Here is a 144,179-nt window from a genome sequence, read left to right on the forward strand (position 1 = left end):
ATAGCAGAGGTTTCTGATGCAAAGTCATAAAGACCTTTCTAGCCTGAGAATTCTAGGATGCTTTCTTTACCATTGGAAGAGACAGAACACTTGAATCTGGCAGTTGTGACTGCATTGTTCTCAAGTCTGTCATCTGATCACTGACTTGTCCCAGATTTCATACAGAAATACAGTTCCTACCTGCTTCTCTACCCACCCACCCCCAAAAAAATCCCACTGGAATTTTTCCTGGGATTGCAACAGTTCTCTTGTTTAATTCCTGGAAAATGGATACCTCTACAGCATCAGGCCTCTAAGCCATGACTATGGTATACCTTTCTGTTTTTTAGGGTTTTAATGTTTTTCAGCAGAATATTACAGTTTTCACTATAGAGATCTTACACATCTTTCTCTAGATTTATCCCTAGGTATTTGATGTTGTTTGATGCTGTTGTAAATGGCATCATCATCTGAGCCCCTTGAATACACACCCAGGAACATCTGTCCACATTCTTGGGCATGAGAAGTGATGTAATCAGTTTCTTCTTCCCAGGGCATCAGTGGGCCTTGTCAGAACCTATCAAGGAAAACATGTTTAACAGCTTCATTGCTGGAAACCCACTTTAGGAGCCAAACAGTGCAGCCCTGAAAGTGTTCTTTTGATCCAACCTAAATTCCTCCAGTTGGCATTCTTGCATATTTCCTTTTGTGTTTCCTTCACAGTTTGCCTTCCCCCAAGATTTCATATCTAGCAGTCTGCTGTTTGAATCATCATGCAGATATTTCCACCCTGAGTGGTAAAATATGTATAACTTTCATCAGGAGGGAAATTGTTCATGACACAGTATTAAGTTATAAATACATATAATGAAAATCAAAATTTATTTTTAAAATATGTGCGCTTTGATAAAAAAAAAAGATCAAAAGAATACACAGAAGTGGTTATCTCTGGGGGACTTATTTATAGACTATTTCTATACAGGTCTCCATTTTCAAAATTTTTATGACAAGCATGCATCATCTTTGAACTAAGCCAAAAATAAGCATTCTTAAATGGAAAAAAAAAGAGAGAATTAAAACTATGTATTAAAATTACTGGCCTGAATTTTAACTTTCCCCTTCACTGCATACATCTTATTAAGATATGCTAGTGAAAAGCAAACAGGTATGCCATGTATCTTCAGATTATCAAGAAAGAGAAACTTCTTTTCCAGGCATGTCAGTTTTCCTGCCATTTATAGTGAGCTATAAATTCCACTAAGTGCCAAGAATTTGCTCCTTGGCCCTGGGACTCCGCAGCACCCGCTTTGTGCCCCCCTCCCCTGACTTCTGGGTAGGTCCCACCTCCACGGCATGGGCTCCAGTGACGTGCTCCACAGTCCAGATATGGGTCCCCTGTCCGCTGTTCTAGTAACCCCACTGTTTATTGACAGGTTCTCAGGAATCCGATAGCTCTCAGTCGGCCAAGAAGGACATGCTGGCCGCCTTGAAATCCAGGCAGGAAGCGCTGGAGGAAACACTCCGCCAGCGGCTAGAGGAACTGAAGAAACTCTGTCTTCGAGAAGCTGTAAGCAGTTCACATTCTGTGTGTGTGTGTGTGTTCTTCTGTCTTCACGTTTTTATGAAAAGCAAAGGTGGGGATTGCACAGTGAGCATCAGCGGAGGGCAGGACCACTTCTGAAGCACAAATGTGGGAATCCCAACCCCTACAACATGCCCTGTTATGAACAGGAAGAGTGGACCTTAGTGAAATGCGACCATCGCGGGTAGAGTTGCTCTGCTCGAACCCTCATTGGGACCCCACTGGAGACCAAATGACAAGTAATCATGGAGGTCCCTCCTGTATGCAACATAGTTTATAAAACGTCACTTCCTGTGGTGTTACCTCCTTGGACATACTGGCTTGCCACCAGCTTCCTAAAATTTGTGCCCGAGTTTATTGTCATGGTGCTTTTGTTTCTCTTGAGGATAATTCACACTGATCTTGGGGAATCCTATGGAAAAGCCTCAGTGGGGATGAACAAGGGAACGAAGATTTCGCTTGGTATACAATCCCCTTTCAAACTCATGATCTGGTGCTTCCCTTTTTTAAAATGAGGTCTCAGCCTAGGGATGTTTTTAATTTTATGCAAAGCAAGCCTTCCTCAAGCCCGTGTACACACTGGTCTTGTGTCACCAGGGGGTTTAGATGCTGTGGCCCGCCACTTTTGTTTGCTGGAATATCTGCTTCCACCTTCTCCTGTTCATTCCATGACTGTTAGCATGTTTGAAAAGTTGATTTGGTCATGCAACACACATGCGGGGGGGGGGTATGCACACACGCATGAGCACGGGTTCGCACACAGACGCTATCGGGTGGGAGCCCTCGGGAGAGCGGCTGTGCTCTGCGTGATGTCACACAGAGCTCTGGTGGTCAGCAGCTCGGAATAGGAAGCAAAACAGGTTCCTGAGCTCAGTTGAAGAGAGTAATTTCCTCTGCCCCCAAATCCCAGTGCCTTGCCCCAGGAAGCATGAAACAAGGGGCTATAGAATGGGATCGTATTACATTTCAACTTGACTTAATTAGGCTCTGGGCTGATTTCAGCAGCCCCGCACCAGCACAAATCCCCCACAGAGCTCCAAAAAGCAGCCGGCCTGGCCAGGATATGTGCTGAGACTCTCTCAATATTAGTAACCTTTTCATAATCTCCTGAAAGCAGTGAATAAAGGAGAGCTTGGGTGTCTGCATTTAATAATTTGCATAAGACTAGTTTTGTTTTTAATAAAGGAAACATCCCTAAACCCAGCAGGGAATCCGCATCAGAAAGCTGGAGAAACATGTCAAGGCAGGGTTAGCCTGTGTTACAAAGGCCTCCCTGTCTCTCTCGAAATAAAAGCAAAATAAGGAAAACAAAGCTCCCACTTCTTAGAGCGTTGACACCAGAAAACAGAACTTGAGTGGAAGGAGTCGCCTCTCTGGGGGCAGGGGCCCTGGGGGCTGATTGCTTGGTGTCACTCAGCCAGTCTGCAGACTCCCCCAGAGGGAAGTGGTGGGGGCGGGAGACCCTTCTTAGTAAGGGTCTCGCTCTTTCTCTGGGTCAGTATGGAGAAGTGCTGTTTGTCTGCTGGGGAATGGGGTGCCCAGATGCAAGAGAGTGAGCTGAGCCTGTGGCTTGGGTGTAAGCTATGCCAGAACAGAAGGGAGCAGGCCGACCCCCTCTGCAAGCGCCAAAGCGAGCTCCTCCTCCTCTGTGGCTCTGGTTATCTGTGAAGGCAGATTAAATATGGAGAACCCAGTACCTTCTAGGGGGTGCTGGAAAATCAGTAGCCTTGCATTCTTAAAGTAGTCTGTTTCAAAACTGCAGACACGTTAGTTATTAAGTCAATGGTCTGTTCATATTCCCCTCCTTTTTGTAAGTTTCAAAGTAGAAAGGAAAAGCTCTAACCATATAAAATCCACAGTGTGTTATGTTATTTATAGACCAGCTTCTAGGGGAGTAGATAAAAATGTTGCAGAATAAACACATAACTACTCTGGAGACATTTGAACCACATTTTTTTTTTTTACAAAAACAGGGAAGAAAATTGCAGAGCATTTCATACTCAACAGTTGGCCATTATGTTCAGAAACACTTACACTGGGGAGTAAAAAGCCCAAGAGTTCATTTCCTGGTGGCCTAACCCAGGCGAGAGGCCCAGGAGAGTGAGCGATGGCTGTGTTTGTGCATGCCAGTTGCTCGCTGTCTCTCTCTCTCTCTCACAAATACACACACACACTGCGCACATATACACATACAGCCCAGTGTATATACACACAAACATATGTATGTGCACACTCCCTATTACACACAACTCAGTGCACACACACACTTTACTGATACATCCCAGAGCACACATATACAACCTAGTCTCACTCCCAGCGCACACATGCACACACACACATGCATACACACACACAGCCTAGTGCACACACACACAGTGCATGCGCCCATCCCAGTGTGCACACAAGCACTCTATGTGCACACGCAGTGGTGGGGAAAGGCGAGATCCCTCCTTCTATCAGAAGGCGGGTAAACACGTCGAATCCTGTGTTTGGGGCTTGCTCACACACTCATACTGGGCTGCCTGGCACAAAGGCTCTCTGTGCAGATGGACTGGGAGCTCCTCTGTGTCTGAGCAGCCCCGTAGGCATCGTCGGGGGACTGGAAACCCGGGGCTGGGCCTTGCCAGTGGAGGTGCACGGTGGCTCTCCCACAGGCCTCTGGCCCCTGGAGGTGACCCCGTGCACTGGAGGCCTCACCTCAACCACGTGGGTTACAAACTGATCTTTATTCCCAGACGTGACCTCTAATATGAAGCCTCGTTCTAATCCGGAATCGCTGCACAGACCTCGGCGTCTGCCAGGGTCACAGTCACTGTGGTGGTCCATCAGCGAAGTTCACGGTCATTATAGTCACACAGATTTCTAAGAGCTGGAAATGCACAATAGGTCTTTTTAAATTACTTGGTCACTGAAATGGAGTCTATTTTCAGTTTCTAGTGAAACTCTTATTTGTATACATGTAATGTTTTCTAAGCTCAGCCTGCGCCTTGAGCACCTAACCTGAGTTGAGAAATTACTATGTTCAGTTTCTAGTTTATGTAATACGCACCTTTCTTGGCTTTGCCATTTAGATACTGCTCCTCCTAAGAGCACTCATTTCAAGGACATTCTGAACTTAGATATTTGTGAGGGACTATTTGATGCAGCAGAAAGACGCAGAAACTGGACAGACCAGAGCTGTCCTATGGGCTCTGGCCCCTCCTGGCTGTGTGGTCCCACCTGGCACATAGCAGGCACGGGGGACACTTGGTAAATTAACAAATGGGTGAGATTCGGGTTTTATGATGAACGTCAATGGCGCTTTTATTTACCCAAAAGACATTTACTTTGGGGAAAACTTTTTGAAGCACATCTGTTTTACAAAGAAAGGGCTGCTCTCATAATTTTTTAGAGAAAAGAGGGGCGCCTGGGTGGCTCAGTCAGGTAAACATCTGCCTTCGGCTTGGGTCCTGATCTCAGGGTCCTGGGATAGGGCCCCGCATCAGACTCCCTGCTCAGCAAAGAGTCTGCTTCTCCCTCTCCTTCTGCCCCTCCCTCTACTCAGGCATGCGTGCATGTACTCTCTCTCCCTCTCTCTCACATAAATAAATAAAACCTTAAGAGAGAGAAATGAAATTGCATTTCAGGAGCCCTTAGATGTATTGCTAAAGGTGACAATTTCAAGCCTACGCACTGAATCTAGGCTTTGAAGCCAGTGCGTGTGCATGCATGAGTCCTAGGAACCGAGCCCGTGCTGTCTTCTGATTTCTGTTCTCGTGGTGTTGCTCGTATTCAGGAGCTGACAGGCAAGCTGCCCGTTGAATATCCCCTGGACCCAGGGGAGGAACCACCCATCGTTCGAAGAAGAATTGGGACAGCCTTCAAGCTGGATGAACAGAAAATCCTGCCCAAAGGAGAGGTGTGTTTTTCTTGATCTTGCTGGATTCTCTCACTTTAGCCATATTTCCCCCAAATATTGAGGCATCCATGTTTTCTGTAACAGGGTCTTCCTTCTACCCAATACCAAAGGCCATTTCCCCTTCCTCCCCAGAATCTTCCATTCTCCCTTTTAGGTTAGCTGCTCAGTCAGCGTGGAGCTCCCCTTGGTCCGATTTGTTCGCTCGCATGAGTAGGCATTTCACTTTCTGGGGAAGTTGTTTGTCCAACATGATAGGCCTGTCGGAAGCAGCAAAGTGAAGCTTGGGAGAACATCCCAGACACTCAGGGGTACCTGTCTTTTTAATGGCCTTCCGGCTCTTTGTTACTCAGAGCCCAGCCTCCTGTGGGAGGAAACAACCAAAGGAGAAAGAAAGGTCTTGCCTATAGGCACAGGGCTGCTGTTGACTGGGGAAGGACCGTAGGGCTTTGCTGCTAACACTGCTGCCAGCAGATGAGCTAGATGCTGGGCTGTCCTGATGTCATTCGTCTGCATTTGGAGGAGCCACTGAAGCATTGCTCATTTATCACCTCCGACACTAAAAGTTGCTGGGGGCTAGGGCTGGAGAGTCCAGATTCCAGGAGGTATGGGGACTTGGGTCTCCCTCTGGTTAACAAGCTCTCCAGCCTCAGACCGAGAGAGTCGAGGCCACGTAACCCTGTAGGCCTCAAGGTCACCTCTTCGTGGATTTATTGAGTGAAGCTACAAATTAAATGCTACAAATTAAAATGCTATTGAACAGAGGACTTACAAGAATACGAATCAAAGCCAAAGGGGAAGGGAAGGGAGTACCGTGGCCACGTTGAAACAGATATTCTTAGAAAAGGGACTGAGAGAAGCTGGCGTTCTTGAGTCACAGCCACAGCGGGTGAGTGTGAGGGCAGATTCAGGGGGGACGCAGGTGCCCTGCAGCCACCAGCAGGGAACCAGTCTGAGATCCCATCACAGGGCCTCAGGGCACAGGTGGATTCACCAGAGGCTTCGGGCACATCTGACGCTCAGCAGTTTTCCTCTTCTGGAAGAGGAGCTTTATAATCCTTATGTTTTGGAGTGGTCGCTAGGATTATAGGCGCTGGTGTGTGGGAAACACTTAGCTTGCTACTTGATACCTGCTCTATGCTCCGTAACTGTGAGCTGCTGCGGGTGGGGAGGAGACAGCCGAAGCAGGGGCTGCGGGTGGGCAGAGCAGGGGGGAGCGTGAGTGGGATTTAGAAGACCATCAGGTCAAGTACTTCTCAAATCCTCTGTCACCGGGATTGCCAGGGCAACTTCCACTCTTATGCTGGACAGACAGCTGGACTAAACTTTGAAGAGCAGACCCCACCTTAGCAAGAACCCACAGCCCTGAGTGCCTTCCCACCAGCAGCTCCTTCCCACACGCCAGTAAGCGAGGCCTTTCCTTCCCTAAGAGGTCCTTGTGCACCTGTCATCCTTACCTGTCCCTGCGTGTATTGGTCCGGAGTTAGTGACAGGAAGTACCCCCGAGCCGGCAGGAGCCCATGCAGGAAGAGCCCTCTAGGAAGGAAGGGCTCCCCACCCTCAGCTCTGTTGCTGCCTCTGTTTCTCCTGGGAACACACTTGACTTCCCCGTCCACACCGCAGGCAGCCATCTGGACACCCGGGGCCGGTGGCCGTGTGCCTGTCCGCTCCGGGAATGCGAACGCATCCTGGGCTCCCACGCCGGGTTGGGCCCCAGAGCCAGAGCTCTCCTCACCGCCCGGGGACAGCTGCTTCTAGCAGTGAAGCCTCACAGACCAGCCTTTGTCCTTGGTGACTTGTTTGTTTCAAGACTCCGGGCAGGCATCCATCCCCACGTTCCTCTCTCTCCAGAGAGCCAGTGCAGCCAGCACTGGAAGGACCTGGAAGGAGCTGATCGTCTCCGAAGCAGTTCTGTGTCCTCCCTGTGCTTCCCCTCCCTCCGAGTCCCCGCTCCCTCAGGCTCAAGGTGCTCAAACAGAAGGGAATCCCACTAAGTGTGTTGTGCTCCCTGCCAGCTCCGGGGCTGGCATGGGCTGCTGGGAGGCAAGCTTTGTTATGCGGCGTTAACCAAGAAGGTCTGTCCATCCCCATAAACACGGGGATGGGTCCCTCGCAGTGGGTTGGTGGGTTGGTCCCTTCCTGTCAGATGTTTGCAGAGAGGCGGGCCACCTGCAGGCCATCCCCGTCCATCTGCCCAGTCCTGGCAGCCGCAGCCTCATTTCTCCTGGGGCCGAAACTGTTTGAGGATATATTCACTCATTTGCTTCTTCTGGCCAAAGTCAGGGGTGGCAGCCGCAGGGAGATGACGGAGGGGAGATCAGAGAATGCCCTGGGGCGTTCAGTCCCAGGAGTGGGACCCCAGCTCCTCTGCTCTCCTGTCGCGCCTCACAGCCCAGCACTGCTGCCACCGGGCAGGTGTGAGGACCGCTGGACGTTGGAGAACGGGCTTCCAAAAGAGATCTGCGGAGTGGGGTACATCCCACCATGAGGGGCTCAAAATATGAGAGACAGAGGGCCCATGTGAGCCCCCTGCTGGCAAACCCATGGAAGCCTGCTCTGGAAGCAGTGGTGCCTCCCCGTCCAAGGTGGCAGGGAGACGCCACCCAGACAGGCTCTGATTTCCCCGAGGGTCTGGTCTTCGTGACCCTTGCTGTGGAGACCAGAGAGATGAAGCCGAGTGAGCCCATGCCTCCGCCTGCTGCGGGAAAGCTCTGCTTCTCGCCGGTGCTGCCCATGTAGTGACCAGCACTCGTCTCCTGAATGTAACAGGGGCCAAGGGTCCCGAAAGTGGGACTGCCGGAGATTTTAGGGAAGGGCCACTGCGGGGTCAGGAAGGTTGGGGCTGGGACCTGGGAGTGCTGGTTTCCTGGTAGGAGAGTCTCCCTAAGAGTAGGGCGCGCTGGCCTTGGGGCAGGGCCCAGGAGGACAGTGCCTCCCTCAGCTGCTCCCTGAGTCGTGTCCCTCAAAGTGTCAGCAGCCTCCTCTCCCTCCCACAGGAAGCCGAGCTGGAACGCCTGGAACGAGAGTTTGCCATTCAGTCCCAGATTACGGAGGCTGCCCGCCGCCTCGCCAGTGACCCCAATGTCAGCAAAAAACTGAAGAAACAAAGGAAAACCTCTTACCTGAATGCACTGAAGAAGCTGCAGGAGATTGAAAATGCCATCAACGAGAACCGCATCAAGTCCGGGAAGAAGCCCACGCAGAGAGCTTCTCTAATCATCGCAGGTCCGTGCTAAGCCCGCTCCCCACTGGGGCATCGGGACCCAGCCCCGGGAGCGGGGCCAGAGCTGGCTGCCTGTGGGATCTGAGCGAGCCATTGAACCACCCTGGGCCTTAGCTTTTTTTTTTTTTTAAATCCGTAAAGCGAAGCTAGCCAAGGCCCGATACCAAATGAGAGCAACAAAGGGAGGTCGGGTCCACAGAGGAGGGGGAGTGCACGGTCAGAGTGTCCTGATCACTCCTTAGTGCCCCGTGGAAGAGCCCGCAGCCCTGGGCCGCACACTCTCCCCCGCCCTCACCAGGAGCCGGGCTGAGCTCACCCAGCTGGTTCAGCCTCGCTGGAGTTGCCCAGGCTCTGACCTCCTCAGGGACCCGAACGCCTTACCCACATCTGGATGGCTGGGGCACGCGGCAAGCCGGCACCCCCACTGAGCCTCTGTCCTCAGAGCCACTCCAAGGGCCCCTGACCTGGAGCCAAAGCCGGGGAGGCTGCAGCTGCTCCTCTCTGACTCTCTAGCCCCCCAAGCTCAGGTCAGCAGGGGTTAGGAATCTGGGTGATTCTATGTGGTAAACACTAGCAAGAAATAGCCCTGAATCCACCAACACCACCAAGTCCCCCAGCGGTTACAGACCTCTTTTTCCGTGTTTAGCGGACTCCGTACATGTCAAGTGTCCTTTCATAGTTGACACGTTGAAAACACTTTGGCTCTAGGAAGACCAAAAGTAGAACAGAGGTTCGAGGGGCTGGGGGAGGAGGAGCGGGGAGTCAGAATTTGATGGGTATGAGTTTTGTTTGGAAAAATGAAGAAGTTCAGGAGACGATGGCGGTGCTGGTTTCACAAGAATGCAGATATGCTTAATGCCCCTGAACTGTGCGGCTCACGGCGGTCAAAATGGTAAATTTTATGTTATGTATGTTTTACCACAATTATATATATTACATATATATGTAATAATAATATCTAATTCATGAAATATAATTGGGCAACCTTAAAATGTGGGCTTACTCGGGAAGCCACGCTGTACTGCAAACTCCCAAGGCACCAAAGTCAAGGTTCTCTGTCCCCTAGTTGCTCACAGTCCACCAAGTAACACCAATAAAGTGACTTCCTAGTTGAGGAAAACCAGAGAGAGGCCATAAAAAAATCCTTTCCCTCTAGGAAATTTGGAGTAACTGTCTTTCCCCATCCTGCCCCGTTGTCCCTGGCCAAGACTTTGTCCGTTCGTCACCCACTTCTGAACACAGCAGCAGCCAGCCCTGGTCTGTGTGATGCCTCTTTGGGGACTCATTGTGGCCCTCAAAGGCCCTCGGGGAGTCGCAGCTCTGTGGGAGCACCCAGCATGGTCACCTGAGCTGAGTTTGGGGTCGGGGGTCCTGTCCCTGGCCGGCCACGGAAGAACCAACTTCCCCAGCCCGCCCGGCGAAGTCTGTTCTGTGAGCCCTGCCACCAGAGTCTGTGTTCAGATCTGTGCCTGTCCCCCCTGGCGCAGGGTCCCACCCAGGTTTGCAGCCTTTTTTTTTTTTTCCTTAACTGTTCAAGAATATATCTTCTTTATTTTGCTGCATCCTTTAAATACGGTTTCTGCTGCACTCGAATTAGAGGAATAATTGTAGTGCTCTGTAGTTCCTTAGCCTGGTGTTTTATTTCAAGAGCTAAAACCCTAAACTTGGAACTTTCAGACCTGAGACTTCTGGCTCCTTTTTCCAAGAGAGCAGAGCTACTGCAGACAAACCACTCCTCCCTAGGTGGCCCTCAGTTTCCCCAGGTGTTAGAGAGGAAGGATTATTTGGCTCCCTCTTGGGCGCGTCTTCATGGTTAACTAGTATCCATAAAAATAAGCCTTGGAGAGAGAGAAGCTGTATTTAGCAGCTTGTTTTCACTACTAATGACTTAAGAGGTTTATGGAGAAGACATTTATGGCCATAAGAGCAAAGCCAAGTTCCTCACCCTAGTTTGGCGTGTGTAGAATAAAGAGCAGTTTTCTTTCTTTGGTCCAGTTGGAACACGCCCTGAGATTGGGCCGGGACAGTGACGCAGCTTAACCAGGCCCAGGCGGCCTTTATCTTGGTTATTAAGCTACTCAGCACTGCCAGTCCCAGGGAAGCAAGAGCGCAGACAGACAGACAGAGACACTGGGGCACAGTGTAGCGTCAGGAGTAGGGAATGACCCACCCCAGGGACTGTCCAAAGAAATGCCAGCCAGCACTTTTATTGTGTTTCAGGCGATCCTTCTGATCAGAAAGAGGACATGATGGTTCTAAACTCACGATTTTTACAGAGAGGGCTCTGTCTGGGGGAATGTGTGAAACTCATAGACTTTTGCCTTTTATCTTCTCAGATGGAAATATTGCCAGTGAAGACAGTTCCCTCTCAGACGCCCTTGTGCTAGAGGACGGTAGGTTGTCCGTTTCCTGCTTCAGAACTCGGGCCCAGAGTAAACAGGCATTGGGCTGCGTGTCTCCGGGCACAGCTGGGTGGAAAGGCAAGAGCCAGGCCCGGGTGGCAGCCGGGTGCTCCGTGAGTCCCTCATCCCCGGCGCTCACGTGTGCGGTTGGGAGCAGGTGGGCGCAACGTCCACTCATGTCTGTTGGAATTGGAGTATCTTCGGTGGCCCTGAGGTAGTGGATAAGGTGACAGACCATGAACGGTGTTCTGGGTTGTGGTTGCCAACACCACATTTGTAACTAAACACCGCGTGCAGCCGCCTTTTGATTTTTCATCATTTCTGGAGGAACGACATGGACTTTGGCTGGATCACAAGTCAAAGATGGAAACCTACTAGAAAAGCCCGGGGTTGGCAGGAAGCAAAGCAGCCCTCCACATCGTCCTGAGAAATAGTGAAGTTGGAAGAGATGATGTCCCTTTAGATTGCTAGTCAGGCCTTGAAACTATCTTGCTCTTTTCCATTGACCTCTGAAAGCCCAGCGGTTATCAGGATATTTTCTTGGGAAATTCTTAGAAAAACAGAACTGATCCCCCGTACCCCAGCCCGCGAGCTCACCTCCACCACATGTGGGGGAAGAAAGAATTCCAGGCACGGGACCATCTTTGAGAATGTTCCTGTGGGTTTAAACCAACCCTTGGCCAGGACTTAAATGATATGGAAATAGATTAAGTGGCACTTAATTTGTTTTGCCCTTGAGGGAAACCACCTGTGGGCAGTGCTAAGAAGCTGTTCACACAGAAAATATAAAACGATCTGCCCAGTGCAGAGTCGTGGTGATCACTGCGAGGCTGGTAATAGTGCCACTGATGGGGGGAGAGGCTGGCAGGTTATTTTCCCGGTGATCTTGGCCTTGCTGTTAGTGATCAGGTCATAGTATTTTTATTGTCAGCATCGTTACACGGGCGGGGATGAGGCCAGGTTGCAGGGGAGCAGGGAGAAGCGTTTTGCATGTGGGAGATCCAGCCCTGGTTCTGGCCTCTGGGCTGCAGTCTCTCCAGAGGAGGGAGCACGGACCATTTAGTGAGATTCCACGGTAAGAGAAGAGTTGGGGGACCTGCCTGTTGTGAGCTAATGTGGATGCCCCATGGGCGATTAGTCTCCAGACCCCCAGGCCCCCTGAGGGCATTACTGCCTCACCTGGACCCCCACTCCCACTGCAGGCTTGCCCCTTCTAGGGGCTCTTGCCTTTACTGATTTGAGGAGAGGGTACGTAATAGAGTCCCAGATCGGGGATGGAGAATTAAGCTATGATTAAGAACACTGGTGGGTGGTGGATGGAGCCAAGTGGAAGGTGGTTGGAGTTCCTGAGGTTTGCTTCTGTGGATTTTTTTCCCTTCACACTCCCCCCTCTGCCATCACAGTGAACCCTGAATTCTTCCTCCCTCCCTCTGCTCACCGCTGCTCCCTCACACCCCCACCATTCTCCACGCTGGATATCTCCCTCTCCCTCACCCCTGCCTCATTGCCTCATCCCTCTCCCTGCCTTGCCTGCTCTGAACCCTGCTAGCTGACCGGCTCTCAAACATGATTTTCATTCTGACACATTCATGCTTGCAAAGTTGCAAATTCCCATTCCTTAGTCAGAACCAAGGTCCCCTGTCCGCTGGGGCACCCGGGTCATCTCGGGGGGCACAGCAGGTCAGCTGCCCTGGCCCCTGACAGGAGCTCCCCACTGTCTCCCTCCTCCTCACCAGCCACCGTCCCAGCTGGATGTGGCCCTGGGCTCTTCCCTTCCTCCTCTCTGCCCGTCCACTGCTGACTTCCCCTCAGCACATCGGGTGCAAAGGATCGTGACTCCCCTGAGGGCAGGGAATAGTCTTCCATTTGGTTAGTATCTGTAGCCCGTCTCCTTCCAGAAGAACCTAAGGCAGGTCTGAGAGGGAAATCTCCAGGCACACATTAAAGGACCATAGCGATCTGAGGAAAGCAGAGAGGGGGAACCCCAGAGCCACCAAAAGATCATGACCCTCGACATACATACCTGTCATTTCTTCTAACAAGTATTTACTGAGCCGTCAGAATACACATAATACACATCAAGTATTTATTGCTGGGTGCCATCACTCTAGGCACTGAGGTTGTAGACGTGAACAAAAGAGAACCCTCACAGAGCTAAAATTTCTCCAGAGCAAAATAGACACCTAGGGTCTGCCGAGAAACAACTTGACGATATAATCAGGACGCCATCATTCGCGGTGGGTCTTTATGGAATTCGGGCTTCACTCGGTCTGTAGCTAACATGAAGTCAAACTCCTCTCCCTGCCCAGTGCTGCTTGAAATGTCAGTGTGGTTTGTTCTGTTTGGACTGGTCTTGGCAAGTGGGGAAGCCTGGGGTGCTCTCACCCAGCGCACCCCGTCTGCGGGGCAGGGGAGGACGTGGGCGGGGGTGGCGGGTCTGTCTGGGTCGGCGGGAGGGACCCTTGCTCAGTTCGTCTCTCTCCATCTCTGCGCAGAAGACTCTCAGGTCACCAGCACACTGTCCCCCTTACAGTCTCCTCACAAGGGACTCCCTCCTCGGCCACCGTCACACAACAGGCCCCCCCCCTCCCCAGTCCCTGGAGGGACTCCGGCAGATGCACTATCACCGCAACGACTATGACAAGTCCCCCATAAAACCCAAAATGTGGAGCGAGTCCTCTTTGGATGAGCCTTACGAGAAGGTCAAGAAGCGCTCCTCCCACGGCCATTCCAGGTAAGCCGGGTCTGGGAGGCCACAGGGGTAAAAAAAAGCAAAGGCTGTCCTAAACCGCATCCACCAGTCAGTCATCCCTCCGGAGATGACCTCCCTCCCAGACGGCGGGTCCGCAGTGCTGTGCTCACAGCGCCCTCTGCTGCTGACCCTGTCAAGGTGCAGCTCCGTCCCCATAAGGACGTTCTCACAGGGCTGAAAGGTGGTGCCGTGACACGGGAGGTAACAAGGAAGTCTGGGGCGGTACTACTCTGCATGGCAAGTGAGATGCCACTCGTAGGAATCCCAAAAGTGGCTCAGAATCCAGCACCATCGTCCAACAGGATTCTGGAACTGGACAGCTGTGGTCTTAGCTGTATGTTATCAGCTTACTCAGCTGAGATTGCAGAGAGGGGTTATTGGAAGGCATTTTTGGTCCGTTTCTCTGTTTTTCTCATTTCCTTTAATTACGCCCTTTAAAGCTCCCAGTGGCTGTTCAGACAGGTAAATATTTGTCGGCTGGAAAACAGAAACTTGGTTGAGGGCAGGGACGACACAGAACAAGGCTGATGAGGGTGTTTGTCTCATACCACCATGGGGATCAGGGATGGGGACCCCCACCCACTTCTGGGGTGATGGCTGAGTACCACAATCGGAATCCGAGCGAGAGGTGGGGTGGTCCTGGGCCAGCTTTCCCGACACCAGAGCTGATGTCCGCAGCTAGGTGGCCCCCGGGAAGAGGACCAGTTGTGTCTTGGCAGTGACCAGCCTGGTGTCCTCTGGTTTGCAGCAGCCACAAGCGCTTTCCCAGCACGGGGAGCTGTGCCGAAGCCGGCGGGGGCAGCAGCTCCCTGCAGAACAGCCCCATCCGCAGTCTCCCCCACTGGAACTCGCAGTCCAGCATGCCGTCCACGCCGGACCTCCGGGTCCGGAGTCCCCACTATGTTCATTCCACGAGGTGAGTGTACCAGGCCTCGGGGCCACTTTCCTCCCTAGAGCAGATCTCCCTGGCCCCAAACTGGCCCAAAGAATGGTAAACTAGGGGCAGGCTCAAACCAGTGAGGGAGGTTCCTGTTAAAGCGAGGCAGGATGAAGAGCCGAGCAGGTGGCGGCCAGCCCATGTTAGCTACAGGACCTGTTCTTATCCCAGTTATGTTCAGTGGGCACCAGGAGTCGCCTGGAGAACCCCAAGCTTCTAGAGCCAGTGGGCATGGAGCTTCCCTTTTTTTCTTTCTTTTTTTTAAGATTTGTTTAAAATTTATTTGTTTAAGCAATATCTACCCCAACTGTGGGGCTTGAACTCAGAACCCTGAAAGGAAGAGCTGGCTGCGCTACAGAGTCGCCAGGCCCCCATGGAGGGACATTTGCTGGTCAATGTGGAGGCAGGCCAGGCTGGCCAGCTTAGAGGGAAGCATGTTGGACCCACACCAACCTCGCACTGACGCGGGCAATCTTTATTCTGTAGTCTCCACGTAGCTTCCCGCTGATGTCTCTGTTTCTCCTGGACTTCTCAGTGCTGCAAGGTGTAAGTTCATTGTAGAGCAAAAAGGACAGGCAGAAGTGAAAACGTGAATCACACTTTCTTTTTCTGAAAAGAGGCAGAACCAAAGCCACCATTCCATTTTATCAAAGCCTGATTGCCCAGGACTGTGACACGAAGGATGGATTTATACAGGATAAGATTGAGCTGTCCGGGCAAGATTATCTCCTTCATCCTTTCATGCAACAAGTATTTATCAGGTGCCTTTATGTAGCAGGTACCCCTATAGGGGTTAGAGCACTGACAAAACAGACCACACTCCAGCCCTCACTGGAGTGACATTTTAGCACCGGGGAGTCACAAGAAAGAAAAATATATGTCAAGTGGTGATAAGCACAAGGAAGAAAAGGGAACAGGGCAGGAGTCTGCGCAATGGAAAGAGAGTCTCTGTTAAGTGAAAGCATCAGAGGCAGGCAAGTTCTCTTTAATAAGATGACATTTGAGCAGAGACCTGAATGGATGGGGTAGCAAGTTCTGAGGCCATCTCGGGGAATGGCAAGGCCAAAGCCCCAGAGGCAGGCCTGCACTTGGCACATTCCCAGGAGGCCAGTTTGCCCAGAGCAGGTGATAGAGAGGGTGGGACCAGAGAGGAAACTGAGGACCGAGTCCCGGAGGGCCCCTTGCCGGGGACTTCAGGTTCTACCCTGAGTGACAGAACAGGAACTCACCTCTCCCTGGCCAGTGGGGCCACCCTGAGTCTCACACGTGTCCTAGCATTGGCCACCCCTGCAACAGAGGTGGGTGCTTGGAGTGTGGGCCCAAAAGAAGAGCGGGCACTGTAGACAAGGTAGTGGCAGGGTAAATGTTGGCACCAGGCATTCCGAAGTGCTCATGTGCCCACAGGCTTCCGTCGTAGTTTCAGGGGAACGGAAATCCATTTCTGTTGGTTTCATACTAGTATTTGGTTGAAGCCTGTGAAGAGCCTGCTGTGGGACTCTTGTTTGATCTACAAAAAGTGGGTGTTTCAGATGATTGAACATAATACTAGAAATAGGGATTCTCTTGGTTCTCTTTGTATCTATGGAAGCCCTTTCCACGATTAAAAAAAAAAAAGAGAGAGAGAGAAAAGAAAACAAACAGGCCAGGCTAGTGGCGTATTTTTTCAGAGGACACCCTTCCGTGGGTGCTGGCTCCTGTCTCAGGCCCCCCGGGGACTCAGGCATCACACGCGAGGCCGGGCTGGCTTCCAGGGATCTGCTGTCTCCTCTGGCCCCTGCGTTCACCTGTCGATGACAGGGAGAGCCCTGACTCCCAGGGCGGCCCTGCTTCTCCTCTGTCTGCTAGATGGCAGCTCCGGGCTGGGCGTTCTGCCCTTTCCCAGGTCCGAGGATGGCAGAGCCCGCTCTCCGCTCTCCGTCCCCCTCCCTCGGGCCCCACCCACCCACCCAGGCACCGTCTCCTCGCAGGTCGGTGGACCTCAGCCCCACGCGGCTGCACAGCCTCGCCCTGCACTTTAGGCACCGGAGCTCCAGCTTGGAGTCCCAGGGCAAGCTCCTGGGCTCGGAGAACGACACGGGGAGCCCCGACTTCTACACCCCACGGACTCGTAGCAGCAACGGCTCCGACCCCATGGACGACTGCTCCTCCTGCACCAGCCACTCGAGCTCGGAGCACTACTACCCGGCGCAGATGAACGCCAACTACTCCACGCTGGCCGAGGACTCGCCGTCCAAGGCGCGCGCGCGGCAGCGGCAGCGACAGCGGGCGGCGGGCGCGCTGGGCGCGGCGAACTCGGGCAGCATGCCCAACCTGGCGGCGCGCGGCGGTGGCGCGCACGGCGTCTACCTGCACAGCCAGAGCCAGCCGAGCTCGCAGTACCGCATCAAGGAGTACCCGCTGTACATCGAGGGCAGTGCCACGCCCGTGGTGGTGCGCAGCCTGGAGAGCGACCAGGAGGGCCACTACAGCGTCAAGGCGCAGTTCAAGACCTCCAACTCGTACACGGCGGGCGGCCTCTTCAGGGAGAGCTGGCGGGGCGGTGACGAGGGCGATGCGGGCCGCCTGACGCCGTCGCGCTCGCAGATCCTGCGGACTCCGTCGCTGGGCCGAGAGGGCGCCCACGACAAGGGCGCGGGTCGCGCTGCCGTGTCGGACGAGCTGCGCCAGTGGTACCAGCGCTCCACTGCCTCGCACAAGGAGCACAGCCGCCTGTCGCACACCAGCTCCACGTCCTCGGACAGCGGCTCCCAGTACAGCACCTCCTCCCAGAGCACCTTCGTGGCGCACAGCAGGGTCACCAGGATGCCCCAGATGTGCAAGGCCACGTCAGGTGAGGTGGGGGGGGGGGGGGCGCCCCCTGGCACATTCGTCCTCGTGCGGGGGGGGGGTGGGTGGAGCCAGCGGCTTGTTTGCAGGGCTTCTGGTTTGCTCAGAGTATCCTGAGTTCTAGAAACCTTGGCGTCAGACCCATGAGACTGGAGGCCTTCCAGGGGAGCCTCCCTCCTTCACGCCTGCGATGCCAGTCCGGGTTTTGCAGGAGCCATAGATCTCGGGGAACATGGGGGCAGTGCTGGGCTAACTGGCCCCCACTTCGGCTTCGGAGGTGGGAGTGCAAACCATCCCTCCAGCCACTTCCTGTAGGGACATCCAGAGAAGCTCTGTGCAGAAGGGGCTCGGGTTTTATCCAGTGCAAGGTGCACCTTCACCCTGGTTGAAGAGACACTAGTTGGAGACCCGAGGGGCCCCTTCCAGACGGCTCCTGGTGCTGGGCTTCGGCGCCAGGGCCCTGGGATTCGGGGGTGTCCCCTGGGTGGGGCTGAGGACAGCTGTGGGCTCCAGTGCCAGAGCTCAGCCCCAGCTGCTCTGGAGATCCCCTCTCCGTGATGTTAGGAATGTGACCGGAGGAATTTTTGTAGTATCAAGATGATACTACATCTTGAAAACTTTCCTAACCTGATTAAGAGTTACTTTCTATTCTTGTACTAAGTACTGGGCAGGGCCAGAGTGAACACCATCACTGCTGGCTTCAGAGGCTACTTTCTCTTCCCAGCTCCTGCCTGGGAAACAACAGTGTGACAGTGGCCATCAGTGCTCAGCAGTGAGGGGCAGGGCTCTCAGCACACACACAGGGCAGGGAGGTGGGGGCATGGCCAGGAGGCTCTGCTCAGACTGACCATAGGGAAAGAAAAGGGAGGAGGTTGAGACATAGTAAAATGATTTTAAAAAATGGAAGAATAAAATGAGAGTGAGTAGTCAACAGAAGGAACTCCAAGTCAGGATCTGGCTTGTGACGGGCGTTAGATGAGGGTAATCGGGGGAAAGACAGAAAAGGGGGTTCACCTTTGGGGAACAGGAAGGGATTCTTGGGACCTGGAATGAGTGGGACAAAGAGGAGGGACGGGCCACCAGCCTGGGTGCACCAGGGCTCACAGCTCCTGCCTTCTGTCCCCGTTGACTCATTCATTATGGCCCATCGACCAAATGACAAGTTCCCGAGATGAGAATAGAGTGATTCAGGCAGCCATGAGAGAACCATGGTCCTCGCCCCTCTCCACGTTCCTCCTTCATCTGTTACGGAAGCCCGGCGAAATGTGCCTTGGACTCTCCAGGTGGATTTTGGGAAGGAACAAATGAATACATTACATCTTACCATTTAAAGAGCTCGAGCCTCTGGAATGGCCTTAGCAGCTGCCAGCTGATGGGAACAGTGGTTTCTGTTCTGTCAAAACGGTAGCGCTTGCCTGGTAGATTGGCTTCCTGGACAGAGATTCGGTAGCTCTCCAGGAGCGTATGGTAGGTGACAATTCAAAGCAGCGTCTCTGAGGGTTACTGATGAGAAAGATTCCGTTCCCAGGAAGGCAGAGGATGCGTTCCAGGAGGATTTACTTTACATGAATTTTTCTAGCTAGAAAAATGCCACCCGTATCCATACACTAGTAGTCAAATTTGGATGAGCTTTCCTATAGAGGCCCTGCACCCTTGGACGTGTCCTCAAGTGGTCAGTTATAGGCCTGAAACAAGGAGCAAGTGCTGGCCATCTTTCTGGAAGTTCTCTGTTCATAGCACTGTTTTAACAATGGGGCCACATCTGAGGATGCCCAGAGGCCTCTCTCCCTGGTGTCCAGAGAGACGGGCTCTTCCTGGGGCTTCAGATTCCCTGCCACAGTGGGGGCTGTCGCCATTCCTGTGGCCACTTCCCAGTGCGGAGCTGGAGCCTAGGAGCCCCAGGTCAGCTGGACCTGGAATGGAGCCGCATGGTTTGAGGATGAAAATGGAACTGGTCAAACGTGGGGGGAGGGTCGGCATCTCCCCACTGTGACCCTTCTACGGGGTCATATCTGGGTTTTCTGGAAGGAAGTTCACCTGAGTTGTGTGTGAGCCCTGTCTCTTCTGGGTCCCCTCTCTGCAGCTGCCTTACCTCAAAGCCAGAGAAGCTCAACACCGTCGAGTGAAATTGGAGCGACGCCCCCAAGCAGTCCCCACCACATCCTGACCTGGCAGACTGGGTGAGTCCCCCTTTCAGACTTTCCAGACTCCTCTTCCAGGCTCTAGAATGATCCTCAGCTTGTTAGTGAGGAAGGATGTAGTAACAAGTACAAGATCCTAGTGACCGAAGGGTTTGTCAGCAAACACATGGTGAGGGTGTGTTCCTGGGAAACCTCTTCCTTCCCGAAGAAGCTGCGAGAATGCTGTTCCCTCTGACCTGGCTCCTTTCCATGGCTGTTCCTTTAGACAGGCTAGGGGTCTCAGCTCCCTCTCGACACTGGTCCCAGGAACATGGGGAAGGTCGGTGCCCGAAGGTAGACTGCGCTTCTTGGTCACAGCCTTTGTATTTGTGTTCAGATGGTCTCAGGTGGACTTGCAGGGCCTGGCAAGAGGCAGAGGATCTGAGCATCAGGCACTGGGCCCTGTGCAGGCTTCACTCGCTCCCCAGGGTGTTCCGTCCAGGAACCAGGATGCTTCTGAGGGAAAGGGGCAGGAGGCTCAGAGCCCGTCTCCATCCTGGCCGGCTGCTTGTTTGTAACAAACACCGGGCACTGGGGACAGGCACCCTGAGAACCGTAAGACAAGGTCCACCCAGATGAAGCAGCATTCCGTTCCTTCTCGGGCTCCAGCGTGGGCAGAGCGCCTCTGACCTCGCAGACAGTTAGAGCTCGTGACTCCCGAAGCTCCGAGGACCGACGGAAGCTGCTGTCCTCGAGGTCCCTGCCACCTCTGTTGTTCCTCAGATGTCGCCTCGACCTGGCTGTCACGTCCTGTCGGTGACCGTGGGGTGAAGAAGCGAGGGATCCCTTGTCTGGCTTTAGTCAGGCCCCCGTTTGCTGGAGCGTCCGGGGGAAGGGTTGGCAGCTGTGCGGGAGCAGGATCGGGCGACCGTGACCGGCTCCACTGCCGGCATTTCTGGCTCCTGTGCTTGGCAGATGTTGTTTCCTTTCCTGTTCACTTATCTGTGGTGGTTTTAAGGCCTGGCTCTCTGGGGCCTTAGTGTTTGACGGAAGGGAAGGTGAGCTAATGCTTATTGAGTGCTTGCTGCGTACTCAAAGGCCAGGAGCTTTTTCTAAGGTGGAAGCGTTTGTATGTCCCTAACTGCGGCCTCGAGGGGGCAACACGCAGATCTCTGGGTTTGACAGAGGAGGGTCAGAGAAAAGCCGTGCCCTGCCCGGAGTCACACAGCCGAATGATGCTGTGTGTGTTCCCTGACCTCCGGGGTCTTGTCTTTTTCTGCCAGGCCGGTGGTTCTTGCAGTGTTGTCCCCAGACCAGTAGCCTGAGCATCTGTGGCCTGGGATCTTGTGAGAAAGGCAGATTCTGGGGCCCACCCATGACTACGAAATTAGAAACTCAGGCGTGGGACCGGGCAGTTGTGTTTGAACAAGGTTCTGAGGCTTGCTTGAGATTGCCCAGCCCTGAGCTCTGCCCCCTGCCGCCTCCTGCTCCGTCTGCCGTGGGAGAACCCGCAGTCCCAACTGCAGGGAACTTGCAACCGCTCCCATGTCTCGGTGTACCTTTGGGGCCACAGCTCTGTCCTTGTCCCAGATCATCATGACCCTCCCTTGCATCCCAGCCGCACGCCAGCTCCGTCTTGTGGGGTCAGGCAGCTGCTGCAAGGCCTCGGGCCCCAGAGTTGCACCCAGAGAAACTCCAAGAATGTTAGGTCTGCTCTCAGGATGGCACCTCCCGGGGCCAAACCCTTCCACCCAAGTAAGAACTTCAGGTTTTAGCCTGTTTGGCTCCTCCATGTTTTCTGGATCATGCCCGGTCTGCCCTGATCTGAATGTGACTGACTGACAGCCGGCCGGAAGTGGGTGAACACAACCCCAAAGGCCTACGTGGCTTGTGCTGGTCTTGCTACCTGGGTGTCACCGCAGAGCTGGTTGAGGCCTCAGGACCAAGCAGAAATCCACTGGAAACAATCTGGGTCCTTGAAGTGAACCCTTATCATGTGGAGGTGAATGATCATTAGCAACCAGTAACTACTCCCCGCGCTGTGATCAGAAAATGGGAAATGGGTAAAAAGTGCCAAAGCCTGCCTTCCTCACGGAACTGAGGAGGTCTCGGACTCACTCCAGGGGCCTGAAAGCTCTGCATGCTGGGGTTGTCTGTCACTAACACTGGGTGTGGAGTCAGCCGATCTCGCCAACGTATTAATAAGCTACTAATCATGTCTGTGTCGGTTCCTCTCTTTAACATGACCTCTCTTCTCTTCCTTCTTCTGCTTTCCTTTGTTCAGAGAAGCAACAGAAAACTCACCCATTATGGATGGGTCTGAGTCTCCAACTCACCAAAGCACTGATGAATAGAGGTACCGTAAGGGAATGTTTGGTTCTCCTCGCCCTCCTCTCCCCTTCGCTGCTCATGAGTTTGTGGTCTCACATGTGCTGCATGTGTCCCCCCTGCCCATACCGTAATTTCCAGAAGGAAACTTGTGAATGGTGTGGAAGCTGTTATTGTTATGTCTTATTTCTGGACACCCATGGAGCTCTGTGTATATGTCTGTTTTTATAGCAGATGTTAGACAGTCCCCCGTGCTACTTCCCAGAAAAGACCTCAGAGTATGTTCTAGCCCTTTTCAGACTCTGTGTATGTATTGGTTTAGTGACTATGGTTTAGTCCATGGAGAGAAGAGCTTCTTGGAGTTGACATTTCAAAGCACCTAAAGCAGACCTGAGTTGACCTGGGCACCTGAAGATCACCCATGATTTCGTCCAGCATTCCTGAGGGACAGATGCAGACTCTGCCAAATGCCCTGCTTTCCAGAATGTGGTCCACCAGCATTACCTGGGGGCTTGGTGGAGAGCTGAACTCCTGGGCATACTGAAATTGAATCTGCATTTTTATTTTTTTTTTTTTTTTAAGATTTTACTCATTTATTTGACAGACTGAGATCACAAGTAGGCAGAGAGGGAGAGAGGAAGAAGCAGGCTTCCTGCTGAGCAGGAAGCCCCCAATAGGGGGCTCTATCCTAGGACCCTAGGATCATGATTTTAGCCAAAGGCAGAGGCTTTAACCCACTGAGCCACCCTTTGCCCTGAATCTGCATTTTAATGAGCTCCCTGGGTGAACCAAATGCACATTGAAATTCGCGAAACCCTGGGCGCCTGGGTGGCTCAGTGGGTTAGGCCACTGCCTTCGGCTCAGGTCATGGTCTCAGGGTCCTGGGATCGGGTCCCGCATCGGGCTCTCTGCTCCGCAGGGAGTCTGCTTCCTCCTCTCTCTCTGCCTGCCTCTCTGCCTGCCTCTCTGCCTGCCTCTCTGCCTGCCTCTCTGCCTACTTGTGATCTCTGTCAAATAAATAAATAAAATCTTTAAAAAAAAAAAAAAAAAAAAAAGAAATTCGCGAAACCCTGCTGTAGTGGGCAGAAAACCAGTACCTCCTGGTCAGGTTCTGCTTCCCAGGGCCCAAATTCCAACTGTTAGATAAGACACTGAGATCTAAATAGCATTTCAAGGGTCGACTAAAAAAGATAAGGATAGTGGATAAAAAGTTATAAGCTCTTTTTTCAGCCAAAAATAGAACCCTGTGTCCCAGGAACCATGCTTGAGAACAGGAGTTCTAACAGGAGCCATGCGAGGAGAGGGAGGAAGAGCAGGACGTAGGTATTAACTACCCCGAGACTTCAGAGCATTCCAGGGGGAGCAGGAGGACTCGGGCTTATGGCAGTAGGGGGGGGGGGGGGAGGCGGCGTTCCACGGGCAAAAACACAGATGCAGCAACAGGCAGGGGTGTCTGATGACCAGCAAAGAGCCTCATCTTGTTGTAGAGGGTGAGTGTTGTAGAGACTTCTCCCTAAAAAGTAGGGCAGGATGAGGTCCTGAACAAACTAGGAGAGACACGTGGAACAGTTTTTAATGAAAGGTTCCTGAGTTGGTAGATGGGAGATTAGGAAAACAGGGGCTTAGCCTTTGAGAGGAAGATGGTGCTCAATGAAACAAACTGAGGAAATCGGAGAGACTGTATAGGCTTTATTCAGTAATTCATGACTCGGGCAGCATCTCTAGCAGATAGAAAGGAGCTGTTCCAGATGAGACTTCTCTAGGCAGAAGGGAGCAGGAACATGGATTTATACGAGGCAAAAAATCGACTGGTTCTTGCAAGGTCATTTTTGATTGGGTTATGACTCTGGGAGAACTGATGCTAATAAAGTTGAGGTCTCAGTTTGGTGATGTGGGTCTTAGCATCGGTGACTCCATTTTGGGCTTGTTTTCTTATTTTTAACAATTCCTTCCTTTTATTCAGACTCCTAGCCTCACCAAGAGATGTGATCAAAACTTAAGGCATTAGGGTTACTTGTAGCTAACACTCAGTTCTCACAGGTTTTGCTGAATCTCTGTGTGGTACTCACAGGTCACTAGATCAGGTTCATTCTATAAGCTGGTCATTCTCTTCGTTCCTTTTCTGAAGTTCTGTCCGTAGGGAGATCCTTTGCTGGGTGGTGAACGGCTGCAACCATGTAGTTAAAGCTTTTGAGAGCAAAGCGTGCGCGAGTGGCACGACTGTGGTTAGAGCAGAGGGACAACTTCTGAGGAGGACCCCACGGACGGAGTCCCTTTCGTAAGCCCACTGCCGTGTGCAGGGGTCTTGGATAACTGAGTCTTCGCTTCCTGGGAAGCATCTGTCCGAGTTCAGCAAGTGGCACTGTTTGGCCACAGCGGCACCTCAGCTGAGAAACACTCCGAGGCTACACGTCGGAACAGCTCGGGCAGAGAGCCTAGGAATTCGTGAGGCAGGTCTTGTTCTAGAAGCCAATTCTGCAACATCTGCGAGAGTGAGGGAGAAGTCCCAAAGTGCAGGCTCGCTCAAGCTCACTCCTGCCCAGGAGGCGGACGATCTGCCAAGGGAAGCAAACTTGGATTCGTGAATGCTTCTTGGTCATTCCTATTTGAGTCTGTGGCTTGGGACTCAGAGGAGGACAGCCACAGAGGCCAGTACAACTCGAGGTCTGTGGTTTTATTTGGTTATTACCCTTGCCTGGTGTCCCTTTCTTTGGACAGAGCCTGGATGCCAAGTTCTCTGGGCCTGGGGCTCGTAACCAGAGACTGTGGCCTGGTGCACAGAGGGGCTGCGTTGGGCCCAGGGCAAGTGAGGCGCGGGCAGTCAGGCAGAAGTTTGTGATGGGCAGGACCGCGGGAGCAAGAGCATCGTGGGGAATCCGGCCATCTTCCGGAGGCCAGATTACCTCTCCTGTGGCAGTGGCTTGAGATGGGTGCACAATGGCATTATCTCTGCAGGCCAGAGCCAGGAGAAAAGTGGACAAAAGGATCATACAGACCTTCATGGAGTAAGAATTAGGGGAAGAATGGTCAGAGAGGGAAAGAGAAATTTGCCACACCTTGGGAGGAAGCCCTCAACCTTGACTTGGTACCCCTCTAACTTGTCAGTTTGAGTCTGGCGTCTCCAGCTTCTGCACTGGACCAGACGGGAGGTGGAGCCTTCTTTGGTTACAAAATACGCACCAGGGTTCAGCACCTTGTAATCGAGCAGCAGTGTCAGGGGTCAGGAGTTCTTGGTAGGATTCCTTCCCGAGTCTCAGTTCTGCAAAATCAAGTGGCTATAAATGACAAAACACTTTAAAATGCTCAGATCTGATTGGAGTTCATTATAATGAAATTGATAAGGAAATTTGATTATTTCTGTGATATACAACATTTAAAGATAATAACTGAAATTATGAATAACATTATACCAGGACATATCAGATTTCTAGAAACTTCATACATTTTCAGGAATAACATGGTCTATAAAAATAACCTAAGAAGGTTTTTATTACTTACATGACAAAGCTTCCCATGTAATTTAACGTAGCAAATAAACCTAATTAGTGAAGCATCTTTTGTAAGGGGAGAAACAAATCCTTTGAGATTTTCCAGGGACACTCTAGAGAAAACCAGATAGAACACTTACATCTCTAGTTCCTTCAAGACGGAATTTTGTTATCCTGAGGCCAGAATTTTACAGTAATTATAGAGCTTTTGAGATGATGACAGGAGGAGAGGGAATGGGTGTGGAGATTTGAGGATTGCTAAAAATGCTAGGTGGGCTCTGCATTGCTTCCATTTAAATGGCTGTACTTATGTTCTTGTAAAGACTTGAGTTGTAAGAAGTCAGGGAAGCAGACTCTGATCAGGATTCCCGCCCTTTGCCAGCTTCTGCCGCTTTTCCCAGGCTCTCACCTGCAGGGTCTCAAGCAAGTGAGGCATAAAGTAGAGCGTATAGCCCTGGAATCTATCAGAATTGAGCAAGGCTCTCCATTCATTTCCATTTTAGTTTCCCGTTGGCTGTTTAATGGACTGACTGGTCACCGGTTATCAGAAAACCCCGCAGAGTCCTGTCAACTATGAGAAGGGCTCATCGGAGGCCCACCTTTGGGGCCAGTAACGGGGCAGACTTTTGTTGACAGTCATGTGGTCTCTTCAGAGGGAAAAGACACTTCAGAGGATGAGCGGATCATGAGTGCTCAGGAAGAGTCACGTCCGTGTTACGGTCTTGGTTTCGGGTACCTCTTGTGGCCTTCACTTTTCATTATCCTTTGCATGACTCTCTTAATGAAGCTATTCTGGAATTGTGAAACCTTTTGGAGGCTTCCGCATGCCCACGGTGGGTAACCCATTCTGATGCGTTTGGCAAACCTTGCTTTCAGGTTGACTTACGTGGATTATCTAACTGGAATGTTCCCAGTGATGATGAACCACCTCACTAAGTAGGTCAACTGAGGCAGGCTCCAGCGGCCAGAAATGGGGTTCATGTGGGAGTGGCAGAAGAAGTGCACTTTGAGAAATGCAGGCTGTAGCAAGCGACAGGTGAGCGTTGAGGGCTTGGGCAGGCTGGATTTGCAAAGTGTGCGAAGAGGGAAAAGTCCAACCAGAGTCTAAACAAATTCGCCGGCTGCAGGACAGGAAGAGATCCTTGGCATAGTTCTCTGGTTAAGCAGTCAGTCTCAGTCTTCTGTAAGTAAGTTACGTATTTACGGAAAATCAATTTCTGAGTTCTTAAGTTCCATTCTTCTGAGGGGACAGGGGACATGTGTGAGATTGTTCATTTCATAGCCTCTGGTTTAAGATTGAAATCCTTTCACATTCCCCACTGTTGCTCAAGATCTTTTGCAGAAACCATCACTGATAACCATGTTGTTTAGGCATTGTTTTCCCTTTTATTCCTTCCTTAATCAAAGATGTTAGATGGAGCACAAGCCCCTTGGAGGGAAGACCATCTTCACATGTGTCATGTGCCACAGAGGAGGGAACTGGAAAGGGGATCTCAGTGGCCCCATCTCAACAACAGCAAGGCCAAAAACCAAACCATGCATATTTGCAGGGGACAGGAAAGTTCAGAAAGAGACTAAACCGAATTGGCTTTGGGAGACTGGCTGGTGGCCTCTGATTTCTGGGAAGAGCTAGAATTTGTGTAAGGATAGGTTAATTTTCCTTTATGAGCCTGCACTGATGGTTTCCATTTTGTCCTTGACATACGTGACTCCATTTTAGTTTGGTTCTACATTTCCCCTTCAGTATCGAGTGAGGGGCAGCAATCATGCAATACACCGCTGAATGTCTTTTGCAGGGACTTCACCTTTTGATGATCCGTGTTGTTTCTTCACTCATACTCGTATCTTTATTCTTTACCGTGCCTTCCTTCAGGGTGAGAACAGCTTCGGGAATCATAGCAAGCAAAAGCCCACTCTTGAGCAACTTATATTGGGTCAAAGTGGACGGTCAAGGCAAGGAGACCTTGTCAAGGGTGTAGATGTCAGACAGCTGCTTGCCCAAGGCTTGGAAATGCATCAGGCTCGTTACTTTCACAAAGGCCAGATGGGAAACTTAGTACTTTAAAGAATCATAAAACAAAATGACAAGTAGGATAGAAAGACCCAATTGTAGTATAGATTTAAACCATAAGCCTGGTCTTTTTGGGAACCAGCTGAATAAATCAGAATTCCAAGATGAGTCAAACTGGACTTGTAACCAGTGGCTTTTTCTCAATGTAACTGAACCTTGACTTCCCTGGAAGTGTTAAGCCAAGTCTGCATCTTGACTGACTGTGGCACAGACAGCCTGTACTGCCAAGAGGTAATCGAGGGCTAGCTTGCCATCCAAGACAATTTTAGGCAGAGAATCTAGGGAGTCTTGCTGGGCAGCGATAGCCTTAGCACTTGAGTTGTCAGTGGTTCGATGGGTTAAAGCAAAGTCTGGGGCCCTAGCCTGTTCGTGCACCCCTAATCAGCGAGGTAGAGATCAGCCAAAGGAAGCGACTCCTGAATTATGAATGCTTCCTGGTCTCCTCTAACCTGATAATGTAAATTCAGGGGAGCTGACCAATAAGGTGTCTCAGTTTGGCTGCGGAGAGTTGGGGTTCACTGACAGAACCAGAGGGAGAGAACTGCTTATATGCCAGTCTGGGTGCTCAGAGGCCCCAGGAGGAGGATCAGCGCCCCGCCCCGGACAAAGATCAGTGCTGTCGGGCTGAAGCGGCCCTACTCAGGGGGTCAGCGCCACGTCTGCTCGGTCCAGCCAGGGGTTGGTTAGGTTTTTGGCACATTCAGGAAGTCAGTCTCCTAGTCTGAAATAGAGAGTTGTTCTAAATTCCTTGTCAAAGCAGATGCTTCTGGTGAAAATTCTTTGTGATTAGGGGTGAATCTGATTTAGAAAATCGTTAAGAGCCTGGTGATGCCAGTGGACTTATCTAGGGCACACGGGTATCTATACCTCGTTGGTCAAGGACCGGTATCACTGGAGAACGGTAACAAGAAGGCACTGGGAAAGCCTGGCTGCGAAGTAGAAGCTGACACTGAAGGGAATTCGGATGTGGTTTATGAAGGAGAACTGGCTACAGGAAAGCCCAGGGGTGCCCCAAATCACGGACAGATCAGAGTTTGCGAAGGCTGATTCAGCAGTCTGAGAGGTTGTCTCCCTGGGCAGTTGTCTGTAAGAGGGAGCGTATAGTTTTTCCAAGTCTTTCCAAGGAGTAACAGAAGAGAGCAGATAGAAAAACAACACTTACATAGAGGAGTCTGGTTCATTTTTGGCCGTCACAATTTTCAAAGAGAAGAAGGACAGTGGCCGAGGCCTGGTCCGACACCCGGGCTAGCCCTCCGCTGCTGGTGGCTGGAGAGCTTGCGGCTGTTCCTTTCAGGTCCCCTGACTCCTGGACCTTGGGACAGATGAATCCAGGGGCAGATGCCTCCAGGGTTAGCTGGGCAGGAACTGATCAGCAGTACCAGAAAGGTCCTTTCACAATAGGGCAGAGGGAGTCTTTGACTTGATGTCCCTTCCAGTACGAATGCTCTCTGGCATGTGGCTCATGAAGGTCAGGTGGTATTCTTGTTCTGGAAAGAGAGAAGAAGGGGCAATATCCTAACAGGTCTGGTTGGGCAATCTGAGGGTCAGAGTACCAGGAAGGAGGCAAATGCGTGCACCCGCCAGTTACTGCTCTGTAAGGAACAGCTTTTCTAAACATACGGACTTGAGCTTCAGAAAGTCCAATGACCGCATCTTGGTCCAGAGAAATTCCAGAGTTGCACAGAAATTTCCTAATGGGGTTTCATGATGCCTTTAGTCCTTTCGACTAGTTCTGGAGATTAAGGAGGGCAGGGCAGGGCAGCCTCTAAGGCTCAGGAAGGGCTGTGCGTGCCCTGGGGTCGGCAGGCCAGGGACATGGCTTCTGAGGTCACTATGCAAACCTGTGGCAGCGGCCCAGGTCCAGATGGTGTTCTCAAGTGATCTTGTTGCTACAAAACTGGCAGTGGTTTGTTGACAAGGAAAGCTTTTTTTTAAGCCAATTAATTAAAAAACTTTTACAAATTAATTTTGGCATTATCACCCAGAGGTAGAAAAAACATCACCCAACTACAACATACATCCACAGACATAGAGATCTTCAGCTTTTGTTTTAAAGTGTAGCCAGGAGACCAGTATGAGAATGCAAAACTGACTAGTTTACAAAAGAACAGCTGGAACTAAACCATGTTTCTGAAAGTTGGGATAAATTCAGGTTACCGGCTCAGACAGCTAAAGCATTTGGGGAGAAGACATTTAAGACTGTCATTCACCTAATTCCAAATAGCCTCCCCCCTTTTTTTCTCCTTCTGGTAAGAAAGACCTCCCTGAAGTTTGCACGGGAAAGGGATGGCCTACGAGACAAGTTCTGCAAGTAGAACATTCCCATCATTCCTGGGAGAAGGCCTTTGTTTTTAAATTCACATCAAGCCTCTTGAGACAAACTGGGAAGGGTTGGGGATTGGTCAAAACGACATGTGGGATCTGACTTGCTCCTAGAGCTGTACTTGTTCTGGTGAAGATGTGATTTGTCCTCAGACAGGAACCCTTGTTTTTAATTCCTCGAGAAATCGGGATGCGACATGAGAGACATCACAGGCTGACCCACCATCCCACTGCACCCTAGTTAGAATGGAAATCACCAGATTCCTGTGTTCCAGATTTAGAGCTCAGTCTCTGGCTTGTTCTAGTAAATTTTTCCACAGATGGCAGCAAGATGTTTTTCTTGCCCTCTGAGGACATGGGGAGAAAGCTGCCCATGAGGTTGCTGTCAGGCTCTGGGGAGGATAGTCTGCTTCCAATCTGGCCAACTTCTGACCAGAGAGCTTCCTAAAAATCCTTTCAACTCTGTCAGGTTTGAGCCCAAACAGTACCTATTCCTGGCTAGGACTGAACACCACCATGGACACAGAAGGTGTCCTCCGAAGAGGGTACAGAGAATACCACCCGCCCAGGAGCCAGAGCCACTCCCAGAGATGACCAAAACAGGCTGAGACACTTCCTGAGGACTGGTGATAAGCACATGGAGTTGAACCCACATTTCTGCCTGGCAGAAATTGGGGGGTGGGGGGGCAAGGTGTTGGCTGCCAAGCTCAGCTCTCAGGACCCAGGAGACAGGAGGGCAACAGCTGTCCCTGGGAGAGGTTCAGTAACCCGTCAGTTTGGAGTTGGAAAGGAACTCCAAATTTTACCTTCCTCTGAGTGGGCTACAGAGATTTGGGAGAGAGGACTCTGGTAAGGATTCCTGCCTGTGGCGGGCTTCTGCTAGTTTTTCCAGGATTCCCATCTGTGGGCTCCAGAGCGAGTGGGGTCTGAAGTACAGAGTGTATCTCATGCACTACCGGAAGCTGACGGGGTGCCCCAGGTTTAGTTTCCGCTGGGCTCTTTCAGGAGTCACTGGTAGCAGCTGCAAGAGAATCCCTCGAGGGCCCCGTGTGGGGACCCTCCTCTGACAGCCGTGTTACAGGCTCACGTAGTCTCTTGCGGGCTGGAAGACCACTCAGATAAAGGAGTAATACCACGAGCGCTTCGGTACAAAGGAAGGTAAAGGGGAGTAGCAGGAGTCCCAGCAGGCGGACAGTCTTTTGTTTTAGGTACCACCTCTGCCTTGAACTTTTCATTACCCTTTTGCAATGAATCAGAATTAGTGAAGCAGTTCCAAATTTTGAAGCCTTCCGGAGGCTTCTGCGTACCAGTTAAAACATGGATCCCATTCTGTTTGGGAACCCCTTACATTCATGTGCACGTCTTAAATGAATGAACTTGTCTCACTGGAACATTCCGCATAGGGATCTCTGGGATTCTAGGTTGTCTTCAGTGCTGCTGGTCTGTGTGCATGAGACACCATAACTATTTTTAGCATGAAACCCCTGGGGTTTGGTGGGGGCACCCAGAGAGCCTTGAGATGACTGGGATCCCATTTGGGGGGGGTTTTCCAAGAGGTCTGATCTAAGACCAGGTGTCCCTGATTGCCCGGGATCGTCTGGTGGGTGACAGGTGACCCGGTGTAAAGCCTACGTGTCCGTAAGCACCTTATTTTACACAGCAGTCTTACGCTTTGCACAAGGTAGTCTCACAGAAAAGTGGCAAGTGTTCTAGCAATGTCCACGGTCCCAATTCACTGGCTTGAGAACAGGGAGAGATCCTGGGAAGGTTTTGGCTGCTCAGGAGAGAAGTGTCCGTCTTCTATTGATCAGGGAGTTACAGGACATCAATCTCTCGGCATTTACGTACGATCCATCCTTCTGAGGGCATGTGCCTAAGTGGCTCCATTTCACATTTTCTGGTCTTGCTCTGGACTGAAATTGCTTCCCAACGGCCACGGTGATGCCAGCGTGTTTAACCAGAAGGCACCCAAGCAGCTGCGCCAGGTGGCACATGCCGTTGTCTGGAACCAGAGGACATGAGCTCTCAGCTGAGCCTTCGGTCTCTCAGAGACCAGTGAACACCCAAGAGGAGCATGCCTCTGGTTGGGGTTCTTGGGGCTTTTCGCAGTGTACCTGGTTGTGGAAGTTTTCTTGAGGTCGACCTGGTGGCCGTCTAACCCATTCCGTAACCCACTTACCCCAGCACTGGGGGGCAAGCGCCCTAATGGCTTCTCAGTGCTTGGCCTGTGCCCACCCATTTTGCAGCTTTGGCTTCTGAGGTTCTCATGAACATCACGTCTGTTATTCCTTCACCTCACGGGCAGGTTAACAGACCCGCAGTAACCGCAGAGATGATGCCGTGCACTGGCCAAAAGGAGGTGTCAGGTGCACACAACCAGCAGCCCCCAACACGTGGGCCCTGGGGACTAACTGAGACTAGGGACTGAGGTTCCAGGTACAACCATCGGCCAGCTCAAGCCAAGTCACCACGCCCTGGCCTGGGACTGCAGGTGAAGTGAGGGCCGAGGACTCAGAGCCACCTGTCAGGCCAGACAGTGTTCACTTAGACCGGGAAGCCACTTCCATGGGGAGCTTAACGCAAAGAAAGCAGAGCTTGGAACCGAGAGGAACTTACCCTCGGCCTCATGAACGGTGACAGAGACACCTCGGGGTTCACAGTCTCCGCTGCCTGTGTTTCTCCTTGGGATCGCAGCACTGCCACCAAACTGTTAGGAAACAAAATTCAACTAAGTAAAATTTCGGGATCTTACTGGCTTTTAATCAAGTTGCAACCCCAGTTGTTGAGGAACTAAGGACAGGTGTCCCCGTCTTACTAATTCAGTGTTTACAGGAATAGTCCCGCAGCTCTGGAAGCAATTCAAAGCCCTTCCACTAAGGGTTTTTTTGTTCTTGTTGTTACAAATTCCAGAAATCCTTCTTGGAGGAGCTTGCCTTCTCTATCTCTGAGACATAAATGCTCCAGCTGGTCTCCTCCAGGACCTGTCATACAGGCCGTTTCTTTGAAGTGCGAACTTCAGGGCAGTCATTCTTACCAGAATGAAAATGAAAAAAGAGGGCAAGTCTATTTGGAACTTAGGGGAGTGAAAATCCTAAGTGTCTTCTCCACAGGTGCTTCAGCCGTCTGAGCAGGTAGCCTTAATTTATTCCAACTCCCAGAAACAATTTGGATCCAACTATTGTTTTAGAAATGGATGGGTTTTCCGGTATCATGCCTGTCTCGTGGTTTAGAGCACAAGGGGAGCCAGACCTGGCTAGTTCTCATTCATCTCTGCCTCCAATTCCTGCCGCCACTAACTAACGTCCTCCTGGGCTGAAGGCTGCTTGGCCTTGCTGGGCCTCTCTGAAGCTGCGGGCGGAGGATTCTAACTGGCCCACCTGGGTCACTGGTTCACCTGGGGGAAGGGGAAGGGCAGCGTCAGGACCACAAGGAGTTAGGAGGGACCAGCCCCAAAGTACAACATATAGGTTCCCCCAGTGGATCCAACCACCTCCTGCCAGAAAACTTTCTCAGTCCTCAGGCACATGGCGAACGGCACTTCCAGGGCCCTGCACCGCTCAAATGCCCTAACAGGTGCCCATGGCCAGCACCAGGAGGAAGGGCGCATATGTCACTTTGCTCCTGAAAGCGGCCTTCATCCCACTGGGTCAGGAGTCCTAGCCCAGGACTCTCAGTAAAGGCCTCTGGATGCCACCGATGCCTTGGGTTTTCCAACTTTTATGGGTTTTTTAAAAGCCGGATAAGAAACATCTACAAAACCACAATGCCTTCATCCCTTCGTTCCTAGCAAGGTCGGCCAGTCAGACAGATGCACCCAACAGCTGCTCTCGCTCACCAAATGGCTCATGGGGCTGGGGGGAAGGTGCTCGCTCACCTCACTGCAGGGCATGGGGGTCGGGGTCGCTTTTCTGCTACCCCAAGCCCTAGCGCCAAGGGCGGGGAGAACCAGGACTCTTCTGACATACGCAGAAGCCCCATGGTGTTCCCAAAGCAGCAGCTCTACCCTGAAAAAGCATATGCTCTGGGGCCTAGACACACCTACTGCCCCGGAATCACAGACCAATGTCACTCACAGGACATGTTGCTTCATTACCTGGAGGCTCCAGGCCTCTAGTTTTGTCGCTGTGGGACTCGCTACAAATCGACACTCAGAGGACAGTAGGAGCCATGCTAGAAACAAAGGCAACAGCATCCAGGGGGCGCCAGGCCCGACATGCAGTGCGTGAACAGAGCCCAGAGTTGAGCAGGCCAGTGGTAGGGCTGCAGCCAGCGGGGCAGGGGAGAGGAGGGCAGGCCTTCATCTACCCAGGCCACATGGGCTGCTCCAGGCCCTTAGCCCGCCTCCGGATACCAACCGGGCGAATGCCACCCGCTCTCCTGGGTCCGTGGCGGTGAAGTCTGACCTCTACTCTTGCCCCGAAAGAGCCAGTTTGGGATCAGAAAGGGGCGGTTTCCTAGTCCTGAATACCGGCCTCGGCGTGTCTGTCGTTACCTCGTCACCTCTCCCAGCCTCCACGGTGATGCGTATCTCGAGGACTTGAAAAAGTCTCTTTTTTCATTCTAGTGTCCAATACATTTCCCATAGTTTCTGTAATCAGAAAACAGTGGATATAATTTTTAAAAATAGTGTGGATTCAGAAATTTTTTAAACTCCTTTCAAAATATCTCCGCTTACTTGACACTCTGAACGTGCTTCTAGGACCGCATACAAATGCAGGGAAAGCTGGTGGTGCCTGCGGTCCCCTGGAGGGCGACCCAAGCAGCTGTTCTGAGAGAGGACTCTAGGCATCCCGGAGGTCTGCACGCTCCTGAGGCGTGGGCGCAGAGGGCAGGGCCCCGACCGGAGGGTTTCCTAGAGTTCTCAAGCCCCCGTCTCCCTCTCCCCCTGCACAGGCGTCCCTGGTGCAGGGCTCCTGAGCGTGGATTTCTTTTTTCTGGCCTGTGAGCAGCTTCGCCCTGCCGGGCCCTGACTCAGGCCGACCTCCCCACGACCCAGGGAGACCCCCCGCAGTAGCAGACCCCCCGTGCAGGCGCACGGACTTGTGCTCGCGGGCCGAGGAAGGCCGCGCTCGTCCACTAACCTGCTCCTCTCCTCCTCGCCCTCCCTGCAGGAGCTACACCGACAGCTGTTTCCTGGATTCCTCCCTCTATCCAGAACTAGCCGACGTCCAGTGGTACGGGCAGGAGAAAGCCAAGCCCGGGACCCTCGTGTGAGCCAGCCGGCCGCAATCTGACCGCCTCAACGCCATTCAGAGATCACCTCACTGCCTCTCATTTGCCTTACCCAGACGCACTGTCACCCTGCACCAGCTTCGGCCCTCAGCACTTTTTTTTCCTCCCGTCTCCGCATCCCCTTCACCCTTAAAACCCTGACTGAGGAGACATTCTGGAAGGTTCCGGTCCCACTGTGTGTCCCCTGGCGCTCTCGCCCACAGAGAGCCAGGCACCAATCCTCAATGGCACCTCGGTGGCTTCCCCTCACCCCGGGGCCGTGACAGCCCCCAGGCCAGAAACCATCAGGGAAGGTAGCAGACATCCGATTCCTGTGGACAAGCGGCAGGAGAACAGGAAAGGGGACTTACGTACAGGGTGATCCCGAAGGACTGTTTGTTCCGCTGTGGTCAGCCTGCCACCTGCAGGCCCACCAGGCGCTCGGTGAGGAGGACACCTCGCATGCGCGGGGACTGCTCAGTTGACACTTGGAATGTTCCCTGGGGGAGTCGCTGTTGGGGGAGGGGAAGGAGAATGAACAGGAAGCGTCATGTGTCAGAGATGCATCCAAGGATCACAATCAGTTCTATGCTGCCAAAGATTAAAAAAAAATTAAAAATAAAACAAAAAAATATGAGGGTGCCAAGAGGAAGACATTCTTTCTGCAGTGAAGTCTTTTAAATTCTCAACTGCTACTACTCATCACAAGTGAAAAGTCAACCATTTGTAAATTGTTTCCATCTCTTTATCCCTCGCCCTCAATGTCCCACCTTCTCTCTCAGGCCAGAGCCTGGAAAACTTACCCGGTCAAAGGAGCCAGAGCGGCACTGCGGCCTCGGGTCCCCAGGGCTGTGCCCACGGAGGCCAGGCCCGCAGGTGGGGAGCAGGGTGCGCCGCCCGCCCGGGCTGCGTGGGGGTCCGGGCCCAGCCCCCTGCCCCGAGCTGCTTTCCTGGTGGGATCTGTAGGAAGCGGAAGGTGGGGGTGGCCAAGCGCGCTTCTCTCTCATTAAAACAAGCAGTAAAAGCGTGTCCTGTTGTTTTGCACAAGGTGTTTGATTTTACTTTTTATGGGAAACCAAGGGAAAAAGCACATCACGATCCATTCGAGTGTTTAACTGTTGTGGCTCATTTTATACTTGTTAGCACACTTGTGTGACAAAGAGCCCAGACCCGACTTCTCTCGGCACCCGGTTACCCATGTGTCACTTACTCCGAGAACCCAACTCTGCCCTTAGGTAGGAAGAGTTTACTCCCGTGTCTACTAGCAGGCGGAGCGGGGCTGAAGAGCACGCCAGCTCCCCGGGGGCGCAGGGGCCTCCGGCCTTGGCAGCGACCCTGATCGACCACAGTGGTCTGCAGAAACCCAGAGGGGAAGAAAGAGCTGCATGTTTACATGTGTTTTGAGCTATGCTTAAGACACAACTGGAAAGCCATCTATCTTCAAAGGCCTCAAAATTACTTTTCTAATCATAACAAGCGCACACTCTTAGTTGGGTTATTCAAAATGGCACAAACACGGTCTCCACGGAGGTGGTACGCTGTGCTTATGGGCGCAGGGGGGGCGGGGGGAGGGACGGTTTTTCTCACTTGTAACGACTTCCTATTGGAAAGGCATTTGACAGCCAGGGACAGGAGCTGGGGTGGGGTAGTTTTGTGGGAAAGCAAAACCACAGGTAGCTTTAGAATAAAAAGAAAAATCTTTTTTTTTATGTATGTGTAATCCGAGAAGCGCGAGACTACCAGACCAGGAGGGAAGATGGACCCTAAAAACTCAGTTTAGCAATGCTCCCTCCGCTGCAGCTTCGAAAGCGCTGTGGGCTCACAGCACACTGGGACCACTCCGGACAATTCAGGGCTTGCTTCCCCAGCCCTGTGGGCACCGGACTGGTGACACAGCTTGGGGAAGGGACGAATATTCACACAACAGGTGGGTAAACCCTGCGGGATCAACTAAACTGGTTCTAATGTTAACGGATTCTGGGGATGGAGGGGGCGGTTATTTTTGTTGCTCATACTTTGAGGATCAGAGCTACGGCCAACAGGTTTCTTCCTTCCCCATTCGGAACACTATACACTGGGCCATTTTTCTTTCACCCCAGAGACATACTGGCTAATCAGACTGAACTGTGTGCAATGGGAAAAGTCCAGAGAAACAGAGGAGGTGACGAGGTCACGTGGCTGCAGGTTAGACAGCATGTCCCATAGTTTCAAATCCAGCCTGTAGTCCCTCGGATCGCGCGTTTAGCCCAGCTGGGTGACAGGGATAAGAGATGAAAATTCTTTCTCAACGCTTGGGTTTCAAATTCAGGAGGCAGAAAGGAATGGAGAGGGGGGAAAATTATAGTTCAAACGCCACGAGAGTCTGGTAGGAAAGACAGAGATGACGTAAAACAGGTTTTACTGTTGAGCTGCGTTCAGTTACTACAAAATGTACATAATGTTAGTCCTTTGAGAGCCACGGGATTCATGATCAGTGTGGCAGGGAACGGGAGTTAGTGCAAACAAGCACTTGCGAGCTCTTCACAGATCCGTCTTTCTTTAAAACAAAGTAAGATGGAATCTGAAGCCCCTGGTCTGGTATAAAGGCCCGACTGGATTCTTTGGATACGTGTAAGAAGTTGCCTGTTTAGCCTGAAGACTGGTAGGAACACCTACATCAGACTTTGTTGTAAGACAGGTGGATTTTTTTTTTTTTAAATGCAGGTGAGTGTTGAAACTGTTAAAATCCCGATTTGTTTTCATTCAGTGTTAGTTCTAAATAGAGCAGACCCCTCCAGGTGCTATCAGATGACCAGTTACTGCTTAGTTAACTAGGTGTAAAGTTTTACATACACATTCATGTCAATAGTTTATTACACGTCGTGTAAAATGGACTCTAGTTTAATAACGGGGAGAAAGGGTTAGGTTGCTCCTGAAACTGACTGTAGAGCATGGAAAATGATTTTACTGGATTCTGTTCAACTGTAATCAATGAAAAGGATGTATGTTGTAGACAAAGTTGCAGAATTAAAAAAGAAATCTGCTTTTAATTTATTCTTTTTGTATTAAGAATTTGTATAGTACCTTTACATTTTGCAAAACAGTGTTGTCAACACTTATTAAAGCATTTTCAAAATGAAAAGATCTCAGCTGCCTCTTGGAGATTTTGTTTCTAGATGACCCACAGTCTGGAAATCTCTAATTCGGGTGCCTGCAGCCTCGCTGGACTCCTTTTTTAAAGTCAACTGAAAGCTCATCTCCTTACTGGCTTGTTAGATACGGATGAGCTCAGTTTTTGTGGTCAAGTCTAGTTCTCCCTTACTCTAACGGGCTTGTTAAGGATACAGAGATAATCCATTCTCAGCTGTGTATTCTACCGCCACAAAAAAGGGTCTGAGGTTAGAGGTTGGTCTTTGTCGGACACTGTTGGTTACAACTAGTTACCTGTCTGCAGTTCATGCCAGGTTTGGGTCCTGTTCCGCACAGAACTCTATGTGGTGGGGGAGAGAGGGAATGTGGGCTTCAGAGGCCGTCCTTGGGCTCTCCACCCCTGTGCGGTGCCCAGGGCCCTGCAGGAAGCCAAGGGCTCATCAGGGAGGCAGCGGGATGCTCAGGCTCCTCACCAGCCCCGTGCCCACCCACCCTACCATCAAACCCATCCCCCACCGCCGGAGTCACATCCCCAACGCAGCAGCCTGCGGGGTCCGCGGGCACCAAAAGCCCACCCCCCCCCCTGCTACTTAACGATAAGATGGTGACCTGCTCACCTTCGTAAGGATGGTGCTGCGGTCGCGTGCCCCGTCCCCTGGACCAACAGGCATGTCTTCGCCAGCAGGAGCCCAGACGTCTATAAGCCAAGAGCACCCCCCAGATGGAAAGCCCTTGCTGGAGCACTTGCAGCCCGAGCGAGCTAAGCCCTGCCAAAAATGAAAACCATCCACGGAGAACGCGAAGCATGTGGGACGCAAGCTCATTAGGGCATTTACACTTCTGAGCCTTCCCCTGCGAAAGCAGCCAGGGGCTCCGTATCTCAAGATGATCAGCACTCACGTCACACAGACAGATCTTCTCTAAGTTTTTTCCCTGCAGACATGTCACAGCTCGGGAGACAAATCCATTATCTCCTCATGAAGCTCTGACGAGCCCACGAAGGCAAGCGGCAGGAAGACCATGCTTTCGCACTTCCTCCACCTTCTACACCACACCCACACCCACACCCACACACACCACCCCCACGACCCCATACTAACAAAGTGCTCACAAAGCACTTCTACACAGCTATTATTCTGGTTTTCGGAGAACACACCCAAAAATCCCAGTAGAAGGCATTAAAAATAGCCCAGGCCTTTGGCTCCTCTCTCCCGAATACCAGTTCAGAAGAGGCGGTCCGTAACCTCCTCCCCAGGGCGGGCGTCCGAGAAGCCCCGGCCGGGGGAGGCAGGCAGTGCCACGCTGCGTGTCTGGGCAGGGGGAGTCCGGTCTCCAAAAGCGTACACTTGCACAGGTTAGACACAGACCCATCACCGCAACAGAAGAGCAAACTAAGTCACCGACGTTAAAGGGAAGGAAAAGAGTCAAAGGGGTCCGAAGGGGAAGAAATCCCCGAGTGTCTACATGGGATCTCACTGCTAACCTGGTCCGAGGAGCCGGCTGCCGCGCGTCACAGCCGCGGAGAGGGCACGAACCTGCTGCACCCTCTTTGTCTTGCACCAAGGCCCCCCGCCTCCAGGCACAGCCACTGTCCCCTCACACAGGGGCGACGGGGCCTGCAGTGCCGGAGTCTAAACAGCGAGCGGACTCACAGAGCCCGTACATTTACAACTGTACAAGAGTCCTTACCAGAAACCCATTCTTCTCCCCATAAACTGCTATCCCTACACACGAGCAGGTTCCTTCTGTTTTTCATTCATTCCATTTTGTCAGACCTACTCCTTGCATGCTTTTGATCTACCACCGCCCCCTCCAAAGCCACTGCTGCCCAGGTCAAGGAGGAATGGCACAGCGCCACAGACAATGGCTAAGTCTCTGTTCTCAGCTCACGTGACTTACCAGCAACAAGAAACAGTGGATTCCGCGGGTGTCCTTCACCACAAGGCCAGGAGGCGACGCCCTCTTGGGTCCTCCTGCTCTTGACGGGCGGAGCTCCTCTTTCCAGCCTCCCTGACAGATGTCATCTCCTGGTGCCCTGGCATCGGTGTGCCCCCCGACAGCTCTACTCTTGGGCTTCTCCCCTCCACTGGCCACCACGCTTCTGGTAGCTCTCCCCTGGCCTCACGGTTTTCAGTGTCATCTAGGGGCTGACAACACCTGTACCGCTCGGCGGTCAAACGTGCTAACATGGCCAGAGCCGGAGTTCTGAGCCTTCCCTCCGAACCTGCTCCCTCACCAGGCATCTCCAGCCATCCAGAGTCAGGCCAGAAAGCCCGGGATCACCCGACCATCTTGCCACACCACTGGATGACCATCCAGTCATTCTCTCTCTCGCCTCACATCTGCAGCACACCGAGAACGCAGCATCCGTGCCCTGATGAGACTTCCGTGAGATCGGGAGCGCAGGAAGGGAGAAATGAAATCAGTTCTAGAACACATTACCAGGTGCTAAGACAGCAGATTTTACTTAGGACGGGTGGAAGAACAGCTTTTCCTGCCAGTCAAGTAAGGCCAGTTGCCGACGAGTGTGGAGGCAGACAGTGCGCTGAAGGTCCCCTCCACAGTCAGCCCAGCATGAGCCAAGCCAGGCGAGGCCGCAGCTAAGCGCGAGGGGAAGAGACGGCGGGGCCGGGTCCGCATCGAGCAGTCCGCTGAGGAGAGCCCCGGAGAGGAGAGCAGATGGAAGAATGTCTCCAGGTCTCACCTGGGGCCCAGGGGACACCGGACACTTGGTCAATCCCCTCCAGACGCTCTGGAGGACACTGATGGGATGACATAGTTTGGTTTTTGTAGCACCGTGTGGCAGGACAGAAGAGCAAGGCAACAGAAGGTCCCCAGGAGAGTGACAATGACAATGGGATCCACAAGGAAAGGCAGAGCCAAGGCGGTCCTGAGAAAGTGGAAGTCCCCGCAGGAATGGAAGGATGCCTTGAAGAGGCCGCCGAAGAGCAGAGCGGGGGGCAAGGAGAGAGGCAGCGAGGACAGGACCTCAGGACCAGACAGCAGGGACAATACGGGTGTCCCCACGACCTCAGCCCCCCGGAGTGAATCCTATCAGCTAGAAGGAAAGTCTCGACGCTACAGCAATGCACGCTAGCGGGGAAACTTCTCAGAGCTCAGGGGTGCCAGGAAGAGGACCCAGGGCCTCCTCCCCTTTGTGCAGGCGCTGCCCATCTGACTGCCTTTCGGATCAGGAGTCCGAGACCACAGCCATGACCTTAACAGAGAGGATTTCCTATGAAGGGTCGGCCTGTCACCCAGACGGTGAAGAGGGGACAGCACAACAGGACGCTAGATCGCAGAGGACCCCAGGGAAGCAGCCCCCGCTCAGGTCAGGGAAACCAAGGTGAGGGACTGTGAAAACCTAGAAGCACGAGGAAGCGCCCCGCGGAGCTGGAAGGCAACCCCGCGAGGAGCAGGCTGAGGGGAGCCGCTCGGCTCGGCAGCCGGCCGCCCGGGGCCCCAGCAAGTCGGCAGGACCCGCAGAGCTGGGTTTCGGGCCCCAGGAGAGGCGGCTCCCGCCAATAGGGCTGTGAGCTCTGAGCGGCGGAACGGAGCCCCCTCTCCACGTGTGGAAAACTGCCCGCGGGAAGCAGCTCCTGCGTCCGTACCCGATGACTGTGCCGGGCTGGGGAGCCGCGGCTGCGCCGTCTCTGTGAGGGAAGGAAAAAGCCAACAGAGAGGAGCCGCCCGTCTCTCGTGTGCCCGCTGTGAGCGGAACCGAACAGGAAGCCGGCCACCCAAGGAAAAAGGCGGCCCGCTGTTCCGTGTCACAGCTGCCGTGCGAGGTGTGGTACGAGTGGGAAGAGGCCTGGCCCGCATGCCCCAAGCTGTCCCTGTCGGCTCACTGGCAGGCCCACGGCATCCCGTCAACGCAGGGACCCCAAGGCTCTGCCATCAGACAGGGGTAAAAGCTCCCGCCACATTAAGAGCAAGCCAATCTTCAATTTTTAGATTAAAAGAAATGTTATCAAGGACAAAAGACACCAATATCTTTTGAGCCCACGGGAGTGTAAAGTGAGTTACGGTCTCAGAAGAAGAGCAAGTCAAAGCCGATTTTCCCCAAAATACCGAAGTCACAATCATCTGTTTTCTCAAGTGTGTCTCACATCCGTAAGAAGTATTTAGGAGTCTGTCCTCTCCAAGTCATTTCTTATTCTAATGAAGCTCTGGGGAAAACCCAAGAGAGGGACAAGAGCTAGATGCTTTGTCAAATGAGCAGGAATTGTCGTTGCAACTGGCCAGAAGCACTCCTCTGGGGCTCCAACACATGGTTGTCTCTGAACTGCCTTTAACATCAGCCTGATGAGGGGCTCTTCTGCAGCTGGTGGCCTGGTGCCAGCACCCAGTGTGCTCCCTCCGATGAACAGCGACACCTATTTCTACCTTAGCAGGATGCGGCCAAGTCCCATTTTAGTCCAGCTGAGGTCACCATCACACACCTGCCACGAGTCTCAGTGATGTTGAAAGCCACAAAATACCTGAGTAACATACATAATGCTTAGGGACTGAATCCAGTGGCATATATGGGAACATACAGTCCTAGGAAATGACCCCGTACTAGTCTCATGAAAAAAGAGGCCCAGAGGAAGGCAGCTGTTATGGTTAGTTTCATGTGTCAACACGACTGGGACACACGGGGCCAGATGTCTGATTAAACATTATTCTGGGTAAGATGAGTACCTGAACCAGTGGACTGTGGAAAGCAGATGGCTCTTCCCAGTGTTGGTGGGCCCGACCAGTCAGTTGAGGGTAGGGGAGACTACGTGCACATGCGCACACATGCTCTGTGTGTGCCTCTCTCTCTCTCTGCCTGATCATTGAACTAGGGTCTTGGTCTTCTCCTTCCCTCAGAGTAAGACTTATACCATTGGCTTTGATTATACCAAGCATTTGATTCCAACTGGAATTTCTACCATCATCTCTCCTGGGTCTCTAGCTTACAGACGGCAAATCATGAGGCTTCTCAGTCTCCACAGTCACAGGAGCCAATTCCTCATAATACATATACATTTATGTAATTACATTAGCTCCTATATTTTAATATATATATTCATAACTTTACATCATTTACTTTATAGAGATAGAGATACATACATAATCTCCTGTTGCCCTCTCTCTGGAGAACCCCAAGAAAGCAGTTCAAGGTTTATACAGCGACTCCATGACACCACCCAAGAACCAGCTCTGCCATGTTTAGCACGTCTCTCTCGCTGTCAAGGACTGCACCATGGCTACAAAGCATGTGAGGTTCACAACCACCTTCCAGAACAGAACAGAGAAAGGGCAAAAGATGTCTGTCAGCTGATTCTATTTCTTTTTCTCTTAGAAAAGCAACAGCTTTTGGGAACTCCCACCCAACAGACTTCTCTCCACAGGTTATTAGCAGGACAGGTCACAAAGCCAACCCTAACTTCAAAGGGTCCTGGGAGAGCAAGGAGTTTTAACTCCTTGTAGCTCTGAACAAATTAAGCTTCTGTTACCAAGAGGGGAAGAATGAAAAGAGGGTAAGCCACTAGCAGTGTCTACACCACACACAGATGGCATACCAACCTACACACCAAAGGAAGAGAAAAATCGCCAAGTCTTAAATAAAATAATCTAATAAAACTGAAGTATAGCAAAAACTAAAAAAAAAAAAAAAAAACCAAAATCCATGATTTCCTCTCTCTCAAATCCTACACCCTTAAGGCACACCAATATGACTTTATTAATCAAGAGAAAAAGTTCCTGTAAGACTAACACATGACTTGATTGTTGTACAACCTGGCACAGGTAGCAACAATTATGTCAGTATTTGAGCTGCTTACAAGGTTATTTCCACTTGGCATAAAGAGGAACCTCACAGAGAGGGAAGCCACAGAGTAGAAGTATTTGCAATAAATGTGTCCAACAAAGGACTCCTACCCAGAAGAACAAACTACGATCACTAAGAAAACAGCAGGCAGTTAAACAGAAGACATGGGGAAAAATAAAATTCTGAATGGGGAATTGCACAAAACAGAACATCCAAATGGCCAGCAAGCACGGGTCAGCCAGGAAATGCAAATTCAAGCCATGGAATACCATGTTAACCCACCAGAAGGGCTAAAATGAAAATGACAGAGACTATATCGTGCATGGCTGGGAAGTAGAGAAGCTGGAACTCTCAAATCCTGCCTGGGGGAGTGTCCACTGTACAAGCCCTTTGGGAAATTCCTGGACAGTAGCTTAATATTGCTGAGTACGTACATACCCATGTCCCAGAGATTTCACGCCGTGGCGTGTACCCTCCAGAGATTTGTATTTACCAAAGAACGCACCACAACGTTCATGCACAGATTGGAACCAGCCCAGAAGTCTACCGACGGTCAAACAGATAAATGGTGGGATGTGGCAATGAGAATGAACCAACCACAACTACATGTGAGGAGGAGAATCAGAAACCGGAAAAAAGCAAACATGAAACAAATCAACCACACCAAATCCACTTAAAAATGAGCAGATGAAAAAATCAGGCAAACCTATTAGTTTTGGGGGTGAAGGAATGTTCTGAACTTAGATCATAGCAATGGCAGCACAACTCTGATGTTCTAAATCCACTACGTACTTTTAATAGATGAACCACAGGACATGTACATCACAGAACAGTAACGGTGTGCGACGTTAGGACCAAGGCCATGACCAGAAGGGGGCTCGAGGAGACTTCTGGGGCATTAATAACGTTATCTGACCCGGGTGCTAGACACTTTAGGAGATGTTCACTTTGAAAAATATATGAGGACATGGTGCTCTTTGTCCTTTTTTGTGCGTTACACGGTTGCTTAAAAATTTACAGTAAAAGGAAAGGAGGGGCGCCTAGGTGGCTCAGTGGGTTAAGCCTCCACCTTCAGCTCAGGTCATGGTCTCAGGGCCCTGGGATTGAGCCCAGCATCAGTTTTCTGCTCAGCAGGGAGCCTGCTTTCCCCCCTCTGCCAGCCTCTCTGCCTACTTGTGATCTGTCAAATAAATAAGTAAAATCTTTTAAAATAAATAAATAAAAATAAAATAGAAAAGGAAAAAAAAAAAAGGGAATGTAATCCAGCCCTACCTGAGCCTTGGGAAGTAATCTTTAAAGGCCTGCACCAATTCTCAATACATATCTGATGCATGATACTGGTCTCTTAGGTATCTTTTTCTGCCTCAGCCCTACCTCTGAGCTCCCATTTATTTTATATCTTGTTGCATCTCGCTTTATACCACCGACAGCCAGCACAAGGTGGCCACCTGGCCCCGCCAGTGCTAGGCTGTGTGTTGTGGTTACTCCCCCCTTGGTGGACAGTCCTCATCTGAAATAGGATTACTGCTTCCCAAGTACTCAGCACTGGAAAAGTTTTATAATCTGCTCTACTCCACACTAGCCTTGAATGCTGAGTATTATCTCTGTAGCTCTGTATTTAAAAAAAAACACAAAAACACAAAACTTTTTAAAAGTAGAGTCCTTTTGTCCTGAATTCATCTACCAGGTCATTTCCATCCTTAACTCTACTGATAACTGGTGGTCTTAATCAATGGTTTTCAAACTACTGGTCACGGCGCATTGATGCGTTGTAAGCCAGTTTGTGGAGTCAAGGCCAGCATGTTTTAAAAGAAATACAAGAGAAGAGGTATGTGAGAGCCTTTGTTTCAGTCCCATATGCGTTTATGTATGGATGCATTTGTTACTGTCTTGAGTTGTGGTCAGGAAGTTTCCAAAGCTACAGCTTTAACTCTCCTGCTTCCCGGAGGGCAGAAGCTCAAGTCAAGCTCAGGCTAAAGGTTCCTGACTGCTCCGAAGCCTTAAAGACAGAGCAGCTGGACAGGAAAGGCAATTTGGTTTCGGCAAGCTGTCATACTGGGAGTTCAGAAAGGCACGGAGAGCAGACTGTGCAAGTTGTGGAAAGAAGCTCGGTGAACACGTCTGAGGTCACCGATCATACTCAAAAGGAAGCTCGAAAGTTCTTAGCTGCTCTCCACGGTGAAAGTATGTGTCCAGCTGGAATGCTGTGAGGGAAGGCTGACAGTATTTTCAAACCTGATGCTTAAAGGTGAGGAGGCACAACTCCACAAAACCAAGACACCCGCTTCAACAGAGCAATCCCGATGGCAGCGTGAGGACGGGTAGCTCCAGCAAGTTGTACCAAGGACCCTGGGAGTTACAATGGGGACACCTGGGTAAGTAATCACAGCTTTCATAATAAGCGGTTTTGGTAAATGTACAAAAGCCCTTTTTTAAATGAGCATGGCTCCAAAATCCCGAATGGGGTCAGCTTATACCACAGCTGCTGCCGCCGGCCACACTGCCTTCCCCCTAGTTACTCCACACCACCAGAACTTATTCTTAAATTTCAAAAGATCTGCAGGATACCATTAACCATTACACTACTAGTGTGTGGTTAAAATTCAGCCAATGGAGCGACAGCGTCTGTGATGAAAACCAGTTGCCATAACAGTGTTCCCACAGTGACCCTCAGGGGACTGGCGCTGGCTCCCCCCACTCCGGACAGCTGGAAACTCTTACATAAATATGCCGTGAGAAAGTTCTTGCAGTTCAGGACTCCCAATGTGATCCCATATCCTACATTTCTACAGGATCGAATTGGTCTGCGAGGGGCTTCATGTGAGCACACTGGGGGAGGCACATCTCCAAGACACTCAAAGACAACTGCCACACTGCAACTTAAGGCTCCCCTTCCACTGCAACTACCCCAAGTTCGACCACTTTCCATATGAAGCATTAAAAGGGGGTGACTGTGTGGCTGAAAAGGAGTCAGTGATAGGAATCCCCAAATCTACCGAAGACATTGGAACACTTTTTGTTGTCTTTTCTAAACTGTTTGCTTTCAGAATAAATTACTTTCTTTCAAGTGAAAAGACAGTTGCGTATTTACCGAGGTCAACACCCAGGGCAATCCAGAGTGTGAGAGTAGGTCAGGAAATCACCAGATGGAAGAACTTAACACCAAGAAGCCGACTGCTATCCATCCTATTTCCCATTCCTCCCAATCCTGGCCAAACTCGGAGCAAATCCCTCAGTTCTGGGACTCGTGATGGCTGCCTTCCCAGCTCAGGTCTCCCGGGACCTCGCCCTTCTCTGTAGGAGATCTGGACCATCCTCATTCTCTCTCCCTCCATTGTCTTTGGCTTCAACTTTATTTTCCTAATTTTCCCCCAAAGACTGAGAGCACAGCCCTGGCTTCCAGATTGCCACAGGCTCTGTGTTGTAATGCTAAAATACAATGCTTGTGGTCTCCGCAGTTGGCAAGAACACTCCTAGGAAATACAATATGACTTCTGAGAGAAAACCAGAATTTCTTAAATTTGACTCCAAAAAGACAGAACGCCTTTGGACAGGAGTTTGGGCCGACAGTAATGAAGAAAGGGAAGAATGGTTACTTCAGGGCTGTGATTGATTTCTGAAGGATGCCTTTATTATTTTAAAAATGGCTAAAACCAGAAGAATGTCGTATTTGCTGAGCTACAATTTTCATGCTGTGAACAATCTGGGAGGTCACTGTTCTATATAGCCACATGATTATTTGCACTTAGCAGAAGATCTTTACTTTGAGGGAAATGGAAGCTTTTCTATGAACCTGCTTCCCCCTACCCAAGCCCACAGGACTACAGAAGGTGACCATTTTTCCCCCCCAAACCTTCTACCCATATGGGTCAATTTTAGAAGGTGTTGGTATCACATGATAGTTTCTTCTTTATGTGGAGTATTAATTAAAAGCAAACGGGAAGAGAGTATGAAATTCTCGGATTACCATGCTGTGGGGTCTGACGAAAAAAAAAAAAGCAATTTGGGAAGTATTCATTCAACAGTACTTATCAAGTCTGACACAAAAAAGACTACATAACTCAAGTCTAGACTAGCATCCTCGCTTCTGGAAGTCTCTCATTTGCCCTAGAGTAAGCTCCCCTAAGTCCTAACTAATTTAATCGTAAGAAATGGTTTCCAAAGTGGGGAGTGGGGCAGGGAGTAAGCCTGATTCAATTCACGACGGCGAGCTCCAGCCACCCCGAGCAGTAACCCCGCAGAAATGATCCAACAGGCATGGCCATACGCAAGTGACCACAAAAGGCTCTCAAGCCTTCCCAAAGCGGCCAGAATAGGTGACCGTGAAGCTGAGAAGCGACCCCCACCTACAACTTAGCGGACTCCAGCTTCCCCCATGATCTCTCACCCTTTCGACTCCGAACTGGCTGAAAAGCGGGAGCGGTCAAGAGCCAAGACACGGGCCCTGCTTGGTAACCGCTCCCACCCCGTCGCTGGGGTTCCCATGACCTGAGCACACATCGTCCCTAGGCACAGGGCTCAGGAACGCTACTGTGGCAACACTCTAGGAACAAGGACACAAGAACCAGTACTGGTTGAGCTCTCATTTGCCAGGCAGAGTGCTAAGCGTTTTATTTGACTTGAACACAACAGCGCGCTGAGGTATACACTGCAATTCCTCACGACCGCTTGCAGATGGGGAAGTCAAGTGGAGAAAGGCTAAGAGATGCCCAGGGTCACACACTCACGGGGGGAGAGCTGGGATCTCCAGCTCGGCAGTGCTGCCTCGGGAGCACCCCCTTACAGCTATCCGACACTGCCACTGCACCTGGGCAGGTCGGCTCCTTTCACCCACCTTCCTCTATTAACCGAGTCCTCGCGGCCATTCATCGGCATTATCTGCACAGGACACTGTGAGATCCGCAAGTCTTCCATCTGGGCCAACTCAGACCCGGCCTACTGGGTCAGGCAGGGACCGGAATCCCAGGCCCTCGTCCCTCTGGCCAGTGGCACAGAGCCAGGGGCGGCAGCCCACCACAGACCCTGCGATGGGGAGACTTGCCAGCAGTCCTGGTCTGGGAAGAACCAGTGGTGTCCCAACAGCTCCATCCTTGGCTGGCTTGACAATCCACTGCCCCGCCTTGAACTCTGATGCACTGGGGTTCCTTAACTTAAACTTCTGTTGGTATCATGTACCATCTTTTTCAAATCACGATTTCCTTTTAATTCTTTCTGTCCCAAGAGATGACAAATACCAAAATTTACACTCCTTAGAAGGTAAAAGCAAGCCTTGAAATGCAAGAAAAACAACACTTGAGTTAACAGTAGTAATATTTACATTCCAATTCTACTGCAAGATGGCAAAAGTTCAGCAACGTTTAAGGACTATAAAGTTTCACTAAATGGTTCCATGTTTTTGTTGAAATATATAAAAATATCTTTTAAAAATGTTACATAAAAGACAATGTGAAAATTACCATATTTTACAGAAAGAAGTAAGTCCATCCTCAAATGTTCCTTTTCAGGCATCTAACTGCCAGCTTGCAGGTCTAGAGGGAAGACATCATTTTAGATCCCCCTTCTGGGACAGTCGTCTACACATTTAAATTTGAAGAAGTTTTTAGAACTTAATTTTTTGACTATTTAAAGTAAATGACACAAAAATCAGTTCGCAGCAGATGTGACAGAGCCAACACCATTTCTTAACACTGTGAGAGGAGAATTAGGTAGAACTCAAACACAGGAAACCGCGTTCCTTGCTCTTCTTCCCTCACTCTTGCTGGTAATTCCAGAAGTCTGTGCCACGACCACTCAAGTTTCCTATTACTTCGACACCATTCACAGACTTCACAGTGCATTGTACTCCACACATTTTGATGGATCTGTAGGAAAGTGCTTCTGGCAAATGGTCATTAACCTCTTCAATCCCTAAGGAGATAATAAGAATAAAGACTGGTTATGATAGAGCTGAATGAACTATTCCAAATCACCCTTCGTTTTACTCATGGGTTTACCAATGTCCCCATGAAAATGCAGCACCCCAGCAGCACCAACCAGATGTACACAGAGAGAAATGTTTATTCACATACACCCAAGATGCATACAACACAGAGCGAAACTGTCCACAACCACGGAAGTGCTGGCAACGACCCAAACGTCCTCGAGAGAAGAGATGAGTAAGCTTTACTATGCTCACACATGGAACATTTTACAGCAATAAACTTAGTATTAACTAATATTAACTTAGTATTAACTAGTATCAACTAGTATTAACTTAGTATTAACTAGAACTCCAGTGGGTTCCAACAGAGAGTGAAGCCCAAAGTGCTGCTTTCAAGCACCCATGGCAGGTACCCAGATCGCAGCTCTCCAGTGCATCTAGAAAGTGCTGCATATGTACCATCCTTGCAAGAACTGAGAAAACACACAAGATGTTCTGTGTTCCATGCAGAAATTCTGTTGATGAGGGATTCTTGTTGAGAACTGAAACACATGCATCTTAGAAACAATACTGAACATAAAAAGCCAGGAGCATAGGCTTTTAAGTATAATGTCATTTTAATGAAACTGAAAAATTTTAAACAATACATGGCTTATAAATACACACACAGCATGGAAGAATTACTTCTGAAAAAGGCAAGGCAATGGCAAATTCAGAATAACATTTACTTCTGGGGTAGAGGAGGAAAACAGTCAATGTTCTTCAGAATGTTCTAGTTCTTAAGCTGGGAACCAGTCTTTAGATATATTTTTTATTTCATAACTTTATATTACATGTATTCTTTTATATTACCAAGTACTACATGATAAAACCATTCTAATATAAGTGTAAGAGCACAGTACAGCATCCCAAACCTAACCCAGCTATTCCTTCAGAATTCAGTCCAAGGACTCCCATACTGCCTCTGTTCTACACCTTTGGCATCTGTCACCAGGTTCTGGTGACAAGCAACTAAGATACACGGGATCTCACAAATTTCAAGTGCCTGTCTCTCTTCTGCAGTTTGGCCAGTTCTTCACCAGTCTGTAACTCTGTAGAGACTTGGGAATCGATGACAATAACTGCCACTATTAGAATGCATTCGGCTCCCTGCAGCTCACCCTTCACAGATCCTTCTGTGATCTTTCAACATCCTTAGCTGGCATCTGGCTTTTAGTTATTCCTCTCGGTTTTCTCATCCACCACTGAGCAAATATACCCCTAAGTCATTATCCGAATTCACCAACAGGAGAGGGACAAGAGTAGAAATCTGCAACACGTCACTACAGATCTCTCCAGAACAATTCTGGCAGAGCTCCGCCAATAGCAATGGATGCTATTCACTCTCGTCTGCCAGTCTACAAGCTTTGTTTACAAGGAGACGCTCTGCCCAATGTTTTATTGCGATCTATACATAAACCACCACCAAGCATAATGGCACTTCATTTTAATGACCCACAAGGTATTGTTTGGCACAAATTAGTTTAAGGTTTCTCACCGTGGGTTTGCAAAAGCTGAAGCCATCCAATTCCTATCACAGTAACAAGAACAATGAAATCCTATCACAGGCCAAAGGCTGGCTTCAGTCAGAGCTCTACCAGATACTGAATATGAAAATGTATACAGCACACTGCCTGCTACTTAACTAGGATTCTGTCAGGATTCAGTCTTTCCTCAAAACAATACAACAAAATAACATCTGCTCTTAAAACAAGAAAGAGCTTCACAGCCTATCACGAAAAGCAGTGTGTGGCTATCATTATATAGATCGTTATACAATGCAGTAACACAAGGGCATATCTGGAAGTCTGAGGAGGAAGGGCAAAACACAGCCTGGAAAGGCCCGCTGACGTAACAGGGACCCAAGTCACCATCACACATTTAGAACTCTTGCTCTGTAATTACCAAAGTATGCAAACAACACTTACACTCAGGAAATCACCAAAAGCCAAACAAAATCAATAATGACAACAACAAAAGTTCCTGCGAAACCTCTTTGGTGCCACAGTTAACTGAACACAAATATACATCCCCTCAAATACACACGGAACTACAGCCTAACAGATCCAACATCTGAGGAGCGTGATTTTCAAGCACCTCACTTAAGTCCTTCATAGATTCAAAGCGTAGCCACACGGTGCTAACTTAAGAAGCGGGAGTGTGGAGTAAGGTTATGCTTCAGCTGACTTCCAAGGAGACATCGGCAGGCAGTGCAGAGAGAGACCGTGTCATTCACGTCGCTCCCCGCTCACGTCTTCTCGTGGCTGGCCCCTGGGGATCGGGGTTTGCTTCAGGATGAAGACCCTCCCCTCTCACAGTGCAGCTTCTCCCGCTGGGAACTCTAACCATGTGCATGCACACATGTGATCTGGAGCCATGGAAATGTAGGGGATCGCACTCATGTGGCACCTTATACTTTCTGAACGAAGAGGTGAGAAGGCAGAGGGCTGAGCAAGACCGCGCCAACGAGATGCGAGCAGCCTTCGTCAGCCGCAACACGCCAAGGAGGATTAGGAGCCACTACAAGGCCAACTGGTGTTCAGACTGCTGGAAGTAGTGTTCCCTGTAAGAAATGGAATCTTGGCTGTTGGCTCCTCATAGAGGATATCTCTGATGTTTACTTAACCTCACTAAGCAGATTCTAGGATTTAAAAATAAATACCAGTATCCTGTCTGAAATCTCAGCTGCCAAAAGGTTGTGAAAGTCAACAGTCTGAGTCATAAATGGTTACCACAAAACATTATGACCCACTTCTGCAGTAAGGACTGATAGTACACAGCACACATTTTTCAAGGGGTGTAATGTCAGGACAGCATATGGTTATTTTCCAAATTGGAAACAAATCTTTTCAATTAGATCCCCTGGGATTTCCGTTTCCAATTGCTCGAGGATGCTTATTACACCAGTCAGACAACGAACTGCTTAGCTTGGCTTATTGCAAACAGCTTCCTAAAAACTGGTGCCATTTTTAAATGTAATTTTTTTTCCATGAAAGCAATACATTTATTTGAGAAATCTTTATTCAGGGGCTACAAGTGTGCCAAGCACGGTTTTCAGCTGAGAATATGGGAACAAAGCAGACAAAAATCCCCACACTCATTAAGATTATATTCTAATGAGGGAACAGAGCCAAGAAACAAAAGGAATATGGAAAACATGTAATATTAGATGATAAATGTGATGGAGAAAAATACAGCAGGGAAGGGTGTGTGGCCAGAAGGGCATTTGAGCTTTTACTCCAAGTGAGCGAGGACACCACTGCAGAGCTCTGAGCAAGAGAGCATCATCATCTGAATCATACTGGAACTGCCTCACTCTGGGTGCTGTGCAGATCCTGAAGAGGAGCAAGGATATGGGGTGCCTGGCTGGCTCAGTAGAGCATGCAAATCTTGATCTCGGGGTTCTAAGTTCAGGCCCTATATTGGGTGTAGAAATTACTTAAAAATAAAATCTTAAAAAAAGAGAAAAAAGAACAAGGATACAAGCTCAGAGTCCAGACAGGAGACGCTGTAGTAATCCAGGTAAGAGAGGTTGGTGGCTAAGCCCAGGGGGCAGCAGTGATAGTGCGGAGAAGGGCCCCGACCACAGACAGACTCTGCATATAGAACCACAAGGTTTGCTGACACACAGGTTATGGGCTGAGACAGAAAAATAATGCCATGTTTTGTATACACACAATTATTTTTTTGAAGTCACATGCTTCTTAAATGATAGCAGTCCTCTGCCTCACACTTTCCAGTCCCTAATTCCAGCACCCCAGAGGCAACCACTTTAAATCTCCTGTTTCTTCTGGTATGTACTGATATTGACAGTGCCTGATTTTTCTTCTGTCTCAAAATCGTCTCTACGGACTTCCTACTGTGAAAGCTGAGATTTAATCCTCTTACGCCACACTCACTGGCCCTGCACAGGCATACACACCTCACTGCAATTCTCTTCCCCATTCTCCCCAATCGTAATTCCTAGTGGATGCAACATTCAGGATTTACTGCATACTGTCTACACAAATATTATTCAAAGCAGAGCCACGCAGCATATTGTGACGGTATCTCCTTTCATATTTTTCTCTTTTTGTTTATGGAGATACCACCAATTTACTTTTCACCAGTAGGCTACGCTCAATATGGCCAAACAGAACAGGTATTAAATCTGTTCCATTTTTCTCCTGGAGCCCTCTCTGTGTTCCAACCAAGAACAAATGAATTCCAGAGCTCCTTGTACTGCTGTTACCCTAGTGCATCCCTTCACCTCCAATCCGGCAGTTCCTTCTGATCCACTCCTGTCCTGGATCTTGTTTCCTGGACCTTCTCTGTTTCCCTCTGTCACGGTGATGGAGCATATCCTCAAGTAGAGGCAGTCCTAACACCATGGACTTAGGTTCAAATCCTCATTCCGGCCCTTCCTAGCTGGGTAACCCTGCAAACTTCTCCATAGCTCAGTTTCTTCACTTGTAAAACAGAGAAATTATACCATCAACCTCATATTGCTGCTCCCAAGTACTGAAGTGAAGCATCCAGTGAGCACGATATAAATGTTAACAATGATCCTGGAGAAGGATACGTGGAGGTCACATTCTGAAGACATTCTGAGACTCATCTGAAAACATCTTTAGCCTATATTCACACTTAACGGGTAATTCAAAGAAGAATGTAAACGAGTTGAAAATTATTTTCGTTGTTATGACACAGGTACTCTCCCACTTTCTCCCAGCTTCCAGAACTGTTAATGAGAAGTATGATAGCATTTGAATCCCTGAGTCCCTGTAAATGACCTGTTTCTTTTCTCCCAAAGCATTTCAAGTTTTTTTTTTAACTTCTGGCCTTCTAGTATTTCATTATATTGGGTCTTGGTGTGAGAACTTTCATCCTCATTTGTTATGTATTCAGTGAGCTCTTTTCATTCTAGACACTTCGATCTTTCACCTCTGGGAAGTTTCTCTGCATTAGTCTTTATTTCCTACTCTCTAATTTCTCTGTTCACTTTTCCCTGGAATCTGAATACTGCAGATCTTCTAGACTGACTCCCTCATTGTCTTATCCTTCTAACCCTTTAACTTTTGAATTTCTGTTATGTTTAATTTCTCAAAGCTAATTTTGATTCTCTGACTCTTCTTTGTGGCATACTGTTCTTATTTCATGGTCACAGTCTTAGCTAAGGATATTAAGCAAGCTTTTAATTGAAGGTTTTTTTTTTTTTTTCCTGCTCCTTCTTTCTCTGAATTCCTTGTTTTCTAGGGTTTATTTTGGTCTCTTTCACACTGTAAACTTTCTCTAAAGATCTGATGATCCTAGATGAACATTAATATTTACGAGTGAGGCACTGAAGAGCTAAGGGACACTCCCTGAATGGGCAGGGCCTGTCAGTGGAGGTTCATTTGGGGACAATATGGCAGCAAGCTAGTTTTTTTCATTGGAGGAATACTGAATGTTAAGTAACTGCCAATCTTTTCTCGAGTCAGTTCACAGAGAAGAATCCTCTCAATTCCTGAGTGGGAAGATAAAAGCCCGGCTTCCAAGATCACAGGGATCAAGGGAGAACAGGAACTACAGGGCTCATCTGCCAATACACAGGCTCTCAGTTAAGTTTCCTCTTTTCACTAAGGCATGTCATGATTCCTGAACAGTACAGATCCCTTAGGAAGTTAACTGCTTTCTGCCAGAGAAGGGCAGGAGAGCCCACCTGGATAAGGGAGAAGGAATCTCTCTGGCCTACTTATCCTAATTCTCAGCCACTCCCTCATTTTCAGCCCCATCCTATAGTCTGACCTTTTAGAAGAAGTGTCAAATAGTGCCACATCTTGATCCCTCCAGATTCTATAGTTTACATTAATGGCTTCTTAATGATTCTTCCCCACATAAATTTAACCAAACTATTTTCATCAGTATGTTTCTAGAAAAATACTTGCATTGAAATAAAAGTCTAATTGATGAACTGTACACTTAAAAGTGATCAACATGGTAAATTTTGTTTATTTCACAATATTCCAAAAATCTAATTGAAAGTGTTACAGAATATTCTACATAAAGTATAAAGTGTATAATATTCTACAGAATATTCTACATAAAATATTCTACATAAAATGTTACAGAATATTCTACATAAAGTATATCTGTATCAAATACAGATACAGTCTGGTGTATTATAGCACATGATACAGGATACAAATTCTCCATAATGAAAGCTGTTTATACCCAGATAAAAATCAATGAACCATTATATCAACCTGCAGCCACTAAAAAATGACCAATTTTTTTTTTTATTATTGCAGAAAACAGTAACTTTTTAAAACCAAACCAACTACAATCACAATTCTTCGGCTAGACTTGCCTTTTCATTTATAAATTCTCATTAATTACTACGACTTAAGGAAGATTTTGTTACTGTTCTTAAGTAATCTCTGTACTGAAGTACAAAAAAGACATTTCATCTCATCAATTATTTCTGTCCCTATCACTAGTCTATACTCTAAGAACAAAGTCTTGAAAATGAAAGCACAGATCCGTCTAGTGATACAGCCCAGGAATGTGAAAAGTAAGATCTTAGCTGAGTGACATTTTCTTCCTAGCTATTTAAAATTCTGTCAATGAGCTGCTGAAGTTCTGATAAAAAATGAATACAAGACACTTAAGAATTAATCCTGACTTTGGACTGAAGGAATACTCACTTGACCTAAAACAGAATATTCAAAAAACGTGTACTTAATAATGAAAAGTTAATTTCTACAATTTCAACTAACACCCATAGTTAGACAAAAAAAGGCCAATCCCTCAAAAACTGTCTACAGGAATTCTTTTCACACAAGATCATTAAAAGCGCTTTCATCGAAATAACTCACTCTAGCCTTTTAAATAACTTATCTGGACCTCACAACCTGGGATGATGAAAAGTCCTACTGCAAGTATCAAAAGTATAAAAATTTTCAGTATCTGTAGAACTTAATGGACACCGAAACAAAACTGGTAACTCGGGACTCAGGGTGCCTCTCTGGCTCACAGTTAGAAGCAGAGCTGCACTCATTTTTCACTTGTCTGAATGCTCCTTTAAGAGAACGTATTTCTAGCTCAAAGGCTCAACATTTCACAGAAAGTAACAAAGTACAATCACAAGTGAGAACTCCATTTTAAAAATAGCACTTGCCTGCTTAGCTAAGTTAGGTAAAAATTTTTACTAACTGACCCATCTGGGGGAAGATTTCCGTTATTTGATTACCTTTCCCAGTACAGGGTGATCTTTTTTCTCAAGCATGTAGTTGAGAAATAGAAGATTTAGAACCCCAAGTTAAATGTCTGTTTGCTATCAGTTCAGTTGCCAGCTGAAAAGGAAACATGCACTGCTTAGATCAGCAGTCCCCAAATGTGTTTCCACTGAACACTGGTATTCTATGATCTTAAAAGGTGACGTATGTGGTCAATAAATGCTAGCAGTATTTTTTTCTAAAAATCTAATATGGCAGAAAACATTAAATGGGTAAACAGTACAATATCACACAATAACCTGCATTTAAGAAATGGCAGGTCATAGCCAACAATGCCAGGAGGCAGCATGAAGCCACATGACCCACAAGTGTGACATATGCTTTGACGCTAAGGGAATATTTACCAGCTAACCATGAAACTGTCTATTCAATGTGTGGCTCAAGTTGTGACCACTCAGTGCAGTGACTAAAGTGTCTGTTTTATCATTTGGGGCAACACATGAATATATTATAAATTTACATATGTTAGTATATACCCCAAAACCTGAAATATGGATTGAAATAACGGACAGAAAATGTTAGAATGATGTCTTTACTAGGGAGTTTGCTAACTTAGATTACAGAAAACAACTGTCAGAGCAGACTTGTTATAGGACATTTGCCTTTTATAATGTGCGACTCTAAGAAAAATTACTCAGAATGAATTATTACTGCTTAATCATCTAATCCCCAGAGAAATCTTTTCTAACACAGTACACAGATCAATTAATCTAGATATATCAGGGATGTTACCAGCAGGAAACAAAGAGCACACTCAAACCTGAAAATTCGATGGTAGTATTTCCCAGAACTTTACAAAGGCATGGAATGGGCAGGACGTGGGACCAACAGGAGACAGTACAGTGCCCTGTGACTACCAACACTGGGAAGCAGTAGCCAGCCTGTGCTCTGAGAGGCAAGGAAAGGGGGAGTTAACCGAAGCCCAGAGAGGGTAACTGTGTGCTGACGGCCATCTGGGAGAAGCTACGGCCGTGGGTAGGAGGTGCCATCATCCCTCAGTGACCCCACAGGGAGGAAGGCGGGGAAATAAATACTCCAAACTTGTGCTTCTGCCACCTACAAAACGCCTTCCCGTCCCTGTCACTGCCTACCCATCTCAGACGCAAGAAAAGGGAGCCTGTCAATGTTCATAAAAGCCAGGTTTCTCGGGGCACAGGACAAGGTGAGGAAAAGTGGAGAGTGACCTGCAGAGCAAACAGCCACCTGGTGTGCATTTTAGCTCTTCCTCCTCCTCGTCTTCACAGACAAGTAAAGAATGCCCAAGACATGAACCTTTTCAAGAGATGTCTTTAAATGACTCAATTATAGTCTCTCAATAGCAAGAGCTTACTATAATCTGTATAAAAGAAGCTTTTCCCAAATATGGGCCAAAGGTTACATCTGTATTTGGCAAACAAATAAAGTTCTTGAAGTTACTAACACCAATTTAAATCTAACCCCAGATTTGAGGCTTGCTAATAAACTATACAGCTTTTCTTTGATCTGCATGGTGAAAAAACCCTCCCTGTGGTGTGTTTAATTTTTGTGAGCAAGAGAACACTTCAAACAACTTTCACAGTTTAAATTCTATAGAGGTTTACATAAAACCCAAAGATGAAATCATGGTACAATAAAATAGCCCCTTGAATTATTTTCAACCGTATTTTCTAACACAGATATTTCTCATCAGGTTTTCTAAATAAAAGAATGATTATTCCATACATCTAAGATTCCATTAAATGATGTCCAAAAACAGGCAAAATTAACTTGTAATAACACAAGTCAGAAGACTGGTTATTTCTGACGGCAGGAGGACTTGAGCCGGAAAAGGCATGAACAAATTTCTGAGGTGCCATCAGAAACGTTCTGCATCTAGATGTTGTTTTCTGTCTTGATAAATTATTATGCACACCAAGAATCACTGAGCTGTACAATGAAGGTGAGTACACCTCACACACTCACTGCCTTTGATAGGCTAACTGTACCTCAATTTAGTAGAAATAGTCACCCTATTAAGAATTTCCATTACTGCCTACTCCACCAGTATCTTAAAGTAGAAAACGTGTGGGTCAGGCAGTTTCCTGGAGGTCAGCAAACTAGGGTCCACAGGCCACCCGCGTCTTTCCTAAGTATAGTCCTCAGACTGCAGCTACCAGCTGCTTTCACACCCCAGCTGCCGGGTCCAAGAGATGCAACAGACACCTGGGAAATGCAAAGCCTCAAGTATTTTCTATCCGATCCTTTGAGACAAAGTTTGTCAACCCCTGACTTAACCTTCAAATAATATATTTAAAGTGTTCCTTTTCCAAGGATAGTCCAAATCCACCTCACCCAAACACCAAAGTAACAGGAGGAAGACTCAAAAGACCTTAGTAAATGAGTCCGTTCATTGCCATCAAGAATTTCATAAAACTCTCACGTAGAGATGGCAGTGTTTTTTGGCCTTGAGCTGATTCGCACCACAGACATCAGAAATCAGCATTTTACTTGTCCATACACAGTGCTACTTTAATTTGGTGCCACTATTTTAAAAATAGAACCATTCAATTTTTTTTTAAAAATTAAGATATTTAGCATATTTTAAAAAAAGTGGAGGATGGAGCACTACTATTGTCCCTCCGAGGGAACAACAAGCTGAAGTAACTCCAGTACCAGTGAGGGTCATGCATCAGTTGACACCTCACACTAGCCTCCACTGTCCCCTGTTACAACGAGTTGAGACAAAATGAAATACTGCTTCGATTTTGCCTATATGAGAAGTAGGAAAACAAAAGACAGAGGCGCAAGTGTTTCTTACACACTCAGCTCACTCATTACTGACTGTTGGGGCATGTGAGCTTGCAACCTTAGGTTTAAGCAATGGCCTCAAGGAAAAATGGCAGAGCAGAATCAAAGATATCCAAGGAGCAAAAAGGGCAATAATTAACCTGATGCTGGCAAACATCAAGTGGCAGGGATCTCCCTCACATATTCCCAGTGGCTCTACTCCTGTCTCAGGGCACTTCTGTTAAAAAGCTTCTTTGTCCTATTTTTCAACCTCTTGTGAGTTTATCTGTAATTATTCAAAAATAAAAGTTTAATAAAAAGAAAATCACTGTTTTCTTGCGCTGATTAAAAAAAATGCATCTTCCTTCCTATTACTTCAATTGATCCTTAACTATAGGACAAGTTTACTCCCTTTTCTGCCAGAAAAGGGCCACCATTATCTACAGGTCTCTTGCTCAGATCCCCCACCAACAGTCTCCTTTCCTTCAAGAACTACAAAAGTAACAAGACTTTCACATTTCTGGTCCTATACAATATTCATTCCATCAGCAAATATTTACTAAGCACACACCACTGAGTAAGGAACTGTTCTAGACGCTGGGTATGTTAACAGTGAACCACGTTCTTGCCTATGGAACCTACACCTAAATTATTATGTCTAATAATGTAGCATAAACTACCATTAGATTCTGTAGAAGTCATATCATACTCTTAATTTTACTGCATGTGTAGCCTACAAAATTCCCTAATCCTTTCTCATATCTACATTGCTCAGACTGTATATTCAAGCAACCAGTTCCCTGGATCCATTTTTTTTATAGTCATTCTTGCTACATATTGCATTTTTAGAATCTGTTCTTTCTTTCAGTCTGTCAAGAACTGCTGAAATGCCAATGTCCTTTTCCACCTTAACACACACCCTACCCTTATTGTCCATAAATCTGATAAATAAACCTCTCTATAGATAGAGCCAACCAAATCAATCATTAAAATATTTTAACAGGACAGGACTGAGTGACTAAGAACCCCATGATATCTCACTAGCATCCATCCAAAGAGTCATGGATCCATTACCGAGTCCTGAGGCATCCTGCACTCAACCAGCTATGCATCTACCTGACTGTATTAGCATATCAACATCTGTCCACGAGAAAAGTATTAGGTTTAGGTCAAACATCCTCCTAAAGTTCAGCCTAAGTCCAATTTTTCCTAATCATCTTGGAGGAAAAAAAGAAGATTTTTTTAAATGGGAAGGAAGAGTTGAAAAAGAAGACCAATGGAAGAACAGGTCATTATATAGCTTTCAAAAATAAACCAGGAATCTTTAAAAATGTTAGATATATTTTTAAGAAGAAAATCGGTTTGTGGGGAAGTGGAAATCATGCTATTGTTGAAAAACCTAAAAGCTGTCCCTGAGACAATTTATGTTGTTATATGAACTTTTACACACACTCTGGCTTTGGCCATGGTACAGCTGAACACAATTAGCAAATTTAATCATTGGAAACTGTTTTCTATTGTTAAAGCAAAATGACCTTCCCCTCCCCCCACTGAAATAAAAGCTTTTTGCCTTCAACAGTCACTAGTGGTTATTAAAAAATGGAAAGGTCTTTGAATTTCAACAAGTATATTTGAACTTTATAAATTCTACAATTCATATTAGGGAGTCAAGCTGAACTATTTGAAAATGCTAATATATATGAATAAGGCATCAAGCATGACGCACGAGTTAATCTTCAGCACTTGGAATTGAAATCACATAACAAGATAATTCATGAATATGATAATAATTGCTCTCTGGCACAAAATCTGAAAGCACGTTATGCATTCTAAGCAAATTTTACATTTTAAGTAAACTTCCCGAGTATCATCTTCAAACTTTAGAATTAGCATCCGGCACAAGTCCTTATACAGACAGAATCTGGGATTTTTGACAATTTGGCAATAATGGTTTAACAGTTGACTTTCTTCCCCCACTAAGGAGAAAAGTTTTACCCAACAATAACGCAAACAAGTTTATGTGACGCAAAGAGGACCGTAAGAAAATAAACTATTAACCCTTTCACCCTGTTTGTGTCAAGAAGTATCATTAAATGTTACTGAAAATAATTTATCATTAAAGCCAGATTTTTACTATTCATACCTTCTTTTTAGCCCAGTAGATATTAGATCTATCTGGAAAATGACAAAATGAGATTTACTGCTAAACAGTCTAAATTTGTCCTTCTTCACCAAACTCCCAAAGCCAAATGAAACAGCATTATTCCAATGCCAAGGGAATTAAAGCACAACGTTTCATCCTGTCTTGCGTCGTATACGAAACTTACAAGGTTTCTCTTCTATTCTGTGAAGAGGTCTTAAGTGTAAGTACTTAAAAAAATTGGACTTGTGTCCTATCGTATTGTATCCAGTTTGCTACAATTCTTCTCCTGCTCTCAAAAACTGACAGTTTGGGAACTGCAGAACGTTAACCTCCAGAGCAACTTCTTTCCCTCGCAGTTGCTTACCTGAATATATTTCCGCTGTGTTTCATCATTTAAAACATGCGCAACATGCTTAGAAAAAATCTTTTCTCTGCCAGTTCTGGCATGGATACCAACCATGGTGACACCTATGGGCCAAGGGGCATTTCCAATGGCCATCTGAAGATAAGCATCATTAGCCTAAAAAGAAAAGTTTAAGAGATCAGGAAAACAAAAATACTGGGTTGGTCCCAATTTGTGAAGTATTTCACAGCCCCTTACAACACAAATTTCATCCATCTCTTCAGCATGTTGCAAGTATTATCATTTCCATTATTCAAACAAAAGAAATTAAAATATGAGGTGTCAGGACTGCCCTGCCCAGGACCACAAATGTCCATGGAAAACCAGAAACCAAAGCTAATCCTGTGAGTAAAAAGACAAACATTCCTTTGCAGCCTTTGTGCCCCTGCAATTAATACATTTCAGATCGGGAATTCCCAGGTAGGTACTTTGATGCAACTCTAGTTTCGGTCTCCTCTAGACCCAGTCTTCTCTACAGGTGGTCACATGGAGAAGATGGAGGCTGACTGGTTTTTCAGAATCCAACCTGCAACTATATCCACTGTCTGCCTCTGAAAGCTGAGGCTGGGGGACGGGGGGAGGGTGGAGACGGCTGTGTGAGCTGGGACTATCACACAGGGTCCACAGCAGATGTGTAAACAGAGATTAAATACTAGCCCTTGAGCTGAATAGTTACTGGATGAGATCGTTTCACTTTGGCCCTTCTGCACCTCCCACCTGCCAAGAGCCTTAAAATAAAAGCTACAAAATGTAAAGACAGAAATCAATGAAGACAAACAGCTCTTTTTCTAAACCAAGTCTGGCTACCTAGGAGGAAAAAATAAAAATAAAACAGAAATCAAGTAAATTCTGAAAGACCCCTAGGGTTTTAGAGAAGCTCAAATAACCAGGTTTTGAAGAGATTTTATTTTTAAAAACCAAATACACGATTGATATGCAGAGCTGATTTTAAAAATCAGGTACCACAAATAGGCTAACTAGAAGACCATCTTCTGCCCTGAAGGCAAATTTGAATTTGCGCTATTCAGTTTTACAAAGCTTAATTTTAAAGAGCATGTTACACACTTATCAGATTCTGACTTGTGTCCATTTTCACACTGGTTATTAACTGATAAAATTTCCAATATTTAGTCTCCCAAAATTTCTAAAGAAAGCTGTCCCAATAGGTTATTAAAGTTTCTTGGTTCTTCTGCAGTTTACACAAAATAAACTTTCACCTGCTTCTCGAATATAAAAATAGAAAAAGCAAGGAGAGGGAAGGCATGCTTGCTAGTAGGCAAGTGATCTGACTTCTTTCTGCAGCGATGGTGACCTTATCCATCCCTTCCAAGGCAACTGTCCTTATTAAGTACCATGCAACTAACAGAAACTATCCAGGAATAAAATTTATAAGCATAAAACAAAAACATTTCCTTTGATAAAACAAACTGGCTCTCAGAGGGAGTAAAAACACTACGTTCACCTCATCAGCACAAGGTTCTAGCCGGGAGGCATGCCAGGCAACCCTCTGTTTACTACAGATACTCCGAGTACAGGAGTAAGCCCTGGCATTCCCCACTTTTCTGCCAGAGCCCCACCTACGGCTCTGGAACGGACAGGGGAACCATTGCGCTAAAACTCCCTCCTCCATTGCGCTAAAACTCCCTCCTCCTCACTCTTGTGGCACTACCACTAGACGCCTCCCTCTTCAGACTCTGCTGATGGGCCAGATGCAGGGGCACATTTCCAATCCCCACTACTGGTACAGCAGGCCATTCTCCTTCCATTCCCTGCAGCAAGTGACAGCTTCCCACTCCCCTTCCTGAACTCCGCTCCAGGAGCGCTGGGCTGCGGGGAGCTCTTTCCCCCTGCCGCTGCCTACAAAGACACTGGGGCAGGAGGAAAAGTCTTCCCTAACAAGGGGCCTGCTATTGTTGCTGCTTTGAAATGGGTGGGATGAATTCTAGCAGCCTTACTTGGAATATTTTCTCATACAAGTATAAAGGGTGGTAAAATTCCATTGTATCATTAGTACAATAGTTCAGCTATATTACGGATTAAGTGGGCTTTTATAGCTGGCCTGGGAAACTACATAACATTGTTTCTATGGAAAAATTTGTTCTAAGCCATAATCTTGGACAATCTTTGAAATTCAATCCCATTCATGAAATAAACATTGCCTATATCTAGTTCATACTCTGAAGAATCTTTACACCTATCGTAAAAATGACTAAAAAACGAATGTGGTCAGGAAAGTTTATTATCGATGCCTAGTAATAAAGCTGACAATGAATTAGAAAATAAAGGTTTTGTTTTGTTTTTTACTACTAATTCATTTCACATTTATTCTTAAAGCTCCTATGTAAAATACTTCCACATCAAATGAACGTATTATGCATACACAACCTAGATAAGCTCATAACCATGATATTGATGCACAGCATGGTAATGTACCTTTACATATTCTCTCTGCAACATGAATTTAATAATATCTGTTATGGATTCTTTAATATCAGCAGGAAGATTCTGGAAAAGAAAAGAAAAGTATAACTATTTATGGAAGCTACTGTGTATAATTACAGACTGCCATTTATACTAACTTTAGATAGTCTTTAAAAAATCAGTTATGTGAAAGCGTTTTTCGAGGAACCTTACCCTTTTCCGTAGCTTTCTGAAAAGGGGTCTGAGATAGGACTCGGTTTGTTTTTGAGTAGCACTGTTCAGTTTGCCCTGCACACTGCGCTTCACATAATCTTCTCGGGCATTCAATTCTTTAGCCCAAACACCAAGAAGAAACTGTTGAAAGAATGGGTAAATTTAGACTATGATGCCCCCCAGTGGTTCAAAAGGCTTAAAGTTCTCTAACACACTCAACAATGTATTATCATTTTTAAAGTAAATTTTTTTCTAATAGCATCAATATTTAACTGATGAACTATTTGTGCTTATTTTGTCATGTATGACATGAGTGTTTGTAGTGCTTAACAAGTCACTAACTTCCCTATTCTATATTTACATACATATATATTCATTCCTAATGCAAACAATTTCCTGCTAACAACTATCAAATTTCAAATTTCATAGCTAACTTTGACAGAAATAAACTTTTACTCCTATTTCTACTAAAATTCAACCCACCTAGATTCATTTGCCATAATACCTACTGTGCTGTGATACTTAATCTTCCAAGTATGTTGCTGTGCTCTAGGCACACCCCATGGACGCTGCGGGACCGGTTCCACACTACCGGATTAATAAAGCAAGTATCACAGCAAAGTGACTCAAATGAATTTTTTAGTTTCCTAATGTATATAAAAGTTATGTTTACACTGTAATGGAGTCTATTAAGTGTATGACAGCACTATGTCTTAAAGAAATGTATATACCCTAACTAAAGAATACTTCATTGCTGGGGCACCTGGGTGGCTTGGTTGGTTAAGCATCTGACTCTTGATTTCAGCTCAGGTCTATTCTCAGGGTCATGAGACTGAGATTGGGCCCCTGCATCAGACTCTGCACTGGGCATGGAGCCTCCCTGAGATTCTCTCTCTTCCTCTCCCCTTCCCACCTTAAAAAAACACTTTATTGCTAAAACATGCTAATCATCATCTAAGCTTTCATGTCCTAATCACTGATCACAATTAACCATGACAAATACAGTAACAATGAAAAAGCCTGAAATACCGCAAGAATCACCAAAATGTGACACAGAGATACAAAGTGAACCAATGCTACTGGAAAAACAGTGCCAGTACACTTGTTCCACACATGGCTGCCACAAACCATCCATTTATAGAAAACCAAAAAAAAACCAAACAACAACAACAAAATCACCAAATAAAACAGCATTATCAGCAAAGCACAATAAAACCAAGCACTATAATAGTGGGGTACACCTCTATTTGGACTTTCTGCTTTCGGGAGTAGGGACGATTTAAATACTCCCACTAAAGCAGGTCACTACAGGAGAAAGAAGGAAAACAAAGAACAGAAATAAAGAAACTATAAGCCCTCCTCCTGGCCCTGGAAAACCACCCTGGGGCCCCCTGGGTTCAAACACATCAAGAGCAGCATTCCTAGAGGCACAAACACAGGGAAGGTGGCGGAGGACATATCCCTCTAGTGGCATTACCTATGGGTAACCCTATAAGGAGAGGCTGTCACTCAGAGAGGAGAATTCTGGTTCACATTAGTTCCCAGGCTTATCTAATTCCATACCATATCTTCAATAGACTGAGAATCTTGATGACTAATATGTTGTACTTAAACTGTTAATATAAATAAAAGCACTTCCTGCATTTTAATCTCTTGGCTTGAACACAAATGGTTTGTGAATAAATGCTAAAATGAATCTGGCATTTGCACACACTCTACCTAAACCAGTAAAGCAAGAAATGCTGAGGAGAAAGATGGATTGAACTCATCACAGCAGGGATACGCAGCTATCTGTGGAACTGAGAAAACGAACAGTCTCTGAAAGGTTGCTGATGGGTTTCCCTTTTTCCACCGCCAAGGTCTTCCCACCTCCTTCCTCTCCCTACTGTCATCACTACTCATAAAAGCTTCTGGAATACTCCCCTCACCGCACTCTCTCCTGGAATGTTTTTTAAAAATTTTAAAATCCCCCAACTTCTTGTTCATTCCACTGCTGTGACTCTTTTCTGTGTGTTTACATTGACAAGTCAGTTTTAAAGTGCTGCAGTGAAGTAAATATATGTCTCCTTTGATTAACCTCCAAATGCCAGTGCACAGCAATAACATAAACTGTGTACATGCAAAACATGTTTATTGAGGGATTTCCTTTCCAGTCCTTAACCCTTAAATCATCCAAAAATTAAACAACAGTTTTTAACCAATCCAAATGTCCTTTCCTAGGCCTAAAAGTACATACCTTAAGGAACTTGGTAATGATGTCCATGTCCTTATGATCATCGCCTTTTCCTAAAGACTCTCCCAATGCCTGCAGAAAAACAATGCTTCTGTTCATTAGTGAAGACTAACAGTTGAAAAGTCATTCTCAACACCAGTCTGAACATGGACATTTATGATATATATAATTTCTATTTTTAAAAAGCCCAAAGGAACTTCTAGGTAAGTTAAAAAAGAAGAAAACACCAATCTGTCATTGAAATTTAGACAGGAAGGTATCTTTTATCAATCAAAAGACAAAAAAGGCGGGGAGGGGCTTAGGGAACTAATGGATAAATTTCTTTTTAAGGGAATAGAAATGTTCTAGAATTAGGTCATGATGATGGCGGCAACAACCTGTGAATATACTAAAAACCAGTGAACTGTACATTTTAAATGGTTAAGTTGTAAAGTGAGTATCTCAATAAAGCTATTTAAGAAAAAAGCCAGAAATGGTTGCTCACACTATTTCTGTCAAATTTAGGATCTACAGGGAGGTGCTGGGGGGGGGGGGGGCACAATTAAAACAACTATGATCTCACAAAGCACGCAGCCAGGAATGAAAAGAAACAGAAAAACAACAGTTTCTGTTTATTAAGCAGTAGAAGCTTTCAACTAAGCCATAATTTCTGCTCGAGCGAGATATTCAGATAGTATAACATGGATTTTTAATTAGGATTACATTTATCATTCCACATTCAACATATTGGCAAAAATTAAAAAGCAAGATACTGCCAAGTGTTGGTAGTGCTGTGGGAATAAAAGGCACGCACACACTTTTGATGGGGGTGCAGACTCGTACAGCCATTCTAGAGAGCACCATGACAGTACTTGGACAAGTTACACACAGATAAATCCAGCCATCCTGCTTCTGAGTCCACAGGGGTTACGTACAAGACTATTCATCACAAAGCTGTTTGCAGTAATAGGGAGCTGGGAGAAATCCAGCTCTCATTACAAGGGAACAAAAAGTAAAAGGCAGTGAATGCCATCAAGTAGGAAATGCTATGCAGCAGTTAAAATCAAAGGTTCAGATATACATAAAGCATCAAAGAAGGATCTTAACTATAGTTCCAAATGGAAAAAAAGAAACATTTAAAAGAAAATTTTCACAGTATAGTATCATTTATGTATATTAAAAACATAAGCATACAAAATACTACTGGCTTTACAAAGACCCCCAACAAATAAGGGGATGCACATCAAATATGTCAGAATGATTATTTCTGAAGGCAGGAAGTAGGGTAATGTGAGTGGAGAATGAGGAAAGAGGGAGTGAATAAATAAAAGCAAGAAATTTGTTATAAAAAGGGCCTTTGTAATGACCGCAGCCCATAGTAGCATGCTCTGAATTGAACAACACGATCAAATCAAGCATCATCTACCCCAGGAAATTAAGGATGTGATAGGGAAATGAGATCAGGTGGGTGTAAAGATTACCTCTAACTCTTCAATTGTGGTGTTTTCTTCATGAACTTTCAAATCATTCTGTGTGTCTTCCTCTCCAGGTTCCTGACCACCCACAAGCTCATTGAGGTACTGCTGGTCGATCTTATCCAAAGCTGCTTTCAAATCATTCCTCAATCCCTGAGAAAGGTGAAAAATTACACATACTACGGAATTTCACTCATGTTTCCCTTTTGATTTTTCACTACTAGTAAGTTCAGTTCATTTTTTTCCTCCACAGGAGTTAAGAGCGTAGTAAAACCAGAGACTTGAGAAAGATTTCAATTTATTATGCAGCTATCATTGCCCAAAGTTAAATATAATGAACATATATAAATTTAAAAGAATGTATGCACAAAACCACTCTGATCAGAAAAATAAAACATAAGTGATGAGAATATTCAGAGATGCTGAACAAGTGACCAGGTCTCCACTCAAGCCCTCAACCATTTTCCCAGTTTACTTAAAATGTCTAACCTCACTGCAACAACTCTGAATTGCCTTAACATTCAGCAAAGTCAGCTGCATGAAGATAGCGTCTTATCTATATCCTAGGCTTTCACCAGGTTTCTAATAAACCAGAAAATTCCACATTCTATTCACATCCAGTTTGTGACCATTCGATAAAAACAGAAGAAGCCTTAAATCTGGACCCATCCCTTACACCACATACAAAAACTAACTCAAAATGGATCAAAGAGGTACATTTAAGAGCTCAATCTATAAAACTCCCAGAGGACAATACATGGGGAAAGCTTCATGATATTGGATTTGGCAATCTTTTCTTGGATATAAGACCAAAGGCAAACACACACACACACACACACACAAAACCCAGAAGAACAAAATAGGTACATGCTGGACTTCATCAAAATTAAAAACTTTTCTGCAAAGATACTATCAACAGAGTGAAAAGATAACCAGTGGAATGGGAGAAGTATTTGCAAGTCACTAATCTGATAATGACTGATATCCAGAATATACAAAGAACTGCTCCAAAATAACAACAAAAAAAAACACTAAAAATTGCAAAAGTCCTGAATAGAAGACCACACATAAAACGCCAATAAGCAAATGAAAAGATGTCTAACATCACTTGTCATTAGGGGAATGCAAATTAAAACCACAATAAAGGGATGCCTGGGTGGCTCAGTCATTTAAGCATCTGCTTTGATAGGCGCCCCCCTACCCTGCCCCACATTGGGCTCTTCTCCCAGGGAGTCTGCTTCTTCCTCTCCCTCTGCCCCTTCCCACTGCTCATGCTCTCTCTCTCTCAAATAAATAAAAATCTTAAAAGACACACACACACACACACACATTAAGATACCACTTCAAATCCATCAGGATGGCTATGATCAAAAATAACAGGAAGTAGTAAGTGCTGGCTAGGATGTGGAGAAATGGAACTCTTCACTGCTGGAAATGTAAAATGGTACAGCTGCTGGGAAAGTGTATGGCAATCACCTCAAAAATTTACATGCACCCACACCAAGACATATTCTAATTAAAATATCACAAGGTAAAGACAAGGAGAGAATATTAAAAGCAGCAAAAGAAAAACCATCTGTTGTGTACCTATCAGCAGATTTTTCAGCAGAAATTCTGCAGGACAAAAGGGGCAGGGGGTAGAGCATAATATATTCAAAGTGTTACAAGAAAAAACTTCCAACCAAGAATACTCTACCTCACAAAGTCATCATCCAGAATTGGAGGAGAGAATCTCCCAGACACGCAAAACTAAATGAGTTCATCGCCACTAAACCAGCCTTACAACAATGTTAAGGGGCCTTCTTTAAGCTGTAAAGGGGGCTAATTAGTAACAACATATGAAAGTATAAATCTCACTGGAATAGGTAAATATATAGTAAAGATAGTAGATTAATCACTTATAAAGACGAAAATAGTAAAAAAAAAAAAACAAAACTATAATCGTTAAGTTAAAGGATACACAAGAAAAACATATAAAATGTGACTAAGACGTGGCCGGGAGGCGTAAATATGGAGAGCTTTAGAACGCATTCACGCTTACGTTTTCATCTTCAAATAGTCTGTTTCAACTATAAAATAAGTCACTGGGATGTAATGCACAGCATGGTGACCACAGTTAATACTGCACTGCGTACTTAAAAATTGGTAGGAATAGATCTTTTTTTTTAAGACTTTTTATTTATTTATTTGACAGAGATCACAAGTAGGCAGAGAGTCAGGCAGGGAGAAGAGGGGTGGGGTGGAAAACAGACTCTCTGCTGAGCAGAGCGCCAGATGTGGGGCTCGATCCCAGGACCCTGGGATCATGACCTGAGCCAAAGGCAGAGGCTTAACCCACTGAGCCACCCAGGTAGCCCGATAAGAGTAGATCTTAAAGGTCCTTACCACAAGCAAAAAAAATTTGTAACTATGTATGGTGACAGATATTAACTACACTTATTGTGGGGATCATTTCACAAAACACACTAATATCAAATCACTAAGCTATACATCTAAAACTAATATATGTAATATATCAATTATACCTCAATTTTTAAAAAATTTACAAATAAGCTCTTTGGTACCTGGGAAAGGCTTTAGAAGATTAAAATATGGCAGGTTGTAATAAATTAATATTAATAACCAGAAAAATTTTCAAGGAACAAAACATGACTAGTAGAAAAATTATATCACATAGTAATTTAATAGTTCGCATTAGTATTTTAATACTATCTCTTTTTTAAAAACATTTTATTTACTTATTTGACAGAGAGAGATCACAAGTAGGCAGAAGCAGGCAGAGAGAGGAGGAAGCAGGCTCCCGGGCCAAGCAGAGAGCCCAATGTGGGGCTCAATCCCAGGACCCTGAGATCATGACCTGAGCCAAGGCAGAGGCTTTACCCACTGAGCCATCCAGGCACCCCTTAATACTATCTTTTGATAAAGAAAGGAATTCAGGATATAGAAAAGAAATAAATGTTGGTAAAAATTAAGCATTATAAAAACCACTAATTCTAAGAATTTCAACAGGTCTGAAAATTTTTCAAAAAATTGCTGTGAACATTAGAGCAGGTAAATGTTTTTATTCATTTATGCTTAAAAGAAAGAAGCTAAACAGAATGACTGTAGAATCAACCAAGTCTGCATCTCAGGTATACAAAAAAGAAGTGAAAGCAGGGACTCAAACAGGTATTTGTAAAACTCTGTTGAAAGCAGGATTATTCACAATAGCTAAAAGGTAGCAACAACTCAAATGTCCATCAAAGCTGAATGGATAAACAAAATGGGATCCATATGAACAAGAGCGTATTAATTCAGCCTTAAAAAGGAAGGAAATTCTGACCTACACTATCACATAGATGAACCTTTATGGTATTATGCAGTTGGAAGGCCAGTTCAAGGGATCCTTTGATGACCTTGGCCACAGTCCACATCGGACTGCAATCACACGGGAGACTCCAAGCAAAAAAAACTGTCCAGTGCACCCCCAATCAAACCACAGAACCCTAAGTGATAAAATAAATTATCTTAAGTTACTAAGTTTCAGGGCGGTTCGTTACAGGCACAGAGGACTGAAAAAGATTTTACAGTAAATTGTTTGAAGCTCCTCGGTTTTGGAGCGGCATGTTACACAGCACAGATCACACACCTGTCTCTAAGTAACTGGTAGAGCAAACAGGTAAGTTATTAAGGCCACAGAAGATCTGAACAACACTACTGTAACTGACATTTACCCAACGTATAAAAGACTTCTTTTTTTAGGAGCCTATGGAATATTCACCAAGACAGACCATCTGCTGAGCTATAAGACCAGATCAAAGCCCTAAGAGCTATAACTATTAAGCTTTTAGAGAAAATAAAGAGAATCTCTTTAAACCCTTGGGATAAGCAAATATTTCTTCAGAAAAACACCAAAAGCGATAACCATAAAAAAGTGGAGTTCATCAAAATTTAAATTTGCCCAGCAAAAGACACAATGAAAAGAACAGGTAAGCCAAAGACAAGCAGAAAATAGTAACAAACCATGTATCTGTATATCTAAGGGCTTGTATTCAGAATATACAAAGAACTCCTACAATTCAAAAATAAAAGGGCAAACAACCAACTAAAACATGAACAAAAGGTTTTAACATGCACTACCCAGAGAAATGTATGGGCAGTAAGTCTAAGGAAAGATGTTCATTACAGTTAGTTAACAGGAGGCTATGAACAGAACCGCAAGGAAATACTACTACACATACAAGAGAACGGTTACAATTTAAAAGACTTAAAATAACAAATACTGATGACATTTGCAAACACCTGGCATTTCTTAAAAACTAAAGCAAACATTTACTCATTATTCAGCAATTCTTCTTCAGGTATTTACTAAGAGACAGAACATATTTACCAAAGAGAAGTAACACAGGTCCTAAGCAGACCTGTTTAAAAATGTTCATAGCAATGTTATTCATAACAGCCCAAAGGTGGCAACAAATGGTGGGTTATTCAGGCAACTATCACCACCAATGAAAAGGAACAAACTACCGATTTCTGCAGAAACAGTCTTTTTAAAAATATGCTCAGCAGAAGAAGCCAGACATACTTTCATGACTCCATCTATATGAAATGCAGAACAAGCAAAATTAATCTACAGTGATAGAATTTTAAAAGGTGTTGGCTCGGGCACTGAGAAGAAGGAATAGGACTGGCTAAGGGGCACTGGACACAAAAATGTGTGGTGAAAACCTTCTCTATCTTCCTAAGGGTGGTGGTTACATGCCTGGAGTGGATTTGTCAAAATGCACTGAGCTGTATGCTTAAGATAGGTGCTTTTTAAAAGAATTAAAGAAAACTCACATTCAGCAGCAATAATCTGGCAACTTTACTTTTTCATCTTTGGCTAAAATAATGCAGTAACTCAAACTCCATACTATTCTTGTTTATGTGGTACAGTGAGCTTTCTCAAGTTTTGTTCTGACTTCTTACCTTGTTAACTTCTGGTGTGAGGATCTCTATTTTTCTTAAACGTTGAAAAGCATCATAATCAGTTTCTCCAAATAGTCTGATTGGTTCTCCTCTTTCTCTCAATCTTCTGATAACCTGTAAGAAGTAGTAACAATAATAGTAATTCCAGTGTTTGGAGTAATAGTAATTCCTCCCTTAAGTGATAAAATACTTATTTTGAAATGTAGACAGAAAAAGTCAGTTGTGTTTGTTTTTTCTTTAATTTTCCATGAATGGATACAAAGAGCTACTGTCACACTTTAAAAAACCCTACCATATTTAAGGTCCTTTGGCTGACTGTTTCAGCAAAGGCTCCATCTGTATAACAGAATACCTAAGAAAAGCATTAAGATGGAAGGGAATGGTAACTTTTAATTACTTTTATTTATACACTCCAGAATCAGCTGATAACTCACAGACCATGGCCAAGACTACATGAAAACCAAACACTTACCTCCCAGAAGAGAAGTGAGTAATGATCAGGGGAGGGCACAGGGCAGGCTTTTGAGGGACTGAGAATATGGTGTCTTGACTTGGGTGATGGTCAATGGTGTCTGTTTGAGAATCTTCCATTATATTGCACATGCATGTTTTGTGTGTTATTTGTATATATGTTCCATTTCATAAGAAAAAATTGTAACTGAGAAAAATAAAGGTTGATCCAAAATTTTTTTTAAGTACCAAGAATTTTATCTGGAAACATAAATAGTAGCACAGAAACCACTAGTTGAGCTCCCACTGAATTAACCGAAGCTCGGTATTCAAAAGCAGCTTAAGAGGCCATCTGGTGCTACCTCCCATCAACGCAGAAATGACCTCAAATGCACCTCTACGAGGTCTGCAACTGACCCATGACAGGGACCACATCTCTTATGCAATAGGCCATACCAGTTTGGGACAGATAGCTTTTACTTCTCACACTCAACTAAAATCTCTCTGCCTCAAAATTCTGCCTATTTATCTCATTTCTACTCCATGAAACTACAGAAGATATAAAATTTTTTCAAAATTATAGCTGCTGTCAATCGTTTTTTTTTTTTTTTTTTTTTTAAGGTCTCCAATATTCTTCTCTTCAGGCTCGGTATTCCAAAATCCTTCACCTGACTCCCATGACAGCGTTTAGGGTCAGCCATCCTTTCTTTCCTCCCTTTCCTTCCCTTCCAAGTTCATTTTTGTTTGGTTCCCTCCCTCCCTGTAGAGTATGTAATCTTCGTGTCACAGGAGTATACTGAAATTTTTGTGGTTTTTGGCTTTTTCAGAAAAGTAACAGTTGATATTGACAGTTGATTGATTTTTTTTTTTTCAGAAAAAAACAGTAGATTTTTTTTTCCAGAAAAGTAACAGCTGATATTGACCCAAGTACAGACGAGCACTGCAGTTAAGAGTACAAACTGGGGCAACATGTCTACAGACCCCTGTAGTGATATGTACCCCGAGTAACAGAAACGCACAGTCTTTAGTCAACAGACTCCAGAAATCATGCTTTTCACAAATTTTCCGAAGGGAACAATGTTAGCATGCATGTAATGACATCTGTATAAAAATGTTCATCTCAGTAGGATTTATAATAGGGAAATCCTGAAACAATCTAACTGACCATTACTGTTTGATTTTTAAAATAATAATAGGCTTTTAAAATATTATGGGAAACTATATAGTCATAAAAAATTATACAGATCTGTGTTTTGACCTAGAGTGAGGTATTGTTACAAAATGTGTATTTAAAATAATTTAGACAAATAATCTATGTATAATTATTTTAAAAATATATATCGGAGCAATGTGGTTTAATTTTTAAAGTTTAGAAAAATATATTCTTTTAAAACTTTAAGAGTATGAAGAAAAGCAGAGATTGGCTCAGTGGATTAAGCATCTGTCTTTGGTTCGGGTCATGATCTCAGGGCTCTGGGATAGAGCCCCCAAGTCCCTATCTCAGGAGGGCGTCTGCTTCTCCCCTCTCCCTTTATCTCTGTCCCTCTCCCATGTTCTTGTGCATGCAATCTCTCTCTCTTTAAAAAAAAGGGGGGGTGCGGGGTGGAGATTTAGAATCTCAAGAAGGAAACTGGCGAGCTGCACATTATTTTAGTTCAGCCAGACATGTTATATAGGCAATAATGACACAAGCTTACTAGAAAGAATGGAAGATAAATGGAAAAAAAAAAAAATCTCCAGAGCAATCTCCATTTGCAATCAAACACTTATATATAAACTTACCTCTTGCCTAGAAAGAGTCATGGGTAACTTTTCCTCTGCCAGTTCAAGTTCTAGCACTGGATTTGAAGAAGTTAATGGTTTCTGGTCCTCCTCCTTTGGCTGTATCTGTATAAATAGCCAAAAGAATTAAATTCAGGTTTTTAAAGTATAATACAGCTAATATTTACTATTCTGTGCATTAGTTGGTAATGGAAATTAAACATGTTTCAAATATTCCAGGTTTTTCTAAATGTTCCACCAAGGAAAAAGCTTCTAAATAAATGGACATGCTTTTGAAAACTCATAAAATGCCTCCATTTTAGGGACACAAGTAGCAAACATGCACACAGGAGACAGCATTCTTGCTACTGAAAAGTGACAGAAATATAATGGTTTCCAAAATCAAAAACTTTTAAAAGGGCTGTAATTTAGACTCCTTCCTCCCTAGACTCTTAAGAATTTTACTTTTTTCTTAAAAACAATCAATTGGCTTCTCTTCTTTGAGAAAATTATCTGACAGGGTTAAAACCCAGATCCTTGCTCTGGATTTTAAATGAAGACCCCCAAAAAACTGCTTTCTAAGAAACCCATGATGCTTCATGCTCCTGTTTATTTCCTACCCTCCTTTTTGAAAGGCAGGATTCCAAGTGCACTGAAATCACTGCTGGACATGTAGAAACACTCCCAAAGCTACAGAGATCTGCCCCCAAACTGTGCTATGAAATAACAGCACCACAGCATCAACAACAGCTCTAGCACCTTCCCACTCATCCACAAAGAGTGGACATTCTTGTGTACAGGGACCTGCAGGGGGAAAAATCTCTACATGTGCTTTCTTGAGTCTGCTGCCCAGCTCACAGTTTAGGAAAATTAAGTTCAGCAATTTATAAAGCCCATCGCGTGTGTGGTCTGTAAAAACATACTCAAACACGGTTTTCCATCTGATCATGAGACTAATCTAAAATGCCAAAAGAAGATTAAATAAATAAATAAATAAATAAAAGGTCAACATTAAGGGGAAAAAAGCAATTAAGAAAGGCTATATGGTTAAAATTATATCATTTCTGATTCTGTAGTTAAGGGTTAAAGGTTATATTAACTGGTACAGACAGAAAACTGAAGAAAAAACTAAACTTCCAGATTTTTCACAAACCACATCAGCCTCAAGCCTCATAAATGGTAACTAGTTTTCATAAAGGAATAAAGGTAACACGTGCTGTATTTTCATTATTACCAAAAGGAAATATTAAACATGTTTTAGAAAACCCTTTCTTTTTAAGCATAAAAACAGGTATTTCTCCCAAACTCTGAGGATGAAAAGCATTTTTAATTACAGAATGCCAGCTTATCACTTGTAGGAAAAAAAAAAAAAAAATCGAAGACATGTTGTCAGCAGGACTCCATGTTGCAATCAGTAACTTTACAATAGTGATTTTGCTTCAGTGCTTCACTCTGAATCAACAAGTACCAACACATCACTGAAGCAATCTAAACAATGCAAAACTGACCGTTTTAAATTATTTCCCTACCTTACCAAAAAGTGGAAAAGGTTCAAATTTAGGAATGGGGGAAAGCAACAAGTAAGCAGACTAAACCAATGATTCTAATTCCAGATCATTCCAGATCAAGTGTCAGTTAGACAACAATGGGTAAGCAAAAGAATTCTTCTTATTATCTATTTGATGGCTATTTACATGAATTATGTTTTAACTTCCTAAACTGGAAACAAATGAAACCAATATATTTATGGGAAATATAAAATACAAATGCAAACTTTCATATTTTAGAAATCTATCAGAAATGTAAAACTACATTAACACTTGCCCTCTGCCATACTACAAGACAAAATCAAATGCATATACATACCATTTACATTCCTCATGCTTCCATCTAGAAATGCTTTGCTAGATTAATTTCTAGAACTTTCCCCATCACATGCACAAGAATATTATATTATACACATTTCACGAGCAAAAAGTTGATGTCAAATTTATGATCTGGCAAAAATATTTCAACAGAACTGCTAAGTATTGTTTAAAAAATTATCACACTAGATATTTGTCTTCTTTTAAAATAATTTAAACAGAACTTCACCTCATAACATTTAACCCCTCCCAATAAAAACGCCAAAATATTATTCAACTAGGATAATAGTTGAATAGGGTAATAACAGGGGAACCTTAAGGATAATTTTAGTCATGCTTCAAAAATATAGTCTTCCAGACAACTCACTTGTTTCTAACAAATATTTCTATACATTTTCTATACAATAGACAAGCAGTATTTCAAATGTGGTACCTTATTACACAAAAGCATATAAATGTATGACTTACTATTTCAGACAGAGGTACTTAGGGCCAAAAGGAACCAACTATGCAAACAAAAAGGATGGCTTAAAATATTCAAGTGAAAGTGGGGAAAATACCCCTGGTAACACCTTGGTGGTTGAATAAATAAAATGTTTTGAAACTCTTTAAAATAGACTTTTATTGGGAGAGGTGAGGAAAGGCGTGGTGGTGGTGATAAAGATGAGGCAGTATCAGATCTAGGAATTGAAAGAAAAAAAAAATTCAAGCTTTGATCTCAAGCCACTTCATGCTGTCCACAAAAAGCCAAACCATTCCAAGCCAAAAAGTCATGCATGTATTTTCCTGAATTCAAGATTAAAAAAAAAAAAAGAAAAGAAAAAAGCTCATACCTCTCCAGATGGCTTCTCATTTATAGGCTAATGTATAACATTGATAAAGTGAACAGAGATCAATAATTTTATCACTTTAACAACAGCTATAAAAATTTAAACTCAAATATACAATAACATAAAAGCAAGCAGTCATACCTTGTAGCCACATCTTTCAAAATATGCTTCCTCTTCTTTTTTTGCAAGTTCACTACGCTTGAAATACTTTCTATTTTCCTATTGAAGAAAGAAGTACATTAATAGGTCCCTGGGGAAAAAATTTCATGTTCTACCATCAACCTAAAAACATTTTTCAGTTTTTCAAGAATATGGTCAAGTTTGATTCTACAGAGATTATACTGATTTCTTGAACATGGCATCTGTCCTCTACCCCGCTCTAAATATGAAGTATTTTTCTTACAGCATCATTTTAACAGGCATATCCAATAGCAAAGAGAAGAAACCAACAATATTTTCCAATTGTCCACATTGTTTTGATGTGATTTCCCAATGTTTGGTTTCAAAGATAATTTCTACAAATGAATTCATTATGAACCACATTAAACCAGATGCTTTATTTTCTCCCAACAGAAACAACTAAACAAAATTTAGGGTTAACTATATCTGACATCTTAACTCCCATTACCCAGACAGTTCCAAGGGTGTGTGTCCAAGTTCTTCTTGTCACTTGTAATCTTTTTGTATCAATTAATTATATTTATATTAATCAAGCCATAAAATTGCATTAATTCTTAATACAGACATAAAATGGTTTGAAAGTATTAACAAAATCATTAAAGCTATTTGTTTTATAGGATTCAATGTTATGAGACAAGCTCTAAATCTGTAGAAGAAAAAAATATTAGTTCTATACTACATACATTAGTCTCTTGTTAAACCGACAGTCCCTAATTTGGATGTTGTTACCATCGTCTACAGCTATCCATCTTGGATACTATTCCACTAATAATTTAGCTCAAATAATGCTACTGCCCTACTTTATTAGTAGTATCTGTAACAGTACTTCAGTAATATCTCCACACATGTATTTAGCACCTCAGTGTCCAAGCTCATTCACTCTGACAATAATCATGGATGATAAGATCATGACAACAGAAGTTGATGGTGAACAATCAACAGCTCAGGGCACCACACCTGAAGGCCTGGCATCAGGAAAACATTAAGTGTCTCCTATATTATACACAGAGGAGGTACACAGCACATCTACAAAGTATTCTTGCCAAAAAGCTCCATGTCAATCTAATCATACATTAAAGTCTTTTTAAATTTTTATTTAAATCCAATTTAGTTAACATACAGTGTGTTACTAGTTTCAGGGATAGAATTCGGTGATTTCTGAGTTGCATATAACACCCAGTGCTCATTATATCAAGAGCCCATCTCAATGCCCATCAATCCTTCCCCCCACTAACCTATCCTTTAGCAACCCTTGGTTTGTTCTCTATAAGCTAAGAGTCTCTTACGGTTTGCCTCCATTTTTATTTTTCCTTCCCGCCCTCTACGTTCATATGTTTTGTTTCTTAAATTCCACGTGAGTGAAATCGTATAGTATTTGTCTTTCTCAGACTTATTTCACTTAGCATAATACCCTAGTTCCATCCATGTCACTGCAAATGGCAAGATTTCATTCTTTCTGATGGCTGAGTAATATTCCATTGTGTGTGTGTACACATATACACACATCACATCTTTATCCATTCATCTGTTGACGGTAGGTCTCATCTCTAGTTTATTAGAAATGTAGGGAATAGGGAAATAAACTAAACGCCATCGAAGCAATAAAAAAACTGGGACACTTACCAAACTAGCCAGTTTCTCCAACAAATTAATGGCATAAAAAGGGGTTTGAAGAAATTGTTCTTGATTAAAAGAAACCAAGAGTCATAGTAAACAAATGCAATGAGTGGATTGACTGCATCGGACTTGAAGAAACCAACTGTAAAAAACATGTATGTACATATTTTAATTCAATTGCAGCCACTGGAGTGAGAGGAGTATTTAATGATATTAAGGACCTAATTTTGGGGGGTATGATCACATCTTGTTTATAAAGAAACATGTTCTTATTTTCTAGAGCTACAAAGTGTCAAGACAAGGATAGAGAGAGGTTCATTATATAATTCTCTTTTTGCATATGTTTAAATTTCTCACAATAAACAACTTTGTTTTAGTCCATTAACTCAATGAACATTTACCGATTCATCTACCACACACTAAACACAGCTTTATAGGTATCAAGTTGAAGGTATTCCCTGGAATAAGGAACTGATGGCATCGTCCCAACATCAAAACTACCTGAGAAAGTTAGAAGCAAATAATATATATTTTTTTAAGATTTTATTTATTTATTTGACAGATGGAGCTCACAAGTAGGCAGAGAGGCAGGCAGAGAGAGAGGGGGAAGCAGGCTCCCTGCTGAGCAGAGAGCCGCATGCGGGGCTCGATCCCAGAACCCTGGGTTCATGACCTGGGCCGAAGGCAGAGGCTTAACCCACTGAGCCACCCAGGCGCCCCGGAGGCAAATAATATTAATCCTAGTTTAGACACGAAAGACCTGAGAGTTAGGAAGAGCAGGGGACATTCTCACAACTTACTGAGTCTCATGAGTAACACGCACAACTAGAACTCTGGTCCTTAAATCCTTTGAACTGATCCAGTATTGCAAGCTACAGTTCTTCACTGCCAATATCTTATCCCAGCATCAGCCATTTCTTTTGACTACACAGCTGTTGTATTTTCATTTAAAGCTTCTTTTTTTTTTTTTTTTTTTTTAATTTGAGAGGGAGTGTGGGAGTTGGGGGCAGGGGAGAGATGCACAAGTCAGGGGAGGGGCAGAGGAAGAAGCAGACTCCCACAGAGCAAGACCCCAGGATCATGAACTGAGCCAAAGACAGACGCTTTACCAACTGAGCCACCCAGGCACCACGTCACATTTCATATAAATAAGCTGACAAACACACATTGGTATCCCTAGAAGGAGCAGCTATGTAGGAAGAAAGTAAAGGACTCTCCAGGCCAGAGTCTGTGGTCCAGTCTGCAGTAGCATCTTTTACTACCACACCCCAATTCCAATGGAATATACCTAAGAAAATCTTACCCAGAACATTGATACTCAAAATGTTGTTCATGGACCTCTGGGGGGTCCCTAAGACCTTTTCAGAAGTTGTACAAGGTCAGACATATTATCATAATAATACTAAGAGGTTAGTGCCTCCACCCCTTCCCTGTGATCATACTTGCACTGATGGTACAAAAGCAGGGGTGCTGAAACCCACTGGAACCTCAGCACAAATAAAAGTACTGATCTTTATTTATGCCTCAGAGTTCATTGTATTCTTCATCTTTTACTATTATTTAGTGTGATGAAATTAAACATATAAATCAGTTCTGCTACATAATAAAGTAGGATAGCTGTCTCCTGTTTGGCAGACGTTTTCTCAAAGCTGGACAAAGCAAGCCTGTTACTAAAAGGACAACAATACTATTTCTTGCCTATGATAAAATTCCATCTTTCAAGCAAAAATCAGAATGGTGGCAAACTTTCAGCCATCACTATGAACTTGATGGCTTCCCAATATTTGAAAACTTTTCAGATGAATCAGTGGTTATATTAATGAATGCCATTTTTACATCATCTATTGAAACATATCACCATGTAGAAGATCTATGTAACTCAGCAAACTATGACAGTACAAAGGAAACAAGCTCCAAAATTATGCATAGGCAAAAGATTTATGAGCAGGCTAGATTAGAATAGATCTGGAGCATAATAGATCAATAGACTGTAATATATAAAAAGTTAACTGATGGGGCACCTGGCTGATTCAGCCAGTGGGAAATATGACTCTTGATCAAGGTGTGTCAAGTTTGACACCCAAACTGGGTACAGAGATTACTTAAAAATAAAATCTTTAAAAAAAAAAAGTTCATTGGTATCAGCCAAAATCCATACTCTCATCTTTAAAAATTTACCATTTGTAGTTTTAGTATAGTATCAAAGAAGAATATCCACAATTATCTGAAAAGGCAATTAAAATACTACCTTTTCCAACTACCCAGCTATGTGAAAATGAAGTTTCCTCATATACTTGAACAAAAACAACATACCACAACAGGCCAACAGGCTGAATGTAGAAACAGGAGACTCCAACTGTCTCCTAACATGACAGGGATTAAAAAGATTTGCAAAGTTGTAAAAAATGTCATTCTTCTTGCTAATATCTTTTGTTTTGGAAAATACAGTTTTCATAAGAGCACTATGTTAACACACATGGGTTTACTATAGTATAAAACAGAAGTCAACATGGAATGTAAGTATTTTTAAATTTCCCAGTTTTAATTTTTAATTCTTTATTATTTTTTTTTTTTTTTTTGAGAGAGAGTGCATTCATGCATGAGAGTAAGGGGAGTGGGTAAGGGAAAAGAGAAAGAATCTCAAGCACATCCAGCTCCACATCCAGCACAGAGCCTGACATGACGCTCAATCTCAGTACCCTGGGATCCTGGCCTGAGCCAAAATCAAGAGGCAGGTACTTAACTGAGCCACCCAGACGCCCCTAAATTTCCCTGTTTTGATTTCTAATTGCATAATTATCAATAAATACATCCTAAATAAACAAAAGCTCTCTGGAGCCAACAACTAAAGATGTAAAGGGGTTCTGAAATCAAGAAGTGAGAACCACGGTCCTAGTAGAATCCCTTCATTGGCCCTCCCCATGGTGGCACCTGGTGTGCTAAGCATATTAGGAAACCACTTGGGCCTCAATGCTGTCCACTGATCCTGGTGTATTTATCCATTTAGTTTGCTCTCCTATTCTCTACAATGACCAGTAACATTCTCCACTCTCTTAGACCTCTTACCCCTTCATTTTCCCCCTCATTCTCAGCAAATGACTAAACCACTCTGTTACAGTGAAAAAGGAAGCCACTGAAAGAGAAGTCCTCCCAGTACCAATCCTTATGGGGCTCTGTACCAATACTTTTCTCATTTCAGAACAGAAAAGGAAACCCTCCTCCTGCCTAAGGCCCATCCCTTCCAGGGGCATTCCAGAGCTCAAGATCTCCCCGCTGAGCAGGGAGCCTGATGCAGGGGTCAATCCCAGGACCTAGAGATCACGACCAGAGTGGAGGCAGACGCTTAACCAACTGAGCCACCCAGGCACCTCTGAATGAATGACTAACAATAAAATTTTTAATTACTTAGCTTTTCATTTCAAAATTAGGATGAGAAAAATAAAAATACTTTGCTTTGTACTATGTGACCATTTATTTTATGACAACAAAAGATGTCTGACACAAAAGGTTATCCACCATGTTTCAAATGCCACTCTTTATATGTCTTCTATTTAGAAAAAAACAGCAGTTTGCAAGAGCAACTAAAGCTTCTCTAACCATAAAACTTTATTTTATAAAGTACACTGAAAATATGCTTTGAAATATAAGGTGCTGGGGACACACTTATGAGAGAATTAAAACTACACAGTACGAAAACTTAAATATCAGTGATGCAGTACCTTTAAAGGTAACTCAAGGAGGTTGGATAACTTGCCCAAAGTTACAGAGCTATGCAGGAATGCAGCCACAGTCAGGTTTTACAACTTGTTTATTCACTTTACAAATTTACTTTCCTTTCTAACTATATTCAAAATATTTAAACTCAAAGTTTGTTGAACTATAGAATGCATAATAAAGACCTACAAACATGAAAATCTAAAAGTGGCTGGTAAACATTTTAAGACAGCATATGAATGGATGGTTTTTATTTCTTTGGATTCTCCCCTAAAGCACCCAACATTTCTATCGGCCCTTTCACCCTGGCAGATTTTAAAAAACAATGCACAAAAGATGTATATAAAAGTGCTTCTACTTTTTAAGACAGAACCTAATTCCTACATGCTGCTTCACAAATGTTATTCTTGGACTCTATCCAAGTTGTACTTTCTAGATTATAAAACTGAGATTCATAGGTCCAAAGTACAGAAACCTACCTACCTACCATATCATCTAAAATGTCTGCCTTCACTAATAAAGGAAAAGCAAAATTTAAAACTTTCAAGCATGACTGTCAACATTTCAATAATTTAAAATCAGCCTTCCTGAATCATGTCAAGGTTTTTAGTGCTTATATGAATTAGATACAAACATCACCAGGAACTCTACAAAAACACATTGGAAAGCCAACAAATATACAGCCTGAATATGCAAAGCAAGATACTATATGGGCGCCTGGGTGGCTCAGTCAGTTAAGCATCAGACTCTTGATTTAGGTTCAGGCCAGGATCTCAGGGTCCTGTTATCAAGCCCTACCTGGGGCTTCCTGTTGAACCCACTTAAGATTCTCTCCATCTGCCCTCCCCAGCTCACATGCTCTTTCAGATGCAGTCTTTAAAAAAAAAAAAAAAAAAGACACTATACATGAGATCGTAAACCATGTAGCAGGGTCAACATCTTGCTGAAATACAAAAATAAGTCTTAAAATCCCTAAAGTAATATACCAAATAATCTGAAGAGACACAATGCTACATCATTGGACAGATCATCCAGACAGATTAAAAAAATAAGGAAATGATGCCTTAAAACCTGCTGGACATAACACATACATACAGAACATTCCATCCAAAAACAGAACATTCTTCGAGTGCACATGGAACATTCTCCAGAACAGATCATGCATTAGGCCACAAAGCAAGTCTTAAAGAAGAATCAAATCACATCAACCATCTTTTCCAACCACAACAGTATGAAACCAGACATCAATTACAGGAAGCAAACTGGAAATTTCACAAATATGTGGAGATTCAACAACATGTTACTGAACAAAGGCAGTGTCGATGAAATCAAAGGAGAAATGAAAAAACACCTTCAAACAAATAAAATGGAAGTATAACTTACTAAAATTTATGGGATGCAGCAAAAACAGTTCTAAGAGGGAAGCTCATATCAATACATGCTTACCTCAGGAAACAAGAAAAATCTCCAACAACCTAACTTCACACCTCAAGGAACTAGGAAAAGAATAAATGAATCCCGAAGTTCACAGAGGGAAGGTATTAACAAATATCAGAGCAAAAATAAATGAAATTGAGACTAAAATGCTAAGAGATCAATGAAACTAAGTTTTTTTGAGAAGATAAACATCAACAAATCTTCAGCTACACTTATCAAGTAAAAAGAGACAGTGCTCAAATAAAATCATAAATGAAAGACGTTACAATTGATACCACAGAAATACAAAAGATCTTAAACTATCATGAACAATCATATGCCAACAAACTGGAAAACCTTGGATAAATTCCTAGAAAACTACAACCTTCAAGACTGAATCATCAAGAAATACAAAATCTGAACAGACTGATTACTAGCAAGGAGGCAAACAGAAATCAAAGACCTCTCAAAAAAACAAAAGTTCAGGACCAGATGGATTTACTGGTTAAGTCTACTAAACATTCAAAGAATTGACACTAATCCTTCACAAATGCTTCCAAAAAATAGAGAAGGGAACACTTCCAAACTCATCTTATTAGACCAGCATCACCCCAATTCTAAAAACCATACAAGGATCCTACAAGGAAAGAAAAATTACTGACCAATATTCCTGATGAATATAGACACAAAAATCCTCAACAAAGTATTAACAAGTCAAATTCAACAATGAATTTGGAGAACCATGCACCATAACCAAGTGGAATTTATTCTAAGGATGCAAGGATCATTCAAGGCCTGCAAATCAATGTGATACACCACAGTAACAAAATGGAAGGGAAAAAAAATCTTATTATCTCAATAGATGCAGAAAAAGCATTTGACAAAATTCAACATCCACTTATGATTTAAAAAAAAAAAACATTCTCAAAATAGTGTTAGAGAGGGAACATACTAACATAATAAAGGCCAAATAGGACAAGCCCACAGAAAACATCATACTCAATAATGAAAAGTTGAAAGCTTTTCCTCTAAGATCAGGAACAAGACAACAGGATCGATTCTCATCACTTTTATTCAACACAGTATTCGAAGTCCTCACCACAGCAAATACTCAAGAAAAAATCCAAAATGAAAAGGTAAAACTGGGCGCCTGGGTGGCTCAGTGGGTTAAGCCACTGCCTTCGGCTCAGGTCATGATCTCAGGGTCCTGGGATCGAGTCCCACATCGGGCTCTCTGCTCAGCAGGGAGCCTGCTTCCTCCTCTCTCTGCCTGCCTCTCTGCCTACTTGTGATCTCTCTCTGTCAAATAAATAAATAAAATCTTAAAAAAAAAAAAGAAAAGGTAAAACTGTCACTATTTGCAGAAGACATATTATATACAGAAAGCCCTAAAGACTCCATCAAAACACTGTAAGAATAAATAAATTCAGTAAAACTGCAGGATACAAAAATCAACATACAAATCTGTTGTTTCTATGCACTAATAAAGTATCAGATACAGAAATTAAGAAAACAATTCCATTTATAATTGCATCAAAATGAATAAACTACCAAAAAATAAATTTAACCAAGGAGATAAAACAGCTATATGCTGAAAACCCTAAGACAGTGATGAAAGAAACTGAAGACAAATAAATGGAAAGATATTCTGTGATCATGGAATGGAAGAATTAGTACAGGCTTATGTTGTTTTGTTGTGCTCGACATATATTAAGCCTTTTACAAACTGAGAATGTGTAGCAACCCTCACTTGAGCAAGTCTATCAGTGCCATTTTTCCAACAGCAGTTGTGTACTTTGTGCCCTACTTTGTTAATTCCAGCAATACTTCAAACTTTTTCACTTTTATCATTTTATTATTTTTGCTATGGTATCTGATCAGTGATTACAACTCACTAAAAGATGATGGTTAGCATATTTTAGCAATATTTTAGCCATATTTGTAAATTACGTTGTATTTTTATAGACACGAAGCTACTGCACACTTAATATAGTGTAAACTTAACTTTGATGTGCATTGGACAACCAAAAAACTCTGACTCACTTTATTGCAATATTTGCTTTACCGCAGTGGTCTGGAACCAAAATTGCAGTATCTCCAAGGTATGCCTGTACTGTGAAAATATCCACAGTACTCAAAGCACTCTACAAATTCAACCCAATCCCTGTCAAAATTACAATAGCATTTATTACAAAAATAGAACGAACAATCCAAAGTTTTATATGGAACCATGAAAGACCTCAATAGCCAAAGTAATTTTGAGAAAGAGCAAAGCTGGAGGTATCACACTCCCTCATCTCTTACTATAATACGAAGTTAGAGTAATTCAAACAGGTAGTTGCATAAAAACAGATGAATGCAACAAAAGAGAGAGCCCAGAGGGATTCCTGGGTGGCTCAGTCAGTTAAACATCCAACTCTTGATTTCGGCTCACGTCATGATCTCAGGGTCCTGAGAGCAAGCCCCAGGTCGGGCTCCGCACTCAACAGTGGATCTGCTTGAGTCTCTCTTCCTCTCCCCCGCCTGCTCGCTCTCTCTCTCTCAAATAAAGCAGTCTTAAAAAAAAAAAAAAAGTCCAGAAATAAACCCATGCCCATATAATCCATTAATTTACCACAAGGGAGCCAAAAACATACAAGGAAAACGTAGTCTCTTCAAAAAATGGAGCTAGATTGCCACATGCAAAAGAACTGAACTACACTACTATCGTAAACCATACATAAAAATTAACTCAAAATTGATTAAAGATTTGAATGTAAGACCCAAAACCATTAAACCAGAGGCAGTTAGCTCTTTGACATCTGTCTTAATAAGGAGTTTTTAGGTCTGAGTCCAAAACCAAAGCCAACAAGAAAAAAAATAAGTGAAACTACATGAAACTAGAAAGTTTCTGCTAAGCAAACAAAACCATCAACAAACTGAAAAGGCAATCTACTGAATAAAAGATATTTATAAATCATATGCCTGATAGAGGGTTAATATCCAAAACAGATATAGAACTCATTCAACTAAATAGCACAAGAATAAGCTAATTTAAAAATAAGCAGAAGGCCTGAAGAGACATTTTCCCAAAAAGATGCCAACAGTTGCCCAGTTGCAGAAATGGCCAACAGACACATGAAAAGATGCCAATCAACATCACTAATCAGGGAAACGCAAACCAAAACCAGGAGATAGCACCTCACACCCATCAGAATGCGATTATCAAAAAGACAGGAAATAACAAGCATTGGCAAAGATGGGGAGAAAAGAGAACCCTTGTGCACTCTTGGTGGAAATGTAAACTGGTGGAGCCACTACAGAAAATGATGTGGAGGTTCCTCAAAAACTTAAAAAGAGAAGCACCATATTGCTCAGCAACTGCACTTCAGGGAATTTATCCAAAGAAAAGGAAAACGCTAATTTGAAAAGATGTCTGCACCCTCGTGTTCATCGCAGCATTATTTTTAATAGCCAAGACATGGAAACAACTTGTCCATCACTGAACGAATGGATTAAAAAATTTAAAAATCTCTCTCTCTTTCCTTCTCTCTCTCTCTCATACACACACACATATACACACAATGGAGTATTACTCAGCCGTAAAAAATGAAATCTTGCCATTTACAGCAACATGGACAGACCCGAAGGGCATTACTCTAAGTGAAGTTTGAAGTGAGAAAGACAACGTATGATCTCACTTACACAAGGAATTTTAACAACAAACCAAGCTCCTAAATACATAGGTTAGTGGGTGCCAGAGGCAGGAGTTGGATTGGGGAATGGGTGATGATCAGAAGGTACAAACTTTCAGGTACAAAATAATTACTGACAGAGATGCAGTGTACAGCACAGTGACTACTGTTACACATTTGAAAACTGAAAAATGAAAATTGAGGAGAGTAAACCTTAAGTCCTCACGAAAGGAAAAAAAGACAAATGCTTTTCAAAATGAAAGAGCTATTAAGTGCCACTGAATCCTGTTGGCTGTATTTTATCTCTGATATCATCCAAAGGAGAAAACTACATGAAAATTTACTTTGCACAAATAAAATCTATTTTGTAATTACATATGCTATAAAACATATACAATTATATAAAACTGTATGCAAGAATCTTACACAAACTCTTAAAGAAAATAAAGTTAAACATAACTACTATATGACCCAACCATCTCACCTCCTTGGCATTTAGTCAAGGGAAATGAAAGCACATATCCATATAAAAACCTGTCCACGAATGTTCAAAGCAGCTCTATTGTGACAGCCAAAAACTGTAAACAACCTAAATGCCTTTCAATAGTTTAATTAACAAATTGGGGTTTCCCCATGTAAGGGTGGAATATTGTTCAGTAACAAAAATAATGAAATACTGATATATATAAGCATATGAATCAACCTCATGATTATTAGGCTGAATGAGAGGAGGCCGACAAGATAGAAAACATACTCAACAGGGGTGCATGGGTGGCTCGGTGGGGTAAGCCTCTGCCTTTGGCTCAGGTCATGATCTCAGGGTCCTAGGATCAAGTCCCACATCGGCCTCTCTGCTTGGCAGGGAGACTGCTTCTTCCTCTCTCTCTCTCTGCCTCTCTGCCTACTTGTGATCTCTCTCTGTCAAATAAATAAATAAAATCTTAAAAAAAAAACCATACTCAACAATTTCTTTCTCAGCTAACTCTAGAAAATGCTAACTAATTGAAAGTAAAAGCAGATCAGTGGTTGCCTGTGGATAGAGCAAGTGTTGGGAGCAGGGAGGGGCAGGAAAGTGGGATTACAAAAGGGCAAAAGGAAACTCTGGAGTGCAATGGACATTTCATGCTCTTCACTGTGGTGAAAGTTTCACAGGTAAACACTTACGTCGAATGCACCTGACTGTACATTTTAAATATGTGTAGTATACTGTATGTCAATCACACCTCAATAAAGTTGTTTAAAAATAAAATATCACAGCAAGAGAATAAAAAGGAAGAGAAAGGGGAAGAGAAGGAAGGAAGGAGAATTAGTAGCAGTGGTGGTATGGACCTCGCCTGACCTTGAGACTCACCATGATGTGACAGGAATCAAAAGACAGTGTGGCATTGGCATACAGATCAACAAAGAGCTTATGAGAATAGAAGTGAGCACCCAGAATGGAGCCACACTTAAACAATTATTCGATTTTTCAAGACACCAAAACCATCCAAAGGGAAAATTATTTTCAGTAAATGGTGCTGGAACCATGAGATACCCACACGGAGTGCAATAAACCATACAACTATCTCACATCATACCAAAAAACTGATTCAAAATTGTTTAGAATTCTGTTTATTAAATAAAAACAAAAAGCTTTTAGAATGTGAGAGAATACCTTAGTCTCCTGAATTAACGCCTAGGAATAGAGGGACTGGATCGTATACAGTAGGGGTATATTTAGCTTTTAAGAACGGCCAAACTTTTTTCCAGCTAGCTGTGCTCTCATAGTCCCAGACAGGACACACAGAACAATAACCATTACAAGTTGGTAAAATGGACTTCTCAAAATTCAAAGCTTTTGCTCTTCAAAAAACATAACTGAGAAAATGAATAGAGGGGTGCTTGGGTGGCTCAGTCAGTTAAGCATCAGACTCTTGATATTGGCTCAGGTCACAATCTCAGGGTGGTTTAGAGCAAGCCCTGTGTCATGCTCCCCACTTAGGAGTCTGCTTCTCTCCCTCTCCCTTTCCCTGCCTCTCCCTTCCTTCTTAAATAAATAAATCCTTAAAGAAAAGGAAAGGAAAGGGAGGGGAGGGGAAAAGGAAAGGGAAAAGCAGAGGGGGGAGGGTGAAGGGGGGAGGGGAAGAGAAGAGAAGAGAAAGGAAAGGAAAGGAATGGAATAGAAGACCCATTAGTCCGGAAGAAAATGTTCACAAAACATCTCTGAGGTATCTAAAGTCTGGCATCAATAATTAATGAAGAATTCCTTCAACACAAGAAGGGAAAAAAACCCAACCCAATTAAAAAAATATGCAAGCAATTTTAACACTTTACAAAAGAGCTAAACACACACACACACACACAGAGCACTTATCATCATTATCAGACAGATGCAAATTAAAACCAAAATGCAGTATCACTACACATCCTCCAAATGGCTAAAGTTAAAAGACTGACAACACAAACTGTTCGTGGGAATGGAGGACCTCTGAACCCTCCTTGCTGGTAGATGTGTAACATGGTCCAAACACATAAGAAAAACATGTGGTGGCTTTTTATAAAAAACATATATGTTCTCTGTGACCTAGCAATTCCAATCCCTCAGAGAAATGCAAACAGCAGACTTATACAGCACGTTCCACAGCAGCTTTCATCTTCAGAGCCAAACCCTGGAAACAGCCCAGGAGCCCAACATCAGAAGAACAGATTCCCAAACCACATCTATTCATGCAATGAAATACTACTCAGCAAAAAAAGGAACTGATCTGTCCAACATGGAGAAAACTCGAATCATTATGATGAAACACAGTGGAACACAGAAGAGTGCACAGTACAATTCCAGTCCTGTGAGGTTCTGGGCAGGCAAAACTAACCACTGGTGCAAAGAAATACGAACAGTGACGGCTTCTGGGGGTAGTAGGCAATGGGAATGACTGGAAGATGGAGTGAGGTAAGACTCTCTATTTTGATACAGATGGGATTACACAGGCATCTGCATTTGTCAAAATTCACTGATCTGTGTATTTCTTAATATATAAAATATTTTAAATTTCAAAATTTAAAATTTATTTAATATGTAAAATTGTGCATACATATAAAAAGAAGTGTTTATTTAAAACACTGAACTCTTGTTCATGATATGCACACCAAACTGTTTAGGGGTAAAGTGTGCCAATGTCTATAACCTAACTTGAAATATATTAAGGTCGTTAAATTGTTTTCATTACCACATCTGCAGCTGAGTAACACCGGTCCATAGAGCTCCTGAAGAGCTCCCTTATCTTTGGTCATTTCAAGTGATGTCCTGGCTTTTTACTGTTAACCTGTGGGAGTTACGATACTTACCTTGTGAGTGCCCCTTCATCAAACTGTGGAGAAGCTACAATAGCCTATCACCGTCCTAAAAAGTTCTGACTGCTGTAACCGCTCTGAAGTAGTTTCTGCACTGTTACATGAAGTGATAAGACAGATGGACAGGTACACGATACAAGACCAGTGCTCTTACCCCTGAGCTATGGAGCCTTCCTTTTGGACAGGTACATGATAACGCAAATAGAGCAAAATATTAATGCAGGTTTAACTACAGAATCTAGTACGCATGTGAGTTTCTAACTGTACAATTTTTTTTTTAATTTTTTTAAGATTTTATTTATTTGAGAGAGAGAGGGAGAGAGAGAAGTCACAAGCAGCGGGAAGGGGCAAAGGAGAGGGAGAAGAAGACAATCTGTTGAGCAGGGAGCTCAACCCACAGCTAGGTCCCAGAACCCCGAGGTCATGGCCTGAGCTTCAGACAGACGCTTAACCAACTGGGCCACCCAGGCACCCGTCTAACTGTAAAATTTTGAGTTTTCTGCACAACTAAAAATTTTTACAGTAAAATGTTGAAGAAAAAAAATCTTCTCCGCAGATGTCAACAGGACAACAAAGCCCCCATCACACTGTGTTTTTTTTGGCTACACTAGGAAGAAAAAAACACTTTCGAAGGCTACTCACTCACCATGAAGGAGCTGAAGAAAATTACAGAAGACTATTACAAAAAAAAAAAAAAAGGGATGACTAAGAGTAAGGGCAAGTTCAAAGAACTGAAAAAATGAGAAAAGGTCCAAAATAGCCAGAACAACTGTGGTGCTAGGGCACAGATTTTCACCGGCATAGAAATTACTAACTCTTGACATTTTTAAGTCCAAGATCCTTTTAGTATTATCATAAAGGAGGAGAGGTGGAGGAGCACCTGTAGAAAGAAGACTGGTCAAGAGTGTCAAGTGTTGTCGAGGTCAGCTGGAAAGCATGGAGGTCACTGGGTCCCTGATTAGAATGGATTCAGTACTGTTGTGGGGGCAGCAACCTTTGTGCATCATGTTAAGGAGTGTGCAGAAATTAGAACTTATTTTAGGAAGCCTGATTGTTGGGCACCTGGGTGGCTCAGTGGGTTAAGCCTCTGCCTTCGGCTCAGGTCATGATCTTAGGGTCCTGGGATAGAGTCCTGCATCGGGCTCTCTGCTCAGGAGGGAGCCCCATTCCCTCTCTCTCTCTCTCTCTGCCTACTTGTGATCTCTGTGTGACAAATAAATAAATAAAATCTTAAAAAAAAAAAAAAAAAAACCACCTTGTTAAAGACGACAGAGACATCCAGTATGTTCCAGGGCTGGAGGGGATAAGCCAATAGACGGCAAAGGAAGAAATGAGATACGTGACATTTCAGATTCCTGGTGGTGCTAGGATGAGCTCGGATCCAGTGCGCAGGTGGAAAGTTTGACCCAAGTTTTAACGGATACCTCATCCTGTTTTAACAGGAAAAAAAGGTGAGAGTATCATGCCTGTTGGTTTCCCTATTTTCTGTGAAACTGAATGCATACTCCTTAAAGGATCGAGCATGATTTTTTTTAATCTTCTGTGGCACAGTGTAACATATATAGAAATATACAAAACATTCAATAAATACTGGGGGAAAAAACAAAGCTAAAAATTCTACGCAAAACCCATCCTCATCACTACAACAAAAACTGCTACTTATGCTCTATTGTTCCCTAAGCACCTGCATTTTCCACATAATGATGCTCTGTGTTAGCCCCAAAGCACTGGTATGAGAGCTATACTTAACTGAGTAGTTTCACCAGGCAGACAATTTAGGACGGGTGACAGGAGGCTATTACAGGAGCTTCTCCAATTTAACAATGAGACACTCGCAATAACTACTTACTATTTCAACTCTCAGACAAACAATAAAAAGCTGTGACATCACTTGAAATGACCAAGTTGAGGCAGCTCTACCAGAAGAACAAGGTAACATAGGTGTTTTCCAGTTACAGATAAGGTAATGAAAACAATTCAGCCATTCCCCAACCAGCATTTTTAAATCAAACAGAAGAGATTAAAACATATGACTGAATTACATGTAGTTAAGGTAACTGTTTCACGAAATTTTTTCCACATATATATCAGAGCAAAATATAAAAATTTCTTAAAGTGACTGTGGCCAGTGAAAGATTTGAAAAATACTGATGGACACTTCAACGCAGAAAGGATTATAAATCATCAATTCTATATAAAATTATATAGTTGCATATAAAAAATGAAATTTGCCATTTGGGACAATACAGATGGAGCTAGAGGTCATTTCCCTACGTGAAGTAAATCAGAGAAAGAAATACCGTATGATATCACTTATATAGAGAATCTAAAGAAAAAAAACTTAAAAATACAGAGAAAAGGTGATGGGGTGGGACTCTAGCAAAACAGGTGAGGAGGACTAAAAGATACAAACTTCCCATTATAAAATTAAGTCACGGCTGATGAAAAGTGCAGCACTGGGAATACACTCAATAACATTTTAATACCTTTGTTGGTGACATATTAAACTGCAATGTGGTCAGCATTTCGTAATGTCTGTAATTGTCAATCACTATGTTAAGCACCCGCAACTAATACAGTTTTGTACCTCATCTAAACTTCAATAAGAAAAACTTCTCAGCTTTAACTTCTAATGCGGCAAATATCTATAAATACCCCAACCAAAGCCCTTTGTGATCCTAATTTGTAGTAGTGTAAAGGGCTCCGGAGGCCTAAGGCTTTGAAAACCTCTGGTCTGTTATTGTTATGCAACAAAGTCATGAACTTCTAGTTAAGGAAGTTCCTAAATCACGCAATTCTCTCCTTTCTCCTTTTACTCCACTGTTTGTCCACAACAGTTTTAGCCGTCCTAACAAGCGAAGGGCTGGCCAAAAGACTTGTGCTATGTGCTGGAGGGGTGTAATAAAAACTCGGGTTTCAAAAGTAGGACGGAGTCCTAGATTTTAAATAATTCTGGCCCTCCCTTATTCTCGTTTCAGCCGGGCACAAACCCTCAATAAAACCACAGACGTGAACCACCAGAACCGCGGCACGTTCGCAGAATACAGACATATGGGAGTGGGTGTAAAGGGTAAACAGAGAAACTTCGAGGGAAAGAGGGCAGCCGAGGTAAATCTGCCAAAATTGGGGCGTTTGCTGCGATTCCCAGCCTCCCTCAGACTCCCGACGTAGGTGTCAAAGGGTGGGTCTAAAGGGGCCGCTCCGGGTCGCCGCGGAGCTCCCACGAAGCCTCATCTCCGCCCAGACCCCTTCACCCCACCCTCACTCCCTGCGCCCCCCACCCACACGTCTTCGAACGCCAAATCCCCACGACAGCCCAGGAGTCTCACCACCAACAGGTTCCTGTCTTCCACCAGCTGCCGCTTCCGGAGGATCTCCGATTTCAGAACGTCCATCTCGTTGCCCGGGTTTACGCCCGAGCTTCCCTCTCGGACTCCTCCGACCAAGCCTCACCCACCAAGGCGCAGCGAGCCCACCACAAACAAGCCCAAGTACCCGACAACGACTGTTAATAACCACTTCCGGCGGAAGCCGAAGTGAGTGAGAGGAGGGTTGGGAGTGCTCCAGGGCCCCTGTTGTTGACGAAGCCTCTGTAAACTTGCGCCCCCTGGTGGCGCCCTCCGGAAGTGCGCCAGTCGTTGATGTTAAGAGAGCTAACAATTCAAAGTAGGCTGAAACAGGAGTCTTGAAGCCGGTGGAGGTCGACATGCTGTATTTTTAATGAGAAGTTATTGCATCTGCTTGTATCTACTAGTTCAGAAGGAAAAGTCTCCTCATAGAACACTTCAATTGTATTAATTAGGGCCAGATCCTCACTCATTAAACCAGTTTAAACCAGAGTTCTTGAAGTTACCTGCTTGTCAAAATGAATGCACTAAAGTGGGAAAACCGTGAACAATACTATTAGCTCAGTAAAGAATAAAGGGGCAGTGTTCGTTGCCAGCCCATTAAATTCCCTGTAAAGTTAAGCAACTACGTCCATTTAATTCACTTCAGAAGTAAATGTCTCTCATTTCTCAGTTCTAAAGGGCTTACATATCTTGGTGCTAATTGAACTTTTACCCGAGGCTGAGATAATCTTTATGGTCATGTGTTCAGCAATCAAGATTTTCAGTGACATGATTGGAGATGTAATCAGAAAGTGTGTGTGTGTGTGTGTGTGTGTGTGTGTGTCAGTCCAACCCAAGAGAAATTAAATTGTGGAGAAAAATTATATTTAAGATTTCAATTTTTATTTTTTTTTAAAGATTTTATTTAGTCATTTGACAGAAAGAGATAGATCACAAGCAGGCAGAGAAACAGGCAGAGAGGGAGAGGGAAGCAGGCTCCCTGCTGAGCAGAGAGCCCAGGGGCTTGATCCCAGGACCCTGAGATCATGACCAAAGCTAAAAGCAGAGGCCTAAACCACTGAGCCACCCAGGCACCCCTAAGATTTAATTTTTAAAATGACCTTAAGGGATGCCTGGGTGGCTCAGTGGGTTAAAACCTCTGCCTTCAGCTCAGGTCATGATCCCAGAGTCCTCAGATCGAGCTGCACATCAGGCTCTCTGCTCCGCAGGGAGCCTGCTTCCTCCTCTCTCTGCCTGCCTCTCTGCCTACTTGTGATCTCTGTCTGCCAAATAAATAGAAATCTTTATAAGGAAAAAAAAATCTTAGGAACTGTTTACAAAGCATTTATCTTTGGTTCTATGCCATTGAAGTTGTTTTTGAAATTCCAAATAAGTCATAATTGAACAATATTTGACAGTTTAGTTTCTCCCACTAAAAAAGGAAAGAAATATCATTCAGTTCAGTCCGTTGATACTGGGTGAGATGATTTAACAAAATAAAGATGGTAGAGAACTGTTCAGTCGATTTACAAAGTTTTGTACACCTGTGTATGTGTGTGTGCACGTATGTGTGTGTGTGTGTGTGTGTGTGTGTTGGTTACATTTCATCCAAAAGATGGCTGACTTTTACCAGAAATAAATCAACATAGGAAGTTAACTCACTCCCTGATACTAAGCTAATTTTTAAGGCTTTGGAAAGCTTAAAATATTTTACAAAGAAAAAGTCCTTGAACTAATAAACATGGCAACACTCTTATATGGCTAACAGCCTTTTAAGTCACTTATAATTCCCTAAGCAAATAATTTATTAACATTTTCCTGTTTTAGGGAGGAGAGATTATTACACAGAAACCTGAATGAAGGATTGACAGGGATGATAGTAACAGTGAGGGGAGGTTTCCAGCAAAGGAACAGCTGGCCAATGGGAGACAGCTAAGCGCAAGACAGAGAAAAAACTAGCCACCAAAAACAGGCTCCTTTTAAATTTCTGGCTCTCTGATCCAAAGGGGCACGTGCACCCAAATGTTTATAGCAGCAATGTCCACAATAGCCAAACTATGGAAAGAACCTAAATGTCCATCAACAGATGAATGGATAAAGAAGATGTGGTATATATACACAATGGAATACTATGCAGCCATCAAAAGAAATGAAATCTTGCCATTTGGGACAACATGGATGGAACTAGAGCTTATCATGCTTAGCGAAATAAGTCAAGCAGAGAAAGACAACTATCATATGATCTCCCTGATATGAGGAAGTGGTGATGCAACATGGGGGCTTAAGTGGGTAGGAGAAGAATAAATGAAACAAGATGGGATTGGGAGGGAGACAAACCATAAGTGACTCTTAATCTCACAAAACAAACTGAGGGTTGCTGGGGGGAAGGGGGTTGGGAGAAGGGGGGTGGGGTTATGGACATTGGGGAGGGTATATGCTTTGGTGAGTGCTGTGAAGTGTATAAACCTGGCGATTCACAGACCTGTACCCCTGGGGATAAAAATATATGTTTATAAAAAATAAAAAATAATAAAATAAAATAAAATAATTTCAGGCTCTCGCTGATTTCGATGTTTATGTAAACATATGTATTAAATCTTGACAAAGCCTTGAAATGAAACAGAGAGATGTGTACTTGAACAAGCGAACTGATGTGTAAGCTTTTCAATACAGAAGGGATAAAAAGACGACTAGGAGAGAACCAACCCATCCTGACTCTGAGGGAGAATGTGTTCATTTCCAGACTATGCATTCTGGAGCCGCTGGGTGGCTTGGTCCGTTGAGCAAACCGCTCTTGATTTCTGCTCTGGCCAAGATCTCTGCGGCAGGAGGTTAACCCCCCCCGCCCCCCAGACTCAGCGGGAAGTCAACCTCAGATTCTCTTTCTCATTAGTCCTCTGTCCCTTCCCCCACTCTCCCACCCCAGCTTGTGCACTCTAAATAAATAAATAAAACCTTTAAGAAAACTGCATCCCATTCCATCACAGTAGTTATTTAAAAAGTCAAATTTTGTTAGCCACCCAAATATCCTAAATGGAGGAATGGTTAAATAACTTACAGTTCATACATAGAATAATCTAGAACATTAAAAACCATGTTTCAGAAAAATATACAATTATATGAGAATGCTCATGATATAGTGCTTAGTGAAAAAGTAAACTAATGAAACTAGAAATCTAGCATATGGTTTCTTTTTGGCTAGAAAAGCATATAAACTGAGAAAAAATGATTGGAAGGAAACATAAAATATCAGCTTGTTATCTGTCCATAGTAACCACTAGTGATTCTCCTTTTCTTCCTCACACATAATTTGATAAAAGTCCCGTAATTTGGAGAAAATATCCAGAAAATATCCATTTTCTGTTTTAATTATTGAAATTCTTTATAAATTTTTCCAGTGTAACTACTTTAGAAATAAGGTGTGATAAACTTTAAATAATGCTAATAAAAGAAAGCAAGGCATTGGACCAAAAAAATTGTGTAAATCTTTATAATTATTCAACCATATTTAGGTGTCCTCTGTAAGCTCTATACTACATTAGGTTCTGTGACCTAAACCAAATACAAAATGTTGTCCCTACTCTTGAGGATAGTACCAGCTGGCTTGGGAATCAAGAAATTGATCCTGAAAAGTCAAATTACGTAAGTTAACTATGATTTAATAGCACAGATGAGGTTATAATAAAGCATTCACAGAACTAAAAGACCAGTCATTTCCTAAAAGAAGAAATAGTGAAAATCAATCAATATAAGATTGATGACATTTTTCCTCTGCTAAAGTAATTCATCCAAAGGGAGATTGTCTGTCATTTCTGAAGACTGGAAGAAATACCAAATTTAATCAGGATGACTGGGTTTGTTTTGCTGCTGTCCTAAAGAATAGAATGCAACTTCTTTTTTAAAACTAGATAATCTAGTACAGTGGCTCTCATTCTTTAGCTTCCCTGAGAATAACCTGGAGGACCTTCTGAAACCCAGACTGTGGGTCCCCACCCCCCCAGAACATCTCAGTCAGGAGGTTTGAAGTCCTGCCCAATAATCTGCTTTTTGAACAAGCTCCCAAGTGAAGCAGCTGTTGTTGATCCCGGGACCACACTTTGAGAACCACTGATCTAATACATTATTTTGAAATCTCTCTGGGGAGGAAAAAGTGGATGAGTCAGAAACTCAGTCTGCATGGAGTCTTGATAAACAGGAGCGGAGGAGGAAGCAAGTGTCTATGTGTCTGTAGCAGTCATCGACTCCTCTGCGGGTGCCCTCCCACGCACACGGAAGCGTCCAGAAATTTCCTAATGGGAGGGGACAGGCTCCCTTTAGATCCAGCTATATTCGCATAGCTACCCCATGGGCGGGTACCTGACCCACTCTGGGCCAGCCAGAGTCCATTCCCTAGGCAACTGGCATTGGAATTGGGTTGATCTTTCTAAGATGCAGGAAATACAAAATGTGAATTCAAGGGTGGAGGATAGTCATTTCAGTGGCAAGCTGGAGCCAGGCTGGTCTATACTGACCTCCAAGAGCAAACTACTGAATCTTTAAGAATTTTATGAGCCAGCTGTGAAACACAGCCATTATTAAAAGTTAAATGTTTATTTACATAAGTACATTATAAATACAGGCAATAAATACACAGAACCTATTACATACAATTATATTACTACACGTTAATTTAGAATTTCTAATCTTGGCGTTAGTTTTAACTATTGCCTCTCTGTGGTGGAAATTCCACGTAACGTGCTACCACACATTTTTCAACGACTCCACACTTGAAGATGTCATATTGGTAGATTCAATCAGCCATAGTGGGAATATTTACACCACTGAAATTGGCAGCTGCTACAAATCTGGGCTTGATTTATTATTTTGTTGACTATCTAAACTTTAAAGAGTTATGGAGAAAATGTTACTAATACTGATCAGGATTTCTCAACCTTGAGCCAGATAATTCTTTTGGGGGAGAGGGATGTTTGACATCTATTTATCTATTAGATGCCAGTAACACCCTCCTTCTATAGTTGTGACCAGCAAAAATGTCTCTGGACATTGCCAAAGATCCTCTGGGGAGCAAAATCTCTCTCCCGTCCAAAAGAATTGATACAAATTAAATTTAAAAGTGTTGTGTCTGCAGCTGTCTCCTAGTAGGTGAAGAGGAAAATCTTGAGGAGCTATTCTCCCAGGATTCGAGAACTATTATCTGATTCAATAAAGAAGTCATCTTATGTGACAAACAAATGAAGTTCTAACATGCACTGTTGTTGCTACACTTCTGCCTTATTAATTTAAGCAAAAATATTAACCAGCTTTCTTGTCAGAGCTAGACTCATTCCTCCTTTATAATCACAGGTTAGCTGGGGATACAAGAGTTCTGCAAAAATTCATTAAAGCATTCTGTGAGAATCAACTGGTTATATAACTTAGAGGAAAAAATATTGTAGAGTTCATTATTGCCTAAAATTGTGTCCTCCATACCCTTTATATCAGCAAAAATTACATGACTATATGTGCACACTTCTTTTCCACCAGAGAGCCAACTTATATGCTCACCAGCACAGTGTTGGCCATCATCCACCTCCCAATGTGAGCTTTGCTAAACTCTTCAGCAAAGAAAGTTGGAATATCAAGAAGGAAGAATAAAATAGATTTTTTTAAAAAAATCATAAATGAGGGGTGCCTGGGTGTCTCAGTGGGTTAAAGCCTCTGCCTTTGGCTCAGGTCATGATCCCAGGGTCCTGGGACTGAGCCCCGCATCGGGCTCTCTGCTCCGCAGGGAGCCTGCTTCCTCCTCTCTCTCTCTTCCTGCCTCTCTGCCTACTTGTGATCTCTCTCTGTCAAATAAATAAATAAAATCTTTAAAAGAAAATCATAAATGACAGACAATGGAGAATAAACCCTGACACCCTCTGGATTTCCTATTCTCTGCTTGGATTCATCCTGAAGTCCAACTTGCATCTCTGTACCAAAAAAACACTACTAAAACTTTACAACCTAGTTCTACCCATATTTTAAGTTGTACGTTCTTCCCATTTAATGTTTCTGAATTCAGGATGTATCTTACAACCAATGCGTTTGTAGTGAACGCTGTGGTGTTCTGCCTAGGACCTCTCTTTAGGGCCCAGGCACCCATCCCCCATCTGCTGGGGACAGGGGGCGCACAGCGGCATCCCTCACTGGGCAAAGCCCCAGGCTGCAGGGACCTGCCCCAGCTGTGGTTACAGGCTCTCCCGGGTGGTGTCCATTACCAACTACTGACTGATGTGGGGATTCCATGGCCTGGCTCACTGCCTCAACTTAGAGCATCTCAAAGGGCCATTCTCACTGCAGAGCTCTCCATGGGGTCCCAGGACAGCAGAGTTGCAACTCCCTCTGCCAAACCCTGCCTTCCTCATTCCCTTACAGATGCATCTCCAGGAGCAGTCTCTAGGAAACCAGAAACACTTGCAAGCAAAAGAAAACAGTGCATCCATCCACAAACAACAGGTATTCAGCTTCATTTGTTAGGAAACTATTAAATTGGCATTCTAGCTTTCACATCAGTCATTTCTGTGACTAGGGTTAGCCAGCTACTCCAGAACCTGATCCAAATCTGGTAACACAAGCAATATTAAAGTTAAGGACACTAAAATTTGAGAAGAAAGGCTTGGATCCAGGTGGGTCTACAAACGATGGCCCTGTGAAGCCTAGGCTGAGACCAGCTGGCAATCCCCACTGACGTCTCTTTGTCTGGAACTTTCATAGGGATCAAACGAGAGGGATACCCCACACACCCATCGGACCTCTTTCCTTCTTCCTGAACAGCGCTTGTCTGCTATGGTCTCCCCTTGTATTCCCTTCATCCCAAAGCTTTTGTACTGTTTTATTAATGGGATGTGGGCACCGAAGGGAATAAAGAGGGGCTCAGGAGAAAAAAAATCCAAGGTTAGGAATAAGAAAGGAGAAAAACCTAGGGTACAAAAAACATTAAAGGAAATGTCAGAATTACTGCCTGCAACACAATGGCAATAAATTAAAAACCTTAAAGATATGATTTCCTAACAAAAACTTACCAAAATCGCTCAACTAAAAGTATAAAACTGAAATAAGCAATTACGGTGGAAAGAAAGAAAAGGTGATTATAAATTCTCCCATTTAAAAAACATCAGATCCTGATGTTTTCACTGCATGCAATCTTTAAAAAACAGATAATTCAAACTTTCTGGCTCAGAGCCCCTGTCTATTCTTAAAAATTCTTGAATTTTTCAGAAAGGCTTTTGTTTATATAGGTTAGAACTATCAATACTTACCATCCTAGAAATTAAAACAGGAAAAATGTCAAGTTATTAATTCATTTAAAAATAACAAATATTATATATATCCATATAAATAATATATTTGGTAAAAAAAAAAAAAAGTTTCAAAAAAAGTTAGGAAGAAGAGTAGCATTCTTTCACATTATCATAAGCCTCTTTAGTGTCACACCTAAGTTAAAAAAAAAATCCAGATTTTCATATCTGCTTCTGCACTCAATCTCTGTTATAATATGTTATTTTATGTGAACTATAAGAAGAAAAGTCTAGCCTCACACAGATATGTACTTGGAAAAGAGAAGAGAATCTTTATTTTTTAAGTAAGCTCTATACCCAACATGGAGCTTGAACCCAGGAGCCCCAGATTAAGAGTTGCCGCCAGCCAGGCCCCAAGGAAGAGTATCTTTATCAGATAATTGCGGACATTCTTCTTTGATACTACACCCGAACATGACAACTGGTAGTTTCCTAAAAGTTACCTGTAATCCAAAATCATGTTGATAAACTTTTGAAAAATTTATTATTATTTTTTTTTCAGAGAGAGAGAGAGAGAGAGCAAGAGCTGGGGAGCAGGAGTGTGCAAACACGGTAGGCGAGGGACAGAGGGAAAAGGAGAAAGAAAAATCTTTTCTTTTTTTTTAAGTTTCAGATAGTTTTTCTGTTGTTTTTGTTAAACAATTTTTGTATTATGTTATGTTAGTCATCATACAGTAAATCATTAGTTTTTGATGTAGTGTTCCATGATTCATTGTTTGCATATAACACCCAGTGCTCCATGCCCTCCGTACTACCCATCACCTGGCTCACCCATCCCTTTATCCACCCCCCCCAAAACCCTCAGTTTGATTCCCAGAGTCCATAATCTGTCATGGTTCGGGAAGAGAGAAAATCTTAAGCAGGATTCTCACTCAGCATGGAGCTCAATCTCATGACCCTGAGATCATGAGCTGGACCAAAATCAAGAGTCAGATGCTTGATTGACTGAACCATCCAGGTGTCCTACCTATTGAAAAACTTTTCATTCTCCATCACATTAAATCCATTGGCCTATCTTGAACTTCGAAGGGATCTTTTACTTGCGCATAACGTTGTAACATCAGGCATTGGTCATTTGGAAAATATTAGTTCACTGATTCACGTGAACCTTCCAAATGTTGACACACTTTATTACACAACATTTTAGAAATCACATCCATTAATATCACCCCCTGAATCTCATCAGAAAAGCCTTTTAATTATTGGGAAGCTATTAAGCTCATAGTGGCAGACGCAATTGACTAATTGTAAAATGCTAATTTTCCCTGAAAGCTCATACTTTATCACTAGCAGCAAATATAGTCAGTTGTTTTCTCTAAAAGACAGGGTCACTTTATTTGCAAGAAAACATCCGCCAAATACCCCAAAGCTGAATAACCATATTTGTCCATTGATTATTCTTTTAAGCAAAAGTAGTACCGCATAAAAACAAGGGCTAGTTCACCTTGCAATTCAAGCAATGACCCAGCGCTTTTCCCGCAGTCAACCATCATACTTCAGTCCACAGAAGACATGCTTCTGTGTCCCAAGCCATCTCACAGAATGTTACAAAAAAGCCTACTCGTGTGTCAAAAGTTAGTAAAGATTAACTTTTTTAAAGAATTTTTAAATGACACTGGCTTTTGTGTGACTGTAGGCAGATGAGGAATATGCCTTCTTGCGCAATTTAGCGACACTGCTTTGATTCCTGCCAGTGCGTCAGCAAACTTGGTATTGCTTTTGTACATTGAGTGCAAGTGTCACCTTTCAAAAGGTAATATACAAATTCCATGTTTCACTTATAATAATGGAGCAGTGTTTTTGTAATAGGAGATAATGAGCTTGCAGATCATATGGAAGCATACATTTCCAATAATAATCACAAAAATAATGGAAAGGTATAATGGATTGTTGCTTCTGGCCTGAAGGACTAAGTGCTATAGGAACTGCTGTCCCAGCATAAACAACTAGAAAAACAGGCAAGACAGATGAAACTTAACTATTTTTCAGACGTTGGACAACACGCCACAAAGGGCTATGATTCCTAAGAGAAGGAAAACAAATGAGTTGAGCCCTAGCCCAGGATTACTACATGGAGGCAGTTTCCAGGATAACAGCACAGGTATAGAAAACCTAAACAGTGGGCGCCTGGGTGGCTCAGTGGGTTAAGCCGCTGCCTTCGGCTCAGGTCATGATCTCAGGGTCCTGGGATCGAGTCCCGCATCGGGCTCTCTGCTCAGCAGGGAGTCTGCTTCCTCCTCTCTCTCTCTGCCTGCCTGTCTGCCTACTTGTGATCTCTCTCTGTCAAATAAATAAATAAAATCTTAAAAAAAAAAAAAAAAAGAAAAAAGAAAACCTAAACAGAGCCCAGTTGTTTCACTGAGTTGAGGAAAATGTACTGTCAGATTGAGGAAGCTACATTTGTGGAGGAAGAGTACTCGTGAGCAAAAAGGTGTCCAGGGGGAGATCTCAAGAGATCTGTAGAGGAGAGCCTTCAAGTCATTGTCTGAATCCCAATCTGCATATATTTCATTGAAATTCCAAAGAGTGAGTAAAGAACCAACATAAAGCAGTGGGACATGCAAATGCCCAGAGTTCACAGAGGGCATCATGCATTGGATGAAGTCCTCAGAAGGGAATCACCCAAGTAGTGGGGCTAAATTATTCCAGACTGAAGACTGCTTTGATTCACCCTAACAAAGCAGAGAAGCAAGCCTCAAAAGGATCAAACTGATACCCACTAACTTAACTGCTTGTCAGATAAAAGGCCAACATTTTTGAAGGAACAGAACAAAATCCAGCAACCCAAAACATAAAAATCCAGTGTCCTGAGATCCAAACATAATTATCAGACATGCAAAAAATAAAATCCCTAACCAGGGGAAAAGTCAATCAATATGAATAAGCCTAGAAATGACAGAGATGATGAACTAGGAAAGCTTCCAAACCAGCTATTATAAATATGCTCCAGATACTCAGGAATGCAGAGGAAAATATAAACATAATGAAGAGAGAAAGGGAAAAAAAAGACCAAATTAAAATTTTAAATCAAAAACACAGTATCTGAAATGAAATGAAAACAAACAAACAAACAAACCAAAAAAACGTAGCATGAGTGACCAGTGGAACAATATCAAGTAGTCTAACGTGTCTGTAATTGGAGCCCCAGGAAATCAGAGGTTGCAGGGCAGGGGTTGGTGGCAGGGGTTGGGATAGATGTTTCAAGAAGCAATGGCCAAAATTTTTCCAAATCTGATGAAAACTAGAAAATACACAGATCCAAAAAGCTCATAAACCCAACAGAAAACGACACCAAAGCACATCATAATCAAATTTGTGAGACACAGTGATAAAAGAATATGTTTAAAGCTGCACCCAGGGCGCCTGGGTGGCTCAGTGGGTTAAGCCGCTGCCTTCGGCTCAGGTCATGATCTCAGGGTCCTGGGATCGAGTCCCGCGTCGGGCTCTCTGCTCAGCAGGGAGCCTGCTTCCCTCTCTCTCTCTCTCTCTGCCTGCCTCTCCATCTACTTGTGATTTCTCTCTGTCAAATAAATAAATAAAATCTTAAAAAAAAAATAAAGCTGCACCCAAAGTCATTATGTAAAGAGGAACAAAGGAAAGAATGACTACAGAGTTCCCATTAGAAATGATTCAAGCTAGGGACACCTGGGTGGCTCAGTCAGGTAAGTGTCTGCCTTCAGCTCAGGTCATGATCCCCATGGTCCAGGGACTGAGCCCAAGTCAAGCTCCCTGCTCACTGGGGAGTCTGCTTCAGCCTCTCCCTCTGGCCCTCCTTCCTGCTTGTGTGTGCTCGCTCACTTGCTCTCTCTCTCTCTCAAACAAATTTTTTAAAATGACATAAGCTAGAAGACAAAAGAAGTGACGTTTTTAAAGTACTGAAAGAAAAACCTGTCAACCTAGAATTCTACACTCAGCAAAAATATCTATTAAAAATGGAAATGAACTAAAGATTTTTTTTCTTAGACAAGAATTGTTGAGAGGACTCATCAGCAAGCCTGTGCTACAAGAAAGATTGAAGTTCTTGGGGCACCTGAGTGGTGCAGTCAGTTAAGTGTCCAACTCTTGGTTTCGGCTCAGGTCATGATCTCAGGGTCCTCAGATAGAGCCCCACATGGGGCTCAGTGACCAGGGCCAAGTTTGTTTGTCCCTCTCCCTCCCCCTCTGCCCCTTACCACCTCTCTACAACAAAGAAATAACTCTTTTAAAAAAAGAAGGAAATGTTGAAGTTCTTCATAAGGAAGAAAAATGTTGCAAAAGGACTAACGACAGTATGGAAATGCTAAACGTGAATTAAATAGGAAAGACTTTTCCTAATTGTTTAATCCTATTAAAAGAAAGGTAACAAACAATATATACCAATAATTGTATTAAATATAAATTGCCTAAACAGTATAATTGAAAAGCAGAGATTATCAGGTGGACTTAAAGAAAAAAAACAAAAACAAGACCCAACTATATGACATCCACAAGAATCCTAATTTAAATATAAAAACACAAATAGGTTAAAGGTAAAAGGATGGGAAAGGATATATGCATGCTGTCATTAATAAAAAGAAATTGGGAGTGGCTATAGTAATATCAGACAAAGTAAACTTTGGAATTAGGAATATTATTAAGGATCAAGAGAGATATTTTATAATGATGAAGATGTTGCAGTAACAAGAGAACATGCTATCCTAAATTTGAATGTATTTTATGACATAGCAACAAAATACATGAAGCAAAAACTGTTCGAATTGGAAGAAGTAAACAAGTCCACCATTAGAGAGAGAGAGAGTTCCACACATTACTATCAGTAATTGATAGAATAAGCGGACAGGAAATCAGTAAGAATACAATAGGATTGAACACTATCTAAACTAATATGAGCTAATTAAAATTTATAGAACAAACTACCCTGAACTTCAGAATGCATATGTGCTCTTTTATTTATTTTTTAAGTGAAAAAAAACTTTAAAGTTTTTTAAAAAAACTTTAAAACTTTAGAGCTGGGTGCTCTACACCCAGCACGGGGCTTGGACTCATAACCCCAAGATCAAGAGTCACATATTTTACCAAGTGAGCCAGCCAGGTGCCCCTATATACATGTTCTTTTGAAGTCCATTTGGAATACGTACTAAAACAGATCATATTCTGGTGACATAAACAAATCTCAATAAATTAAAAACTATTAAAACCATGCTCTGTATGTTTTCTAAATATGAACTAAATTAGTAATCAGTAACAGAAATATTTCTAGAAAAATCCCCAATTACTGGAAATTAAAATCCTTATAAATAAACCACAGAATCAAAGAAGAAATCACAAGGGAAATTAGAAAGTATTTTGAACTGAATGAAAATCAGAGCACAGGGTCTAAAAATCTCTGGGATATAAACAGAAATCTGCAGGCCCTAATAGATTCACTGGAGAAGTTTTCAAATATTTAAAGAAGCATTAACACAAATTTTGGACAGTTTCTTTCAGAAAATGGAAAAGGAGGTGACACTTCCCAACTTATTTTATGAGGCCAGCATTCCTCTTATACCAAAACCAGACAAAGACAGTACAGAAAAAGAAAACAACAAACCAACATCTCTCATAAACTTAAGATACGGAATTCCTTAACAAAACATTAACAAATTCAATCCAACTATGTATAAAAAGAATTATATATCTTAATGAAGTGATGTGCAAGGATATGATTCAACATCCAGAAATCAATGTCATCCACCATATCAATAGGCTAAAGAAGAAAAAGCAAGTGATTATAGTAAATGATAGGTGAAAAAGCATTTCACAAAATCCAACACCCACAGCAGAAGACAGCAAATTTGGAAAAAGAGCATTTACAAAGTTAATATCATACAAAGTTAATATCATTACAAAGTTAATATCATACTAGATGTTGAAAGACTAAATTGTGCCCCCATTGGGTTTGGGCACAATCCAAATGTATACCAGCTGATAAATGGATAAACGGTGGTACAATCCATTCAAAGGAGTACTATTCTGCAAGAGAAGGTAGTTAACAGCTGAGAGATTTCAAAACATTATGCTAAGTAGGATATCTCAGACACAAAACACCATACACTTCATGATTCCATGCACATGAATTCTTTTTTTTCTTTCTTAAGTAGGCTCCACACCCAGCAGGGACACCAATGTGGATCTTGAACTCACCACGCTGAGATCAAGATCTGAGCTGAGTTCCAAGAGTCAGATGCTTAACCGACTGAGCCACCCAGGCAACCCTCCATGCACTCAAATTCTTAAAAAGTTATAACTGTAGTGATAGCAGATTAGTGACTGCCAGGAGCTGGGGTCTGAGCTGGAGTTGACTACAAAGGGGCAGGAAGGAAACTTTGAGGGGGGATGGAAACTCTACATGTCACAAAGTGGTAAAAGAGAGACTTCTAGAACCTCCTTAACCTCCCTATAATGTGGTATATTCCACAATCTGATTGTATCCAGTCTTTAGAGCGTTCCACCATTCTCTTCTCCTGTATGAACCACCACTCCCCATAATACACACGCTTCACAATTTTTTCAAGGAAAGCCCTGCTTGTGACAAAAGCTGCTACAGTTCACAGCACCTGAAAGGAGGGACAAACACTGCAAGTTGGCAATAGCAGTGGTCATGAGAAAAGCTGGCTATGAACAGCCCTTAAGTGTCAGAAAAATCTATCAAAACACATTATATATATATACATGTACATATTTCATCATACATGTACATATTTCATCAATTTAAAAAAATTTTTTTTACACATTTTAACTTCTCTGAAACAAGGATGCATCTTTCAACTGGTGACATCATATCATTATAATTGGGTGTGTTTATGGGGCATCTAGGTGGCTCGGTCAGTTAAGTGTTCGACTTTTGATTTTGGCTCAGGTCATGTTCTCAAGAGTTGTGAGATCAAGTTCTATATCCAGCTCTGCCCCGGGTGTGGAACCTGCTTAAGATTTTCTCTCTCCCTTTCCCTCTGCACACTCTCCCTTGCCCTCTCTAAAAAAGTAAATAAATAAAAATAAAATAATAATTGTATTTTTTATTTTTCTTAGTAGTAAATTTCTTTTACTGGCGCACCTTAGAATTCATGGCTTTCACAGAATCAATAAGCTGCAGAATGACTGGACAGAGGATGCACAGGTTTTTGCTGTGGCTGACAAGGTTAAGACAGAAGAGATGAGAGCCAAGGCAGAGTCTAGAAGACTGGAATCCATGCCCTGGGCCATAGTCTTTATGTTATGTATGACATTATCAGCCCTGTGGCCCTGTATTCCTATCCCCAATTAAGGCAAAAGAGGTGCCCTGCATTGACAAGCATTGCAGACAGACTTTGGAACAGGATGGAAGAGCTAGTGGTCTGGAAAGGCAACATGAGCAGGTCCTGTCTCCAGCAGGTGGCACCACAAAAAGAAAAGACAAATAGATGCCTCAGCACTATAATTAATCTGTCTGCACTTCAGTTTCTTCACCTGCAAAATGAATAATGATAATAATACCGACCTAAAAGAATTAGCATGTTGATTGAGATAAGCCTGGGGCACCTTGCTGGCTCAGTCAGTGGAGCATGCAACTATGGATCTTGGACATGTGAGTTCAAGCCCCACACTGGGTGTAAAGATTACTCAAAATCTTTTAAAAAAAGAAAAAAAAGAGAGAGAGAGAGATAATACACATAAAGTGCTAAAAATAGTGCCTGGCATATGTAAGTATTCAATGAGTTTATGTATCGTTATGGTCATTTCCATAAATATTTTAAAATTCACCTATTCATTTATTCATTCTTTCAACATTTATTTAGCAGTTATAATGCTAAAACCTGAATAGTTTATTGTAGTTTGTTACTGTTTTTTTTTTTCTGTCCTTTTAATCTGATTAGCAACAGCCAATGGCAAATGCCAATTTCTCCCAACTTATTTATCCTCCTCAAGACATTTTATTTCTGTTCCATCATCCTATCAGACAACTGGTTGAACAGAGCTATAGTTTTTACTCTTTGCACTATAACCAATGCTACTGACTCACTGTAAAATATACCATGTCAACAAAGATTTAGAAAGATACTTAAGCCTGCTTCCTCCTCTCTCTCTGCCTGCTTCTCTGCCTGCTTGTGATCTCTGTCTGTCAAATAAATAAATAAAATCTTAAAAAAAAAAAGATACTTAAGATTAAAGAAAGAAAATAGAGAGTGGCTTTGTCATATAATGAGGTGTGACTGTAGGTCAGTCATTTGCAAAATAAAGATAATACTTAACTGGCAAAGATTTGAGAGAAAAAAAAGAGATGATGGATGTCAAAATGCATAAATTAATATGATAAATGGACTCTTAATCATAATATATTTTTGTTACCCAAAATAACATGATACACCTGAAACTGAAGTTATATGTCAATCATACCTCATTTTTAAAAAGATTTTATTTATTTATTTATTTATTTATTTATTTAGAGAGAGATGGAGTGAGTGAGAGAAGGGGAAGAGCAGAGGAAGCAGCAGACTCCCTGATGAGCAGTGAGTCCAACACGGAACCTGATACCAGGAGCCTGGGATCATGACCTAAACCGAAGGCAGATGCTTAACCAACTGAGCCATCCAGATGCCCCAACCTCAATTTTTAGAAAGTAAAATACAAAACAAACAAACAAACAAAAACCCATGATTTTCCTTTGATTGATTATAGTAATTAAGTGTATTTACATAGTAACTTCCTACTGAAAAAAATCCCCAAATTTAATTCTCTAAACTCCTGAAAGATAAGGGACAGAAACAACATATTACCCTGAGTTTATATACCATTTTTAAAATTGTACTGATGAAAGGATATTTTTTAAAAGATTTATTTATTTTAGAGAGAGAGTGCACATGAGCAAGTCCGAGGTGGGAGCAGAGGGGGAGGGAGAGGGACAAGCATACTCCATACTGAAATGCACCTAAATCCGATGTGGGGCTCTCAATGTCATGACCCAGAGAACATGACCTGAGCCAAAATCAAGAGTCGAACACTCAACTAACTGAGCCACACAGGCACTCCTCGCAGAAAATTATCCAAGATGTATTAACTGGCATTAGTGCTTAATCTAGAATCTGTACCTTCTACTTCCCAAATTTGTGTTTCTATTCTTTGATTCTAAGCCTTTTAATCTTTCAAAAGAAAAAAATGTACACATACCAAAGGTCTCTCATCTTAGTTGACCATTAGAATCATCTGGGAGCTTTAGAAAAATAGTAATGCTCAGGTTTTATTCCAGGCCCATTAACTGAAAACCTCTGAATGCCGAGTCTGGATATTGGTCATTCTAAAGGCTTCCCAGGGAATTCTTATGTGCATCCATTGTTGAGAATCACTAGTAGAGAAGTAAACATCAGCTATATGATTTCAAAAGCACACATGTACCCTTTCCAATGTCAGCTGTTCTCCTGAAATGGTTTTGTTGAGTATATATTCCATATAAGGCACAGCACTAAGTGTCAACTGCCATGGCATCCTTTTTGCAGTAACCCCTTACCCTTTATTTGTATTTTTCTGGTTGTAGTTAATAGTCTACTTTGTTGTATAGTTATTTTTGTACTTATTCAAGCCATTTTTTAGAATATCCTTTTCTTGGGGTCCCTTCCTGGTTTAGTTGTTACAGTAAATGATTTTTGATCTCAGGGTAATGAGTTTGAGCCCCACACTAGGTGGAGGGATTATTAAATAAATAAATAAATAAATAAACTTTAAAATATCCCTTTCTTCAAGACAAGAACTATGACAGGGACCTTTCATGGGAGTCCTCTGTTTAATGCTTCAGTTGCCCACCCTTATCATTTCACCTTGGAATGGCCCTGTATTTCACCTTCCCAGCACTCATTCCTGCCACACACCTCTCCAATGACTATTACACCCATTTTCTTTTCCTATGTCCAGGTCTCATGTCCACACACTTTACTTTTGTTCTTGGAGAATTCCATTTACCATTTGTCTTCATTCTTTCAAATGTTTTACCCACCAAATATTACCTGAATGACCTTACAATTCTTCCTCTCCCTCCATGGCTCTTCCCTGGCTTCACCCTTTCCCACTTCCTACTAGCTCTTTGCCTCATCCCCTTTTCCATCGCTTAACTGTCTTTCTTCTAAATTTCCCATAGGGGGTGTAAGCCCTATTTAAAAGTATCTAGATCACAAAATAAGGAAAAGAGTAGCAGTTGGTGGAGGAGGACCTGATCATTCCACGCTAGAGAGACAGGGTGGAGGACAGATGAGGGACAGAGAATAAGGGCTATTGTCAAAATGCAATGGGGAAGAAGTAAGTCAAGAAAAATAGCCAGCAAGTTCATGGATCCAGCCACAAGGAAACCATTTAGAGTTAGGAACAGATAGAGAAGAAACATAGGTAACAAAATGCCGTGATCAGAGTCATGAGCAAGAATGTTAGATGCATGTATTATTTACAGCTTCCCAGTTGTATTCTATACTTGTTTTTGTTGTACCCCATCAGTCTTAAAGTGTTCATACTTGGATGGTTTCTGACTCTGCTGGCTATAAATCTTACCCCTGAGAGTTACTAGACTGGGGTTTTGTGGGGTGAAAGAGGTGAAACTCCCTAGAAACCTATAGTCCTTACAGTAGATGGTAACCTCATGTGTTACTTTTTATATGTGGTTCCTCTTAACAGGGGCAGGGTGGAAAATACCTGCCATGAAAGATAATATCAGGAATCATGAGGGGAGGGCTGGACCAGGCATAAGTGTTGACTCAATGAAGTAGAAGCAGAGGTAATCCTAAGGGTAAATCAAAGTTACTATAAAGAGAAATTAAAAGGCTATGTCCAAAGGACAGCATCAAGCATGAGGTCAGAGGGACAAGTATATACCCATAAACAGGAAATGAGGCAAGGGATCAAGAGCCAAAGGCATTATAAATCTCTTCCTAAAACACAATGCAATCCTGAAATAAGTATTTGGCATTCTAAGCTGTGCACAATGTATCAGAGTAGCAATTCATTTACATTGAGGATTGGACCCATGCGCTAGAAGTAGCTGGCCAGTTTAAGGATACAGACAGGCTAATCTCTTCCAAAAGTTCCCCCCACCAGAGAGGATAGACCTGGAGTCACCCATCTGGGTATTCTGACAGAAATGGAGTTGCCCTCTGGACTGTGTATGAGCATCCTTGAGCGTCCTGCAGTCTTGGCCCCCTTCCACTGGGCCAGAGTTGGAGCTATTCTTGGAGGTTGTATCTACATCAACCTCACCAATCACTTGTTTGGGGCCTCATATAAGATTGCTGGGGTGAGTCTCTAGGCTGTGTAATAGAGAAAAGTTGCTAAAATTGAGGTAGGAAAGGAGGAATGGAGGAATTGAATGTGGGAGGCAACCAGAGCTATGGACTTTGTCATTACAAAGGGTCCAAACTCTCTGACAAGGACAGATGAGGAGAGTGGGAGAAGGACAGCCAGGACTTCTCCCATCTGACTCACTCCCCTTGCTATTTGGTATCTATTGACTATGGCCTTGTATTATAATGTCCCTTGTCAGGCTAGAGGATGTCCTATAGGTGTTTCTAAGCAGCCTGAGCTCAAACATAGGTTTGACCAGTAGCTGGGCTCCCAGAGGTTCTGGGTCATCCTGGAAGAGGTGACAGTAAAACAATAAATACCACAAAAGGGAGCATTCAGGGGAGAGGAGTTCAGAGAGCTATTATATATAAATGCAGAGGTTATTTCTGATTACTGACTTATCTACTCATCTTTGCCACTATTAAGGTATACAAAGAGTGCTACCTTTCCAGCCTCCTCTCAAAATTATTGTCCTTAATAAATTCTGTAGCTCTAAAGAGTATCTGGGCAGTAGATCATGGAGACTTCCAAATGTCCCAGGAGAGTCATTAATGCAGATGATATCTCAGAATCCATTGAGTCAAAAGACATAAGGTCTTTGAGTACAGCTCTGCCCTGACCTCCCCTGAAAGGGGGGAGTGGAAGTTACAGGATCCACTCAGGGGCCAAAGCCCTTCTCACTCAGCAGCAATTTGATAAAGTTAAGAGACAGCTCTATCAAAGCTCTTCCTTTGCCTTGCTTCAACTACCCTCCAATCCCCAAAGGTAAGTAATCTCACACTTGAGCAAACAAAGACACAGCATGATTATGTAACTTGTCCAGAGTCATACAGCTATGAGCAGAAGACCTAGAACCTTAACCCATATTTGCCTTAGTTCAAAGTCTATGATCTTACCAACTAAGTTAGCACTCCCTAAGGTAAAAATAAGGAACCCTGTCAGAGGACAAAAAAATCACAGGTGAACGCCATGTCAACGAGACAATGGTTAGGGCTTATTGATTTCAACACTAATTCCCACCATGGCCAAAGGGGAAGAGAAAGTGAGTACAAAATATGGTCCTCTGGTTGTTCCATAAGAGTGCTAGAGCCCAGCTATGCTAGAAATCAATATAAATCCAATGCAGAAATCTTCATTAAGTAGGTCTTCCTGGGAGTACCTGGAAAAAAATGTTTTAGTGGTTGTTGCTTGTTTTTATTTTTCATCAACAGCCAAACCTGCGTTTGGTAATGAAATGATGACTTTCTCAAAATGGCTATGCTTATACTTTCTCCAGGCTCATTCCAGGACCTAGAAGACATGAGAACACCAATAAATTTGTCAAAATAATCACTTAAATGAGAGAATGAATTAGTTATTATATTATTTATATTATATATATTTATATTATATTAATAGTAGTTATTCTATAGTCTTTAAAATTAAAGATTCGAGAAATTTGGAAAATAGAGAAAATGAAAGCATATGTAATCCCAACTCTACCACCATCATTGTTATCGTTTCATACAACCTATATACATATTTTATATGCATATTTACAGACTTTGTAATAATTGTGTGTGTATTTTGTACCCTTTTAAAACTTTTAATTCCAGTATAATTAATAACACACAGTGTTATATTAGTTTTAGGACTACAATAACAATATAGTAATTCAAAAATTCTGTACATTACTCACTGCTCGTTAAGATAAGGGTACTCTTTAATCCTCTTCACCTATTTCCCTCATCCCCTCCTCCCCAGTAACCATCAGTTTGTTCTACTATATTTAAGAGTCTTTTTTTTGGTTTGTCTCTTTTGTTTGTTTTGTTTCTTAAATTCCACATGTGAGTGAAATGATATGGCATTTGTCTTTCTCTGACTTATTTCACTTAGCATTATATCCTCTAGATCCATCCTGTTTTTGCAAATGGCAAGACCTCATTCTTTTTTATGGCTTAGTAATATTCCATTGTGTGTATACACCACGTATTTATTGGTTCATTCATCAATTGGCACTTGGGCGGCTTCTATAATTGGCTACTACAAATAATACTGCAATAAACACAGGGGTACAAATATCTTTTCAAATTAGCATTTTTTATATTCTTTGGGTAAATACCTAGTAGTGGAATTACTGGCTCATATGGTAATTCTATTTTTAATTTTTTGAGGAACATCCATACTGTTTCTCTAGCAGCTACACCAGTTTGCATTGCTGGTATCTTGCTTTTTTCCCCCTTACTATTACATCATAGGAACTTCTATATTTTGACTAATAGCTTTAACAGTTTATTTATTAGCTACATAACATTTCATGAAGTGGGCTACAACCAAAATTTACTTAAATCATCTCCCTGCTGTTGGGTATTTAGATCATTGCAAGTTTTTGCAGTTATAAACTATTCTGCAGTGAACATCTTTATGCAAATAGCATTTTACTGGCATAAAGTATTAAGATTCTTTACTCCTTCTTATATTCACTACCACTCTAGGCCTGATCTTAAGCATCACATCTCCGAATTAACAGATTAACATGCTACCCAGTCTCCCTTGCTTCCAATCTATCCTGCAGAACACTAAGAGACTAATTATCCTAATACACCACTTTCATCATGTCATTTTCCCACTTAAGATATCCTTATTTGCTTCCATGTGGTATGATTGAACTACTCTATTATAACCCTTACAGACCAAAATTTGAAGTGTGTTGAATCCCCAAAGGCTAAATAAACAGCAGGAACCAGGACATAAACTGGAGCCAGTGGGACTAGATTCATGATACACCAACCCAGAAACAATAGTGGGTCCCTAAATGCATATTACAATGTCCACTGAAGCAAGTAAAATTTGGGTCAAGTTCAAGTTGGATCCACCTGGGAGGCCTTATCCAGTAAGGACACGGCATTGGTGGTCACAGAGGGGTGGTAACACACACAATCAAGCAGAACCAAAATCAAAGTTCAAGAGGAGTTTATCCAGGTTGAACGAGACTTAGAGAGGGGTGAACAAGGTCTAAGATACCCAGGGGCAGAGGAGACAACGTAATCTAGACAGGGGATCAGAGCGCAGCCAATTGGTCTTGCTTTGTGGTATGATTCCAGAACTACCAGATTACTAGAGTGCAAACAAGGAAACAGGGGAGAAGCCCAGTTGTATAAAGCAGGCCCATGTAAGTATTTGGGTTTTGGGGGTATCACTACATGAGATGTCTGATTGAGAGCAGCAGACTACATCTGGAACTAGTGGACCTGGGTTTTTAATGAACTACCCATGACTGAAAAGATCTATTTATTACAAATTCACAAAGACTTAGCACCCCCTATCTGCCGCTGGTAGCAACCAGACATCCAGAAAGAGCCTCAAACCAAAACTCAAGTGAAAGCACATGCCCATGTATGAATAATTAGATGTATATGTATGGTACACTCCACCAACTTTTTAGCCTGAGGGCGTTATCATTGTTAAAAAGATATGAAATGCCCTACCAACTTCATATAAACAATATTTCAATGTAAATTCTCTATTTTTCCACAAATTGAGAATTAGCTAGAAGCTAATATGGGTTGAAGGGAAAAGGAGGCAAGAGGAATTCAGAGCTGGCAGTGGGCTATTAGACATTGCCTTAGTCAATGTTCTCCAGAGAAACAGAACAGTCTATGTGAATACACAAAGAGACTGATTTTAAGGAATTGGCTCATGCAGTTGTGGAGACTGACAAGGCCAAAATCTGCAGGGCAGGCCAGCAGGCTAGCACCCAGGAAGAGTTGATGTTGCTGGTTTTGGTTTGCTTTTTAAGATTTTATTTATTTTGAGGGAGAACATGAGTGGAGGGGGGGCGGAGGCAAAGGGAGAGAGAGAATCTCAAGCAGACTCTATGCTGAGTATGGAGTCCAAGGCGGGGCTCAATCCCACAAGTGCGTGATTATGAGCTAAGCCAAAATCAAGCGTCAGATGCTCAACCAACTGAGCCACCCAGATGCCCCAATGTTTCAGTGTTGATGTAAAGGCGCCTAGAGATAGAATTTCTTCCTCTTTGGGGAATCTCAGCCATTTTCTCTTAAGACCCTTATCTGATGGGGCACCTGGGTGGCTCAGTTGGCTGAGTGACTGCCTTTGGTTCGGGTTATGATCCCAGGGTTCTGGGATCAAGCCTCACATCAGGCTCCCTGCTCAGCGAAGAGCCTGCTTCTCCCTCTCCCCCTGCTCATGCTTGTTTTCTCTCTCTCCCTCTCTCTGTCAAATAAATAAAATCTTAAGTTAAAAAAAAAAGACCCTCGTCTAATTGGACGAGGCCCACAACGTTACAAAGAGTAACTGTTTTACTCAAGACTCTACTAATTTAAATGCCAGTGTCATTGAACAAATAGCCTCTAATATATTTGGCCCAAAACTGGGCACCATAGCCTGGCCAATAGAGAATTAACCATCACAGCCACTGAAACAAATCCAGGTCACTCAACTCCTGAATATGGGAGACAGGTCAAGATAAATGTATCTTTTCCCAATTAGTTCAAGATTATAGAAACAAACCCACATTTCTCATTTTTATGTTTAAGTACTTATCTCTCATGGATCCTGAATACAACCTTTCTCTTGGTGAGTCAGGTCAGCTCTGCCTCTATCTTATTCACTAGCATTCAGCAGTAGATTATGGGCATTCCTGCTGCTGTGAATCTCAATTTCTCTTCCCATGCAGACCCCTCACTTCCTTCAAGAACAAGTTCACAACAGTGCTCCTCTACCAAGATTCTGACGAAATCCAAAAGAAAAGATATAATGAGACATCAAAAAAAAAGTCAGAGAGGAATGAGAGCTGGAGCTAGATTTTTTTCCCCTCTGCATATTAACTAACCTGAAAGAGGACTAGCTACACAGGGAAATACATTTGAGAAAGCCATTCTCCACCTAGTCATGATGCTCAAGAACACTGCAGCATCTCTTCAAGGTCAAGAACACTTATTTATAGCTAAGTCCTGCTTCCTTTAAATTTTTCAGTTGCATCATATATTTAGTTGGCTATAGCCAAATTAAGCACAGATAATAATACCGAGTTGATTTTTTATTGAGATAAAATTTACATGCAGTTAAATGTATAAATCTTAAGTCTATGGTTAAATGAGTTTTGATTAACATACACACATGTGTAAACACAACTTCCATCATTATAACTCTGTCATGGACTTGACTTTTTTTTTTTTAAAGATTTATTATTATTATTTATTTATTTGACAGAGAGAGAGAGAGATCACAAGTAGGCAGAGAGGCAGGTAGAGAGAGGGGGAAGCAGCCTTCCCACTCAGCAGAGAGCCCAATGCTAGGTTTGATCCCAGGACCCTGAGATCACGACCTGAGACGAAAGCAGAGGCTTAACCCACCAAGCCACCCAGGCGCCCCTGGACATGGCTTTTTAAATAGCCTCTTCTCTGTTTATTTTTCCTTTCTTTCTTTCTTTCCTTTTTTTTTTTTTTTTAAAATAATAGATTGTGGCACTTGACTGTCTCAGTCTATAGAACATGTGACTCTTGATCTTGGGGTCATCAGTTCAAACCTCACGCTGGGTAGAGTTTACATTAAAAAAAAAAAGTATGTATACATATGTAAAATAGACTTACTTTTTAGGGCAGTTTTAGGTTTATAGAAAAATGAGTAGAAAGTACAGAGTTCCCAGATACCCCCTTTCCCCTCTATACTGTTTCCTCCATTGTTAACATTTGCATTAGTATAGTGCACTTGACAGAACTGATGAGCCAATATTAATAGATTATGATTATCTAAAGTCCAAATTTACAGTAGGGTCCATACTTTGTGTTGTACATTCTATAGGTTTTGACAAATGCATAATGACATACATACACCATTATAGTATCATATTTTCAGTCTTAAGAATCCCTGTGCTCTACCTAATCATTCTTTCCCCCTACCTTCTAATCCCTAGAAACAACTGATATTATTTTCTCTATAGTTTTGCCTTTCAAAGAATGTCACATATTCGGGATCATGCACTATGTAGGTTTTTCAGATGGGCTTTTTTCATTTTGCAAAATGCAGTTAACTTTCCCCCATGTCTTTTTGTGGCTTAATAGCTCATTACTTTTTCATCACTGAATAATATTCCACTGCCTGGATATACCAGAATCTATTTACCCATTCACTTGCTAAAAGACATCTTGTTTGCTTCCAAGTTTTGGCAATTATGAATAAAGCTGCTGTAAATCGTGTGTAGATTTTTGTGTGAATGTTAAATTTTCAGCTCATTTGAGTAAATACCAAGGAGCATGATTGCTGGATCATATGGAAGGGGAATATGTAAAGGCTTTATAAAAAATACAAATCAAACAAAACAAAACAACAAAAAACAACTGTTAAATTGTCTTCCAAACTCACTGTATTATTGTATATTCCCACCACCACTGAGTTCCTCTTTCTCCACAAACTCAGTAGCATTTAGTGTTATCTGTGTTCCGGATTTTGGCCATTCTAATAGATGTATAGCAATCTATAGTGGTATCTTGTTGTTTTTATTTGCAATTCCTTTTGATATATGATATTAAACATCTCTTCATATAATTATTGGTCATTTGTGTAACTTCTCTGGTAATGTGACTATTCAGATCTTTTGTCCATTAAAAAAATTGAGCTGTTGAGGCACCTTGGTGGCTCAGTCATTAAGCATCTGCCTTTGGCTTAGGTCATGATCCCAGGGTCCTGGGATTGAGTCCCACATCAGGCTTCCGGGAGCAAGTAGGCTCCCTGCTTGAGTTCCCTCTCTCGCTGTGTCTTGCTCTGTCAAATAAATAAATAAAATCTTTTTAAAAAATTGAGCTGTTTGTTTTCTTATTGAGTTTTAAGAGTTCTTTACATATTTGGATACCAGTCTTTTATCAGATATGTATTTTGCAAAGATTTTTCCTCTCAATTTCTGGCTTATTTCATTCTTTGAACAATGTCTATTGCAGAGAAGTTTTTTAATTTTAATGAAGTCCAGTTTATCAATTTTATCTTTCATGGATCATGCTTTTGGTGCTTTATCTGAAAAGTCACCACCAAAACCAGTCACTTAGATTTTCTATTTTATCTTCTAGGAGTTCTGTATAGTTAAGTTCATAATTCATTTTGAGTTAGTTTTTTTGTGAAAAGTGCATCGATTCATTTTTTTGCATGAGAGTATCCCAATTGTTCAAGCACCATTTGGTTAAAAGACTATTATTTATCCATTAAGTTCCTTTTTGCTCCTTTTGTCTAAAATGACTGTATTTGTGTGGATTTATGTTTGGGCTTTCTATTCTTGGATTAAGATTGCATTAAGTCTATACATTAAGTTGGAAAAAACTGACATCTTGACATACTGTGTATTCCTATTCATGTGCATGGAGTATCTCTCTGTTCATTTATATCTTCTTTGATCTTTATTTCCGTTTTGGTGCTAATGTATATAGTATTATGTTTTAAATTTCAAATTCCACTTGTTTGTTGCTAGTACATAAAAAGTCAATTGACTTTTGTATATTAACCTTGTATCCTGCAACCTTGCTATGACCTAACTTTGTTTCCGGCGGTTTTTTGTTATTGATTTTTTGAGATTTTCTACATAGACAGTCATGTCATCTGCAAACAAAGACTGTTTTACATCTTCCTTTCCAACCTGTTTATCATTCCTCCCTTTTCTTGTCTTATTCCATTAGCTATGACTTAAATAGGAGTGGCAAGAGAGTATATTTCTGTCATGTTCCCAATCAAGTGGGAAAGTCCCTAATTTCTCATCATTAAGAATGATGTTGAGTAGGCTTTTTAGTATACATTCTTTATAAAATTAAGGAAGTTCCCCTCCATTCCTAGTTTTTACCACGAATAAATGTCAGATTTTCTGCAACTATCCATATGCTGGTGAGTTTTCTTCTTTAGCCTGTTGACATGATGGATTACATTAATTGATTTCAAATGTTGAACTAGCCTTGCGTAACTGGGATAAATCCCACTTGGTTGTGGCGTATCATTTTTTTATTCATTGTTTGATTTGATTTGCTAATATTCTGTTGAGGAAGAATTGATTTTTGAGCAGCAGTAAAACATATTATTTTACAATAATCCACATGTGTTTGTGCAGGAAAAAAAGGGTATATTTACATTCTTTGTATAGTAGAATGATTAAATACTCATGTTATTGGGGCTATATATTCAAGAATATAAAGTAATAGGATTGGGTTAAAAAATGCTATATAGCTATCTTTTGTATTTGTCCTGTCTCTCCATCTAAGACATCTCTCTCCCATTGTGATACCCTCCCCTCCACTCTACCACTCTGAATCACACTACCTTTTAGGAAAGCTCAGAAGGATTTCCAGTTTTTCATGGTAGATTAAACTAAAGATCACATTAACAAAGTGTTTTTACCTGCTCACTCCTGAAACCAAACAAAAATAATAGTAAAGAATTTAAAAATGCAAAACCACACATGCATGTGCACACACACACACACACACACACACACAAGAAGAAGGAAAGGGAAGGAAGTGAAAGATAAGTATTATCAATGAAATTTTGGAAAATGGAAAACAGATGGTGGAGTGGAAATTTTCTTAGCAGGACAGGAGAGAGCTAAAAAAAAAAAAAAAAAACCAAAACCAGACTTGTTGGCAATAACATGCCGACAAGAAGCAATTCAATTTACCAAAAAGAACCCTGGGAAGGCCTGGACATTAGAGGTACCAAATAAGACAGAAGGTGATTGTGAGAATGGGATTAAAGTGTTTATAAAAAAAAAATCTCTGATCCTCCATAAACTCCATTACCAACCCGCAGAAGGGGTAAGACATTTATTGTATTTTTGGAGAGGTTTAACCCTACACTCTGGCCATGGACACTGTAGAGGGAGGCAATGAAGAAATGTCCCTGAAACATTTTTGCATGAAAGTCTGCATAGTGAGCATCATTCGAAGTCCCTTTTCCCAGTGTCATCTCCCAAGCTTATACCACAAACCACTAGTGCCTCACAACACCACCCCTCACCTACCCCTATCTTCCTGGAGAAAATGTGCAGACATTTGCATTTGATAGTCTACCAATAAAACAACTATGCCAATTAGCCTACAGTGAAGCCTACCAGACAGTAATCCTATGCAGACAACAGCCCTATTTATACACATTAATCTTCCAATTATTTTTTAATATCTTATTTCTGTAGGTAAAAGGACAGGCCATTGATCACTAAACAATTGAGGAACACCTCTAATGTTCTTTTTCAAGAATTATTTGAATATTTTAAGTCCTTTATAATTCTACCAAAATACAATTGGCTACTCAATTTCTACAAAAAAAGCCTAGTTGGATTGAAATCAATTTGGGGAGAAGTGACACACAGGCAATATTGGGTCTTCCAATTCTTCAACTTGGTATCTCTCTCCATTTCTTGAGATTTAAAAAAAATTTTTTTTTCTCAAAATTATTTTATAGTTTCCAGGATAGGGGTCTTACATATCTTTTGCTAAATTCTTCCCAAATGTTGTAAATTTTGACATTACTGTAAATGGCATTATGCTTTTCATTTCCAAGATGCCTGGGTGGCTCAGTCAGTCAAGTGTTGACTCTTGACTTTTGCCTTGGTCATGATCTTGGGGTCATGGAATCAAGCCCCATGTTGGCTCCTTGCTCAGCTAGGAGTCTTCTTAGACTCCTATTCCTCTGCCCCTCCCCCAATGCTCATGCACCCACTCTCTCCCTGAAAAAAAATTTTTTTTCATTTCCAATTGTTCGCTGCTAGTATATAAAATTAAAATTCATTTTTGAGTAGTAAATTTGTATATTGCAACCTTGCTAAATTCTCATCTTTTTTTTTTTTTTGTAGATTGCTTAGGATTGTCTATGTCAACAGTCTACAATATAGATTAATTGATGCACCTCTGTAACCCAACAAGATGTAGAACATCATACCCCCCAAATATCTCTAGTGTCCTTTTGCAGTTATTCCCACCAGAGGCAGTAACTGTTCTTAGTTTTTGCATCATAAAGTAGTTCTGCCTCCTCTAAAACTCTCCATAAATAGAATCATACAATATGTACTCCAGTTTTGTTCACTCAGCATAATGTCTATGAAATTCACTCATACTATTACATGTATAAATAGTACATTTTGATCAGAGTAATATTACACTGTACAATTATATCAACAATTTAAAATCCATTTTCCTACTGAGAGATCTTTTGTTCCAGATTTTGGCTATTATGAAGAGAGCTGCCACAAGTATTCCTATCCAAGTATCTGTGTTGGCATACATTTTCATTTCTCTTGGGTACATACCCAGGAGTGGGATTGCTGGCTCAAAGGAAGGGATAACCTTATACGAAACTACCAAACATTTTACAACATGATTTTATAATTTCACATTACACCAGCAATTTATGAGAGTACTGGTTGCTTTGAACCCTCCTCTCAACATTTCTATCATCCTTTCTAATTTATTTTAACCATTCTAATGCTATCTTGTGGGTTTTGTTCCTAAGTGGGTATTTGTTTATTTTGGAGACAAACTCAAACTTACAGAAAAGTTGCAGGTACAGTGCACAGTACTTTTCATCCTAAGCCAGTTGAGAGAAGTTACTAATATCATGTTCCTTACTCTCATATACTTTAGTGTTTACTTCTTAAAGGCAAGGGTATTCTCCTGCATAATCACAACACCATCATCAAAGTGAGGAAATTAACATTAATACATTACTATTTAATTTTTCTACCCATTTAAGTTTCACCAGTTGTTCCAGTAACAATCTTAATAGCAAAAGGAGCCAGTTCAAGATAATACACTGCATTTACTTGTCATGTTTCTTTTGTAACCTTCTCTCTGGAATAGTTCCTTGGTCCTTTCTTGACTTTCATGACCTTGACAATTCTGAAGATTACAAAACAGTTATTTTGTATAGTGTCCTTCAGTTTGGGTTTCTCTGCTGTTTCCTTATGATTAGATGCAGCTTATGAATCTTCAACAGGAGTGATCACAGAAGTGATGTTTTGTGTACTCTTCTCATTGTGTTCTAGCAGGTGGTTCTGATTTGTTTGTCCCATTACTAGGGATGTTGCTGTGGCTCATTTGATTAAGATCTGGTATCTGGCAGGCCTCTCCCACTCTCAACTTACTTTTTCCCTCTGTAATCAATAAGTGCTTCATGAAGAGGTAAAGACTATATAGATATCTGTTCCTTCACCTAAATTTCAATTTACTCACATATTTACTCAGAGCAACTGTGGACTCATGAATTCTTGTATTATTCAATGGCTTACAATTTGTTACTATTATTTATTTTGAAGTCACAGTGTTCCATATTTCACCGGTGGGAAGCCCAGTCAAGCTGGATTCTATGGCTGTTGACAGATCCCCATCACTCCTCAGGGACTTCCTTACTTTGGGGCACAGAATGTTCCAGGCTCATTTTGTACATTCCTTACCCCAGTCCTCAAATCAGTCATTTCTCAACAAAAAGGCTTGGTTCTTTTACACTGAGAAACATTTTCAGAAATCAAGACTGGGCCTCTAAATACGCTCATAGTTGGATGTTTTCAAACCTTGTCGGTGGTCACAGCTAGAAATAATATAGTTGTGTGTATCTATGGATATCTATGGATACCCACATACACATACATATATTATATCCTTATTTGTGTGTTTACTTATATAAATAATTCCAACACCACTAGTTGACTCTACTTTCTACATTGATAATTTCCTTCTCTGATGATAAGAAACCTAGCTCCCACGATCGTTACCATACATTAATAATGCATTCAGTTTGCTTTCTGTTTGTCCACTTCATTTTTTTCCCTTACCTCTTTCCTTCTTTTGGGTTGTTGGAATACTTTTAGAGTATTCCATTTTTATTTCTTTGTTGGCTTTTTAGCTATATATCTTCCATTATTTTAGTAGTTACTCCAGTGACTTCAATATACATCTTTATATTACCACAATCTACTTAGAGTTTATATTGTACTACTTCACATAAAATATAGCAACATTTAATAATCATAGTTTTATTTACCACACTCCCAACTTGGTGAGATTTTTGTCATATCTACTATATGTACTTGTGTTATAAAACCCACAATACTATGTTATAAGCCGCATTATGCAATCCTATGCTTTTTCAAGAAACTAAGAAAATGGGTACCAGGGGCCCCTGGCTGGTTCAGTTGGTGGAGCATGTAACTCTTGATCTCGGAGTTATGAGTTCAAGCCCCACTTTGGGTATAGAGATTACTTGAAAATAAAATCTTAAAAAAAAAGGAAAAAAAAAGAAAATGTGTGTATTTTCTCCTGTTTACCCCTAAATTTACCATTTCCTGTGCTCTTAATTTCTTCCATTGAATCCAAGTTATCATCCGATGTCATTCACCTCCCACTTAAGAATTCCCTTAAGTATTTCTTATAGCACAACACACCAATTCTTAGCTTTTATCCATCTGAAAACATCTTTGTTTTTCTTCATTTTTGAAAGATAATTTTGTAGCATATAGAAGCTGGGTTAACAGCTGTACTTATTTTAGTACTTATAGGTGTTATCCAATAGTCGTCATGGGTTGGGTTTCCTAGGAGGTAGACTCTGAGGTGGAATTGAGCCAGCAGAATGTTTACTAAGGAGTCTCCTTGGTATCAAAACCTGTGGAAAGGAGAAGGAAGCAAGAGTAGTCAGAAGGAAAAATTGAGCTCTGATGCGTGTCCTTTGGTAGCCTCAGCCAACGCCCCGGGGGGAGATCTGGAGCAAGAATGGCCCTTCAGATTTGTCTTGCATTGGGCCAAGATGGTCAGGTCCCACCCTGATCAACCACTGGCTCTACAGTCCAGGAAGAGGCTTGATCTTAAGTCAGTGCTCTACAGTTGAGTCAATCCCTCCTAATGGGGCTGAAAATGGAAGGGTGTCTGCTGACAGCACTCCTCTCAGCTGGGGCAACGGGTTTTTCCACTGGTGTGATCTGGGTGTGTATCACAGACTTCTGGTCTCCCCTGTTTCTCGTGAGAAGTCTGCCTTTTTTGTGTTGTAGTTTCTCTCTAAGTAACATATAGGCCTTATTCTTCTCCTGACTCCTTTTTCCTTATCTTTAGAATCCAATAGTCAGTCATGTGTCTAGTGTTGTTTTCTTTGTATTTATTTTGTTTGTGCTTCACTGTCCTTGGATCCATTATTGTTTTTACCAAATTGCTAAGTTTTCAGCCATTGTTTCTTCAAATATTTTTTCTTCCCTATTCTCTTGGCTCCTAGTATTCTAATCACATGTATTAGACTGCTCGTGTTTAAGAAACCAGAGCTCTTTGAAAAATCCATTCATATTTCTTCTATCTTTTCTCCCTTTTCTGGAATTTGAACAATTTCCATTTATCTGCTTTCAAATTTACTGATTCTTGGGCATTCCCTAATCTGCCACTAAGCATATCTAGTAAGTTTTTCATTTTAGTTTCTGTATTTTTCACCTAGAATTTTCATTTGAGTCTGCTGTAGATGGAATGTGTCTCTCCCTGCCATTCACATGTTGAAATCCTAACCCCCAGTGTGATGGTATTAGAGGAGGTGGGGCCTCTGAGAGGTAATGAGGTCATGAGATGGAGTCTTCGTGAATGGTATTAGGGCCCTTGTACAAGAAGCCCCAGAGAGCTCCTTCTTTCTGCCAGGCAAGGACACAGTGAGAAGATGGCCAACTCTGAACCAGTAAGCAGAATGTCATCAGAGAGCAGACCTGCTGGCGCCCTGATCCTGGACTGCCCATCTTCCAGAAGTATGAGAAATAAATATTTGTTATTTAAGCCACCCAGGCTATGGTATTTTTGTTAGAGTAGCACAAACAGAGGAAAATGGACTTTTCATTCTATTTTGCTGCTGTTTCGCCATCTGTTCATTTATTAAGACTATATTTTCCCATAAGTTCTCATACATATTTATAATAGCTGCTTTAAAGTTTCTGTCTATAATGTACCATGTAAGGTTTAGTTTTCCTTGGTTGTTTTTTCCTTCTTGCATATGGGTCATATTTTCCCATTTCTTTACACATTTGGTTACTTTTATTGTATACTAGACATTAGAAATTATACATTGTAGAAATTCTGGATTCTGTTACATTGTTAAGAAGACTGTGATTTTTGTTCTAGCAGGGAGTTAAATTGGCTGGACTCAAACTCCTAAGTCTGTCTCCTCTGTTCTGGGTGATAGCTGAAATCTCTGCTTAATTCTTTCAGTTTCTAGTAGTCACTTTTTCTTTGTACTCTATGTGGTCTCTCCTACTGATGCATATTTCAGCAGCTGAACAAGAAATTCAGCAGAGATTATATGAGGATTTAGGTTCACAACCTCTATGACCTCCTCCCTCCTAGGATGCGCCCTTGCAGCTCCCCAGCTGCTCTTCCAGTCCTGAGCTCTATACTCTAACACCAATATTCAGTAAGGTTTTCATTCTGAGCCACATAATGGACTGGTGGACAACTTTGAGCAAAAACAACAAACTCAAAAACCACAATGGCGTAATTCTAATCTTTTAAAGGTAGACTCCTCAATATCTGCTTGTGTTTGGTCTCCATCCAATGCCTTCAGATAGTTGGTTTTTAACATTCCCAGCCAGACTCTATCATTGTTATCTGTAGGAAGATCAGCTTGACTGAGCTACACTACCATTACTTGAAGTCAAATTTCCCCATATATTACCATGGTGTTCCACACTGGAATCATACTTAAATCCTGATTTGTCTATATCAGTGTTGTAATTCATTTCCCTTGCATTGGTGCTACGTTTAGGAAGGGTCATAGATCATTCTATAAAACCAGAGCTAGCTATAAGGGGCTTTAAGACACGGAACTGGTGGCTTATTCCCCTCCCCCCAAGAAACTTAAGAGAGCAATGGTTAGAGAAACTGCTACTGACCTTCTCAACCTGAAGTGTTCAAGCAGGTGGTTTTCAAAACTCACCTTGAAGTTTCCCCAGTTCTGGCTGCAACTGTCTGAGAATAATGAGCTCTCCATTACATTGGCTCAAGGTTGCCTCTCATCAGTACTCTCTAGCCTGGGACCATACAACAAAGGGGAATCTAGCAAATGTAGCTCCTGGCTTCTCTTCAAAGGAAAGGAGACTTTAGAAGGGGTGGCGGTGATGCCAAGTTGACAATACAGAATCCAAACAAGGCATGTGACCCAAATTAGCCAAAGGCACAGGATGGAAAGGGAGCTGCAGAGCTTCTGGAAAAAAAAATTGCTAATAAACTAAACAAACAAACAAACAAAAAAAGAAAAATGAAAACAAAACAAAAAAAAACCCCAAAGACTCACAAGAAGAATGGTCCCTCTTCTTACAATGGATTTTTTTCATATGATTCTTGGAACAGAAGCATTGATCTTATGATTATGATGAGCCAGCTGAGATGGAAGCAAATATGGTGTCTGAAGCCTGTCCATTCTGGATATCCTGTTGTGAGAATAAGTGTTATTATTTAAGATTTTTTCAAATTGGTTTATTTTGTTACTTGCAGCAGATGCGGCACCTTATATAGATCCCAGAAGAAACCATTTAAAGGGGAGAAAGTGGTAGCCTTTAAGGAGTAAGACTTGGGGTAATGGGATGTGGTACGGTGCACGTTGGCTTTTAATCTATGTTTTGTGTTAGTTAACACTGTAAAGAAGATATATGCACTAATTAATTAATTATAAGAGACAATCTGACAACTCCTCTCCATCTCCACATCACAGTTTTCATGCTTAATGCTGATCTTAGCACAAAAGAAAATGGCAGCTAAATGCAACAGTTCTTTCCTGCTTTTATTTCAGGTGATCATCAGTTTTGGTTGCCTGTTGAAGAGCTTTCTGAGTGAACCCTATCTTTATCTGCCTCAATCTACTGTCTGTCACCAAAATTATCATTCTGAAGGGCAAATATGATCACATCTCTCTCCTGCTTAAAACCCCTAATTGGCTCCATTTTGTCTCTACAGGATAAAATGCAAATTCCATAATAGGGCATCTAAGACTCTTCACGATCTGACCTCTTGTGTTCTCTAATGCGTACATTCTACCTGTTTTGAAAATCTTGCTTTTCTCCACTCAGACATCCATTCTTTTGGAGTTTCTTTGCTTTGGAACACCCTTCCTAAATAACCCACTTTCAGCTACCTGTCCTGTGAAGATTTTTTTCTCCTTCAGTTCTCCTACGGTCTCTTGTTCAGATGTGTTGTAGATAGTTATGGCCTCCCATCAGCGTGAATTATATGACAGCTCAAAAACCAGCTACTAGAAAGTCTGGATGGAATCAGAACATCTCTTAAAACTGAAATTTTTTTGGTAACTCATTTGGTGATAAGATCTGAATTGAACTACTTATATTTATAATCTCAATTATTTATAATCTCAACTTATTCTACTTTCTATTAATATTCATTAATTTTGCTGCAGAAATATTAATGGGTTTCACTGCAGAGTGAAGCCTCAGATCCCACTGATAACAGTATGTAACAAATGGTATACATATCTCTACCTTATGCATCATTCTGAAAATGGCTACTGCAACGTGTTGCATCCCACAAATTCTTCTAGAACTTTACCACTTATCAAGAGGGGAGGTCTATTTTTACTCCCCTCTTGAAAATGGGAGTGATTTTATGAATAAAAGTAGTAGAAGTGACACTGCTTGACTTCCAAGTCTAGGTCGCAGAAGGTGATATGGCTTCTACCTATTCTCCATTCCACTCTCAAAATGCTTGCCCTTAGAACTCAGCCACCATGAAGTGATGAAGCTCAGTCATGTAGTGAGGCCACCTGTAGCTGTTCTAGCCCATAGCCCCAACCAAGATCTCAGTTACCAGTCATCATCAACGACTGACCAGCATCAACGACCAGACATAAGAATGAATTGACATTTTCAGGTGATGCCTATCCTTGATACTCAAGTGCCCCCACCTTGGCTGAGCAGAGCAAAGACAAGCTGACCCTGTCGGAGGCAGGCCCCTGGCCAGGGCGGCCTCCGCCATTAAAAGATGGCGCCTGGCTAGTTGCCAGGTTAGGATTGCCTCGTGAGACTAAGCGGAACGCCCAAAGAGGAAGTAAACAGCATTGGTTGCTAGCGAAGTTGTTTGTTTAGGTGCACAGCCTGATTCGCTCCCTCCTGTACCCTGCTCGCTGATTGGTCATGTAAGCGTATATAAGTGTGTAGACTTGCGGAAATAAAGAGAGAGAAGATGCATCCGAACCAGGCTTCTTGTCGTCCTTGCGGGTCGAGGGTGATAAATGGTGCCGGCACCCGGGAACTAAATAAAGGAATCTTGCAAGGTAATCCGCAGGAAAGCGGGGAGTAAAGGTCCGCAGGTAAGCGGGGACATTAGCCTCGTTCAAAAGTGGGAATTCCGCGGTAAAGCGGGGAGTAAAGGCCACGTTCAAAAGTGGGAATTCCGCGGTAAAGCGGGGAGTAAAAATAAAAAAACCGTGCAAGAGAGAAGTCCGCAGGTAAGTGGGGTAAAACCATGACAAAGGTGGTGGGAAACTTGTACAAGACCGCAACAAGAAGCAGGGCGGCCACAGAGCTGGGATTTTCTTATCGAAACCGCAGGTAAGCGGGGAAGGGACCACGATCAAAGTGGTGGGAATCTTGTACAAGTCCACAATAAGAAGCGGGACGGCCTTAGAGCTGGGATTTAGCGAGTCCTCAATAAGAGGCGGGGTGGCCATAAAACCGGGATTTTACAAGTCCGCAATAAGAAGCGGGGCGGCCTTAGAGCCAGAATTTAGCGGCGAGTCTTTAACGTCTGCGTCTGTTGTCTGTGTGTTCATAATGGGATCTGAAGTATTTAAAGTGCGGTTGGAAGGGTCTTTAGAAGACCTGCTGAAAGCCAATGGAACTTCACTAAAAGCAAAATCTGCTCGGGCCTTTTTGAATACAGTGGAAAAGGCGGCTCCATGGTTCCTAGATGAAGGCTTACTAAACATACCTCAATGGGACCACCTGTGATCCAGGGTTTGGCCCCTGTGAAACCTATTAATGCCTCGGGGCCATATCAACCTTTTAAGTTGCCCAGGTGCACCAATAACAGGGTATGGCCACCGGAGTGGTCTGGATGTCAGAGTACCTTGCGCTCAGTTTACATCAATGAAATGCATAGCTTTACATTCACTTCACACTTTCCTACTTATAAAAATAATACCTTTACAGGGTACAATTATTCCTTTCAAAATCCTAAGCAAGGCAATCCCTCCTCTCCCTTTGATGCATGGCAGGTCTGTAACTTGCTAGGAGCATGTACTGATATCTCAGCAGTGTCCATGTTAAATGGTGGCAAATTCCTCAACTGTTCTTATAAACAAAATGACTCTAGTACCTTTGAGACAACAGTTAATGTGTCTTGTCCCAATAATATTAATTATCAGCCCACTCCCATATGCGTCTGGCCACCGTTCCTTTTCCTCGTAACAAATGCTAGTGAGCTGAATGATACGTTAAATTGCACTAAGAACTGCTATCTTTCCCAGTGCTGGAATGTCACGGCCTTCAAGCTGGCTGTGATTATGCGTATCCCTACCCATGTTCCTATCCCAGTTTCCATTCCAGAGGACAAGTTACCGGTGGTGCTATCCAGAAAGAAGAGAGATTTTGGTATCACAGCCACTGTTGTGATAGCATTGTCTATATCGACAGCAGCTGCCATGGCAGCAGCAGTCTCGCTTGCTGCAACTATACCCACTGCAGAAGCTGTGAACACCCTTGCAGAAGGAACGGCGGCTGCCCTTCAAACACAGACTCAGATCAATGCACATCTGCAAGCAGGAATCCTGATAGTCAACCAGAGAGTGGATTTGGTTCAAGAACAAGTGGACATATGGGGGGCCCTATTGGGACTGGGATGTATAGTACCCTTCCCGGCAATTTGTGTAACTCACATAGCCTATACTAATATGAGTGACTTACAGGATGTCTCCCAACAGCTCTCCCAATACTTGCGGGGGAATTAGTCTGCAGAATTCCAAAACTATACTCAGCACCTGCTACTAGGCATAACAAGGATAAATAACACCAGAGTTGAGCTTGCAACCCTCCCAGAGATAATCAAAACATTGCAAGATGTGTTAACCTTTACGAAACAATGGGCTAGCATAATTGGTCTGATGACAATCCTTGTAGTGGGCTTGATTCTGCTAGTATTTGGAGGCGACAGCAACATAGGCTACAGCAAGCCATGGTGCAGGCCTTGTTAGCCATCGAGGCTGGAACATCCCCCCAAGTGTGGCTAAGTATGCTTAGTCAGTAATGGGAAATCTTCTTCCCATTACTGTAGTCAACGACAGGTAAGATTGGTGGGGGAATATACCAACCTAAGACAGGACGCAGATCATTGATATCTGACGTCTGATGACGAGTAAGGATATTCCCCGCCACTGACAACCTAAGACAGGCATGATCCCTGCCATAAAAGAAAAAAGGGGGAGATGTCGGAGGCAGGACCCTGGCCAGGGCGGCCTCCGCCATTAAAAGATGGTGCCTGGCTAGTTGCCAGGTTAGGATTGCCTCGTGAGACTAAGTGGAATGCCCAAAGAGGAAGTAAACAGCATTGGCTGCTAGCGAAGTTGTTCGTTTAGGTGCACAGCCTGATTCACTCCCTCCTCCTGTACCCTGCTCGCTGATTGGTCATGTAAGCATATATAAGTGTGTAGACTTGCAGAAAAGAGAGAGAAGATGCATCTGAACCAGGTTTCTTGTCGTCCTTGCGGGTCGAGGGCGATATGACCCCACGCCTTGACCAAAACACAGATTCATGAGAAAGATACATGTTTTTGTTTTAAGGCACAAAATTATGGGTAATGTTCTGCAGCCACAGTGATTGGAATCTCCTCCTATTACCTTGTAAAAATGTGAAATATTCTGAGTTCTAAAACCCATGAAAGGTTTCAGATAAGATCTGCAAACCAATATCATGTTTACATAATTATTTTTCTATAGAATTAGAAGTTCTTTGAGGACAAGAACCAAGTTTTCCTTTCTTTCTTTCTTTTTTTAAGATTTTAAGATTTTTAAGATATTCTCAACAGCTACCATTCTAAGATTGGGTAGGTCCTCAAGGCATTATCTATTGAAGTAATGTTGAATGTATAGATGAATGAAAAAATAAATACAGTTCCAAACATATGGTTATTTTGAAATAGTTTTTCAGTAGACTATACTTTCATTCAACTCAATCCATTGCTCGAAAATAACTTAGAATACCTTATTTTTATAACTGTTTTTTGTTTATGAATGATACAAAAACGTCATCAATTTTCCTAAGTTGTTTTTATCCAGAAGTGTTATCTTCTTTTTTAAACATTTATTTTAGAGACAGAGAGAGAGCACATGTGAGTAGAGCCAGGAGGAGGGGCGAGGGAGAGAGAATATCAAGCAGACTCCCCACAGAGCACAGAGCCTGACACAGGACTCAATCCCACAAATCTGAGATCACGCCTTGAATCAAAACCGAGAATCAGACGCTGAACCCACTGAGCCACCCAGGCACCCCCAGAAGTGTTATCTATTATGATTATGTACTTTATCCATCAAAACATGTTCCAAATTATCTTTGGCTGTTTCCAAAAGTCAAATGCATCCTTAAGGAAGAAGATTTCCCATTACTGAAGATAATCAAAGTAATTTGACGTAGACTCTCAAGGTTATACCCAAACAGGAGATCCCAATTTTTTTTAACAATGCAGTGTCAAAGTTAATGCAATATCTGGAAATAATGCACAGATGCAAAGATTGAAGCATTCATGTTGACAACTATGGAAGAAAAACACATTAATTTGGAGTGTAAGTTCTACCTTGCGTGACCAAAATATAAGTTTATTTCTCTCATGCTCATGTCATATATACATCATGTCACACATATACTTAACTACGTGAGGAAAGGGAATGAAGGTAGAGAGAAAATCCATAATGTCACAAAGACATGAATAGATAGGGTTGATTTGTTTTTTAGTGTTCCCGTCGGGAATAACAGTTCTAGCCCCCCTACTCCCCCCAATAGGGAATTGTATATGATGAAATCAGGAGATACAAGTGCTTCAGTTTTGCTACCCAACAACTGTCTGATCAGAATTTAATGGATCCTTACTGCCCTGCTTTACCCTCCCTCCCCCTGTTGTGTCAATGGCAGAAGCTGGGTTACATGTACATATGTTTCAGGACCATTCACACTCGGAGGAAATCTCTGTGAAAGCAAAAGTCATCAGATAAAAATAATATTAACCACAGTCTCTCAAAAAATGTCAAGAGGGGGACGAATCTTACAATCCATGGCACAACTTCTAATCTTTTCTTTCTCTTCTCTGGTGTTTCATGGAGTCTGGCAGGAACACTGCCTCCAGACCTCCTCCTTTTCTGTTGTATTCCTCCAAAAACCCCCTTTCTCATTCTCTTCCAGGCCCCCTTGCACACATAGAGCACCCTGTTCTTTTTCTGCCTACCCCTCTCATCTTCTCAATCTGGTATTTTCTCATCATGCTGCTTCCTCAGATCAATCGAACTGGCCTTGGCTGTATTAATTCCCTTCCTCATGCATTAACCTGGCCCCGTGCAATCCTGGGACCAGAGACAGTGCAGATGAAAAGAAACTCTCTTTTTCAAGGTGAGGAGGGGAGAAGCTATGAATCCTGAAATATGAATCTTTTTCCTTGTCATACCAACATCTTACAAGCAGAATTCCATTTCACTAAACAGCAATAGTATGATAAGTAACCTCAGCCAGACACTATCAGGATAGCATACAGTACAACATGACCCGCCCACGGATTCTAGATGAACAGTTCAAGGACCACACACTCACTGGTATCTTTTGCTGCAGGCCTGCGGGGGTGTGGATAAATTGATATTGATTTAAATGGATGTGTAAACCATGTCATGAAGAGCTATCTCATCCCTGGGGCAACCTCATTCCTGGGGTCCCTCTCTCCTTTCACTGAATGCCTCAGGTACCACTTTTCTAGGCTTCCAAGGGGGTTTAAAACCCCAGAAATTACCAAAGACCTAATAACGAAAGCCAAGTATCTACTCCTATATCCCCTTCTCCCTCTTTTGACTCTGAACCCCCAAATTTCTGGGGGTTGAAGGGTGGAGATGCTGCAGAGCAGAAATTCCCATTTATGATAAGGTTGCAAAACAAAACATGATACACTGAATTAAGTCTCAATTTCACGTAGAGAATGAATAATTTCTTAGTATGAGTAGGTCCCAAATTTTGCATGGGGCATACTTATACTTTAAAGAAAAGCATTCATTATTTATGTGAAGTTCAAATTTAGCTAGGTGTTCCCTTATGAGTTATGCCCAGAGATCTGTTAACCCTAATTTAGGACAATCAATGAGAAGAATACCAACCAGGAATGAATACGTTAGGCTTAAAAATGGGAATTCTTAGGTAGTGTCTTGAGTTGCCCATTAAAAATGTACCTGGAGGAACCTGGGTGGCTCAGTTGGTTAAGTGCCTGCCTTGGGTTCAGGTCGTGATCCCAGGACCCTGAGATGGAGCTCCGTTTCGGGCTCCCTGCTTGGCCAGGAATCTTCTTCTCCCTCTGCCCCTCCTCATGCACTCTCTCTCTCTCCCTCTCACACAAAAATAAATAAGTAAATAAATAATCTTTTTTAGAAAGTAACTAAAACATCAGAATATAAAAAAATAATAGTAAACTGTCTCTGGAAACAGCAGAATCAGACATAGAGTAGTAAGATGGTTAAGTAGCTGGAAATATTTTATTGGTGTACTAGAGAGAGATACTACGTCAGTTTGTCCATAAAGCGTAAATGATGCTATAGCCGTGTGGTACTTTCCTTGTGAGCACACCTTGTACAGATGAAATCAAAGTCTCCTCTCAGTTTCTGTAAAGGGTGATGGGAATTGCAAAGCTAACTGCTTATAGGAACACAAAAGTCCGGAGGAAATCTGTTTGGCCCGACTGAGAAGACAAAGAGATCAAAGACGCTAAACTAACCAGGCCCACCTGGAAAAACTCAGGGGTGAAAGGTAGGCCTTTCAGTGCTCAAAAGCCTATGAAGTTTTTGTCTTGAAAAACGCTAATATAGGGGCGCCTGGGTGGCTCAGTGGGTTAAGCCGCTGCCTTCAGCTCAGGTCATGATGTCCCGCATCGGGCTCTCTGCTCAGCAGGGAGCCTGCTTCCTCCTCTCTCTCTCTGCCTGCCTCTCTGCCTACTTGTGATCTCTCTCTGTCAAATAAATAAATAAAATCTTTAAAAAAAAAAAAGAAAAGAAAAACGCTAATATAGATTGAGTCGAAATGTGAAGACTTGCAGAGATAAACACAGTCTAGCCTGGTTTATTCTCACTTGCTCACCTTCAATACTGCTCATCCTCATAAGAAAAGAAAAAGCAGGCTCAGCCTAATGCTTCAGAGATTGAAACTAGTGCCGCGTAGCTTCCTGGGGGTTGAGCATTACTTTCAAAGCAAATACAGAATATGTTTACATCTCATTTAAAATGAAATTATAAACTACTTCGATGGGACACCTGGGTGGCTCAGTTGGTTAAGTTGCTGCCTTTGGCTCAGGTCATGATCCCAGGGTTCTGGGATCAAGACCAGCATTGGGCTCCTTGCTCAGCGAGGAGCTTGCTTCTCACTCTGCCTGCTTGTGCGCGTGCACTCTCTCTCTGACAAATAAATAAATAAAATCTTTTAAAAAAATAAAAAATAGGGTGCCTGGGTGGCTCAGTGGGTTAAAGCTTCTGCCTTCGGCTGAGGTCATGATCCCAGGGGCCTGGGATTGAGCCCTGCATCAGGCTCTCTGCTCAGTGGGGAGCCTGCTTCCTCCTCTCTCTCTGCCTGCTTCTTTGTGATCTCCGTCTGTCAAATAAATAAATAAAATCTTATAAATAAATAAATTAATTAAATAAAATTAAAAATAAACGACTTCGGTGAAATTAGCAAAAAGTACTAAAATGGGGATGCCTGGGTGGCTCAGTTGGTTAAGCAGCTGCCTTCGGCTCAGGTCATGATCCCAGCGTCCTGGGATCAAGTCCCCCATCGGGCTCCTTGCTCTGCAGGGAGCCTGCTTCTCCCTCTGACTCTGCCTTCCACTTTGTCTGCCTGTGCTCGCTCTCGCTCGCTCTCTCTCTGACAAATAAATAAATAAAATCTTAAAAAAAAAAAAAAGTACTAAAATGGTAGAACATATCTGCATGGATTATTAATTACTAATAACCAATTTATGAAACCAGAAGGTGTACCAGATCACTTGAATTTTATAGCAGACCTCCAGTTTACTTGTTTTGCTTTGCTTTTTAAAAAACTACAGGTCCCCCCTAAGATAGAGATCTCATTCAAGCATTCCTAAGCAAGGATTTTAGCTACCCAGGATGTGTGGAAGCAATGAGAGGCCCTTGGTTGGCCCCACTGTCGGAGTGGACCTGGGCTGTGCTAGTTCTGGGGGCAGCAGCAGCAGCCGTGGGCTCATAGGGGGTGACTCGGCTCCTGTGAGAGCAGAGCACCCTCTGCCCCAAACCAGAGAACACAGCAGGGGATCAAGGAGAGGCGCTCAGGGCATGAGTGAAACAGGGCGAGGTCTAAGGGATGGTGGTGCAGACAACAGCTAAGAGACTGTCCTGAGATGCCTCCTCTAGCAAAGTCCAAAACTTAGGCTCTTTTGCTGAAATACAACTTCAGAGTTGTGATGATGATTAATTGTATGTGTCAGCTGGACTGGGACATGGGCACTCAAATTAAATGTTATTTCTTGGTGTGCCTGTGAAGGTGTTTCCAAATGAGATTAACAGTTGACTTGGTGGGCCTGGTTCAGTAGATTGCCCTCCCCAAGTGGGTGGGTGGGCATTAACCAAACCCTTGAGGGTCTGAAGAAAACAGGCAGTGGAAAGAGGAATTCACCCCTTTGCCTTCCTCCCTGCCTGCTTGAGCTGGGACATCAGTCCTCTCCTGCCCTTGGACTGAGAGTTACAGCCTCAGCTCTTCTGGTTCTCTGACCTTCAGACTCGGACCAAGCTACACCTCTGACCTTCCTGGGTCTCCAGCTTCCAGAATTGGACTGTGGGATTCCTCCGCCTCCGGGCCAGTTCCTCAGTTCTCTATATCTGAGTCTGTATCTATATCCCCTATTGATTCTGTTTCTCTGGAAAGCCCTGATTAATATAAGAGTAAAAACAAGACTATTAAACATCACAGAGGGAAATAAACTTAGACCCACCCAACCTAGCGACCTCTTCCTGCACTTCCCCTCTCCCCAGCCCCTAATCTCAATTCCATTTCCCATTGTGCCTTCGGCGTTTTAGAAGTGATGGCCCACTGTAAACACAGCAGCTCTTTCTCATTTTAGCAGCTGACCGAGCTGTATACCACTGAAGGCAGGAGCAGTCTCCCAGAGACCTGTATTTCCTACATGGCCTAAAACCTAGAAGAAGCAAGTGTCTTGCACATAAGCAGGAGTTTCAGTGAATTAATGAAAACAATCTCCAAATTGCTAATATTAACAACACTTACTAGCATTGTATTATTAATCTCAAAAACAAAACCAAATTGGATCACTGGGAGATCATCCTGCCTTTACAGTTCTCCCCCAGACGCCTTGAGAATGAGACTGAGCACAAGGTCAGGGGGGTGAAGGGCAGACTGCATTCTCCTGAGCTATGGGTTTGGCCCCTTTTACCAGCCTTAAATTAGCCATAAGAAAAATGAATGACAGTCCTATCAGCATGCTATACACTTTGGGGAAAAGAACAAATGAAATCATATTGACAAAATAGGTCTCCTTTTTCTCTAGAATTGTTCATTTGATCTTTATCCCAAAGCTTCTTTGACATGATTAACCAAAGACTGAAAACTGAAGATATGAGACACACAAAAGCCTATTAGATTATCTAGTCCATTTTTTAGGCCACATGTACAATTACGTGTTCCCTATAGAAATATTTTCTAGAACTTTGTCTGTCCCTTTCCCAGTAGACTTCTCTGAATGTCTTAAAGTCTTTTCTGGGGAGCGTGTTCCATTTAGGCTCATCTTAGACACCTGACAGTTTTTCTGAAGCTTCTATTTTCATTTGTCGTATTTAAATTTTGCCCCATTACTCCTACTTAGGCCCTTTTCCCGTCACCATATTGTAGATAGTTTTCATATTCCATTTTAGGCATAATTTAACCATGCTTCACACATTAACTTGAGTAGACAGTATATGGTATAAATTACACACAACAGCGATGTGTGAAGACATTCTGTGGTGAATAAATTAAAGCATTAATTTCAGACATATCAAACTAACACTTTTTAAATTTGTGGTTCCTATAATTTTGAGGCCTGTTTCTAAAGTCTCTACAGTGGGGGAATTAAATGGAAGAGATTCTTCTAAAACTTCTCCTTTCATTTCATAGGTTGGAGATCAGCCATTCCCATGAATATTGAAAAGAGAAAGAATTTTTTTTTTTTTTTAAAGAACTTAACACAAAGGTCCTAGTCAGATTTAAGGAGATGTTGCCATTCAGACATATAGGTGAAAAAAGATGAGGTTTAGGAACTCTCCCGACATCGTCACCAACAATCTAACAGTTAAGAGAACATTAAGGAAGAGGAGTTTATTGCTCACAGAGTATATGTGAAACTGGGTGCGATGAATCTGAATTGTGCACGTGTTTATAGTATGAGAAGAAGATTTTAAAATAAAAGAGCCTAACCCCAATTTTTTTTTTCATTATCAAGGATCTATTTATTTGACAGAAAGAGAGAGAGATCACAAGTAGGCAGAGGGACAGACAGGGGTGGTGGGAAGCAGGCTCCCTGCTGAGCAGAGAGCCCAATGCTGGACTCGATCCCAGGACCCTGGGATCATGATCTGAGCTGAAGGTAGAGGCCTAACCCACTGAGCCACCCAGGTACCCCCTAACTCCAATTTAACCAAAATTCCTCTGTGTGAAAAGGAAAACTTTCCCAGCACAGGCTCTCCAGCACAGGAAACCTGGGGTTTCTGGTTTCCACAGATGACACAGAATCGCCGAATGGACAAGGATCTGGTACCAAAACACATGTGCACACAATTCCTTTTAAGTAGTGAGATTTGAGAAGAATCAAATTTATCCTTGCTCCCAATTTTAGTTTTCACCATAGTATTTAGTACGTCTACATCATTTTTTAGTTTATTTATTGTCTGTGTCCTCTGGCTCTCACCTAGAATCTAAGCTCCACGAGGACAGAAATTTTTTGTTTTTGTCTTGTTTTCTCCTATACCCCCATGCATAGAACACTGCCTGACCCACAGCATGCAGTTAAGGATTGGTTAAAGGAAGTCACTAATTTGGCACTGACTTCTCCATTTACAGAGTCAGACAGAAAAATAGCATGCATATTCTCTGCTAAAAAGAACTAGATCCCCCCCCCCCCAAATTGTTCTACTATGGGGAGAAATTTTTTAAATTCTTGAGGGTAGGCTTTGAGATAGTATTTGTCCTTAAAATATAACCTCGGAAGTATCTCAAATCTGACCAGGTAATTATGGTGCTAAACATGAGGCTCCATGAAGCCAGTGGGAGTGTCGGATTTTTCTCTCCATGTCAGCACATGACACAGACCTGGAATGAGAAATAAATAAGATCGGTTGGAATAGCTAACCTAGATTGTGCTAGCCACTGGTCTAAGCACTTACAGGCATTAATTCATTTATTTTGTACGATAGTTCTACCTGGGGGCACAATTCTTATTCCCAGTTTCTAGACGAAGAACATTAAAGCCTAAGAGAAAAAATAACTGCCAGATATCACTGTATTGTCCATCGGCTCCAAACCCACCCTCCTTTGCCAGGTTTTGTGAGCTGGGACTGGCCAAATATTGTGTCAATAGAGGGCACCAGAGGGACATGCCAGGAAGACCCTCCCCTCCAGGCCCTGACCCTCCATGTTTGTTCTTCCATCAGGAGAAACCAGAAGGCAGCTTGGAGGAGTCCCAGCTGTACCTGGGGCCACACTGTCCTCCCCAGCGGCTTCTGCAGCACAGCTCTGGTCCTACCTTCCCCACCAGCAGGCTGCATGTTCCTGAGGTATCCACAGCTTCTCTGAGGAGGACTGACTCCCACCCTGGCCCTTAGTTCCTTTATTGTCTCCTTTCTTCAGCCAAGAGGTAGTGGTTGGCACACAACTTTTACTCCTGTAACTAGTCAGTCCCCTTCTACTAGTGAGCAAGTCTTCATATTAAATTGTCCCTAGATAGAGTGCTGGAAGGATACTCTATTATTTCAGACCCCAAATAGTCCCAAGACTGTACCACTAGGAAGCAATCAAGCTGGACTTCAAACCCAGTAAGTCTGATACCAGAGGGACACTCCAAATATGATGTTACAGTCTCCCGTGTTTGGGATAGAATCTGGATTAACTCCGCCCCCAGCCTGGACCCTCTAAGGCTGCAAAAATGAGAACTGCAATACAGGAAAAGCAGGCTCCCGACTGAGCAAGGAGCCTGATGCAGGACTTGATCCCAGGACCCTGGGATCATGATCATGACCTGAGCTGAAGGCAGACACTTAACTAAGGTGGCGCCCCTCAGATCCCTTTTATATGCAGAGTTTCACCACCAAACAACTCTGTAGAGTTAAGGCATATGCTATCATTCCTATAAAGAAACTGAAGCCCACAGATATTAACATTTTACACAAATACACTCAAGTCTTCCAACTTCCAGCCAGAACTTGTCTATAATATCATGATCTTGTCTTGAGGTTTAGTTACTCTGGAGGCCAACTGGAGTGTGAGACCAAATAATGGATCTCCAAAAGATCCATGTCCTAATTCTCAAAGCCTGTATGTATAACCTTATATGGAAAAGGGAACTTTGCAGATGTGATTAAATTAAGGGGAGAGAGGAGTGATCCTAGATAATCAGAGTAGCCCCTAAATGCCATCATAAGAGTCCTCATTAGACAGGGACAGAGAGAGACCTCATGCATATACAGGAAATGATGTAGTGAAGATGGAGGCAAAGATGGGAATGATGTGGCCACAGGCCAAGGAATGCCAGTAGCCTCCAGAAGCTGGAAGAGAAAAGGCACAGAAAGAAATAAGGAACACTTCTCCTCTAGAACTTCTGTAGGGAACACAGCCCTGCTGACACCTGACAATAGCCCAGCTTTACTGACTTCCAATTTCTGGCCTCCAGAACTGTGAGAGACTAAATTTCTATTGTTTTAAATCACCAAGTTTGTGATAAGTTCTTACAATATCTCCAGGGAGCTAACATACTGATAAACTCAAGTTTAAAAGAGAAGTGTATACAGATAGAAAATAATTTCTAAACATGACATAAATAGGTTTATAAAATTAGTTTCATTAAAATAAAGGAGGCTGGGCACCTGGGTGGCTCAGTCAGTTAAGCCTCTGTCTCTGGATCTGGGGTCAGGTCAGGATCTCAGGGTTGTGAGATCAAGCCCTGTGCTGAGCTTGGACTGAGCATGGAGCCTGCTTGAGATTCTCTCTTCCTCTCACTTTGCCGCACCCTCACCCAAATGCTCACAGACACACTCATTCTCACTCTCATTCTCTCACTCAAAAAATAAATAAAATGAAGGATATTTAGAATATGCAGAATGGGGACACCT

At 43.3% G+C, this 144,179-nt stretch overlaps 2 protein-coding genes and 2 long non-coding RNA genes across 6 annotated transcripts in view; 1 reads left to right on the forward strand and 3 right to left on the reverse strand.

The window, feature by feature from the left end:
* The window catches only part of FRMD4A (FERM domain containing 4A), a 607,134-nt gene extending 572,009 nt beyond the window's left edge, over positions 1-35,125 (forward strand). The window contains 11 exon segments of the mRNA XM_059404285.1: positions 1,413-1,546; positions 5,337-5,459; positions 8,453-8,681; positions 11,016-11,072; positions 13,577-13,659; positions 13,661-13,815; positions 14,582-14,749; positions 16,738-17,600; positions 19,680-19,776; positions 22,001-22,072; positions 35,037-35,125. Of these exon segments, the coding sequence (XP_059260268.1) occupies positions 1,413-1,546; positions 5,337-5,459; positions 8,453-8,681; positions 11,016-11,072; positions 13,577-13,659; positions 13,661-13,815; positions 14,582-14,749; positions 16,738-17,600; positions 19,680-19,776; positions 22,001-22,070 (1,979 nt within the window). The 3' untranslated portion in view covers positions 22,071-22,072; positions 35,037-35,125.
* LOC132020159 (uncharacterized) lies at positions 22,770-35,028 on the reverse strand. Of its 2 annotated transcripts, XR_009404941.1 has the most exons (5): positions 34,418-35,028; positions 32,542-32,632; positions 28,766-29,090; positions 25,225-25,303; positions 22,770-24,599 (listed from the first exon to the last, which is right to left on the reverse strand). It is a non-coding gene; the product is annotated as an uncharacterized LOC132020159 (long non-coding RNA). The 2 variants fall into 2 exon arrangements; XR_009404940.1 differs by lacking the exon at positions 34,418-35,028 and having other exon boundaries at positions 32,542-32,804.
* A 13,508-nt stretch (positions 35,126-48,633) lies between the features above and the next one.
* Positions 48,634-96,195, reverse strand: PRPF18 (pre-mRNA processing factor 18). Of its 2 annotated transcripts, XM_059404286.1 has the most exons (11): positions 96,003-96,195; positions 78,884-78,961; positions 78,746-78,772; positions 76,069-76,173; positions 73,837-73,950; positions 68,896-69,042; positions 67,439-67,507; positions 65,203-65,343; positions 65,002-65,073; positions 62,530-62,685; positions 48,634-49,969 (listed from the first exon to the last, which is right to left on the reverse strand). In XM_059404286.1, the coding sequence occupies exons 1-11, from the start codon at positions 96,066-96,068 to the stop codon at positions 49,889-49,891; spliced, it is 1,056 nt and encodes a 351-aa protein (XP_059260269.1). In that variant the 5' UTR covers positions 96,069-96,195; the 3' UTR covers positions 48,634-49,888. The 2 variants fall into 2 exon arrangements, with proteins under 2 accessions (XP_059260269.1, XP_059260270.1); XM_059404287.1 differs by lacking the exon at positions 78,746-78,772.
* Positions 96,196-125,310: 29,115 nt separating this feature from the next.
* Positions 125,311-144,179, reverse strand: part of LOC132020164 (uncharacterized) — a 28,565-nt gene continuing 9,696 nt past the window's right edge. The window contains exons 2-3 of the long non-coding RNA XR_009404943.1: positions 129,908-130,043; positions 125,311-127,258 (exon numbers count right to left, since the gene is read on the reverse strand). This is a non-coding gene — a long non-coding RNA (uncharacterized LOC132020164). The remainder of the gene's footprint in view (positions 127,259-129,907; positions 130,044-144,179) is intronic.

This window comes from Mustela nigripes, chromosome 6 (genome assembly GCF_022355385.1).
Source record: "Mustela nigripes isolate SB6536 chromosome 6, MUSNIG.SB6536, whole genome shotgun sequence".
NCBI classification, from domain to species: domain Eukaryota; kingdom Metazoa; phylum Chordata; class Mammalia; order Carnivora; family Mustelidae; genus Mustela; species Mustela nigripes.

Coding starts and splice junctions, on each gene's coding strand:
- PRPF18 (XM_059404286.1), bottom strand. CDS start 96,068: ATGGACGTTCTGAAATCGGAGATCCTCCGGAAGCGGCAGCTGGTGGAA. Junction 78,962..96,002: donor AAGACAGGAACCTGTTGGTG/GTGAGACTCCTG, acceptor TTTCTTCAATAG/GAAAATAGAAAGTATTTCAA. Junction 73,951..76,068: donor TGACTCTTTCTAGGCAAGAG/GTAAGTTTATAT, acceptor TACTTCTTACAG/GTTATCAGAAGATTGAGAGA.